Source organism: Galleria mellonella, unplaced genomic scaffold, assembly GCF_026898425.1.
Source record: "Galleria mellonella isolate WM207_F2 unplaced genomic scaffold, CSIRO_AGI_GalMel_v1 utg8921, whole genome shotgun sequence".
In the NCBI taxonomy this organism is placed as follows: domain Eukaryota; kingdom Metazoa; phylum Arthropoda; class Insecta; order Lepidoptera; family Pyralidae; genus Galleria; species Galleria mellonella.
In genome coordinates this window covers 125,274-269,452 of record NW_026442170.1, presented here as the reverse complement: position 1 = coordinate 269,452, position 144,179 = coordinate 125,274, and the positions used below count along the sequence as shown (strand labels likewise).

Genomic DNA, 144,179 nt, shown 5'->3' with positions numbered 1-144,179 from the left:
TTTATTATACATCTCACACATACATTTCAGATAATAAGGGGCAGTCAGAACATCTGATTACATTATGTAGATGGAGCTAAATTAGAAATGTACATAGAAATTTAATATAATCAAATTGTAACTTAATTAAGATCGTTTCAATTTAGCAAATTTTTTTTTTCTAGTATAGTAATTTAATTAGGGGCTTGGGGAATTCAATTTAAAGGTTTTTTATGTAGCCATGTAAATCATTTTTCATAGTTAACATATAATATGAGTAAGTCCAAGTCAATTGCGTGGCCCTCTTAAGGGCCCATCTGTTACTATGCTAACAATCAAATTTAATCAGACACGGTTACAGATACAGAGAGCCCCTCATCAAACAATATATTAACACGAGGCAGCCAAGTATCTTCCTAATATTCAACCTAACCCTCCTCCCACCTCATCATCTTCTATGATACCCACCGTAACTCAATTCGGTATGCCTTTTATACTAGACTTATGGAGTCTTTGGCTTGATTCTCAGTAGAGCAATCTTAGTAAAGCAACTTTTGTAAATTGAATCGGTTTTCTTTGTTCTGGGCCGTCCCTGAATGTCTTGTTCATAACGAGCTTGATGGTGCAGCCGATTAACACAGTACCTCAGCCTTTTGTCTTGTATTTATGAATATGTGTTTGTATTGCTCTGACTGTTTTCTATATACGAATATGTATTTACTAAGCAAAAAAATATTGTTAATTACGTTCACTAGTTGTTTAGGTACAAACCTGCTTAGTTTGGGATAATAGGATGGAGTTGTGTGATATATCCAAGCTTCATTTATTATTTCTCAAAACACAGGGTATAGAAGCTGAGGACTCAGTATTATGTTTGTGGGGGCTTACATTTCGCAGCAGCACGCCGCGACCACAGGCACCGCGCCCAACACAAGAGTGAACGAACTTTAAATCGCCTACGTGTAACTCCGTCTGTAATTCATTCAACGCGACATCGATACATAACCATTCATTCTGTACATACCACGTCCTATATACCGTAGCGACGGCGCTCTAAAATTAGATGTAGTATTCAAAGAATTAGTAGTCAGAAATAGGTCTTCATCATAAAATTTAAAATAAAACTCCTAACATCCGAGTCTAGGTGCTGCTAGGCGGTGGCCGTATAAACAGCAGATTCGCTCGACTCAATTGATTAATGGGGGCGTGCGGCCACTAATGAAGTATGAGCGGCATGTATCTAACGTGTGGAACGACAAGAAATCGGCAGTGACATACACAAAATTAAAGGACTAATTGGTATTATCATTAGAGACTACATTATAGAGTAATTAAAGATTGTGTGCCGCAAAAAAAAATCCGAATTCAATTGTGGCAAATGGGACCAATCTGTAAGTATATCCTTTCAGATAAACAAAGTATTTTCCAAATGGGTTTAGAACTGACAGAGTTATGATATAAGAACCTAATTGAAAACCTCCTTTTTTGAAGCCAATTGTAAAGTTATATACTTGAGACTTCTGTTCTCTGTTTATTGAAGCAGCTATATTTGGATGGCTGCGCTTCGAGTTAAAGTGTGAGATATGGCGTGACAATGAAATTATAAAGGTACGAAGAGCATAACACCACCATATAATAGGATTTTTTTCTTTTTAATTTTATATTCTTTATTTTTATATAAATATTGTGTGTAGTTTCGTTATTATAATTCTTAATATTTTTTAACCTGTATGGGTGTAGTCGAATATTTCAGTAGAATAAAGTTTCTTTCTTTCTTCATATCACAAATGACAACAATTAATTGCAATGTCCATAGTCTTATATATGTATATAGGCGATGGGTTCCGTTTTCCAGCAGGTGGGCCATCTGATTGTTTACCATTATCAGTTACATATAAAAAAATATCTTAGGTTTAAAAAATCTTACCACAGGGTTTAGAAGCATGATTTTTTAGAGTTCCTTATATAATGTAGGTTAAAGTGAAATAAAAGAATTTCTCTAAATTTCCATGACAAAGAGGAGGTAGGAAATTATGGTTTTCCACTACAATTAGGCCAGTTTGAATTACTCCTTCTAGTACAATTTATACTTTACCCAGGATTAGACCAATTTTTTTTTTTATAGTTGAAGTCGCTGATTTTTGCAAAACTAAATCATTATTTATTTAAACTTTAACACACAGTGTGAATATATAAGCATTTAGCGGACTTCATACCGAATTGTGTTCTCTACTAGTCAACCATTAGGCAGAGACCAGTAGGTGGTACTTTCAAAAATTAAGAGAACAAATTAATAAGTGGCATTATAAACATATTATTATACTATATTATATTAGTGGATTTCACCTTCTCGCCTTATGTCGGCTCCAATATATACCCCGCCCTGCAACCCACAGCAAAAAAGGTACATATGTCCCTATCAATAATTTTTTATGTTCTTCCTCTTCCACCTTGCTCTGTCCTTTGTGGAGTATTTACTGAATTTGTGAATGGTTGTGTGTTTCATCCTCATCTATCATCACTCACTGGTGTCCCGCCAGTGTATACCGGTAGCCCAGACGGAGTTACCATTCCATTATCACCCATTGAAAAAATTTTATATGTTAGTAGTCTGTTAAGTGGTTGAAGCTTAGACTAATATAAACATACACAAAATACGTTATATAAATACAGACTTATAAATACATAAAATATTATTATATCAAATTATTAACTACATTAGAAAGTAAAGAGAACGATCTCAAACTCTTTATCTTTATTTTTACCAGAGGGAGACTTTGTACAAAGAGACTTTGTCGATTGCTTGGGTACCTCTGTCCAATTCGTGTTTCAACCGTGAAGTAGTTGTGTTTGCATGGCTGTGTTTCGGTTTGAAGGGTGGGATATGGCGTGAATTTACTGGGTACAGAGGAATAACATCTGAGTCCTCAGGAATGTTAACGCATGGGGGATATCATGGGCGAAACAGTATACTCTGTTATGTCCATGGTACTGCTCATATCTATAGGCGACGGTTACCACTCTCATCAGGTGGGCCGTCAGCTAGTTTGCCATTCTAAGTTGTATAAAAATAAATGTTGATGCAATAATTAAATATATTATTGTATTGTACGTAACACGACTTTAATCTGCGTAAGTTTTTTACTTCTGTGACATTTCAACATTTTATAACAGTACGACGAGACATAAATATAAAATATTTATAAATATGGTAGTCTAAATATAGACTAGATATGACTAGGTATTCACCAGCCGCAGACGTAGAATTATGGTATAAGCTGTAATTATTTCATAGATTCAAAAATAAAGTCAACAAGTAGTAATTGCTTCGGAACAAGTAGATCTTTGCTTAACAAAATAAAACGGCGCAGCTATAATCGTCATAAAATTAATAAAGGAGCAATTCGAAAGAAATCCTAACTATTATTACAAAAATACTATCAAAATTAGCGAAATAACTGCGTAACGTAGTTAAAAAAAAACTAAAGATGAACCGGACACCTCCCTTTTAGAACTCGCTTAAAAAAATATCACTTTTAACAATAAGAACCTACATGATTTAACTAGAATGCTTTGTCCATATAACGAATTAAAAAAAAATGCACATGATCATCGTGAATGTCACACATTTGTCGCCAGATGCCGTTGTGGTGAACGTGACACTCGACATGCCCCGCCGAGCACATTACAAGCCAACGTGGCAGGCGGCGAACCCATCACCCATCGTCTCATAAATTTAGTTCGTTATCCATGATATCTACCACCAGAGAGGGGGAAATTTAAATTCACACAAAGATTTTGGTTAAGCGTGAATAGTGCATAGCAATATCTATGTATTGTAGTTACAATATCTATACGTATATTGACCCAATAACAGATATATTAGGTACCGGTTATCAAATATATAATATCGGAAACAAAGTACCGCTATTAATGAATATAGATATCCGACTGGTACAGGCGATATCGCAATGGATGGTCATCAATGTCCAGAAGAACTCAATATAGAGATATCGATATTAATAATCTTCTAGTTTTGGTGTCAGTAAGACTCAGAGCTCACGACCTTTGTGATCTATAAGACGAAGAAGTGCCTATAAAGTTTTAGTTGTGCATACAAAGCATATAATTCTAACGCCTACAGACGGAGGAACCCGTTTAAATCTTTTATTTCCATATAAAGAGTAATACTTGAATAAACTTTATCAAGGCCATTAAAAGACTGAAGATAACTGTATATAACTATAGTTATTACAAACAGGTTATACACAATATTAGCTTTAACATTGTAAAATTTTTATGCCCAATATTAAACCGAAAACTAAAAAAAAAAAACTACAATTCCCACATTACATAATATTATAAAATAAAGTAATTACACCAAGTACCTAGATATGGAACAAAAAAAACGAACGCGCCACGTGCTGTCGAGTAAAACGTCAAATGAAAACAAAGCCAGTCAATGACAATAAAAACGTTTTACAAGAATACCATGAAAAAAGTCGACCGCGCCTGCCTAAAGGAGGCAACAGTGCAAAAAACGAGCGAATAGCGTCGCGACGAGTAGAAGGGGTCAATTATATTCGAGCATCAGGCTAGCTGTGGCGAGTGGCCAGTGTTGCCAACTTACACTATTCGGCAGCCACGTGGTAATCTTTCAACGCGTTCAATCGCAATTATTATCGTTCAGCGTCTAACTCCAAATCCAATGCACAATAGAGATCAATTGAAAAAAGTTGAAATATTACGATTTCATAAAAAATATAACCAAAACTTGCACTTTTAAGCCCTTTTCGATTATTATTATGAACTTAGAATGGTAAAGAAACCGACAGTCCACCTAATTCAAAATGGTTGCCGTCGCCTATAAATCATAAATAGCACCAGGATACCCCACAAATAGTAAATATAAAGAGTAAATTAGAGCAGTTAAAAATAATATCAATGTTTTGTAACTAAATAGTTTCGCTTTTTTTCTACCTACTAATATTATTCGATAAGTATACAAAATAAATTAAATACTAATATACAAAATTACTTGTATTAAATTAAAATCACTATTATAACAGATTACATTTAGTCTTATTTAAAAAAAAAGTGAACAAATGTAGCCCTTATTTAAAATTCGGATTGGACCTCAAACGTGACAGCGAGCTGGCAACACAGCAAGTGGCGAGAGACACACGGTTATGTAAGTGGTTCAAGGTGGGTCGTTGGCCAGACGTGAGCCAGACGGGCAAAAAAGTGAAACTTGCCGTTTTTTCGCAACACAGCCTCGAGTGTCGATAGTGAATGAAGCAACCGATGCGGCCGGCGTTGGCGCACCGGGCCGATCGGTTCGCCATACATCTACTCTGTGGTTCGCACTGAGCTTATTATACAGGGTGAAATCAAAATCATAAAGGAGTGTTCTACCAATGAATCAGAACATTTTTCCTTAAGAAACATGGGTCGAAAAATGAGGAAAAAGCTCCCGTACTCGCATGTCGCGTCTAACTACCATATCAGTATAGAATGATCAAAATTTATCCATTCCGTTTTTACTACGAAGCAAAATTTTAAATCTAAACCAATGTTATTAAAAAGTGAGATTATTTTTGTGTGTAATGGATAAACTGAAAAACTATTCGACCGCTTTTAAAAATTCATTCACCTATAGAAACCTACATTATCGAAGAGTCCCATGGACTGTATTCTATTAAAACAAAAAAGAAGTTAAGAAACTTTATTTTTGTGGTATTTTGTGATTTACCTTTACCACGATCTAGCATTAGGTATTTTGCAAAATTCAAACTTCATCGTTGTCTTTTTATTAGCAAATTGTGTAAGACAATACATTTCCTTGGCCGACCGCACCATATCAAATCTAAGGCCGACATTATACGCGTGAAATTATGCCTAAGCCTTACGCAATCCGTCTGTCTGTCCCTTCACTACTACGAGAATTAAGCTACGCTTTCTTAAAAATTCTTTTGGCATTTTGCAACTCAAATAACATTTTATTGGTTAAAATACAGTGCAATTTTGAAAATGTATTTAATATTATAAAATAGCGTATAAAATTGTCCGTACAGGGTCGTCACCCAAGAACCTTTCGTCCCCATCGGTTGTCGGTGCTTAGAGGACCGTCCCTTATGGCCGTATATAAGGAATACCTATGTTCAACAATGGAGAGATAATAGCTGAAATGATGCTTATTATAAAACTAGACTACTACTATACTAGTTTTTACCCACTATTTAATGCGAATGATCGGGTTAAAATATAGCCTTTATCCTTGTTTAAAATAATACGTATATACCAAATTTAATGAAAATCGGTTGAGTCATCAAGGCGCCGAGAGGCAACTACCAAACATACTTTATGTTGGGGGGAAAGGGATTGTTAGTAATGGAGACTAAAAATCCCATTGCTAGCAATACGCCTTGTCAGGTCGACCTCCTCGTGGTTCCCCCTGGAAACTATCATGGTTAATTCCTGATGAATTCGTCATGATGGGCTAACTGACCTGTTTTCATTCTCACCCTCGAAGCACCAGTGAAGGGTGATCCGCCAGCGTATCCCATTAGCGCAGGCGGGGTTACCATTCCATTTTCATCCACGAAAAAAAAACATACGTTACTTTTAACCTGTTTTATTTTTAAATTACTAAATTTGCTAAATAGACACGCACAGTATGTTTTCGAATTATGCTAAGTATAAAGTCAGAGATTAAAGGTATTTTCCGTACTTACGGAGGGAGAGTTATCTGTACGTGAAAACATGGAAAGCTATTAAACTTGACGTAATATTTTTAACCATTTTTAAAATTATTCCTAATTCTACTGCTTTTTATGTACACCTGTATATAATGCGATATCTTGGATAACTCCTTATGGACTCCAGCGATACAAATTCGCTTAGTGCGGGATCCAATGTACTCATGTTGTATATTTCTTATGTTTAATAAATAAATAAATAAATTTTGGATCCATTACCAGAGTCAACCATGTCGCAATCGACAGGGTGAACTCTAGTATAGCTCTTGTACTAATTTTACGTACTAATTGTAAGTTTAAAGTCTGGTTTTTTGTAAAATTTAATTCCTTATTAATATAAACAGGGAAATAGGTTTGTTTATCACCATTTGGCGCCTTAACAATTCAATTATCGTGAAATGATATAAATGCATATAAAATTTCAATGAAGAACCTAGAGCACTCCTTTATTTCCAAGAAAACATAACTCCCAATTTGAAAAATGGATCTGATAAGGTGCGTATAAGGTACTAATAACGTTTATCAATTGTTAAAAATTTTAAACGAAGCTAATTTATCGCGTTTCCTACATCGATTGAATAAATATGCATTTTATCTTATTATGTGATAATGAAAAAATATACAAAATTAGCTATTAGAAAAATCTAGATAAACTTGTTTCGGATTTACATTCAACGTGAATGCATAATGATACAAAATTTTGCAAATCATTAAACACTTAGAAACAAGAACTTTATCTACTAAGTCCAGAAAGATACCACTAATTCTGATTTATTTATGTTAACTATAATAATTGGAATTGGTGTCAAGCTGATTCACCTTATAGAAGACAGGAAACCATAATCTATAGAAGTATATAGCACTATGAACATTTACCAGAAGGATACTTAGTACAAAAACCCACTTCTTGGATACCTTTATTTCTGATTCCAAACACGAGTGCTTACATGACTATGTTTTAGTTTGAAAGGTGGGATATGGCAATGAAATCATAGGACACAGAAGTACAACACTATATCCTTCATGAATGCCAACGCGTTGTTTCATAGACACCACAGAGTACACTGTCATATACATGGCGTGCTCCATGTACATACGGCGACCCCTGTAACCGCTTATTTTACATGGTAAATTTCACACAAAAAAAAATAACAAGGCCCTTCAAGCATCTCAAGACTCAACAGTTAATAGATTATTAAATGAAACTCGTTGAAATCTTTTATTTCAATGTGTAATTCAATGGGAAAACTCCGTAGCCGAGGGGCACTACCCCGACCTTTAGACTCCGATGGTCGTTGGTTCGTATCTGGCCAACATTAAAAATATTCATTCATTAAAAATATCGGTAACAAATCATACTAATCCCGAGTGACAGCGGTGCGCGCCTCCTGCCACATTGTATTATAAATTTTGCCGTTTGCGAAAAGTGGCCTTTAGTTTAATGAATTATGATGGAATAATCACCCCGACTGAGCTATCGGTATACTCAAGCAGGACACCGGTGAGAGATAGGTGATGATAAAAACGAGGTTAGTTGGCACAACGTGGCGAATGCATTGAGAACTATCCACGGTGGTTTTCAGGGAGGACGGCGTAGATGTTGATCGGATATACCCTATATTGCAAGAAATGCGTCCGCCAGTCCCTATCCTCTTAGAGAAAAGTGGACATGACCATTATAACGTTCATCACAACGGTAACAGTTCACAAATGCCTGCGTACCGCCTGGAAACCATCGTGATTAATTCTTATTGAATTCATCACGATAGGCTAATTGACAAGCTTTCATCCTAACCTATCATCTGTCACTGGTGACCAGCCAGCCTATACCGATATCTCAAGGAGAGTTACTATTCTATTATCATAAAACAAAACCCTCACTACCCCATCAAAATAAAAACTATGTCGATAAAGTCACTGGCATTCCCTTATTAATTATAGTACCTACAAAATTGTATATTACAATACAGAGATATTATGGACTGAAATAAATGGCGGAAGAAAGACTTTCATGATAATATTAAAAAGGTATTCATACATATAATTTAAGAAAAAAAAAATTAGATTGGCAATAATATAACTGCATATTACAAACAAAATTTTCTACTGTACTCTCCAAAAATATCGTCGAAAAGACTATTTTTGTGATTTTTTTTAAATATTTTTAATCAAATAGAAGTTTCTACATATATGAAGGAGGATTCAAGATTCGAGTTAGAAAGCAAGAGGAAGGGATAGAGGCCATTGGTATTGGACTTGTTTCCTTAGATAAAAATGAAATAGTAACCACGCTGCTATCGGTAGGTATACACTGGCGTGGCACAGTGAAGAATATTAGGTAAGAATGTAGGCAAGTCAATTGATTCAACAATAATTAAGCACGGTGGATTCCAGTGAGAACCGCGTAGAGATCAACTTGATAAGGTTTGGAATCGGGCTTTCAACCCCATTACTTACAATCCGTTTCTCTCTAAGCACTCTGTTCTCTCTGTTTACTCCTCGGGGTCTTGGCGTGAAGGTAGATAAATAGATTTTTAATACTTTCGACATAAAATTTGAAGTCAGTTCTACTACCTCTAATTAAGGTCCAAAATTGACACGCAGGTACGTGCAGAAGCGGTATCTAATTAGACCTATGAGTTGGCCATATTTTATCATTGAGACTGATCATGTCACAGTCATCAAATCATTGGTAATCGATACTACTTTCATACAATTGAGACTAATTTATTGACCACAAATTTATTTAATTCTATCACGCTATTTTTAAATGGATGTTAGTGGCACATAGTAAACCAGTAAAGGATGATAGATGAGAATGAAGTCAGGCCAGTTGGCCTATTGTGGTGAATTCATCAAGAATTAGTCACTAGAGTTTCCAGGAAAGGACAGCGTACAGGTCGACCTGAGTGTATATATTGCTAGAAATGTGGCCTCTAATCCGCATTACTAAACCCCTTCCCCATCAAATCGTTTAGGCTATATGTTGCGCCAACGTGTTACATACATACTTATATAACCTTCGAAAACCATTAACCTTCTATTTATTGGCGGTCGGATAAAAATAGATACAAGGATAATTCTAAAACTAAAAAGTATGAAGTGTACAAATAGGATCATTTTCAAATTTTGTTCGACAAAAGAGTAAGCCACTACAACTTTTTAATTTTTTTTTAAATATTTAAAATAGAATGGTCTCCTCAACTATGCTATTGGTTCACTCTGGAACACACTAATACTAGTACTACTCGTGTGAGAGTGTCGCCCTCTAGTGTAAAGAAAGTTCTAGATCAGTTTCGATATACATCGAAACCTTCGACACACCATATCAAGCAAGTTTGACGCGCACTCCGAAATACCAAGAAATCCATTTAAATTGCGACAAAATTAATATGAGACCATTACAGGAATAAATCCTATCGGTGGCCAAAGTCATCATTAAAATGTGTAAGAAATGGTATATCACGTAACGTACACACAAACAAAAAGATTTTGCTCTACAACATAAATAGCGACTTGTATTCTGACGTAATTAATAGAGGCCAACACGGATCACGGGAACAATCCTTAATGATTGCAAAAGTAATATCAAAACCCGAGAAAACTGGCGACGATATCGTGAAACATATACGAAAAAAAAACCTATTTGAAATTTCAAAAAAAGGAATGCAAAAAGATTACCAGAGGGAGACTTTGTACAAGTCGTTTGCTTGAGTACCACTGTCGCATTCGTGTTTCAACCGTAAAGCAGTTGTGTTTGCATGGCTGTTTCAGTTTGAAGAGTGGGATATGGCGTGAATTTACAGGGTACAGAGGAATAACACCGGAGTCCTCAGGAATGGCAACGCATGGGGGTTATCATGGGCGAAACAGTATACTCTGTTATGTCTTTGGTACTCCTCATGTTTATAGGCGACGGTTGCCACTTTTCTTTAAGGGGGCCGTTAGCTTGTTTGGCATTCTAAGTTGTATAAAAAAATGTAATTGTTACCACGGAGTGCCAGTATTAGTTCAGTCAACATTATTAAACCATCACTTAGATAAGATATATAGCATTCTAGGTTTCGAGCTAATGTCCTACTGACTGTATATAATCATATTTATAGAATTTAACTCGTCACCAGCTTTTCGGAGACAGACTCGGCTCGTTTGTTTTGAGTGGGCGTGATCAGTATTGACATTATGACTAGTACTATTATAACAACCCATTAACACTTCGGTTTTATAACACGACCATGATAACGTCTGTGCCACTGTTATATGCTGACGGGGTACCAGTGATGGATGGGATGCGGGGATGACGATGATGGTATATGAAACTGCAATCATACTTATGGGCCACATAGAAACAGCACCATAACATTACAGAAGACATAATACCCATATTGCCCCTAATGCATTGTCAACCGCGACGACTATGATGTTAGGGGGGAAAAGTATTGTTATAATTTGGGGTAAGTCATTGTATTGTGGGGTAAGCCGACCTCAACGCGGTTCCCCCCGAAAACTATCGTGATAAATTGTAGTGGAATTCGTCACGATGGGCTAACTGACCTGCTTTCATTGTCACCTATCATCCCTCATTGGTGCCCCGCCAACGTATACCGATGGCGCAGGCGGGGTTATCATTCCATTATCACCCATTAAAAAAAGACTATGATGTTATCCTCCTTTGTTCTCTGTACTCTGTAATTGCACAGCTGCTGTCTAGAAGACAAGAAGTTCTTAGTGATGGAGTCTAACAGCTGCATTGCTAGCAATACACCCGATCAGATTGAACTCCACGCGGCTCCTCCTGGAAACCATCGTAGTTAATTTTTGTGGAATAGATCACGATGGGCCAACTGATTTACTTTCATCTTCACTCATCACCTCTCATTGGTGCCTCGCCAGCGTATATCGTTAGCGCATGCGGGGTTACCACCCCATTTTCACATTGGAGGACAGGGATTGTTAGTAAAGAGATGAGACTCATTACTAGCAATATAACCTAACAGGTCGACCTCCACGAGATTTCACCTGAAAACCATTTTGGTTAATTTTTGATGAATTCATCATGATGGGCTAACTAAGCTGCTTACATCTTCACTCATCAACTCTCACTAGTGCCTCGCTGGCGTAAACAATTAGCACATGCGGGAATACTACCCCATTTTCATCCAAAACCAGTTCCATTGCAGGGAAAAAGGGATTATTAATAATGAGGTCTAGTAGCCCCATTGCTAGCAATATACCTCCAGGTGATCACCCTTGAAAATCATTGTGGTTAATTCCTAGTGAATTCTCACAATAGGCAAACTGATGTCACTTCATCCTCACCTACCATTATTCACTGATAAGCAAATAATGCGGAATAGCAGTGAATATGAATAGTGCAGGCTTACATTTTCATGTTCAGCCCATTGAAAACACAGCTGCTATGCAGGAGAATCACAAGTGGTACAGAGGAACCCGAGCAGATGACTTTTTATACAACCTCCATCTTTTTTTCTATAATACAGGGACAAATAACAATACAGTTCACCTGACAGTCAGTAAATGTCCACTGCCAGTCATGAGCACCTACAACACGCGACGAATTTCTTTGCTGCTGAACATTTCAAAAGGAATATGTTCTTTTCTTGAAGGTTATATTGAATAGATTGAGTTATATCATCAAGGTAATCATGACCATCAGCATTGAGGATATTGATTCAAAGATAATATATTGATATACTTTACTGATACCTAACAACAAATACCTGTAGACAGCACATCCATCAAACTTAAATTAATATACAAAATTAATAAGTAATTCTGGGACAGACCATGGTAATACTACTGAAAATTGTATAAATTCATAATATTATTGAATTTTTTTGATGTCATATATTTATCAAAGGGCCAAACCCCTCATGTGAAAGGAGGGGTCTCATGATAAATATTTATTTGTATTTGTGTACGATATCTTATCGAGCTATATATAGCTTGTTATTTTTAGAACTGGCGATGCTAAAGTTGAATTTGGACATGAAAATGGGGCTTTAAAATATTTTATACATTCTACAAGTCGGGCAATGCTTGATTGTAATCTGGGAATCCCAAGATTAGAACCCACTCAAATCATACATTAGGTTTTAATATGAGTAGGGCAATGTAGGGATGCTAAATGGTATGATTACCACAACAGCTACAGTTGACAAAAAACTCCAACTACCTCATATTAGTATTAGAATAAGAAAGAATATTTATTTTATTATTTTTTATTTACTTAATTGAAAAATGACTATTACTTGTTTCATGTTTCAGAGAGCATACAAAGCTATCATCTGGTAAGCCACATCAAAGGCATTTAAGGGCCTAGAAACTCTTGACATGAGAAGGCACCACCATCATACCGCAGCAGTAATAAGAAGTGGGCTGTCTGTCTAATACATTGTTAAAAATATATTCCTATTGAACCTACAAAATAACCACTTTGTGATGAATAAATTATAATATTCATTAATGAATCCACATTTTTATTACATACTGCAATTAAAAGAATTAAAACATAAATAATTTATTAATTTCATTGCACTAATGTGGCTAAATTTCCAAGATATTAGTAGGGGTTTCCTTTTTAGTTCACAATATATGCTTATTTTCTAAGCTTTAAAGCCACAGCTATATGAAACAAATATTAAAGCATTTCTCCATCTGTGTATTCACACAATTCAGTTATAATCTCCTTTCACAATTATAATATTACTTGTGATTAGGGTGTCTCTGGCCCAATGAATTAAGATATAAAACATGTAGTCTATTTTTGTACTAAATTTCATTCACAATCATTCAGCTGCTTAAATGTAGTCGAGTCACAATCATCCAAACATTATCACAAACCTTAATATTGCTGATACTAGCTTTTCTTGTCTTATGACATTATTATCATCATAAAAGTCATCAACTGTTCACCGCTGAATGTAAGAGGGGCTTTGCTAATTGTTACCACACTTGATAGAAGAATTAGCAACAATCTTATGACATATATAAATTAATGTAAAAAAAACCTGGTAACTATATGCAATATATTCAATACATATCTGTTACACCAGATTGATTGGTTGCTATGCAATGCTTATAAACCTTTCTTGCTGACAATGCTTACCTTAGATACAGTATTGAGTAACATTAACTAACACATTTTAACTTACATATCTAGGAGCTAAGTAAGAACAAGGACAAATTCATGGTTAAATTAATATTACCACTTGTAACAGTTGCTTAATGCAACTTAGTAACATATGTTCACCTCAAGGAGATGAAACACATATGCTAGCATCCCCTCATTGAGCTCAAGTTTTAGAATGCAGAAGCAAAGTTTAGTGAACAAAGAACTCAGCCCTCTTGGTTACTATCATGTTAACTCTACTTTTTTGCTTTTGGTTCTTGATTACATGGAGCATGCAAACACTTTAATCAAAATAAAAATGCAATATAAAATATTGCTTGATGTACAAACAGGAACTTGTCTTCACAGCAGCAAATTTAATAAACATATAATAAATTAATATTCACTTACCCATTAAGCAGATCATACCATATTAAGATCCTGTAAGAATGAAAACCAGAGCCACATTACACATGATGTTCTATTCTGCTATGTAAGTTTCCCTGTTGTCTAATCCTTCATTACACACACTCTGAAGAAGTAGTAAGCACTATTAACATATTCAAGCACATTTTTCATTAGGTTGTAGCAGTCACATTGACAGTTCCTTTGTTACCAGATTCCTTTGTCCATGAGACACAATATGCACTTATCCACTGCATAGCAACACCAGACATAACAAAAATGCACTTTACTGACACTTCTGGAACTCACAGATCACAGACACTCACGAAACAAAGAAGCACTAAAGAACGAAGGTTAAAATCGACGTTCGCGAAACAATGCGGGTTACGGCCGGAGTTGGACTAAAATCCGACACCAAGTAGAGTTAGAGACAGGTCAGTGGGAGAGGTAGACGCGCGAGACCCGGGTGGAGCGGCCACTGACCTGCCATGGTGTCGCGCCGCTCAGCTGACGCTGTTGCGCGGTAGACAAAGGGCGCGAGGGTGGCAGGCGCGAGGGCGCGTTGCTGCGATGCGCGCGCGAGCGTGCCGTCGTGCCGCCGTGCTCGTGGAGCGAGAGCTGCGAGCGCGCCAGCCGCCCCGGCCGCCCCGGCCGCCCCGGCCGCCGCCGACGGCCCACCCGACGACGAGAGGTCGCAGACAAAAAAATCGATAGGTCGTCAACCTCCGGCAGCGGTCGGCCGGAGCCGGTCCCGGGCGGGACGTCGCGCCGCCGCTCGCTCTCTGAGGGACCGTCCCGCACGAGGAACCCTCCGAGGCCTCACAGCCGAAGAAATATCAGAACCGACTTCGCCATTTTGAAACAGGAACAATGAGATATTTACTTTTGACCGCTAGAATGGCCGAGAACGTTATTCGCGACCATAAACGACCCCCCCTAGGGGTTCAGGAGACTCCTGACGTTCCACCGCATTGAATAAATACGTACTCTGACTAGAAATCCCCTCGTCACCGCTGCCGATATCCGACATCTCAATCCACACCGAATTCTACAGGCGATCCGCCGATCCTTTTTTGAGACTCTCGACAACTCAAATTGTCTATGATTTTAAAGCCATCAAACGTAGGTTTTTTATATTGCCAACATACAACAAAATTAAAAAAAAAAACTTTAAAATACGTATGTTATGACTTCAACGAAGATATTATTTAAAGAAAATGTTGTGAAAAATACGTTTATTAAATAAAAATTATTCTAAAAGAATGCAAAAGTACATGCATCTCAATTTTATTATATTGCACAACAATTTTATATATATACATTACACTCAAAAAATTTTCTGACATTAAAAATAACCCATTTTACCTTTGTCTATAGTCATCTGAAATTGACATTCTTTGTCAGCAATGGCATTAGCTAGACTGATTTATTTTACGCGTTCAAAGATACGGAACTTCAAAATTGTCACTAGTGTTTACCATAGATAATAAATTCCACTTTAATATAGGAACCTATAGAATGGTAAAGATAGATAAGTACCTAATTACAAAATAAAGTACCTAATCATGTTATTAATTAAATGAATGATTTGTTGATTGTACTAATTTATAAATTAGAAACTAAAACAATTATTTTGTCGTATATGCAAATAAACCTCAATCTAATTAGTATAACATTTACATATCTACCAATATATAATTGTATGTCATTACATATATATTGTGAAAAAGTACTATTCCAGTAAATGTCATAAAAACACCTAGCTACTCTATAATTTCTAATTCTGTAAACCACTCTTATTCTCTGCAATCGCAAACATTGCGCAAAATTGCACAACCGTTTACAATATTGAAAAGTAAGATCTCTTACGTTACCCTAGTTCTTCAATTGCTCAACAGAGGCAGCACCAACGAAATGTAAAATATGTATTGAACTTTCTATTGAATAGCTTATAAAAGTTTAAAATAGTACCTACGATTATAATAGATATAACAGAACGAAACATCCTTATAAACAAAACACAAAAGTGTGAGCAAGAACGAAAATAATTTTCTTTCTCTACGTCCGCTGTTATTATTAGATGATTCAACTTACTCGTATTTGCAAAAGTAACTGTTCAAATTAAATACCTAACTATTATAATAAAAAAAATATATAGTATTAATTAAGATTGTGTTCTACTAAAAAACCGACTATAATTTTAACAAAACCAGTTATTTTTATTTAAAAACTAAACTACGAAAGCGATTTTGATAAAAATTCTATGAGACCAATCCGTAAAATGTTCTTTTATGTTAAGTTTATGAAGGTGATTAAGTTATGAAGTAATAAAAATATATATACCACCGAACTAAGAACCTCCTTTTTTAAATTGGTTGAAAATATTTTTTAACTAAATATAGTAAAATGGTATGGTAACCCCGCCTGCGCTATCGGGATACGCTGGCGGAGCACCAGTGAAGGGTGATAGATGAGAATGAAAATAGGCCAGTTAGCACATCATGATGAATTCATCAGGAATTAACCATGATAGTTTCCAGGGGGAACCGCGAGTAGGTCGACCTGGTTGGGTATATTATTGCTAGCAATGGGATTTTGGAGTCTCCATTACTGACAATCCCTTTCCCCCGCAGTTACCATATCGAAGAATTATTTTACATGGTTTGTTTAAAAATACCGAATAATCGTGCTTAAATTCTATGTATATTTTAAACATACAAACATAAGTATGTTAATAAACTTTTAAAAAGATTAAATATACATATAAAAATTCGCACACAAACACTTATAAAAACAAATATGAATTGAATAAAAAGTTCGTAAAATTACAATAACTTCTTAAAATGAGGGCCTCATTCAGCTTTGCCGTCCCGGACCTCTGACTGGCTTATTCTGCCATTGAATACACATAAAATATGATCTAAAAATAACTGATACTTTTTTTAAAGCAAAAACTGTAATAACTCATTTTATAACCCTGGCATTAAGGCAATCACTTTAAACATTTGGCACATTTTCTGCATCCGTGAGATTAATACAGTAGGAAACTATGACTACCTTGACCCCTTTTAAATTTGATAAATATTTTAATTTATAATAAATAAGAATTTTTTTTTATTACAACACAGGGGCAAACGCATGCTCGTTTGCCCCCTGCAACACTAACGGCATTGCAGGTGTGCTGCCGGCCTTTTAAAAAGGAATATGCTCTTTTCTTGAAGGTAATGTTGTCGTATCGGTTCGAAAATACTGCTGGTGGAAGTTGATTTCAAGAGTGGTTGTGCGTGGAAAAAAGTACCTTGAAAAACGTACGGTGGAGGACCGCTACTCGTCCAGATGGTTAGGATGAAATTTTAGTTTATGGCGGGTTGTACGATGATGAAAATCAAAATTATATATAATATTACATATATAAATGTCATAGATTGTAAGAAACATGTAAAACTATGTATAATATTAATTTTAAAAGAAAATTTACGTAAAATAAGTCGTTAACTGTCCACGTAACATAGCCCTTCTCCGTATACTGCTTTAAGAAACGGTCCCGAGCCACATGCATCTACTGTCTCCCTGCAATGCATTTAAGGTCATCACTCCATATAAGTCGTTTTACATTACCTTTATCCATACAGAGCAACTACTCAAGAACTCTTCCTCCTATCCATTGTCAGTTCTTCGAACTACGTGACCAGCCCATTGCAACTCCATTTTATTTATTCTATGGAGTATGCCAGTTATTTTGGTTCTTCTAAGGATATCTTCATTTCGGATTCTATCTCGCAAAGAAACTTTGAACACAACCCTTTTTATAGTACGCTGAGCCACTTGAAACTTCTGTATCTAAGACCATATTTCGGTTTCGTAATTCATCACCGGCAACACCCATAGATCAAAGACTGAAATTAAATAAAATGAAAGGAGACGAAATGAAACGATTTGATAAGAAATTAAATAAAACGAAATGAAATTATATGAAATGATATTAATTTAAATATTTATTTATCTGCATTAAACAGGCATTTAACAGATGTGGTTTTACGTGTATGTGGTCTATAATACAAAGCCCTTTCGGAAACCAGTTTGTTCGGGTGGGTGGAAGTTTGCACTTGAGACAATTGGTTAAGACTCTAGAAAATAGTACGTAGACGCGGTTCCTATATAGTTCTTCAATAGGGTATTGTCACCCTTCTTGAAGAATAGGACTCCCGCACTTCTGCTCCATGCCTCGGGTATAACACCATTATTAATGATGAAGTTAAATAGTCTCTGAAAGACTACAAGTACCATTTTTTCACCAGCTCATAGAAGTTCTGCTGTAATTCCGTCCTCCTCCGTTGCCTTGCCGTTTTTGAGTTCTTTGAAAACTACTTCAATCTCCTGCAAACTTATGTCCGGATTATCATCGATATAGTGTCGGGGGACTTTAGCTCTTTAGTCGTTATTCACATACTAATGTAACAATGACGTTGTGCACAGCTGTCCATACAACTTCTCAATTTCACTCAAAATCTCAGATGTGTTGGAAATTATATCACCTGTGTCATCTTCAACGTTGTCAGTTGACTTCGCCCACAGCTGAACTCTGGCCATCACTTGAGCCTTGATTCCGCTCTATTGCCTGCTCAATGTATAGTATTGAAGTGGCGTATATCACGTCGTGTACATTTGGAGTTTTACGTATTAAGCTGTCTATATACTGATGTAGACGTTGAAGACTGGGACCACAATTCACGCCTTTTCCTTTTATATGGAGTACGGTCGTTATACGAAGTTGCAAAATTTAGCTCCCACTGCTAGAACAGTTTCTACTAGGTTATCGTTAATATAGTCCGCTATTTCACACTTCACCAGGCACTGAATGCGATTTAATAAAGATGAAAGTTCTCGGGGTTTTGGATAACGATGGCACGATGAAATTTTTTAACCTTTTGAGGTTTAATGTATTTCTTACCATCCGGTGATCAATTGCGGTTTCTAACCTATATCCCTGAAACAGCTATTACATTGTTTATATTTTTGATCTCGAGAGGACCGCGGGACTATCCTTAATCTATGATCTTGAATATTATTTCCGACTATATGCTACTTTTATATATTGTTTCTTTGCGTGGCAGAATTCGAACAGAGGATATCTGTGAAAGAACCAAAGTGACCGTGACATAGCCAAAGGATAAGCAAGCTGAAGTGGCAGTGGGCTGGTCACATAATTCGAAAAACTTACGACCGATGGGAAAAGCTTCTTACGAGTGGCGACCCTGTACGGGTAAAGTATACGCAGTATAGGACAACCCCTACTAGATGCAGTGACAACCTAAAATGCATTACATGAGTCAGCAGATGCAGTTGACTCAGAACCGATCCTTATGGGGAGCTAATGGATGATTAATAATGATGATGATATATCGTGAATAAGGAAATAAATGTTCTTTTTGTTCGTTTGCTCAATGACGTCATTCTATTGATATTTCATAAGGCGTACGGTGATAACATTTCTACTGTGATAGTCATGTTGTCTCTTTCTTACACTTCATCAATAACAGCGTACCTAATTTTTGTTCTTAGTTAAGCAAATAAAGTTATGATTCATTCATTAACTCTCAGACATCTATGTTTTTAATGTCTGTGGCTTTTGGTAGGTAGTGTAGCGTTGAAGCAGAAAAGAACTAGCTACTATTCTTAATCTATGTAACTGACTATCATTACACCAGACATTTGTTACAGTAGTTGGGCAAATTAAGAAAAAAGTATACTCACTATTCTGTAAAATGAGGTTTTATTTTTTATCTTCGTTTATTTTTCAATCTTGACTTTAAAAGGAAATATTGTTATCATCGAAAAACATTCAAAGAAACTTAAAAATCTGATTATTTTCTTTGTAATATAGAAACACAGTGGATTTTATGGAAGAATTGATTCCTTTATATGTCTGGATTTAAAAGCAAATATTAAAGGTACATACATTGATAGTTTGGATAATTATAACAAATCACAGAAAATATTGGTAGTTTCAAGGGTTTACATAAAATAATGATTTTTATTTCCGTTTTGAGACTATTTTTTTTATACAGCAAACAAGTATACGGCCTGTCTGATGGTAAACTTAGTCGTAGCCTATGGACGTCTGTAACACCAGGCCAGTCACGCACATGTTGCTGACCCTTAATACGAATACCCTTTTTGAAGAATCCCATGTTGTAGTCTCTAGGGAACGCCTCACCAGGGAGATCATTTCACAACCTGAGTGTTCGCGGGAGGAAACTCCTCTGAAACCTCACTGTCCATTCACTGTACAACCATTCTGGTTCTGTGATGAATGATGAAGAAGATTTACTGTTTGATAGTTATTTACCGCCTCTAGGTATTAATATGACGGAGAGAAATAAAACACACCTGGATCGGATTACTTCTATTTTAGACTAAAACAGTTACCCGATAAATATAATTATTATAAAAAACTAGATATACCCGCATACATCACAGAAGGATGGATTCTCTACGGTACGATGGTGAAAGGTAGCTGTAGGCATCATATAAGAACTTCAGTTGTTCAAAACACAATCCGCTATACAGGCGGTATAAGATTTTTTATACCACTAAGGTGGCAAACAAGCATACAGCCCACCTGATGGTAAGTGGTTAAGTGGCCTATGAACACCTGCAATACCAGAGGTATTACGCGTGCGTTGCCGACCCTGAAGAAACCTCTTTACCCCCCTTTTGAAGAACCCCATGCTGTAGTCTCTTGGGAAAACCTCGGCAGGGAGTTCATTCTACAATCCGAGCGTTCGTGGGAGGAAACATCTCTGAAACCGCGCAGTACGCGACCATTGAGGCTGTAGGACATGAGGATGAACTGCCTGTCGATGGCGAGCCGTACGATGGTAGAAAGATTCAAAGAGAAGCAAAGTCTCGCCTTAAATTATGGAGCTCGATACCGCCTGTTAACCTAGGATCGTTCACAATTCTTATAGTATGCTTCTGGATCATATCAAGAGGACTAAGTTGGTACCCAGGACCTCTCGCCCACAAATAAGAACTATAGGGGGGAAAGGGTTTGCTAATAATGGAGACTGAGAATCCCATTGCTAGCAATATACCTAACCAGGTCGAAACCTCGAAAGGGTCGAAGCTCCCTGGAAACTATCATGGTTAATTCCTGATGAATTCATCATGATGGGCTAACTGGCCTGTTTTCATTCCCATCTATCACCCTTCACCGGTGCTCCGCCAGCGTATCCCGTTAGCGCAGGCGGAGTTACCATACCATTTTTACCCATAAAAAAATGAGAACTATACTCCATATGGGGTCGAAGTTATGACATATAATAGCAGTCTCTGTCCTGGGGTGAAGTACTGTTTCACTTTATTTACCACTCCCAAGCTTGACCTTGTTCCCCAGATGACCTTGGAATTTAATCGTACTGGAAATGTCCACATCAATAATCTCGAATGTTTTTGGCGGTGGTAACGGACATGTTCTGAAATGTTGGAGCCACAGCAAATGGCGGAGAATACGCAAGCTAAGGTACAAGCTTGCATATTCACTGCAAATTGCGTACTAAATTTAGTCCACCCTAGTCAGAGACTTTGGGCAAGAGTACTCTATATTCTGTTTCGGTTAGAAGAGTGGGATATGGTAGTGAATTTACAGAGTACACGGGCATAACACCTTAGTTCTTAGGAATGGAAACGCATGAGAGGTATCATGGGTGAAACAGTATACTCTATTATGTTACTTTTTTTTTACAACACAGGGGGCAAACGAGCATGCGGCTCACCTGATGGTAAGTGACTACCGCCGCCCATGATCACCCACAACACCAGCGGCATTGCAGGTGTGCTGCCCGCCTTTTAAAAAGGAATATGCTCTTTTCTTGAAGGTTATATTGTCGTATCGGTTCGGAAATACTGTTGCTGGCAGTTGATTCCAAAGAGTGGTTGTGCGTGGGAGAAAGTGTCTTGAAAAACGCACGGTGGAGGACCGCCACTCGTCCAGATAGTTAGAATGAAATTTTAGTTTATGGCGGGTTGTACGATGTCGACTCTCTTATGTCTATGGTACCGTCCATGACAATAGGCGACGGTTACCACTTTCCATCAGGTGGGCCGTCAGCTTGTTTACCACTCTAAGTTGCATAAAAAAACGTGAAAATCTATATTTGAATATCGGGAGCTATTGTACTCTATGTGAGCACCCTGCCGTCCAGTAAGATGCTGCGACAGGGAAGGCAGATCTTCAACGCCAATCAATGCCAATACCTTGTTTCTTCTGTAAGTATATGTACTATAAGTTATATTAACTCAATGTAGTAATTATAAGTGCTACACCTTACACAAGTTTAAATAAATAAAATAAAAAAATGTAGTGTGAAAAGGACAGCATCACCGTAGTAGAGTATAATTTTGCACAAAAACATACAGTAACAACAATAAGTTAATAACAATATTAGCAAAGGCGAACTTATCTCTAAAAGAGATTTCTTCCAGCATTTATTAGCGTCCTTTTATATATAAAACTAGACTAGAGGACCCGGTAAAGTTCGTCTCACTTGCAGTACAACGTCATTTATTAAAAGTAAGCCGAGGTAGCGATGCTCATACAAAATAACCAACTTTAAATTTTCTATTTTTCAGTTGAACTTTAGGGTTTTTTCGACTTTTTCTCTTTGAAACCATCCTCGTATCATCATCATCACAGCCATTATCCGTCCGCTATTGAACATAGGCCTCCCTCATAAACTGCCATAAAGGACGGTCTGAGTCACCTGCATACACTGACTCCCTGCTATGTATTTGAGATAGTCAAATTCAAATTCAAATTCAAAAATCATTTATTCATGTAGGACATTTTAGCCGCTTATGAACGTCAAATTTTTACATTATAATCAAGTCTACATTATAGTTATAATACAAGTTTACATTATAATAAAGTCACTACATATAGTGGGGTGACGTCTTACACTGCGTTTGCCTGTATGAGGTCGCCACTCAAGAACCTTTCTTTCCCATCAGTTCTTCATTCTTCGAGCTAAGTGACCAGCCCATACCCACTTTAGCTTGCTTATCTTTCTAGCTATATCGGTCACTGTGGTTCTTTTGCGGATATCCTCGTTTCGAATTCTGTCACGTAGATACTCCAAACATATTTGTCTCCATAGTTCGCCGAGTAATTTAAAGATTTTTTCATACCACAAATCGTGTAGACCTTGTTTCGGTTTCGTAGTGGAAACACGTATTAGCTAAAGACCTTCGTCTTCAAACTTTGAGGCATTCTGGATGTGAAGATACGGTGTAGTCTCCAGAATGCTGGCCAGCCTAGTTGGATTTGTCAGTTAACCTCTTGTTCAAAGTTTTTTTTTAATGGATGATAATGGAATGGTAACTCCGCCTGTGCTAACAGTATACGCGGGGGGAGAAGGGATTGTTAATAATGGAGATTATTAGCCCCATTGCTAGCAATACACTCTGCTAGGTTGACCTCCTCGCGATTCCCCCTGAAAACCATCGTGTTTTATTCCAAGTAAATTCTACACGATGGAAAAGGCAGGTCAGTTAGACCTGCCTTTTCATTTTCGCCTATAATCCCTTACTGGTGCTTTACCAGCGTATACCGTTAGCGCAGGCGAATATGCTATGCGACATATGATAATGAAAGGGCAGGTCAGATAACCCATCGTGATGAATACACGGTGGTGACAGCTTTCATTTTTTTTAACGTCTGGAAAATGCTTTATGCAGACCGTTGACTATACACCTTGAATGGGAGGTGAATTGGTACTGTAGGTGAGATTCCCCGACTTATATAATTTCAGGCGGGGGTGTACCCACCAAAAACCAGACGATATACCCTCGAGACCGCAAAACCATATGTGGGAGACATGGGTTCGCTTTCGCACTCACCACATTGAATTCAACTTTTGTTTCCAGAGGGACCACAGGAAGGTCGCCTTGAATGGGATATGGTAGTCCGCATAGCACTAACTTCGAACAAGAGGAAGAAGTGATTAATTCTGCCTCTCGTTCGAAGTTGGACTTACGTAATCAGACAAGTTGTCCCAGGTATATATAATCGTCGACAACTTAGAGCGTGGTGTTCTCAAACATGACCAGTATAAGGTGTGAGATGGACGTTAGTTATGATTTTAGTCTTGTCCATAGCTCAGCTTTAAGACCTACCTGTTGAGAAACACCGTTGAGGTCCATTGGTGCATAGTATTCAGATCCTCCGAGGGATCCCGCCATAATTACTATATCATCGGCAAACGAAGGCGAGTGATGTATTCGCCATTGATGTTTATCCTCGTTCCAAATCCTAGTATTATAACTAATAAAATGAAAAAAAAAATATATATATAATTTTTAATCGGACAAGCTGTTTATGAATTAAAGCGAGACTAATAAACAAGCATTGATATTTATATATTTGTTTAAGAAGATTACTATACTGCCTTACTATAGTAAAGATTGAAAAGGATACAAAATTTTGAGCCTTTTTTGTCGAAGGGGAAATGCTCATGCAGAAAAAAATCCGCATCTCATCCCAATCTGCCGACCTGTAGTGCCAAATGCGACGTCTACCCGTAGAACGAGGTGGAGTCGGACTTAAGAGGCACTTCGCTCCGCACCAAACAGTGATCCCCCGGGGGCTTCGACGGAGATCACATAGTTGTCTGGGTGGGTGGTCAGCAGAAGGTCCAGCAGTGAAGGTGAATGGTCCAACACATCAGGGATTCGCGCAGGCGAGGAAACAAGCTGTCAGACCATAAGCTCATGAACAGATCTTCCCGCATAGTCGGTTGTACGCGAACCAAGCCATTCGGCATGGTGGGCATTAAAGTCGCCAACAATCACGACTTCAGCGGAAGGAATCTGCTCAAGCAGGGAATCTGTAGCCATTTGGACGTGCTCAATTAGTTGGTCGGTTTCAGTGTTACCGCTGTGGGATTATAGGCACGCAAGATGCGGGGATGGTCATTGCAATCTACGCGCAGCCATAGAATGGACAGGTCCGTACCTTCAAGAGCCTAAGGCGTCGACAGCAGATATCCTCTCTGACATACGCACATACACCGGCAAAAACAAACAATGTTCAAGCTTATACCCCGGGTAGGTCAGGTATGATGTTTCGTTAGGAGGGGATATCTGTGTCTCCGTGAGGAAGAGCAATGCCGGCCGCGCCGTTTCTAGGTGGTGGTGGACAGCGTTCAGGTTTGAATGAATTCCCCTAATATTACAGAGGCTCACATTGAGCAAAGGGGGATGCTAGAAGTCTTGCTCTGTTTGCCCTTGGTCCCATAGAAGGGAATAGAATCAGGGCATCCTGCTAATGATTTACCTCCTGGGGTATATTTTTTTTTTAAATTCCACTTTTTGAAAGATGGGGGGACGGAGTTGGGGGAAAGCATAAGGAAGGGGAGCAGCTACCCTCAGACCATACGGAATGTGGTCGCACTGCTAGCGTCGGTATTCTGTGAGGGTGTGGTACTTCCCCGGTTGTGAAAGATGCGCCCCGGCAGCGTCGGCTCTACCACCTACATTGCATCTTGCTGTCACACTCACACTTGCAGGCAAATGTAAATTAACTCTTGCTTTCTAGATATTATTACGTTATAATACGTTCTTTTTATTTAGAATCCTTAGGATCGTAACATGTATTAGATGTTTTGCCTTGTCTGATTTTGGTAAGTCCCTTGTACCTGAACGATTTTCCGTCTAATATTTCGTTTATTATTGGATAATACCATAGGATACCATACCACACATGTATTTTGTATAATGTAGATAAGAATGACATGGATGCCATTTAAATATTACTATTTTATATTAATATTTTTGTTTGTCTATTTATTTGCTCATTACATTGCACCTTCAATTATATTTTGTTATTCCTGCCTACGGTCAACTGGTAGATAAAACCGTATGGTGTTAAGTCCATTTATATATAGAGATTTAAAATTGATTTTGGCATTGTATTATATATGATAATGGTTTTTCTTATGACCACTATGATTTCAGTTACACAATTAATATGTAAAATTAAATATAATCTTAATCTATAATAGTTAATTATTAGTATTAAATATTGTAAATAACTTGAAGTGTACAAAAATAATTAGTCTGTGGTGCGTTCGAGTTTAAAACTGTAAACTGCAGGTAATAAATAAATAAATTTACACTATCTAGGTGTATTACAGTTTAATTAATAAATAAATTACTAGTGGTTGTAATTTTTTTTATTTCAGTAGTTTTTTTTATGCAACTTAGAATGGCAAACAATCTGACAACCCACCTCATGGAAAGTGGTAACCGTCGCCTATAGACATGAGCAGTACCATGGACATAACAGAGTATACTGTTTCGCCCATGATACCCCCCCATGCGTTGCCATTCCTGAGGACTCGGGTGTTATTTCTCTGTTCTATAAATTCACTGCCATATCCCACCCTTCAAACCGAAACACAGTCATGCAAACACAACTGCTTCACGGTAGAAACACGAATGTGTGTTGCGATTCATTAAGGACTCGTAGAGGCTTACCTTACATTTTACATACCATACCTACCATATTGGCTCTGCAACTTCAATAGCTTCGTTTCAGCGATATGGAGTCAGCGTAGCAAATGTTATCTCTTTATTTTTAGTTAATATTATTAATGATCATTATCGTCATATCAGCCTTTAACTGTCCACTGTTGGACATAAGCCTCCCTAGGGAGGTTTTTTTGGCAAACAAGCTGACGGCCCACCTGATGGAAAGTGGTAACCGTCGCCTATAGACATGAGCTGTACCATGGACATAACAGAGTATACTGTTTCGCCCATGATACCCCCCATGCGTTGCCATTTCTGAGGACTCAGGTGTTACTCCTCTGTACTCTGTAAATTCACGCCATATCCCACCCTTCAAACCGAAACACAGTCATGCAAACAACTGCTTAACGGTTGAAACACGAATGGGACAGAGATAGCCAAGCAATCGACTTTTGTACAGTCTGCCAATAGTTGCCACGCTTAGGCTTTAGTGATGTTTTAAGAGGGACGCTGTTGTCCATCCCTCGTCCTCCCTTAGTCGCCTCTTACGACACGCACAGGAAAGGAAGGGGCGGCCTATTCTATATAGCGGGAGCACATGGCGAGTTAGTTATATTAGTGATACTGCCCGGACATGAGCAGCGCGCATGCAACTGCCTGCCTTATGAGTTTGAGCTGCTTGTAACAGTGGGTGGTACGTAATAAAACAACACTATTTAATATTACAAATGACTATAATTTTGTCACAATTTTTCCATACAGTGTTAATAACTTTTTACCTTACCGCTATTTATAATACATTACTTAACCATTATTAATGTTGTATTTCATTTAAAATTTTCCTGTTTAATATCTAATTACATTCCACGGAGTCACTTTCAGATGAGACATTAAAATTTAAATAAACCAAGGGCCGTACAAAGTTTAGAAACGAATTCGACAACGACCTCAAACACTTCATTTATGTTACACTAAAATGTAATTCGATTAGATCTTATTATACTAAAAATATTTTTTGCTTAGTCCACTACGAGAATATCGTTAAAACTGTACAAACATTATTAACTTTAAAGTTACCGCTAGCGTAAATATTAAACGGACACACGAACCGAACCGAACCGAACCGAACTGAACTGAACCGAACCGAACCGATCTCGGCCTCGGCCTCGCTCGGAGAACACGCGACAGCGCTCAACAGTGACAATAGTGTATAATCATTCATTAATTAATTAATAATAGATTAAGGTAAGTATAATATAATAAATTGTACTTTGTAACGCGCCACGCGGACGCGCGCCGCCGGGGCGCTGACGCTAGCTAGCATTACACGCAACTACGCTGTCACTTTACACACTTTGTACAAAACTGCTCCACATAACGGTAAAACTCTAAACTGGCGGTAGATATTATTAAAAGACGTATTGAATATGTGACGGATGTGTTGTGAATAATTTTACATTGATAAAAATAAACTTACGGAAAGGATAGAATTACATTGCAATTCTAAAATAAAAACCTAATGGAGACAATACTGGTGAAGTGTAACAGTTTTGTATAAAGTGAGTTTTATTATAAGTTTCGCGTATCTACCATGGAGAAATCGAAGACATTACCATACTTTTATGAGAGCGAAATCTATCAGTGAAACGTAACATTATCAGTAAAGTAACATGGGTCGAAAGAGGTCTAAAACATTTCACTCTCCCATACGAATTTGACAGACAGAGAGGTGTGGTAGATATCTATAAAGTGTGCTCTACCAGACATTGATGGCGAGATAAAGGTCATTACACATTTCGATAGGTTCCTTCAGTTTAATATATTCTGGATAACCGATATGGGTATTGGGCCAATATACAGATACTGTAACTACAATATATATATATATATATATATATATATATATATATATATATATATATATATATATATATATATATATATATATATATATATATATATATATATATATATATATATATATATAGTTTTAGTCATACTTGGACCCATATTTCTTTAAGGAACTTTCACTGACAGAAATACTTTATTAAAAGTGATGCTAATATTTCCGATGCCACCCTGTATAGCCCAACTAATACAAGGCCGACGGCCCGGCCGCCGCGTCGTCCGCTTCGAAATAAGCACCGTAATGAAATGCGAGTCGTTTGAGTACTGCGGCCACGGGTCGCCTTGGCTGTGCGTGTACTTTATTTATTTATATGGAGACAATATCATTATTTAGTTTGCTTTAGAGATGATAAACATCAAAATGTACAATATTCCCTTATTTATTATATTATCCGCTAGCTTAGTGTAATTAAGGTTTAAGCCTACACCCACGTCAGTACTGATCAGACAGCCAAGGCCGGAAACAACTATTAACGGCATACATAACAAGCAAGTACAAATATATCATAATAATAATAATAATTAAGTATCAATAAAATTGAGCTAACTTCTCCGTCACCTGTCAGTCGCCGTTACACAATCTTACAAAAGGTTCGACACACGCTTGCATCTATAAATTGTAATCAAATTGCAAACATATGCAATCCCCCAGTTAAGGCCGTGCACGCGGACATGTTTGCCGATACGCAACGTCAACACATAGTGATACAGTCAGGCGGTCAATATCGATATCGGCGCAAACTGTAGCCGCGTGTACACGCCTTAACACGATCCGCTGAGCGAAAGTGCTGCCGCCAACAAATCACTCGAATTATATGTTTAAAAATTATATGATAATCTAAATTTGAAATACGTAGGAGTCGATCCACTTTCAACGGCACGTGTTACTCAGTTCACTGAGCAATGTGACGTGTTCGAATCACGCTTGGAATATAATTAAATAATAACACGAGATCTAAATCTGCAAGAGTGTTTATTGATAGATTAACAAAATTGAACACTGAAATATCTCATTTGAAATCTTTAAAAATGTCATCCAAAGTGTTCAATAATGCTTAAATGTCATTTAACAATAGTTTATAATCAATCAGACAGTTAAAAAGTAGGCGGCAGCACTGGTCGCTAGTGGCGAACCCTAAATCACTAAAGGATAAAACAAAACACGCTGATAATATAACCAGAGAGGCGTATATATGTCGAGTAGACGGCGCATTCGCATACGGTATCACGTAAATTTAATCCGAATAGAGAGGCGAGAACTCGTAAATGTTCATGACATCTTTATTATTGCTTTCAATCGAGACTAATCGTAACGTTATTGCTTTGAGCTCCTGCATATGTATGTTTTGGCACGACAATACTGCTATATAAACGATAACCGAGGTGCAGCAGACGGAGCGGGTGTTGGGGAGGAGGGGAGTAGGTGTATGAGGGGGAGGCGGGGGAGGGGGGGGGGGGGGCAAGCGACACTAATTCACAACCAAGCGTCGCGCACGCGCGCGAGTTACATACGAACCTAGTGACTACAACGTCCGCACAAGTTGGCGCACTGATCGACACGTGAATCCGTTGTAAGCAGCGGCAAACTTGTGCGGAGGTTCAGCTGTTGAGACATCAGTGCGGGCCCGTGAGTCGTGCAACTATAATTTTAGTTGATCATTATGGATTTTTACACTTGTCATGAGAATGCGTTGATTTAAATAATGTGCATTTTTATAGTAGGATGTAATGTAGCCCCATAAACAAAATACATAATTATTTCTGGGATATAGCTTTCTTATGGTGTATGTAACAACACCAGACCCCAGCAAATATAGGGACTGCATAATACAAGATGAAATAATGGCTCTCACCAAATGTTTTTTAAAACTACGTTTTGAGGAATTTGTCAGCTATAGGAATTACAACCATATCTCAGTAGCATTAGAGTTCTTTTTCTAATAGTGTTATCACAAATATGAATGTACTTGTTTAACGGGATAGTTTACGTTAGCGGATGTATATGTACGCGTCACTGATGTCGGCGAAAAATGTTTAAATACTATTTATAAATTGCAAATCAATACGAGATGTAACAACACTAGGAAATCCGAATTGACACGTAGTAAATCTATTTTGTTGATAGCTCATATGTTACTAAATAAATTTATAATGTCACTTTCCAATTTACATTAACTCCCTTCAATTGTACTACACGAGAACTAGAGCAACGAAATGACAAATGTAGAAAAACAAATCGCATAACAATTGTACTAAGATATAATGTTACAGAGAGGATTTATATAATTTCATCATGTATTGCCACGAGTGTGAATGAATTATACAAAAATATACATACTATACAAATAGTTGAGCGACTCAATGCATGCACCGGTCGACCTAGCAGAGGGCGGTGCGACTGCGACGCGGGCCGCGGCAGCGACCGCGGGCTGCTTACACACAGAGGACACTAACACTAACTCGTTGATAGAGACTTACACTAACAGCTAAGATTTAGTCCAGCGCGACCCATCTACTTATCATTATGCACCTGATAGGAAAGTCGAAAGTCACTCGAGTTTGCCGAACGGTTCAGTACTAACGACGTCATTATACACGACCTAGTAAAATATAACAATAATAATAATAATAAAGACAGAACACTACTCTTCCGACATTGCACTCGGTTGCAGCAAGGAATCCGCCATTGCACGCAAACAGAGGACGCATGCAACGACACACAGCTACGCAAGAATTAAATATACTCATATACAAAAGACGCGACCGTCGAAGTCAATTTGTGCTCGAGCCACTAGCGCTACACTTGTGTGAGGATGCAGTCTTATGTTTATACATTAATAGAGGGGAAAACAGTTCACAAATAATACGCAAAACGATCGTAATAAGAGATTCCCTAGAATACACAGCAATACAAAACATTCAGACAGCGACTGGCCGAAATATTCTCAAAGTCACAGAAGAAAATAAAAAAAAACTATTATGTGAGAGAAAGCTCCATCTATTGCTCGCCCGTGGAACAGAAACACACTTGACTTCTGTCAAATCGTTTACTATAAAAAATATATCTTTACATTATCATACCACATAGTGTCCGCTAGCTGTATAAATTCCAAGTGTGCTTTGTTCTACAGGTGAAAACTAAGTGTGGAAAACAAATAAGCAGAGAAGGAAACAAGATATTTTGTTCACTTTATCCTAAAAATTCATACTCGTTGTGTTGAAATCAGACATTCGACGGTCGTCATGCAGAATGTACGTGTAAAACAGTATATCTGATAATGTAATTAGATTACGGGCGCGACGAGAGGCGGCGCTCGGCGCGAGTCGCGTGTACGGGCAAACGCAATGTGCAAACAGCTCTAGTACTCTGTCCTAGCGATTGCAACATATATATATGAAAAAGGATAATAAAAAAAATCAATATGTGTATGAAAAGGCCGTCTAGCCATGTTGCCGGCAACAATAATTATCACACGGAGGTAACTGACGAGAGGTTCGGCAATCACGACATTTATTAGTTTTGAATGTGTGGTGGGAAGGTATTATCAGTAATGGACATACTAACTAGTAACCTGTCAAGTCGACCTCCACGCGGTCCCCCTAGATATCATCGCGATAAATTTTTCTTAAATCCCCCATGACGGGCACATTGATGTGGCTTCGCGTTCATAATGAACCTCCACCAGTGCCCTACCATTGTATACTATTATTAGCATGGGTAGGGACACCATTAAATTACTATCGATTAAAAGTAGTACTAGAGCGTTTGCACTCCGCGTGTACGTATTGGCCGGCCGCGGCCGCCGCCCGCGCGCCCCCTAGCACCGGACTCCATTACGGCGGCGTGTGTAGGCCTTTACTTCGATCAGCGTTCACGATTTCCAGCTAACACTCGATGCTGGCAATGCTCATCTATCTAGAACAGTCATATCTAGCTGTATCAATGGTTACGCCAGTCTCGCATAAGATATAATAAAATAAAAACTTACATAAATTTTTAATCCCTCTATCCCCTTTTATTTTGGGGATACCGTAAGGGATGGTTTAAGGAACAAAGCACTGAACAGTGCAGGACTAGGGTAACTCGAATAAAGAAATTTCATTTCATTTAAAATCTTCAAAATATATTGCCGCGATGTATAATATAAATAATTGTATACTGAAATTCATTTATTTATTAATTTACAAGAAACATGATCCATTTGTACACAGTAAGCCAGTGTATTGGGCAAGCCCTTTAGACAAGTGACAAGCGAATTTGTCGATGGAAACGACATCGCTAGCGAGTCCTTGAGACAGAATAAGTTAGCAACGCCGGACGACTCATTCCAACGCACGGACTGGCTAACGATGTCGATTCCATCGACGAATTCGCTTGCCACTTGTCTAGAGGGCCTGGTTTGACTCTTAACCGCTTGATGTTTCTTCCCACACTTTAACTTTGTATGTGTTCGTAAATAAAAAATATAGCTAGAATATAACTGTTGGAAAGAGACGAATATATTACATCAATTGAGACTACAGCGCTTGGAGAATCATTTAGATCGCATTGTATCGCGCGGCCTCCACTCGTTTAGTTACTTTAAATAAAACTTCATTATTTGTATAACTTATACATATTGGTGTTTTATATTGATAACTAGTTGATGACTGCGACGTCGCCCGCCATTTTTTAATTCACGATGACGTCACACTTCGTGATCATCCTCACGTTTTAAATTTAAATAATTTTTTATTGATTTTTATTTTTTATATTAGGATACCAACTAAAAAGTCCATATTTAAGATTTTGTTAACAGCTTAAATGCTAAAACAATTATAGAAAATATGACGCTGTTATTAAAAATGCAATGTTACTTGAATAGTGGTATCACTGTCTCTTTTAGATAGATATGTCCCATTGTAACTATATTCATGAATTACAAAACTAGGGCATATACAGTACAAGCCTCGTGAAAGGATTCCAAAATCTTTCATTAGTGTTAAAAACACGTATATAACAGCCCTGGAGTCACAAAGTATCATACTAAACAATGGACGATGTCACAGGCAACGACTAGTTTTAAAATATAGTAAATATTCTTGTAATAGTCTGCTTGGAAACTTATACTTACAACATTTAAGTACATACAACGATTAAGCACAAGTATTCGAGTGTTCAGATAGTGTGTATCACAGACAAAAGGAAAACTAATGTTAAAAAGTTGAACAGTAGGCGTGGCACGCGGCAAACAACTTGAACATAATCATAGACAAAGTCTATATCAGTCTTGCGCAGTCTTTGCACAGTACAGTAACAAAATCCGATGAGCGTTATTACATTATTTGAAAATTAGACTCTATTGCACTTGATTTAGGGACTAAAATTGCCAAGCAATGTCCATACAATCGTGGGATCTATTAAAACACATGTATGCCCGCCCTCATGTCTAGTACAGCGCAAGTGATGTTCAAGTCACTCCCCGGCAGCGACACCACTGACTAGGTGCGACACGCGCGCAATTTGATTACATTGTGGTACACAATATACGAATACATACACGATTGTGTTTTGTACAAAAGCAAAAATATAGAAATAAGTGTATTTAAATAAAAAAATAATAATAATATCAAAAAAGCGTAATAAAGCACTCATTATATACACACGCAAGTGTCATTGTAACTAGTGTCGAGGTGTGTCGCGCGACTCGCCACCCGTTACTAGCAACACTGAGAAGTTTACAACCAAATTGAGATAACACTGGAAACACCAACTCGAATTTAAGGTAGGGGCCCAGTTACTGTACAGTAATGAAAAAGTATCAAGAAAGTATCAGAATTATGAGAAAAATAGAATATAATTAAATTACTAAGTCGTTTATTACCATATGCTGTATACAGGGCCGTAGCTAGACCCAAGTTTAAGGTAGGGCCAAAGAACTTTTCGGTAGGGTAGAAGCTATAATTAAGTGACTTAAAAAAGCGAATCTGTCTAATTTACTTGATATCTTTCATTTTAGTGTAGGGCAATGGGCCTTTTAAGATAGGACACTGCCCCCCCCCCCCCCGCCCCTAGCTACGGCCATGACTGTATAACAAAGAAAGTAATAGTAAAACTCAATAATGACAAAATACAGGTAAGAGCGACTTGTAGAGATTGGAAACAATGGTGGGTGGTTACCTTTTGTTTAGCATCTACCCCAATAGAAGTAGTCAAGAGTTGCTTATAGAAAAAGATGGTTAAATGGGTTCATTATATTCTATCTCACTTAAACATAGCAATAAAACAAACCTGACGAGTATCAAAATAAAATTCAGTGAATACAACTACGTTGGTGTTGAGTGAAATCTCCATATGATTTTAAACTTCTTGACTTTAGCACTTCCAGTGTTATTAAACAAACACAGTTGATTGCCAAATTAAATACTAACTTAGGTAACTAAATATAAACTGTACGATCCTCTTATAAAAACGTTACGTTCATCATCGTAAGTTACACTACACACATTTGTCTGTACTTAGTCCACATTTTGTAGCGTTGATATACCGTTTAAAGTATAATACATTATCGAATTAAGTATACAGGTAAAAATAAAATAACTGCTGGTTTGAGTTTATACAGCGCTCACTGCATTAAACTTATTCATATTTATTTTACATATTTGCTAATAGATGTCACTGTTGGACTACATGAATAATAACATACTAGAAATGTTATAAGTAGGGATTCCCAAAGAGGGTTGACCTCAAGCAGGCGGCCGGTCGTAAAACTAAGCCAAATTTTTTTGATAAAAAACATTACGCCGACCTCTTATAATAATTGGGATAAGGGTAGGAAGAAGTTATTTATATTTGCTCTACAAATCGCAAAGCCGGCTCCACATGGAGTATTGCTGTCACTAATAGACCTTGGAATCGAACTTAGGAGTGACATAGAGATGGTAACGTTGATATAAGCTGACGGTACACGCTGGTGTCGCGGGCGGCGAAGTGCGCGACCACTATTTAATTATAAAAGTACAACCAACGGTCTCTGATAGCTAACTACGTGTACTGCGATATATAGTAATAAGTCAACTGCGATCGAAAAAGCTACAGTAACGACGTACCGCCATAACGTAGCATCAGCTGATAAAACAAACTAGAGTCAGCAAAATAGATATTAAAAAAAATAAATTTAACATCAGAAATTTCAGTTGTCTTGCAAACCGTACTCTTCACACAGTAGACCTGTCGAGGTAAACATCCTTGCTATTCATGTTTAGAGCGCACAGTATATGCGTTTCGTTAGCTGCCCGAGAGCGTTCAGTTACTCCGTGCGAATATGTCCCCTGCCCACATAGATCCCATGATGCAGATCCGTTGGGAAAATTCATATTTTTAATTCTTGCATTGAGAAATTACGATTCTCTTAAGACAGTTCGTTTCTTTAAGAGAGTGTAGTTGCTCTAGCAGATTGTGGCTTATGTATTCTTGTCTGTAGTTTTGTTTAATTTTATACAATTATTCTATTTATAATGTGTAATACAAAAAAAAATCAAATTTCCATTTAACAAGAGCTATTGTTATTTTTATTTATGGTGCAATAAAGAGTTAAATAAATAAATAAATATTGTCGAGTTTTTCTTGTTCATTATTCTCGACTGAAAAAACTTTCCGAATTACGCAGTACAATAAAAATATATATAGTCTAATTCGGATATCTCTACTCTCTTCACCAACGTACTATGTAATCATAAAAAATACTATTCCTTTTGAGGATCTGGATTAGGGGACCCAAGTGGACATTAGCCAACAATGTCAGTACAGTAACACTAAACACAACTGCGCGAGGCTAGCGCACGCGGCGCACACAAAATATATAATAATAAATATAAAATAATATATCTTAAGCAATCTTAAATACCCTGTTGATATCATTTTTAGAAATTAAAATTTCTTCATTTAAAATGTCAAAAAAAAAAAAAAGAAAAATAAATAAGTAATAATATAATGCGACGATGCACACATAATTGCCGCGTCACACGGACTAAGAAGGTTCGAGAACAATAATATAAACACTTTCAAAACGTTGGTACTCTGTTGCACACACACACACACACGCACGCGCACGCACGCACACGCACGCACACGCACGCGCACGCGCACTGTGCAATGTAAGTGAGAGTATTTGTGCGCGATATAAGCATAGAAATCATTAATTATCACACGAATATTAAAAGTCTAACGTAGAACAACACACAGACACTCCCATTTACACGTGGACGACGTCTGCGCTGCCACGCGCGCCGTATCGCGTAACTAGGCTTCGATTCGTATTCGAGATTCCTGATTGCCGAAGCAGTTACGCGAATACCATTAGCCACATCAGTTTCAACGAGTCCATCGTCACCTGTACACGATTACATTTATTGATTGAGATTTAATAAATAAATAATAAAACCGTGGCATGGACTCGTTACGCCGTGTGACGTCACGCCGTAACGCGCGCACGTCGTAATATGTTCATGTGTGCACCGCACCAGCGAGCGTGCCGTGACGTCACGCGACGTGGCGTGACGTCACGCGACGCCGCGCCGCTGAGCACGAGCGACCGATCGACGAGAGCGACCCTCCGCGGCGACATTCCATCTACTATATAAATTCTTTCGAGTAAACCTATCATTAACGTATATGTCTTTATTACGTATGTTATTTCGTTTTAGCCTAGACTTAAGATTTGTTTTCATTGTTTGTGCAAAGGAAACATTTCACTAATTTAAGATTTTTTTTTGTACAAGATTCTTTATAGAGCGTCCCGGAGCGATGCTGCTTCGGAGACAATAGTCCTCGGTGCACACCGACCAAATACTACAATCGAGGACCTCTACATGTGGACTGTACACGAGCCGACCTCTAAATACCATCAAAAGTGGAAATAAAACTTTAACAACATACAAAAAGACTTAAGAGATAAGATTGCGTGGAGCGCGGCGGTACGCACACGCACGCACACGCACACGCACACGCACGCGTCCGCGGACAACGAAACAACGAACCCATGAGCACCCTATATAAATATTATGCATTAACTTACAACGTAAAGTAAACAGTCACTCGGTACAACAAATTGCCACAAAGCTAAATAATAACTACGATTTCAGTTCACCGAATTGCTCAACCACCACTTAAGTAATATCCACTGATAATGTATCCGTATTGATATTTTAGTTATTATTTAGCGTCGAGTAAGTAGCCTTACAATAAAATGGCGCGTGTATAATAAAATATAGGTTATAATCTTATGTAAAATTATGCTATTCACTAGCGATCCGAAGCTATGTAACTGATCGGTAACATTTAGTCAAATGCAAAGGTGTCCCATGGCAATAGTTAGCGGCCATCGACCTCCGGCGGCGCGGAGCTAGTATTACCCGCCACTCAGTCCCGTACTCACATATACAGACACGAAGGTCAATGACCGCTATGACAAAATGGCCGCCTCGGTGCGACTGTAAAAATATAGTTATCGTGTATAAAAAATGCTAAAATTCAATTATAAATAGTGCCACCGTTCCATGTGACGTGTAAGTAAGTAAAACCTAAACAAAGTATACAACACATATCTCATAGGCCGTTCTTGTGACTTAGATAAAATTATGTACCATTCGGGCGATTTGCGTGGGAGCCAGAGCTGGCGAGTGGGCGCGAGCCGTTAATTTTTATCAATTTGACTAGCCGACACGAATTAGTAAGTGACTAGAACGCGAAACACTCCACTGGCAAGATTTCGAACGACGACTGCGACGCGATCCCTCGAGCCGGATCGCGCGCCTATTCCGAACACAGCATTTTCGTATGGCAACAAAAATGGCCATTCACTATAAATATTAGACGACACCGAAGATCACAGACATTCCGAATAAATTAAGCGCGGCCCGCCGCGCGGCCCGCAGCCCACCAAATGCGCCCGCGCACTAAAACTAAACAAGATCACTCGCAACTACGCCGGCTCGCCCGCCGCTCGGCCGAGCCGCTGGCCGCCAGCTACTGGCCGCCAGCTGCTGGCGCAGCCGCCGCAGCGCGCGGGCCGGCCTCACACGTCGCGGACCGACCGCGAGACTACCTGCGGTGCACCTAGCGATTAGTCAAACAAACGTGTGATGGACCGAAACGGAATACGTACAATATTTACAAATAAACCCTACAAATTAAGCTCCTCAGTTGAAAAAGATTAAATTACATCACTAACGATCGCTCTACACCAGTCGCAGTGACCCGTCCGCCGCTCGAGTGGGCAGTTCAGTCCAATTGGCTACTTACACTAGGAGCCGCGAGGTGGCGTGGCGGTGGTGGGGGAGCCACTAACAGAAGCCGCCGAAGCCGACGGAGGGCACGGAGGGCACGGCGGGGACGGGCGCCTCGCCGTTCTTGTGCAGGTCGATGAGCGGCGGCGCCGACAGGTAGTGCGGCTGCAACACGACACGCACCAACTATATACACTGCCACGGTAACGTATGATTGAAAGCTGGCAAGTAAAAGGCGAAAGAAAAATATCGTATAGCATTTCAGTCGAAAAAAGAGAATATGGATGATGGATTTCGTTGGGGCAAGTCGTACTGCAGTCTCGAAAGTACTGTTCATATTAGTCAGCAATGTTACCATCACTTCAAGCGATAGACGACGATGACAATTTAACAGAGTCGTCATTATCTAGACAGTCGGAGCCGCGAGGGGCGGCACGTCTTAGTGCTTAGTTGGTGTAAAGCGCAAAATATGACAGGTGCAGTATAGAGAGTGGAGAGTGGAGAGTGGCGGGCAGCGTGCAGCGTGCAGTACCTGCTGGTGGTGCGCGGGCGGCGGCGCGCCGTAGCCGTTGTAGTAGCCGTTGTAGGGCGCGTAGGAGGCGGGCACGCCGGCCGGGTAGCCGTACTGCCACTCGGACAGGTAGCCGGGCGTGGGCCGCATCACGGCCGTGCCCCAGCCGCCGCCGTAGCCCACGAACGGCGCGCCGTACCTGCACGACACACGCTCACATTCGGGACTGGCACAAGACTATCCAATAAACTGTGTATGCTAACTTTAATAATCCTGTTCCAGAGACTAAATTACGAATGCGTTTAAATGGCAACTGCAAAAAGGAAACGGCTATATAAGAAGTAGTTATTAAAGTGTGTGTCGGGTGTCGGGTGTCGGGTGTCGGGTGTCGGGTGTCGGGTGCGGAGTGTACGAGGATGGCGTATGATGGTGGCGGTGGTGTCGCACCCGTTGTTGCCGTAGGCGGCGCCGCCGTAGGCGCCGTAGGGCGCGTAGAGCGCGGGCGCGTAGTCGGGCAGCGCGGGCGCGGGCGCGGCCGCCAGCTCGGCCGGCGCCGCGCCGCCGCCGCCGCCGCCGCCGCCGCCGCCCGGGCCCTCCGCGATGGACGGGATCTGGTCCACCAGCGACTCCAGCCCCGACAGCGACTTGGACGCCACGTCCTGCGACTTGGGCTTCGCGGCGCCGGCGAACTCGGCTGGCGATGCAGGCGCGTGGTGCTCGGCCGGCCGGAACGCGGGCGCCGGCAGCGGCGAGAACGGGCCCTCGCCGCCGCCCGCCGCGCCGCCGCCGCCGCCGCCGCCGCCGGGGGGCGTCGACCTGCCGCCACGCCACATCGTTACACTCAGCCCTATGCTTCACATTACAATATAATCTAGGACAGTTTCTCCATACAAATACTTCGTAAAAGACGAGTAACTTTTTTTATACATGTGTGGCAGACGAGCTGACCGCCCACTTGACGAAAAGTGGTAACCGTCGCCTATAGTCATAAACAGTACCATGGACATAACAGAGTATTCTGTTTCGCCCATGAAACTCTCCATGCGTTGTCATTCCTGAGGAGTAAGGTATAATGCCTCTGTACCCTGTCATTATTAGTACATTACTGCAGCGGCCAGCAACTGAGGCATTGTTGGACGACCGTGCAAATGTGGACTGAGACGCAGCCGAGGCACACATACCGTGAATCCATCTGTACCTGGTTGTGGCCAAGGCTTGTTTAGTACTTTTCTCAAACAATGCGCGGAAATCAAAAACACAATTTTACTTTTTAATATCGAATAACGAACAATAATAATTTTCCACGCGTCATATTGTTCCTTTGGTTTTTTTTTTTTTTCAATAAACAACTTTCTATTTGCAAGCCAGTTCGAAATTTAAATAGTTACTTCCTTGGTAGCCATGTTTCGAAATAAAAGGTCATTCCATTTTTAAATTACAGAACAGATATGAATATACATAGTAATTTATCTGGCCAGTACGGCAATTTTGATTTATCTCGTAGAAGCTTGTCAAAATAATGCTCACATTTCCAAGCATGTTTGAGAAAAAAATGTAAATCAAGAAATAACAATGTAATAAATAAATATTGTATAATTAAAAAATATAAAACATTCTAAAAAATCCCACAGATGTACAGGTATAATTTGCATATACAGATGGTTGAAAAAATAATAGGAATGCAACTGACCTGTTGAAATTGCTAGGATACATGGAGGGATGCTGATGTAGCTGGTCTAACCGTGGACTCTCCGCCACACCGTTACCTGGAACATATTACAATCATTGTTATGCAAATTGTAATGAAATATTTTATTAAACTAGGTGTTAATCTTGCAAAAGTCTTATAGTACTAGGCTCCCAGTAGCGATCTAATAAATTGCTTGAAGATGGTTCGTTTAGAGGTGGAACACGTCTTGCAAAACGCGCGTGAACAAAATGGTAGTCGGACGATTTGACGGCTAATATGGAAGATTGTGGTACTTCTGGTAGTAACAGTGGTGGTCAATCCTCGAGTGTTGGCAGTCACACACACATACTAACGGTAGCGGAAATAAACAAAATAATTACAATCCAATAACCAGTATTATGAAATGTTTAAAAAATTGTTTAAAAAGCTATTTAAATTATTTAAATATTGTATTTTATTAAGATAATGTATGTACGAGGGTCATTTGAAAAGTTCCTAGCCTAACATGGTTACAGTCATTGGTTTTTTTTAGAACTACCCTCATTTTGTAGTTACATTTTTTAGCAACAAGTATGCACAGTTTAGTTTATTCACAGTAACTCATTGTTCGTTTACACGTGATACCGTAAGTCAAGTCGGAGCTATTTTTGAAAATGGATAAAATTGAACATCGTGCAGTGATAAAATATCTGAATTTGAAAGGTTTAACTCCAAAAGCTATACATGAAGACATGTCTGCTACTTTGGGTGAGTCCGCTCCTTCATATCCGACTGTTAAAAGTGTTATGAGCTCGGAGGAGAGTATGTTGAAAAATAAGAATAAACTCAAAATCGTGTGGTTTCATTATGTATGTTAGGCTAAGAACTTTTCAAATGACCCTCGTACATGTTATAATTTGATTATTGACAATTAACGTTTTATTCTACATTAAATCAACTGCTTAAAAAAAATTATATAGAATTTATTTAAAAATATATATTGGTGTGCCTTTATCATTAATACGATTGAAAATGTCCTTTAATATGAATAAATAAATAAGTTCATATTATAGGTATTCTACTGGCCAATGGCAAAGACAGTGCATGGGGGAAGCCTATATCCAGTAGGGGGCAGTTTACCCTGGTCCTGTTGGTAGTGGTAGTGTTCGGGCTTGTCCTGGTCGGGCGAGTGGTGCGGCATCGCGTGGTGGTACATGCGGCCGCCGTCGGCCGCGTCGTAGCCGGCGGCGGCGCCCAGCCGTCCCTCGCCGTCGTACAGCGAGCCGCCGAACGAGCCCGTCCCCGGCGGCGCCACGCCCCCCGCAGGGGACATCTCGCTTACGCCCGGATTTGTCTGGCAAAACCATTTTTAAATTATAGTATATCGTATATTTCATTTTGCAAGCTTTAAATAAATAAATAAAATAATAATAATGCGATAAAATTAGTTTCTTATATTTATTTATAATAGTTAATATATTAAAATAAGTAATTCTGAGACACGTTTTCTCCCATGATCGCTCAGGTTATGGAATGAGCTCCCTGTTGAGGTTTTAAGAGACTACAACATAAGATTCTTCAAAGGGGGGTTAAAAGGTTTCTTTAGGGTCGACACTGCGTGCATTCTAGTATTGCAACCGCTCACAATCAGATGGGCTGTAAGCTTGTCTGCCATCTTAGTGGTATAAAAAAATTAAAACTATTTTTTACAAATCTATATTGGTTTCTACCGGCGACATCGTCCGCGTTAACGTGATATATTAATTTGATCGCGATCATCAGTCAATATACAAATACAAATAATATTTAGGATTAAAAGGGAACATAGGCTATTTTCTGTTCTGTTTAATCTATATCTTACATTACATCACGTGGTCGCGATCTTATTTATAGTACTCTATCTGTCCAATGGCTATGCATATTAGTGGCGGTGTTGTTTGCACCTTGTTGTAGTCGGAGAGCGAGGAGTTGCTGTTGCTGCCGGGGTGCATGTCGGTGCTGCCCATGGGGCTGGCGTCGGGGTCCCGCGGCGGCTCGAAGTCCAGCGCCGCCATGCCGGGCGACACGGGGCCCGGCGACGAGATGGCCGCGCCGATCTCGCTCGACAGCTCCGCGCCGAACGCGCCGCCGCCGCCGCCGCCGCCGCCACCCGCGCCGCCGCCCTGCACGGGAAGGGAATATTAGCAATGCGGACTGCCGGTTCCATTATTAGTAATGTTCTTCGCAGTCCTCTTTAAAAACCATCGTACTAAATTTCAGATGAATTTATCATGATGTTATGGATTGCTAGTAATGTGGTCTAACTGACCCATTGCTAGCAATATACCCAATCAAGTCGATTTCACGCGGTTCTCCCTGAAAACCATAGTGATTAATTCTCGTGGAATTAGTCATAATGGGCTAAACGATCTGCTTTCATTTTCACCTATCATCCCTCACTGGTACTCCAGCATATACCGTTAGTGCAGGCGGGGTTACCATTCCATTAAAACACATTAAAAAAAAAGACCCGTCTTTTCACTCACACCTATTATCCCTCACATCCTGACAGGGTATACTTTTACCGCAGGCGGTGTAAACATTCCATTATCATTTATTAAAAAAAACACACACACACACTCCAAGCACACACGCTGGCATGCTTCACGCCTAGCTACCGTGTATATATGACCTTATTTATTTTCCGTATCTATAACGCAATATGTGTAACAAAGTTAACTGAAACATCTCTACCACTAGAAATATAAGTCCCAAAATGTACATAGCGTCATATAACATATTAAAATAAAATGAAATTAGTTTATTTGCATTAAACAGTTTAAAATTATCACAAAAGCCACGTGATAGTATTTTGGCACCTGTTTAATTGCCTTAAGCGATGTAGGCATGCAAATATTTACATTTTATAAAAAAAAAAAAAAACAAGCGGAAAAACAAAACATAATAGAGTATACTGTTTCGCCCATGATACCCCCCATGCGTTGCCATTCCTGAGGACTCAGAAACCCAGTAAATTCACGCCATTATAATGTATACATTATATATATGTATGTATATATTATCATGTATACATACATCTTCTATTTAGAAATAGAAAAAGAAAAGTGCAAGTGCTTTGATAGTCGCCGTAGTAGTTTGAGTGACAGTCAACTGTCATTCAAAATATATATATTCTTGTTTTTTACATAATTATCTAGATTCATAGCTACACAGGTGGCAACAGCATACATTTCTGTTTGGAAAACAGTACAGTATTTCCCTGTGCTTTAACTTATTTCGTTTTCACATGAAAAGATTCCAGCTCTAGTACCTGTTGCATTTTGGAGCCATCAAAATTCAAAAAAATTCAAAATTCAAAAATCATTTATTCATGTAGGACATTTTAGCCGCTTATGAACGTCAAATTTTTACATTATAATTTTATATTTACCCTACCGTCCAGTTCGGTATATAGATCCAATTGAGAAGAACTGGCAAGAAACTCAATTGAATTACTTTTTTTTTTAAAGCCAGTTTATTTACAATGTATATTTATATAGGTGTCTATGTCTAACATTAAATGAAAATTCAGTGCATGAACAACTATTGCCATGCACACTCGTCATTCAAGTAATCGTTTAGTGAGTAATAGGCTTTGCTCAGTAAATATGATTTAACAGATGTTTTGAATTTATTTAAGGGTAATTCCAACATATCCTTTGGTATCTTATTGTAAATTTTTATACCCCATAAAAGACCTATTAACTTTTTCTAAACTTTTTGTCTTTAAATCTAGTATTAATATTATGAATATTGCTTTTTGAAAAGATTTTTATGAACATATAGGATATTTGAATATATAAATTGAGTACCTGAATTGCCATTTTGGAGCCATCATACAGTATACCAATATAATATATTCTTAATATCTGTCATCCTTCTTTAGACTAATCTAGCAGTATCAGTATCAGTGTACTGTCCAACTTTACGCACGGCAAAAGCTGCTGAACTTAGTTTCGCTGCAAGGCTTTGAATTTGTGCACCCCATTGTGTTTTATTATCTAGTGTGATTCCTAGAAAGACAGTAGATTCTAAATCATCCGTATACCAATATAGGTCATCCTTCTTTAGAGATGGCGGGCCATGTTTCCACTCTTCTCTTCTCTTCAGTTCTTCTTGAAGATGTATTTTGGTGTTATTTTGTCACACCTCATGTCCATATATATGTCCAAGTCTTTATCGACCTCCATTTTTATGTAATTTATAAGTGGTATAATAGTATCTGTTCCATGATTCTGTGTACTGCAGTTATTATGAGTAACATTTGTAGTAAGCTTAGGGCTTGAATACGTTCTTTATTCTTGAAGCATATAGTAGTCAGCAAATAGGATATTTTTTTTTTTAACCCACAACACCTACGGCATTGCAGGTGTGCTGCCGGCCTTTTAAAAAGGAATATGCTCTTTTCTTGAAGGTTATGTTGTCGTATCGGTTCGGAAATACTGCTGCTGGAAGTTGATTCCAAAGAGTGGTATATTTTCTTCAACAGTCTAGTAAATCATTAATACAAAGCAAGAACAGTAGTGGTCCTAAAATGCTTCCTTGTGGTACTCAGTTTTTATTACTTTTTAGTTTAGACCGTACTGTCACTTTTTGATTGTCAATTTTCTTTACTAATTCAACACATTGTTTTCTATTGTACAAATAACTTCTGAACCATTCGAGAGCTATTCCTCTAATATCTATATTGTCCAGTTTTTTAGATAATTGATTTATTAAATCAAAAGCTTTGGACATATCACGAAATATGCTAACTATGGCTATTTAGTATAAATTTATATGTATCTCTCAGCTTAATACATAAGCTTACTATTAGTAGTAATGAGTGAGTGAGCGAGTGAGTGAGTGAGTGAGGGAGGGGCGGTGGCTACCTGTGCGGCGAAGTGATGCGTGTCGGTGTAGGTGGGCGTGCGCGAGGCGGGCGCTGGCGACGAGTGCTGGCTGTACGGCGTGTGCGCCGGCGACGGCGTGTAGCTGTGCAGGCCGCCGCCGCCGCCGCCGCCGCCGCCGCCCGCCGGCGACGCCGCCGGGAACGGCGTCGTGCCGCCGCCGCCCGGCGCCGGCGACCGCGAGTACGGCCGCGCTTGCGCCTGTCACCAAGCATTCGTATGACATTACTACACAGACCACTCGTATTGTGTTCAATTAAGTAATTAAAATTAGAATAAAATTAAAAGATTAATGAAATCATAGAAATTTATTCATTTACTAAGTTTATTACCAAAGAAATTTATTTAGTTATTTTTTTATGTATGTAACATGAAGTTTTGTATTATGAAAGTATAAAATGGAAATAAAAGTATCATAAATAAATAACAGATTACCATTTTTAATATCGTGAAGACGTTTAATTTCGATTAATCACAAATAATAATTTTTAAATTCATCGATAATAACAATATCCGCACGTCATCTGTACAATCAATATTAAATAGTACGTACTGATTCTCTACCATGGTTGATAAACAAATACCGAGGTAGTAACAATAATTCGTCACAATGTCGAAAATGTAGCGGCAGGAAACAAATGAAAATAGTAAAAGCAGGCGTGTTAAATGTTGTGGTACCTGCGGCGCGGGCGAGCGCGAGTAGGGGTGCGGCAGCGGGTGGTGCGCGTGCGGCGACTGCGAGAAGCGCGCCTGCGCGGCCGGGCTGGCCTGCTGGTAGGCCGCCGGGCTGTGCGAGTACAGCGGGCTGCGGGCCGCCGCCGGCCCCGCGCCCGGCCCCGGCCCCTGCCCCGGCCCCGGCCCCGGCCCCGGCCCCGGCCCCGCGCCCGCGCCGCGCCCCGCCGGCGACCCGTAGCCGGCGCGCGGCGGCGACGGCGCCGAGAACGCCGCCGGGCTCGACGGGTACTGCGCCACCATTCAATTAAATTATTTCAAATTTGTTGCGATTATTATTTTAGAGGTATTGCATTGCATGTTAATAAAGAAATTATATAACTAAAAATTCATCTAATAAAATAACGGATGTCTGATGATTCCAAGTAAAAATTTTCAAAATGTAGTATATCAAAGAAAATAGAGTAAAATTCCTATATTTATATAAATAATTTCATTAATAAGAAATTAATATTAGGTCCTTACATATGAAATTAGCGTTTTATAGCACTGGCCACTTCGATCTGAAATATCTCCTTTTTGGTTAAGAATTCCAAATTCAAATTTATAAATTCATTTAGATTTGAGTTTTGAACAGTCATTCATTTGTTTTTCGTCATAAATTTTTTCCTTGGCGTTGCTTATTACCGCACAGTGAAAAACATGAAGTACCGGTATATTTACGAGTACGAGTTCTACCGTGGCACCAGTGCTGCAGAAACAGCTCGAAGGATTAATGAAGTGTACGGCGTTGGTGTCGCAAAAGAAACCACGGTATATTTTTTGTTTCAACGTTTTCGTTCTGAAAAATTCGACCTTCAGAACCAACCCCATGAACGGCCGGTAACCAAAGTGGAAAATGAACTATTAAATGCCATTGTGGAAGCAGATCCATCACAAAGCTCTTCAAAGATAGCTCTAGGCTTCGGGGTAAGTGATAAAACTGTATTAATCCACTTGAAGCAAATCGGGAAAGCAAAAAAACTTGAACGATGGGTACCTCATGAATTGAGTGAATCGAAATTGCAAACGCGCGTCGACTGCTGTGTTACTTTGCTCAACCGACACAATAATGAAGGAATTTTAAATCGAATCATTACTTGTGATGAAAAGTGGATACTGTACGATAACCGGAAGCGCTCGTCGCAATGGTCGAGCCCTGGAGATCCAACCAAATCCTGCCCTAAACGAAAATTGACTCAAAAAAGTTATTTGTGAGTGTTTGGTGGACTAGCGCCGGTATCGTTCACTACAGCTTTCTAAAATTTGGCCAAACGATTACGGCAGATATCTATAGTCAGCAACTGCAAACCATGAAGGAAGAATTAGCTTCTGAACAACTAAGATTGGTCAATCGCTCTAGGCCACTGGTGCTTTACGACAACGCAAGACCACACACTGCACAACAAACAACCACTAAGTTAGATAAGCTACAATTGGAATGTCTGCAACATCCACCATCCCCGGACCATTTTTCCGGAATTTGGACAACTTCTTACAAGGAAAAAAATTTAACTCCGATGTAGCAGTCCAAATCGCCTTCAAAGAGTTTATTCTCACCCTCATTTTTTTACTAAAGTGCATACTTTGATTAATTAAAAATATTATGCAAAAAAAAAAAATCACTTCATATTTCTCATATACAAAAAGCACAAATTTCATATGTAAGGAGCTAATATATATTAATTAATAAAAAATGTTAAGTAACAGTTTAGCAACTATCTGAGACGTCTTGTTTTAGATAAGAACAGATGTTGTGTGTGGTGTGTGTGTAGGTACGCACCTGTGGCTGCGGCGTGCCGGCGGGGCGCGCGGGCCCCGGCGAGTAGCCCTGCGGCCGCGGCGACGCGTACACGGCGCGCGGCGACGCCGCGTAGCCCGCGCCCGGCCCCGGGCCCGGCCCTGGCCCCGGCCCCGGCCCCGCGCCCGGCCCCGGCGACCCGTAGCCGCGGCCCAGCAGCGCGCCCGACACGTCCAGCGGCGACTCCATGCCGGCTCCTGCGGACCACGCCCGTGTATTTATACGCTACAGATTATTATCGGCAATATACCTCTAATTATCTTATACTACCTCCGATTAAAATAATATCATTATAAAGTAAAAATGAAATAAATTACTGCAAGCCTGATCTTGACATGATTGTTTATTGACTTAAAATGTCATTGTAAAAAAAAGTCTGGCCGAGGAGTCCTATTGATAAATTCAGAGGGTCAAAAATAAAATCTATTTAGACAAATTATTTTAAGACTATGCAACAAATTAAAATATATTTTTTGACATCCTAGCTAAAAACTAAACCAAATTATGAAAATGCAAACATATATGCTTTCGATGCAACCCTGTATTTAATTATTACATTTATACCTAGCTTTTGGAACACTTGGCTATCGACACTTGCGCTGGAAATATGTACGGCGTTCATGGGTAAAGTGTCTATATAAGTATACAAAAGAAATTACACAAATGCCGTACAGTAATAAATGACCTATGTTGCTTCAACAATTATCGGCGAATTAATAATTTGCACTGACTTCCGGCACCACCACTTTAGTACGGCACTGGGTTTTTCGACATTTATTTTTAATCATCTATAAACTATAAGAAAGCCGTACATTAATAATTAGTCGTAATTCCTCACTCGTACCTGGGACATTCCATTTATTCCCGTACTCACCTGTACCGCTCAGAAATGACGGCATAGTGCTCAGAGATATTTTCTGATATAGTAACAGCCTTCTAAGAGTTATTCACATTGGTTTATTTCACAGATAATTTTTTTCCATGGGCTACAAGCCCATGGAAAAAAATTATAGTCTAATATTAAAACTAGTATCAGCTAACGCTGTGCATAGTGGGGGGAAAGGGATTGTTAGTCTAACTGACCCATTGCCAGCAATACACCCTATCAGGTCGACCTAAACCCAGGCCCGTTAGTTCTAGCGGAATTCGTCACGATGGGATAACTGACCTGCTTCATCCCCATCTACCGCCAATATATACCGATAGAGCAGACGGGGTTACCATTATCACCCATAGAAAAACAAAACACTGTGCGTAGCAATAAACGGTGTAAAAATTTAAATCGATTATTTAGTTAGTTACTTCTAATGAATGTAATGTAAATTGCATTACTGTAGCTGTACCTAAATAAATAAATAAATATATAGTAATTGTATTATTATTGCAACGTTGATGTTTAATTTTGTGTGTTAAGAAGTTATATGTGTGGACTGACCGACAGCGGCGCCGGGCGGCTGGTAGTAGGAGCCGGCGTCGGCGGCGAGCGGCTGCTGGTGCGGCGGCTGGTGCTGCTGGTGCGGCGGCTGGTGCTGGTGCTGGTGCTGGTACAGCAGCGAGCCCTGGCCCAGCGGCGACGGCAGCTGGCTCTGGAACTCGCCGTGGCCCAGGTACGGCGCCTCGTGCGGCAGCGGCTGCAGCGACGGCAGCTGCGGCTGCAGCATCGCGTTCGCCTGTCGCGCACATCACACGTCCAATTGTAAATTTATTATATAGAATGGCAGGGAAGATTACTGTTAAATGTTATGTTTTTAATATTCATAGGTAGGGGGAAAGGGACTGTTAGTAATGGAGACTGAGAATCCCATTGCTAGCAATATACCCAACCAGGTCGACCTCCTCGCGGTTCCCCCTGAAAACTATCATGGTTAATTCCTGATGAATTCATCATGATGGGCTAACTGGCCTGTTTTCATTCTCATCTATCACCCTTCACTGGTGCTCCGCCAGCGTATCCCGTTAGCGCAGGCGGGGTTACCATTTTCACTCATCAAAAAAAAAAAAATATTCATAGGCAACAATTATAGCTTTCCGTCAGTTTGTTAAATTCAAACATATATATTTTAAAATTATATATTTTTTTCTCTTCTACTGGAAAACTACACGAATACCAGGAATTCATCTTTACGTTCTACAGATCCGTCAAAGTGGGTCGCAACATGGTGTCTAATGCAAACTGCTGAGGAATGAAATGCTCTTCCTGTTACTGTGTTTCCAAAGAAATACCACCAGGTTCTCCACCGTGTATTTTTCAAGGCACTTTCTTCCACACACAACCACTCTTTGAAATCAACTTCTTGCAGTAGTATTTCCGAACCGATACATCATAACCTTCAAGAAAAGAGCATATTCCTTTTTAAAAGGCCGGCAGCACACAATGTCTCTGGTGGGGGTGATCATGAGCGGCGGTAGGCACTCACCATCAGGTTAGCCGCATGCTCGTTTGCCCCGTCGTTAAATAAAACTTTGGATTTTTGTCAATGGCGAATAAATATTATCTGGGTAAGCGCTCTGTCTTAGATCTTATCATGGCTTACCATCAAGTGAGGTAAGATCAAACACAGATCGTTTTATAATAAAATATATATATCTAATCACTAATGTATCTATCTGAGTCACCTGTTGCTGCTGTTGCTGTTGCTGCTGCTGTTGCAACAGGAATTGCTGCTCCTCGGGCCTGATCTTCTTGGGTCGACCGCGCTTCTTTTTGGGCGGCTGGTCCCCGTTGGGATCGAGGACTGGCGGCGGCCGCGGCTGTCTCGGGGCCCGGGGCACCGGTGGGGCTGTCTCTCCGTTCTCCAGCTTCACCTTCTTAGGTCTACCTCGTTTCTTTTTGAGTGGAACCTCTGTGCCGTCTTCTAGAATGATCGTGTCGCCCGGCTCCGGTTCCATTGTCAGTCTGGAACGTTCTCGGGTTAGCACACGGGCAAGGGAATGCAAATATAATTTTAATGGATTTAAAATAAATTAGGGTGGGACCTAAAATTAATTTACAATAATCAGATAGACTATGTCTTATCTGAAGTAGGAGTCAAAAGTCTACGGTAGCAGGATACATGCAAGTTATGAATATAGATAAACAGATAAATGTAGAGGCCAGAGGCACTCGGCTGATCCTGCTTACTCCACGAGGGACATAGCGTGATTATGAAATACGTTATTAACGCATGTGTGTAAGGTCAGAGCTATTCGAGACTTAGTTCTAATTGCCTTCCCTGTAAAAGAGCTGGCCTGAAGACATTGGGTGTTTTTTTTACAATTATAAATTTAAATTAGAAAAGCTCCGGAGATCCTCATTTTCGTCATAGGGCACGATAAAAATGTCCCTGGGGCACACTGAGTAGGGTAACGCTAGAATACCATAGATATAACATAGAATAACTATCGCTATCTAGTTCCAAACAAAGCCGAGTAAATCAGTACCTAGATAATATGCCCAGCAGTATTTTTTATTATAATTTCAGGTCATCTGATCCGTCATCATCCATCACCAGACCATCAGACCATCTGGTCAGAGGTCATCTTTTGTGTCATATTCCATTTGATGGATGACGAAAGTACAAAGAAAAGTACGCCGTGGGGGTAACCCAAGGTGATGAAATGAATAACACGAAGAAATTTATAAACATGCCGGGTAAAATCAAAGTGATTAGCATCCTTTTAATGCAGTATTTTTCCAAAATACCGAGTGTTCTTGTGATAAAGGATAATATTGGAATGTTAACCCTGCCTGCTGGCAACAAACACACTGACAAGGCACCAGTGTGGGATGATTGGGAAGAATTATTCAGTCAATAAAATATTCCTTTAAAAGAATGGTGATCATGTCGATTTCATGGTGTGTAAATAATTAAATGAAAATACTACTCATGCGCTGCTATAACTTAGCCAGAGCTTAGTCGACTGAAGGTTTAAAGATCCATTCCGGAGGCTTGGGGCAATTTAAAGCCAAGTGCCCACATTTTAGAACAGTTAAGACTGGCTGGGCTGACTACAGCCACACATTTCAATATTTAAGTGCGGAATCTTCTATAAACATCTAGACTTACTTCCTGTACTGATCACACTCACACAAAATCACAATACTAGGTGCTGAAATGGCTAAACTAAATATGTAACATCAACCTCTTGTGGCGAGCGCAGGCGAGGGACATCTGTTCGTGCAATCAATTTAATCAGCGTGTCCTTTGGACAGTGTTTAGAGTACAAGAGTCGTGTGAGGACTGGGCGGACTGGGCGGACGGTCCCGCGCCGGCGCGGCCGCGGCGGCAGCGGGCGCGGTCACCTGGGCGCGCGGTACCTGCGTATCTCCATCTCCTCCTGCGGGCGGCGGCTCGTGTTGTCGGGGAACACGAGCTCGGCCTCGTCCACGTGCGCCACGAGCCCGTTCAGGTAGTCGCGGAACTTCTTCAGCGCCGCGTAGAAGGGCACCTTGTCGGCCGCGCGCGGCAGCTGTGCGCACCGCGCCGACGACGACGGCATCACCCACATGTACTGCGGACACGACGCCACGCGCGCCCTCATACACTACCCGCGGTACAACTCTACTTACACTCTAACTAAGGGTATGACCGTGATTGATGCACCATTTTATTATAAAGTAAACTACAGTAGTCACTGGTACCCATCCTACCAGTATCTATTAGTCCAGCGTGATCAATAGCGCAAGGGGACTGCCATTCTATTTTTAAGTGGCTACCAAAAGATGTTTTCAATTTTTCTGATATTTTTTGTAACTATATTTTTTATTTTATACAATTTTCACAATTCTTTTTATAAAACGCATTTTATTTAACGATTGAAGCTACCATTTATGTTTGTGGAGCAAAAAACTGTTTGCAGTGAAGTTAAAATCTATAAAACACGCCATTCCATGTTCTAATTTCAAATATTTAAATGTGTAGGGTATGTACAAACTTCTTGTAAGTAAAATCATACTTATGAGTCATCTTGTTTACAATTGAAGTAGTTTCGTTTTTCACAAAAATGTACAGAATGTAACAGAAATTTTAACATCTTAGGAAGGGAACTGATCACGTTCACTAAAAAAACTTAAGTAGATGAAATTATAAAAAAAAAAATGTAGTCTCTCCTAAACACGGTGCATTCAGCTGTTGAATTTTGGATTTACAAAATATGTCCTAATATGTTCCATTGCATGGATGGATTCTTAGTTTCCAATCAACATTAAAAAGAAACAGGTTTTCAATTTGGTTGCATTATTTTAAAAAAGTTTATTACCTCATAACTCCGTCAGCTGTAAACCAATTTGGATAATTCCTTTTTATCTGAATGGATATACTTACAAATTTGTCTCATACATTTTTTTTTCAAAATCGGTTCAGCAGTTTAGTTTTTAAATTTAAATTACTGGCTTTGCCACAATTGAAGTAGGTTTTTTTGTGGAACACAATTTAACATGAGCAGCTAACGACTTCGATTTCCTCGTGTACTAGGGGGTAGGTTGTTATCAATGAAAAGTATACTAACAGTGTTGGTGCCGGCGATGGTGTCCGGCTGCTTGCCGAAGCAGAAGTCCTTCTTGCCGGAGAACACCTCGTAGATGAGCTTCCCGTTGAACACGGCCACCTTGGGCCGGAACGTCTGCAGCTTCTCGAGCAGGATCGCGGAGCCCTCCTTGATCTCGCGCCGCGTCAGGTCCGCCGAGCCCTTGGTCGCGCGCGGCACCATGTTCGTGAACCCGATGCCGAAGTTCAATAACTGAATAACAACAATGAGAATATTTTATATGCAAGTAAAACAAATTAAGCAGTAGCGTCCCTCTCGAAACATCTTGAAAGCCTAACTCTAGTTGCCAATCCGCCTGCCAAGTGTGGCAATTACTGGCAAAACCCCTAAAGGGGAGGCTTATGTTATGTTATGTTATAAAACATTATTTAACTAGCCATTCATGCAGTTTTCTTTAAAATATCACTCCAGAGAGGGTTTTTAACACTTTGCTGACCGGGAATTCCGTCACAGTTTACTCTCTGTTTAACGTAACGGTTGACCGGTAGAGAATGCTATCAGGCATTAAGTCTGTCCTGTTGACATATTTTAATGTATGCAAAAGTATAAATAAATAAAATGGTTGAAATCTTTGGAATTAAACTAAAATTATGATAAAAACCTAAATACAAAGAAAAGTAATTTTTTGGTCATGAACGCTTTGTAATCCAAATGGTCTTGCCCGCCGTGGTAGGAGGAGGTACCTATACGCTAGTGCAATGACGAGTTCACTCGTCACCGATCAGCAAACTGTTAAATTATATGGAAAATTATACTAACATTCTGACTGCCATATTATATGGAAATTTTTGTGTCTACTTCAAAATTATTATGGGCAATTTTATTGTATTTGGGAATCTGCTGTGTAATGAATTTATTGTAGTTCTTTGTTTTATTTGAAATTATTCTAGCACTTCTTTAAGGAAAATGCATAATTCTTTTATATACTTACAAGCTTAAGCTTAGAAGATTATTTTTTTGTAAATAATGGACGACAGGATTTCAAGAAATCAGCATCAAATATAGAACGTAAGCATTTCTTTTGTGTCATGAACACTGGATATCTGTAGTTTCCATACTACATAGTAATTAAGCGGTACTATATGACTGATGCAACATGTGCATGGTAAGCAAGTCAGTCGATGGAGGATATTTCATCATGTTTTAATAATAGACTTAATACACCTTACTACGTGTTTTAATAGAATTTAATGATAATGTAAATAAATTGATGGCCAAACTGAGCCGACTGTAAAACAGACTGCTGATGTCTAAATGTAATGTAAATTGGACTCTCTTTTCCGCGCTTAGCCTCTCATTTGGGTCGTTGTGCTTAGAGTCGTGACTAGTACAGCCAGCCCAGCTCCGCCCAGAAGCACAGAAGTTTCCTGGGATCTTCACAGGCCTCACGGAGCGACCTCACCGTTCCGAGAATTTCTAAACATTGAGGGGCCACAGCTTCATATTCCAGGATTACGTGATTAGCCGTTTCTTCGGCGTCAAAACAGCCTCGACATAGAGGCCTGTCTGTGGCTCCTATTGTGTATAAATGTTAGTTCAATGGGCAATGGTCCGTTATTGTCCCTATCATTGTTTTAAGTTTTTTTTCTATCTACATAGTACTAATGTAATGATGTCTAATAATCGTACATTTATACGATTAATCGAAATAAAATTATTTAATTAATTAAAAAATCGATTAACCGATTTAATGTTCCGGTTTGTTACTAATTGCAATTAGAGTGTTTCTGTGATAATTGTCACTATATGTCTATTAGATGCTATATAAGAAAAAAAATATTTGGGCTAATCGATGTTCAACTATAATTTTTAGAATCTTTGTCTATATGTTTGTTTTAGTATCATGCTATAACATTAAATTATTTTTTCTATTTGTAATATCAACATGTATGTACTTAGTCGCAGGTAAAATTTTGTAGTAGTATGTAGTATGGAAGACTTATTATGCTGCCTTCGCTGTACATAGATGCTTGTGACGTAGCTTACATGGATAACGAAACAATATAAGGTACCTTGTAATCTTCGTCGGCGCTCATCTGTTCCCTGGTGAGGCCGGACAGGTACAGGCACTTCCAGAAGTGGTTCCCGGGGCCGGCGTAGTGGTGCCCCTTGTACGCGGCGAACAGGCCCGGGTTGATGCCGATCTGAAGATACAAACACATCATAAGTGCATATAGACGAAATTAAATGTTACAGTGGGCCTATAACTTGTTTATAATATTATTTTACATATTATTGTGTATCATTTATTAACTGTCCACTGCTGAACATAACTTCTCCCATAAGGTTTGGGGGATTTTGTCAAGATTTTGAGTAAGAGGGGTTTTGTCAGTAGTTGCTACACTTGTGGGACGCTGCTGGCTATCCCTCTACCACAAGCTCCCTTAGTCGTCTCTTACGACACCCACGGAAAAGGAAAGGATGACCTATTCTATGCCGGGATTTACACGGCTGGCATATTATTATTATTATTATTTTATCATAATTAATAAATATGTAAAAAAGTATCTTCAAAGTCAGCAATGCGCATGTGATATTCCTGGTGTAGCAGGCTGCAGTAATCGTTTATCCCCCAACGACGGACTATATGTTTGTTCTTGCTTACCACAAAGGTATAAAAATATCAAAACAGAGATTTGTTAGAAAAAACACAATGCAAATTTATTTCATATCAATTGTTTCATTTTCAGAATTCTCATATTGTCGATTAGGTATTGCAAACATGATTTATAATTTTGGACCCCAAATCTTTTAGAAAAAAAAGAGTTTTAGCTTAGCAATGCGTCTAGACATTCCAAATGTACTTATATATAGATTCGCGGATTACAGTTCGCGACCGGGAACGGTCACTTTCGTTTTAATCTCTATGACGAACTAGGTCACTCTTTTGGTTCGCAGCTCGAGAGCCGGAAACAGGCCGCTCACTACCGATCGGTACTGGCTGCGCTCTCTTGCTGTTTATTTCATTTATTGTGTAGAATAACGTTTCCAATGAACGATCAATGACAAAATAATACATCATTTATAAGTTTAACTACTGTTCTACTGTCATACAAGTCGCAAATCCGGCCCTTCATGGAATACTGGTTATGAGAATTAGTGGCGATCCCGAGCTCACAGCCGGTATCGAGCCCTTAAGTTCTATCGCTTGTATAGCGGATTGTGTTCCGAGGAATTGTTCGAAATAATGTCTACAGATACTTTCTATCATCGCTCCTCTTGCTATCAATAGGGAATTCATTCTTACTCGCTAGTTCCTAAATGACGTACAAGGCGGTTTCAAAGAAGTCTTTCCCCGTGAATGCTCATGCTGTGAAATGTTTCCCTAGAGATCACAGTATAGGGTTCTTCAAAAAGAGTGTATTAAGCCTTTTTTTAGGATCGGCAACGCGCACATGACGCCCCTAATGTTGCTACTTACAGTGAGCGTTTATCAGCAGACAAGCTGTATGCCTGCTTGCCACCTTCGTGATATAAAAAAAATTAAGAAACTGGTCAACAAATCAACAATAGAAGCCTATAGCAAAGCCTATAGAAACATGACAGTTTTCTTATACAATATAAAAATACTAAAAATTTATGGAACGGACTAACTTCTTCGTGGTCAGAATGTGTTCCGATTGGGATTTATATGAACTAGTTCATTTGAATAGTGCCTGAGAAATATTTTTCGTCCCTGACGAGGATTGACGTGACTCGGAGACGGAACTATATGTAACAGTATTTTATACCGCACATTATTGTGATTTCAATATGTATTCCTATCTTTTTAAATGATTTGAATGACAAAATGAGAAGGTTCAGAGGAAGACTTTGTACAAAAGTCGATTGCTTGGGTACCTCTGTCCCATTTGTGTTTCAACCGTGAAGCAGTTGTGTTTGCATGGCTGTGTTTCGGTTTGAAGGGTGGGATGTGGATTTACAGGGTACAGAGGAATAACATCTGAGTCCTCAGGAATGGCAACGCATGAGGGGTATCATGGGCGAAACAGTATACTCTGTTATGTCCATGCTACTGCTCATGTTTATAGGCGACGGTTACCACTTTCCATCAGATGGACCGTCAGCTTGTTTGCCATTCTAAGTTGTATAAAAAAAAAGGTTCTCAATTTGTCTGTATTTTTGTGGCAATATCACATAGTGACATTGTCAATTCCAAACCAATTCTCACAACACTTTTTGCTATCGACAGAATGTTAGTTGCTCATAAAAAAAACTGCAACGAAGTAAATCATTTGAATATAAACACGCGATTCCGTGTTCTAAATTGAAATATTTTCTATCTAATGCGTCTACGAACATCTCATTTTGTCATAGATATGTTTAGTCACGAAATAAGCTTTTTGCGGTGTAAAATGTAAACATATAGATATACTGTGTGTAAAGGTTGTGAAGTAAGCTTTATGTTTTTGATAGAATGATATATATCCTTAAAAGTATTTGCACGTAATGGTACGGGAGAGAGCTGCGAGCGCGCGTAAGCCGTGCGCCCCGGCTGCCTGTCCGTACGCTGGAAGACGTTAAGCTGCTTATCTCGGCTATAATTGTCATTTCATTAGGTTAAAGTAACAACTTAAGGGCGCATTGATATGTGACACGCTCACTGTGTACGGATCGTGATGCATATATGTACATATAATACAATCCTATTAATATAAATACAAAATTCGTAGTTATCGACATAATAACGCAGCGCTATCTGGTATTGTATCAGCCGTTACCACTGACGAACATAGGCCTCCCCCATGAGGAGGGGGGGGGGGTTTGCCAGTAGTTGCCACGCTTAACAGGCGAGTTGGCAACCACAGTTTGGCTTTTGGTAATGTTTTAAGAGACACGCTGCAGCCTATTTCTCCACCATAAACTCCCTTAGTCGCCTCTTACGACAACCACGGAAAAGGAAGGGGTGATCTATTCTATACCGGGACCTACCTAATGTAATGAGTCTACAAAATCTCATCAGTCATGGGTATGGTTCGCTGCTTTGAAGTCGCTATAGTTTTTGCAGAGCAAAATGTAAGACATTTTGCTCTGCAAAACAAACCAAACGAAACAAAATTTTTGTGCTAAAATTATATAATACATACCGTTTAAAAACATTAAAAATGTTAAAATATCGTTTATTTGAACCTTTATGGTAGGATTTATAGCGGTAAAAAATGTTAAATTCCATTTACTGTGCAGATTTTGGTATGAACAAAAACACGAAATCGAGATATGAGACCGAAAATTTGGAATTCTATTTCATGGTAGACCCCCAGATTTCCAATTACGAATGAACCGATTTTTTTGTTTATAAATAAACACGTAACATATTTCTTTGAGGGGAACAGTAAAGAGTTTTCATTCATTCATTCACGTATAATTTCAAGCTAGAGAGTTTTTTGTCATTCGAAGTTTCTGTTTCCATTGGTTCCGACCGTCCGGAGCTGGGGCAGACAAATCGATACCGCCGCTTCTACGATGGCTTAAGTTACGTTACGTAGTAGTTGACATTGACGCATAACATACCTACTGTGGCATTATCATTTTTTATACAATTTGGGATTGCTCAGAAAGGCGATAGAGCTGACGACCCATCATTTCTTTTTATACAACTTAGAATGGCAAACTGAACCTGATGGAAAGCGGTCCCCGTCGCCCATAGACATGAATAGTACCATGGATATAACAGAGTATACTGTTTCGCTCATGATTCACGCAAGCGCTGATTTCTGAGGACTAAGAATGGAAAGTAGTAACTATCGTTTATTGACATATAGACATGGAAATCATATAATGACATTGATTGGCCCTCTTATGCGTTGCTATTTATGAAAACTATGGTGTAATGGTTCCATATTCTATAATGTTACTGCCATATCCACCCTAACATAAACGCCAAGCAAGTAGTGCTTGGCGGCAGTAACGCGAGTGGCACTGTGGCACTTTAGCACACAACTTTTGTAGTCAGGTTAATTTCTGCTCTGGTTTACTTCGCCACGTTGGTATGCTATCAACAGCCTCGTATTATGGAGATTTATGCATACGATTGTCTCACTCGGTTGTTATCGGGAATTTGTTAATGAGACGCGCGGTAATTCGTTAAGTTCCCATTTTTAGAGATAATCTTGAATGCACAGCAGCAAAGTGGTATACCTTGCTAATAGATTACAACATTTTGTGCCATATTGCTACCAGCTTCGATCTGCGCAATCTTATACGGCTCTGTGCAGAGTTGCGAACGTGTCGTCTTGCATAATAGTAGGTAAAAATTTCCACCATCGTCGTGTTATGTACCATTCGAGCTCGAATCACGAACAAAGACAATATCCATTAATCACTCGCTTTTTACCCAATTTCAGAATAGAGGAAATTCTTAATTATTTTTTTTTGTATGTGACGCGATATCTTCGACAGTTGCCAGCATTTTTTTGTATATTTTTTGCCTAACTACCAAAAAAGGTGGGTAAAGATTTTCGGGAGTGTTTTATTAAATTAAGAGTAGATATTTTAACGGCATTTTCTTGATACTTGACTAAAATTTTGAATATTTTTCTGCAAATTGGTATATCAAACAAGCTGACGGCCCACCTGATGGAAAATGGTAACTGTTGGTTAAAGACGTGATTAATACCATCGTATAGTATATTGTGATGGGGGGAAAGGGATTGTTAGTAATGGGGTCTAATAGCCCCATTACTAGCAACATACTCTCTCAGGTTGACCACCACGCGGTTCCCCCTGGAAACCATCATGTTTAATTCTTGTCGAAATCATCATGGTCAATCCATTTTCATCCAATAAAAAAAAGTATATTGTGATACTTCCATGGTTGCCATTCCAGACGATATGGAGCTGTACCCTGAATTTCACTGTTATGTGTCCCTTACCAAACTAATACATAGCTATGCAAATACAGCTGTTTAACGGCAGAACCACAAGTGATACAAAAGTATCTGGTCAAGCAAACGACCAGTGTCCTGATAAAACAAGTTTCGTATATTGTTCTTGGGCTATTTCTTAAACTATACCTTTATGGTTATATACTCTAGCTCTTGTTCTATGTTCTTTTGGCCTAAACACAACGAGACAGTAAAAATTTTCGCCATTTTGAGCCGCGAACAAAGAGAATATCCATAAATCATTGGATTTTTGGCTTTTTACCTTTCCTGCGATGCTCATGAATATAAAAATAACGGGTCATTTGGGCAACTACAATACATAGTGTACATTAATCATAATTGATGACGAGCCATTATGTTTTTCGTTAAACTGTTAGTCACGTTTCAGGGTGTCCAGATGACGTTTCAGCACGTCAAGTATGCGATCTTTCGTGGACACAACAATTTTGTTTATAATTTTTATACAATTTTGAACGGCTGACGGTTCGCCTGATGAACAGCGGTATGCTTCGCCTACAGACATGAACAGCAAGCATGACTTCCATTCTTTCTTCATGACCATCATATCACATCAGTCGTTAACCGTCCACTGCTGAAGATAAGCCTTCCCCAGAAAGGGAGTTTTGCCAGTAGTTGTCATGTTTGACGGGTTGGCTACCGCAGTTAGACTTTTAGTGATATTTTAAGAGGGACGCTGCTGTCCATCCCTTCACCATAAGGTCCCTTAATTGCTTCTTACGACTCCCGTGGGAAAGGAAAGGGTAGCCTGTTTTATGCCACGACATACACGGCGATTTCTTCATGATAGTATTCTTAAAATTGCTTTTAATTGATAATTATAATGAATATGGGCATTTCAAGTATTAAGTTCACTAAAACGGCAACGTTTTGGCAGTTGACGAAATGTCCCTGCCTACCCCATTTGGAATTATAGAGGTCAGTCGTGAACATGTGAATACTATTTTCGTATATTTTTCGTTATATTAAGTAGGTGAAAAAAGAAAGCCATTAAAGTACAAAAGATATCAGTTAACGGTTGAACTAATTTGCATCGGACATTTAAAGACATGCCAGAGATAAGCCTCTTAATTAACCACACGCGAAAAACGAGTAAATTTTTGCTCCACAAACAAGAGGCGGCTTTAATCAAAACAAAATTACTACGGGACCAATACGGGAGCGAACACCATCGATAACAGAACATCGGCAACATCAGTTCGGAATTAACAAAGACATTGCGCAATATACACAGAAACCAGAGGGAGACTTTGTACAAAAGTCGTTTGCTTGGGCACCTATTCCATTAGCGTCTCTATAGGGTACAGAAGAATAACACCTGAGTTCTTAGGAATGGCAACGCATGGGGGGTATCATGGGCGAAACAGTATACTCTGTTATGTCCATGGTACTGCTCATGTCTATAGGCGACGGTTACCACTTTCCATCAGATGGGCCGTCAGCTTGTTTGCCATTCTAAGTTATATAAAAAAACATGTACATTGCACTTTACATAATTAAAATTGTGTTCCACAAAAGAAACCGATATCAATTGTGGAAAATCCAGTTATTGCGATTTATAAACTAAACTATTGGAACGATTTAATTAACATTTCTAAGGGAACTATTTGTAAATATATCTTTTTAGATTAAAAAATAATCCAAATCGGTTTACAACCCACGGAGTTATGATTAACATACATAAAAAGAAATATAATTGAATTGAGAACCTTCTGCTTTTTGAAGTCGGTTGAAAAGATCAAATGAATATACCATAGACACATTAGATTGCAAACATTTGAATTTAGAATTCGGAATCGTGTGTTTTACTTAATTACCTAGCAATTATTAAGTTGCTTTCCAACGGTCGTCGGTTCGATTCCTGTACAATACAAACATTTGTAGTCATGAGTATATTTATTAATAGTTACAAAAAAGATAATTTAAGTATTTTTATTAGTTGTGTATGTAATAAGTTTTTTTTTTCGGAATAGATGGCGACACCAACTAGACGACTTTAATTATTAATTTGCTTCGCAACAAGCATGATTCAGACCCACAAAGATTAATGGCAACTTCAACGGACAAAAAATTAATATGGGATCAACAAGGGAGTATATTAAAAAATACTTTCCAAAACTGTTCAGAACTCACAAAATAAAAAAAGACGTATGAATTGAGAACTACATTTGAGAACATTTTGAAATCACTTAAAACACCCGGAATAGATTTTAAACAATAGACAGACAAGTCCATACTTGACAGTGGGGTCACAGCAAATAGAAGTGGCGGAAATCATTCGTGTCTATTATTATAATTTTTCCTTATGTTAAACCGCTAAAATAATTTTATAAATATTTTATATTATTAATAAATAATATATATAAAAATCCCGTGTCACGATGTTTGTTCACGCTAATCTTCAAAATAGCTCAATCAATTTTAATAGTGTTATAAATGTGTATGTTTGCTTCAATTTGAGAAATAGAATAGGTTTTATTTCGATAAGACAGAGCAAAATAATGTAAAATAACATTTGTCAGGCCAACCTCCATGTGGTTCCTCACAGAAACCATCGTGATTAATTCCTAGTGCACTTTCTACGATGAACCAAATGATCTGACTTCACTCTCACCTATCATCTCTCACTGGTGCCCCGCCAGCGTATACTGATCGCGCAGGCGGGGTTACCACTGTTTTAGCATCCATTAAAAGAAAAAATACACGGTAGAATATCCACGCACGCGTATAAATAAGTTTGTGAACTCCTACGTGAATCGTATCGTTACATACGGAATTGCTTTTCCCATATTTCCTTCATTCTATAACCTCGAATGCTTCAAACGTAGAGTAAAAAAACACATAGTAAGGCAGTATAGTGCGACCAACCATTGAAAACTTCTCTTTTCGGTTGATCGCATTCATGGGCCATATTGTCACTGACTACTCAGGACCGTGTGGTCACATGCCGTGCTATTGTAAAACAAATCAACTAAGGAATGAGTGAGTGGCGATCATACTCACAATGATGATGTCCAGGTTCTCGGTGAGGTGGTCGGGCAGGGTCCGCCGTGAGACCTCCTCCTCGCTCATGCCGTTGAATCGGTCGTGCTTCTTTCGCTCCTTCACCGGCCGCGCCACCAGCGCCCCCTCCATCCCTGGCTCCGCTTTTATCTCCATGCTGCAACCAATACACACTGTGTTCATAATGTATACATATTCATATTATGCTAGTAATATAAAATATATTAAGATATTTGGATATTCAGATGTTAAATGTTACTTAATCACACTTTAATGACTGAACGGATCTGTGGATCATAATCATCACCGTCATCGTCATATCAGCCGTTTACTGTCCACTGCTGACCATAGGTCTCCCCCATAAAGGAAGGTTTACCAGTTATTGCCATGCTTGGCAGGCGGGTTGGATGAAGAATTGTTGCTTTACTGACAGTCGGACCTATCTCATGTTTGATTAAAGCGTTTGATTTTTATATTCATTTCGGTTCAAAGAATTGGGATATGGCAGTAAAGTTACATTCACGGAGGTATAAAGACATAACATCTTAATTGGAAATGACACCACGCGAGGCGTACCATGTGTTACCAATCATTAGAACTAAGTCGTTATACCTTCGTACCCAGTAATTTCACTGGCTTATCTCACAGACTGCATATTGAAAGTACGGGAAAGACACTCCGAATAACAACAAAATAATTAATAACGATGTAAAATGGAAAGTGATATCTAGTCGCGAAACAATCCGTGTATAATTGTGAACGGAACGGGCTGGAGTCTGCGGCTCGAGTTGCGATGGTCACGGTCACATCTCCAGCCGCAGACGGACAGTGGCTGACGGCGTCACGTAATCGTTCACGGTAATTTACGTTCGACACGAAAACTGCATCTAATCTTTTATATCTAAACTTAGTAGACGTAATTTTGTTACGAATCGGAGACAAAATTCAGACATTTGAACTTGCTCTTATACTTCTACCGCCAAGCTTGATTGCTGTCTGTGTTCTGGGCACGGGAAGAATTGTGAAAGTACTGGACACGATAAGTTAATCTCTGAGTGATGATGGAATAAAAATGTAATGCTTTATCGCTCCTTTTCTCTTCAGGAGGTAAAGACACCAGTACAAAAAAGGAAAATATCAAAAAATACTAAACCAGCTATCTAGCAAAGTAAGATTCTCCTATAAAAAGAAACCCGTACCCAATATTAAACAGTTGGTATAATAGTGATTTAAGATGTTCATGTTACAAAAGGTTTAGCGATGCTCAAGTGATGAATGTGGTGGTAGTGATTATGGACTGACAAACCCATATGCTCCTCATTTTTGCTGTAAATTGTTCATTGCTGAACATAGACTTCCCCTATACAATAATGTCATAAAGAACATTTCTGAGCAGATGCATATGACATCAACAGACTCCCCGTAACATTTTTAAGGCTGTCGCTATATTAAATAGGAAATCGACCCTTATTGCGTATAAAAAAACAAAGCTCCTTACTGGATAGGCAGAAAAACCAAACGCTAAAGCTTGAATGAGTCTTCTAACTTTTATAAAATTATTGAAAAAAAAAGCAAGACTCGACTTAATTGAAGTCTAAAGTTTCTTGTCATTTTTTATCCGTCAACCTCAATAAAGAGAAGTTTGTTATGGGTTCGATTAAATTAATTTAGACAGTGACATTAAGGGTAGCGTATTAATTACATTGGCAATTATTTAAATGCGGATTACTAAGTCCCAATCGTGTTTCTGGCGCTGAGCAGCTGTACTTGCATTGTTTAAAAGGTGGAATATGTCAGAAAAATTACAGGGTTCGGAGGCATAACATCTTACTTCTCAGGAGTGGTAGTGGTAGTGATATTTTATGATAGTTTATGATGTCAAGTAACGATAGCCACGTTTCATCAGTTGGGCCTTCAGCTAATTTGCCATTCCATGTTAAATATGTATAATTAATACATATGTATAGTTTTGTAAATAAGAATTTTACCTTATAATGTCTACTACGTATATAGATATTTATAAACTTTCCTGGAAATATATGGTATATTTCCAGGGAAGTTTAAAAGTTTTTAAAGTAAGTTTAGTGTATAACGTCTGAGTCATTAAATCAATGTAGCAGTTCTAAACAAATTGCGAATATTGTGGAGAGAGAATTATATAATTATTTTAAAGCTATAAATAGGAACTTAGTACTACTTTTAATCGCACATTATCCAAAAAAATCTAATAAAATTGTGAAAGTGATTCTATCCGTCTGCACTGTTACACGCTCAATTTACTATCAATCAAAGCAATGACTGGAAAATTGACAGGAAAACCTAATGTCTAATGGGACCATTATATAGGGTATACCGTAGAGGACGTAGCAACTTGAAGCCTAGTATTTGAGAAATCTGAACAATTTTCCCCAAGGAACATGCCACTCAGTTTCATGAATATATTCAATATACATGTGAACATTTTTTTTATTTATTTTAAAAGAGCATCACTCCGAGTTTTTTGACAGTACTTTTCAGCTGACAGTGTATGCTGAACTAAACGATACGGTATAAAAATAACGTGCGTAAGTGGCAATTAAAAGATTATGATTTCTGGATTATTCCGATCAATCTTTCAATACGGACCATAAAGATTTCCAGTTTCTGGAGTGTGCCTAAATCTTCATAAAAAAATACAAATTCTTGGAAACTTTTTCCGTTTCAACGATTCTACCTTGATCTGATTATTTCGCTGGGATTTTTGGCTAGCGATAGCTCGGCCATCGGTTCCGGTACCGAAATATACTCGACGTAAACAGTGCGCGTTGCGCGCACGCACGACGCATCGCCGTCTTATCAGCGTGACGACCGGCAAGCACCCACCACATTGATCTAATGTTCCCGTGACTTCACTTTCGGACAACAGCCATAACTCTTCTCTTAGGAAACTTCTAACAACTCTCGGACAGGAACCTTAACTCTTCTTTATTTTACCTCCTGTCCAAGTGTTTTTCCATTTCTCCGATTCTGAAGCATTTATGAGGGAGATAACAAGACATATGCAGGCTGTCAAGGTGACCAAGAAAACTTGTCGTCATCCGCGTCGGTCTGTTTCTCCGCTTACATCTTCTAAATCACGCAACGGTTTTTGATACGACTCTCACTGTCATTTAGATATTTCTTTACACAGCACCTGTGTGAAGACGGGGAAAGTCGCTGGTTACATATACAAAGACATTTAGCTATTTGCGCCCATGGATACATCTGCGTGACTGCGCCTTATAGATTGACCGGGATAATAAGTAACTGTCTTTCTACATGCTATCTATATACACGCCAAATTGCATGACCCTTGGTAAAACCATTAATATTTTGGCGCCTTAACAAAAATTAAGTTTCATATATAGATGTGAAACTATATAGTATGCATAATAACTAAAACCAGTTCGTTGGTGCACATTTATGGAGAATAGTATTATACAGCCATTGTTAACATATACATATACGCTGTTAGGATCACCCTAACACAATTCCATCTTCAACCAATAAAAAATAAGCATCATTTGAAAATGGATGGATCAATTTGACAATTTTTTTTTATATTCGTAATAATCCAGTTAGGTTTACAAGAAAAAATAGTTGTAAATACAACCTCTATGGGGTTGGCTAGCTAGTTTAAAAGACTAGCAAGGACATATATTAGCTTATAAGGTAAAAATTAATAAGGGTTTATACTGTCCTCCAATGTACAGTTGACTGGAATGGATAAATCACACACACTCAGGTTTATTTAAAGATGTGTCAGTGATTCTTCCGCGGATATTCTCGTGTCGGATTCTATTACGCAGCAAGTGAACATACTGGAACTGATAATATTACCAACGGAAAATTTTAGATTGGGTACTACTGTCTCATTTTTGTAATGGTGCTACAAAGAAATTATTCTTGTTTATTGATTTATGAGTTTGAAGATTAAATTTTAAGTTGTTAAGCAGCTGGGCTGGCATCGTTGTTTTTTGGCATAAAGGAATAGCATATGGCAGTAAAATTAAAGGGTACTGAGGTATTTCATTCCTAAGCAACGCAGTCGCTTTCATCAAGGCGTTATATTGATTGCCATTCCAAAAAAAGATATAGCAATGAGTTTATTGAGGCATAACACAAAATATTAGGAATGGTAATACATGTGGGTTACTAGAAATGTAACAGTTCATTCTGTGACATCAATGGTTCATGTGTTAAGGTGACGGTTACCACTTTCTATCACAAGGAATGTGAGAAAGACTCTGTTTTCCGCGCTTAGCTTCTCATTTGGGCCGTTGTGGGTTCTATCACAAGGAGCTTCATTAGTTGACAATCTTGTTCGTATAAAAATACATAATCTCAGCAATGTAGCCATGTTTTAGGTATCTGCATTCGTAACCAGAGAAACTACCATTTAAAGTTAAAAATAGACGCGATATTTACTTATGTACGATGTTAATATGCTAATTAATTGCGAGACTGGCAGTTTTACAAAATGCGAAGCCCATTCCGATGTCAGTCATCGTGCGAAACATACAATAGTGTTTATACATATGTTAGTATTCAAGTTTTACTAATATAATACAATTGCAACTAGACGACGGAGATATTAAGAAAAATTTACGCGAGAGCTCCTAAGGGAGACTTTGTACAAAAGTCGATTGCTTGGGCACCTTTGTCCCATTCGTGTTTCAACCGTGAAGCAGTTGTGTTTGCATGGCTGTGTTTCGGTTTGAAGGGTGGGATATGGCGTGAATTTACAGGGTACAGAGGAATAACACCTGAGTCCTCAGGAATGGCAACGCATAGGGGGTATCACGGGCGAAACAGTATACTCTGTTATGTCCATGGTACTGCTCATGTCTATAGGCGACGGTTACCACTTTCCATCAGGTGGGCCGTCAGCTTGTTTGCTATTCTAAGTTGTATAAAATAATAATAATAATGAGCAATGGTAAAGCCAAAGTATTTTCCGAATCTTTGTCTGTATATATGTTTATTCCAGCATTACGTAAAAACTATTGCACTAAAAATAATGTGGTTTTTACAGTTGTATTCGTAAAGGTCTAACTTAAAATTTGGCGTATTTCTTATTTTGATACACCAATTAGAAGTAGTATTTTCTATTTATTTCCAAAATCCACGCATACGACGTAGTCGGTAAAAAGCTTGCTTGCAGTATTTGTAAGAATATATATATAATTTACTGCAAACAACGAATAATACAGAGGCTAAAAAAACATTAATTTAGAGATGTTTTGAAAACATTTTTTTAAGGAATCACATAAATAACCACACTGCGTTAGGTTGACTGGAAGAAATCTCTTTTAGAGATAAGATCGCCTTTGCTAACATTGTTATTAACTTGTTGTTACTGTATGTTTTAGTGCAATAAAGAATATATATATATATAATGAATCAATTAAGATAAAACTTGCCAAAGTAGTTCCGAACCCATACAAAGAGAGCATGGACTTTTTACGAGTATATAGCATTCTCACAAATTAAATAACGCTTTCAGAAATGTAAGGTGAAAAGGTGACAAGTATTCACTTGTGAAAAAATTTGTTTTACATACCATCACCCCATGGTATTGAGTAACGCATCTTTGATCTTAAGGTCATGGTGAAATATGTTCCTATATTATCATACAATCACGGGCCCCTGAGGTTGGCCCGATTATGTTTAGTCATTGCGTCGTCAAATCAAATTTTCCACTGTCTACCCCAATTACATTCGTATGCAGTAATTCTTAGTGGGGGGAAAAGAAATTGTTAGTAATGGGGATTAATGGTCCCCATGTTAGCAAGCACTGTCAGGTCGACCTCCACACTGTTTCCCCTGGAAACCATTGTGATTAATACTTGTTACATTCGTCACGATGGGGTAACTGACTTGCATTCATGCTCATCTATCATCTCTCATTGGTGCCCTGCTAGTGTATAACAATAGCACCGGCAGAGTTGCCATTCTATTTCCATCTATTAAAAAATAAGACACTTTTAAAACCATCGATTAAAAAAAAACATACAAATTGGAATTAAATACTTTTGCTCCAACTTTTACGTCTACTATCAAACGACTAGTTTGCAAGCGTTTCGATTTGAAGCATTGAGCAGTTTATGATAGATAATTGATAATTGTGTGCCACAGAAAAAAAAAAACGAATATAATTGTGACAAAACCAGTTACTTTGATTTAAAATCTAAATTACTGAACCGATTTTGATACAATTTCTATGGGACCAATCTTTAAGTATATCTTTTCACATAAAAAAAGAATTTTCCAAATCGATTTACAACTGACGAAGTTACGGGGCAACAAATAACAGAAAAAAGCACTAAATTGAGAACTACTTTTTGAAATAGGTTAAAAATACTTTTTCTCCGGCCCATTGAAGCGATGATTGGAAGCAAAATCATCTTTACTATTATTCTATCGATCAATATACCAGGATCATATAAGAGTAGGAGTCATTCGTTGTACAGATACTAGAAAGTCAGGAAATATTAGCCGACGGTGGAAGAAAAGTTACGTAACCGTTTATCGTGGTGCGGCCACGTCATGCCTAGTATTAACGTCACGCTGTAAGGCGTAACGCACACTACCTACTGAATATCTAATAGTACTTACTCCACCTGCAAACATGAGGGACAGGGGGAAAGGGATTGTTAGTAACTGCCTCTTGCTTTTTTAATGGATGACAACGAAATGGTAATCCCGCCTGCGCTAACGGTATACGCTGGCGGAGCACCAGTGAGGGGTGATAGGTGAGGATGAAAAGATAGGTCAGTTAGCTCATCGTAATAAATACTCCAGGAATTCAACACGATGGTTTCCATGGGGGCCCACGTGGCGGTCGACACGATATACTGCTAGCAATGAGACTGGTAGTCCACATAATCCCTTCCCATTGCCTTCTTGTTAGCTATATACCCCTATCAGGTAGACCTCCACGCGGTTCCCCCTGGAAACTATCGTGGTTAATGATGAATTCGTCACCATGGACTATCTGACCTACTTCATTGCGGGGTCACACACACAACATTTTCTTTCACAGCTGCATTTTTATATGGATAGTTGTGCGTTGTAGGACGCAGTCCTGTATTATATCGTTAACTAATATCCGCGACTTCGTCTGCCTAAAACTATGTTTTATATCTCCTACTTGAGAAATTACCGATTTTCATACAAACTTTCATCTTCTATGTCACTCCTTTCAAGTTTTATTTTTGAGACAAAAAGTAGTTTTTGTACAATTTTGAAGAATTTTGGTAAAAAATCGGATCTTGAGAGTATTCTCTTTAGCAATATTCATCAAATTTGGTGCAGTGGTCCCTAAAGCAATAACTCTGTCTGTTTTTTACGCATAATTAAACAGTTACTACAATATTAGTATGGCAGTATGGATGAAGGATAAGAATGAATATGAGTCCTCAGGAATGGCAACGCATGGGGGGTATCATGGGCGAAACAGTATACTCTGTAGTGTCCATGGTACTACCCATGTCTATAAGCGACGGTTACCACTTTCTATCAGGTGGACCATCAGCTTGTTTGCCATTCTAAGTCGTATAAAAAAAATCTATTGTATAATATATTCAATGTGATTTTAATTTAATACCAATTCGAATGCGTCAAGGGTCTCGAAGGTGTCCTACGTTTGCGCAGGTCATTACAAGTATACGAAGACAGGACAAACATTTGATGAGGCTAAATCTCTAATAGCTACTTCATGGCTACCCAATGGCTCCGAAGCATTGTCAACTGTTGCCGTTATAATGCCGTAACCTTCAAGAAAAAAGCATATTCCTTTTTAACACAGCACACCTGCAATGCCGTTGGTGTTATGGGTGATCATGAGCGGCGGTAGTCACTTACCATCAGGTGAGCCGCATGATCGTTTTCTCCCTGTGTAGTAAAAAAATGAAGGTAACGCTTGACAAGTCTATACTCTGCCGAGCGTAATAAAATCTAAGGTGGGGGATTTTGGTCAGCGCCAAAAGGTCCGCCATTTGCGTAGACCACTGAGGGCATACAAACGTCCTGGCTGTGTATCTACTAATAATGGTTCGAGGAACAAGGAAGTGTAGGGTTCCGCGGGCGCTGGGCCGCGTGGAGCGCGTCTCGCTCGTTGGAAGTGGGTCGTGGGTGTGCGCGCGGATCGCTAATTCGGGCGGGGTCACCGTCCGCGCCGCACTAATTGTGTCACAGTACACGGTGCGGGGACGCCATGCCAGCGAGCAGGGGACACGCCGAGCGATAGGTAAATACACCTCTGTCACTACCTTATCGCACTTCCCGCTTTTAATTATTTACCGTCCTCCTTCCTCATCCCTGAATCCCGAGGTAACGTCATAGATGGATATCGAGACTACATATAAAGTACCTACTTAGTGTATTAATTTATGGCAAAAGAAAGATTTCAACAAACTCATTTTGCTCCAACAAGTACGACTATATTGCTCCGCAAAAAACTACTTTAATCGAGACGCACATATCGATAAACGGCGACATATTTCGTAGATACCTTCACATTGTAAATATTTAAATTTAGAACGTGTAATTGAATGTTTACATAATAGGTAGCTTCACAAAAAGCAATTTTTTGCTCCGCAAATAAAAACCGCATCATTAATCGTCGAATTCTTCTTTTGGAAGTTGCTTTAAAAAGTTTAGGATTGACAAGAATTTTTAGTTTACTTTTAATTGTATATTAACAATAAATATTTTATTGTACATTATCAACAATTCTTTCAAGCATAAAAATCAGAATAATGAAAAGCTGCAAATATTTGAATGGACAAACACACCACTGTGTTGAACGTAACGCTCGATAAGGTATTGTTAGTAATGGAGATCTAGTAGCCTCTTTGCTAGCAATATATATACCCTAGCAGGTCGACCTCAAGAAACCATCGTGGTTAATTATTGTGGAATTCGTCACGACGGGCCAACTGGCCTTTTCATCTTCATCTATCATCACTCACTGGTGTCCCGCCAGCATATACATATAGCGCAAGTGAATTTTTCCCCATTCCATTATCATCCATTAAAAAATTCACAGATGTAACAATCGACATGCTCATATTTCGTCGACCATATTTCAGATCCAACGTGGGAGGGTGCGAGCGCACCGTCATTGCTCTGATTCGAACTCACGATTTTTGTTATCTATAAATCGGGATAGTACTATTAGACCAGGATAAATACATTTAACTATATTAATAACTAGTTGTTTCCCGTGGCTTTGTCTGCTTAAATCAGTATATAAAATATTATATCTGTTAAGTATATACTACGTACAGTGCGGTTTCAAAGGAATTATCTCCCGCGAATGCTCAGGCTGTGGAATGAGCTTCCTGTGTGGAATGAGGTTCTTCAAAAAGGGTATATTAAAATTTCTTCACAGTCGGCAACGCGCACGTGACACCCCTGGTGTTGCAGGCGTCCATAGGCTACAGTGACCGTTTACCATCAGACGACCTGTATACATGTTTGACACCTTTGTGGTATAAAAAAAATATATATGCAAATTTCAATTAATTCCGTTGCAGCCGTTTAAAAGCGACTCAGTAACGAACATACAAACATCTTTACAGACTCACATTTATAAATATTAGTAGGATAATTATAGTCAAAAACGACTGAGGAAGTTGCGCTTCTGTTAATGTAAAACGCGTTGCTATCAATTAATTAAGTGCTGATAACTACAAGGCTGTACAAATAATGTACATGCAGATAGTCTCTAAACCATTTCCTTGTAAAGTACGGTTGCCACGCACCATGACAATGAGGAAATATCCCGATTGCATTGTCGTATACAATTATGATAACCTAATTAATACGGGAATATCGAATATTGTGATATTTTTAAGCAATTTCCAAATAGAATTTTACAGTTTTTCGGTAATGTTTGTGGCTATATATGTAGTGATATATGCGCTAGTTGAGTGATCCGACCTGGCTTTGCATGAGTAGATACAATTTTCACCACGCCACCCCTTCCTTTCCTGTGGGTGTCGTAAGAGGCAACTAAGGGAACTTAATAGTCGAGGGATGGGCAGCAGCGTCCCTCTTCAAACATCACCAAAGTCTAACTATGGTTGTCAACCCGCTTGCCTAGCGTGATGGCAAAACCCTCCATTATGGGGGAGGTTTACGTTCAGCAATGAACAGTTTATGGCTGATATATAAGGATGATACTCGTAATAATTATTTTTAAAAATTAACAGAAAATACAGATATTGGCTCTCTTTGGTATTAAAGGCTTAAATTTAATTTTACGACGAAGCTGCCGTTTTTGTGGTGTACTGCTTTGCGGAACAAAAAACGACTCGATAAAAAGAAAATACATTTATACACACATGATCCACATAATTTCAAATACATTCAATCTAATGTATCTACGGGTATCAATCGCTGATAGTTACAGATTACCCTTGTCTTACCCTATCCTGTACTCTCACTATCCTATACGCCGTCCATCTTGTAGTGTCTCATCTATTCTTCTACTTATTAGTAGGTTATTCTTATAATAAATACGAAAATTTGCAATGACGGATAGATGGATAATTGTTACTCTTTCACAGGAAAACTACTAAAAGGATTTGAATGAAAACGGAGCTGGCGGGACACAGGTTTCTTCTTCTCATTTAAGAGTTTTCTTTTGTCGGGCTAACTAATTCATACATTCTCTTCCACCCAGTTCTATTCCAGACTATATCTTTGACCTTCCTATATGACATGACACTTAATATTTCCTTTATATGTCCCATGTAGTTATTCCTCTTCTCCTTCCTCTTTTGCCCCCATTTTTCCTTCTAGTATACTCTTTAATAAATCCCGTCCCAGCATTTTACCTCTTCTATTCTTTATTTTTATTACAGCTAGTTACTTGTAATTTTTTTGATATTTTATTGCAATATTTTAAAATAAATGGCACCTCAATCCCATTATATATTTATCTATGACTGTCAAATTCTATCTAAAATAGTATAGTCATTTATCTATCAGACCCGCGATTAAATCACATTAGTTAAAATGTCTAATTATATCTGAGAAAATTAGTTTAGACAAATGGACAACATACGGATTTCTTATTGTGTTGAAGTACCTACAGAACTCCGTAGAGGTCTAAGTAGGTGTAAAAACACAATCTTGGAACATATGAAAACAAGGAAAACCGATATGAGATGGTGAGATTATGATAAACTACGATAAGACAGTGGTAACATGATAGGCGCCGTATACAACTGAGAAATAATAAGACGGACAACTATTGTAACAGATAAGACTTTATCCGCGACTTGGTCCAACTGTCCCACTGACTAGCAATATACCCTGTCAGGTCGACCTCTACGCAGTTCCCCCTGGAAACCATTGTGGTTAATTCTTATTGAATTCATCAGAATGGACTAACTAACCTGCTATCATTCTCACCTATCATCACTCACTGGTGCCCAACTAGTGTATACCGATAGCGCAGGCGATTAAGCTAAGATTACTTGGTACAAAAGTCGTTTACAACAAGTACCCAATACTTCAGGGCTCACTCGTGTTTCTGCTGACAAGCATCTGTCCTTGCACTGCTGTGCTATTGTTTAAAGAGAATGATTACGACAGAGAAATTACGGGGTTACTGCCTCGCCGTGACGGGACACGACGGTCATTATCACTAATCAACCATCAAGTTGTTTGATATTACATCATTTAACATATATAAAACTATTGTTTGTGTATGTCTCGATATAAATAGCACCTTAATCATCCGAAATGACAACGTATTCTGTAACGTACCACGCGCGTCAAATTCCCTATGTGCAGTTTATGGAACTGTTCATGTCTATAGACGATGGGCACCACTTTCCATCAGGTGGGTTCTCAAGGTGTCATTCCAAATAACATAAAAAGCGGAAATCAATCTTTATAAAATTAGGAAGCAACCAAGAAGGGAGTAAACTTTTTCGATTAAAAAAAATTACACAGAAAAAAATCTGATTAAAAATGAAGTGAAGGTTATATTATGTATATAGATTTAAGATAAAATAACATTTATTGCATTTTTTCTACTAAATAGATATGTTAGATTTATTATTATTATTATAATGTTGCAATTCGTAATTTCTTATTTAAGCCATAATTTTGGTTAAAGACTGTATCGCAAAATAAAGTTTATTCTTGGAGATTTTTTTTTTATTTCTTAAAAAACGGTGTTAAAAACATCGTTTTTTTTCTTGTAATATACACATATACCAGATTATAAATCTGTAATTATTTCACATTTTTTTTTTACTTAGATTTTTGATAAGTATGCTACACATCATAAAAATAAATAAGAGACAGGATTAAAATGTTCAAATGAAGCCCTTCATATGACGTCTCACTTGGACTAGTAGAATCATTTTATAAATTTGGAGTTACAAATCTAATACAAATATAATTCTTTTTTTTTTTTTTACAAAATTCCTTAAATACTAATAACAATTAAAAGTAATCTCCCAACGCACCACACCGAGGCAGCGTACCCAAGATACTGGCAGCATTACCTCTTTGGATTGCCAAACTTATCTTTTGGGCAAAGTAGCTACCAGCTCTTGGGTCACCAGTAACCTCGATGAGGCGCGCTGCGATCGTCCGATAAAAATTCTTTGCATCTGAGCCCCACGGGCCCATCGTCTCTACAGCAAATGGCAGAAAACAATAAGACCCCTCCAGATGTGAGTATTTACGCCTCTTTATTGCTTCCGCTGTCACCGCCGCAGCACCCGAACAAGAGGACGATTTAGATAAATGGCTTGGAGCTAACGTGTCTACACATGTCGCATCCCACACCAAGCATTTCCCCATTTTCCAAGGAACCAAAGTTACGCCATCAGGTCGTTTCCCATCCTCACGGAAAATGCCATTTGGTTCCAAAATCGCTGGTATTTGTGTCATCGCAAGTGCCCTATGAATAATGTTATTGATCATGGCATGGCGAGATATTCGACCTGCACTTCTCACACAGGACAGACCATGGTATCCCAGCTCTTCAACTGAGGCTCCACAGCTACAACGATGGGGCTGAACTATTTTTACACCCAACCGCAAACCTATTAATAATGTAAAGGAGCAATCGTCGAGAAGCGTTCCAGTATTAGTTGACGGGAATGCCTGCAACCAATATCCCGATTCCCTTTCAGCTACTGCTTGAAGACGGGCACGAGTTTCAGCGGATTCACAATGGGTTACAAGGTTCTGCTGTGTTTTAATACAGAGTGGTTCATCCCACTGCCTTTGTGAGTGACATATATTAGGCATATCAGATGAAGGACATTGCAACTGCCAAGCATTCACAGCCTCGCCCACTCCCCAAATCTCTACGGAACCCGAACTAGGGTTAATGATTTTTCCGCAAAGAGGGTTTGAAGCATGGACTGACGCCAAAAATGCCGGAAGAGCAACAGATGAAACTTTTCTTACGCCTAATCCTCCATGACGCACTGGTAATGTGGCTTGATTCCAAGCATCATCAACCAACTGACAATTTAGAATTTTGATTAGAGTTTCCTTTAATATCATATCTAGTTTCATCAATTGTTCTGGAAACTTCCAAAGCATTGAACTTCTCATTGCATATGTAAATTTAGGTACAAATAGACACCACCTCATCACAAATAATGCCATGTGTGTATTTATATGAAACAAACGTTCAGAAGACCGGTGAAACTTTTCAATTTGCTCATCCACGTATGCTGGAATAAATTCGTTCATGAGAGGAACACCTAATAAATTAAAGGACTCGATGGCTACTATTTTAATTCCAGGAGCCAGAGAATCAAATCTAGCAATAATATCATGTTTGTCTGCCTCTGACATCGAACCTTTAATATAAAGTTCACATTTGTCAAAATTCAGTTGCAAACCTATTCCAGCTAGATCATTTATCAAAATTTCCAAATCCGATAAAACGACTGATGCGTTTCTCCCTAGCGAGCCATCATCCAAATACCAAATATTTAGAGGTGAAAGAAGTTTCTCGATTATAGAATTTATACCCAAACTAAAAATAACAGGACCCATTGGATCGCCCTGTTGACATCCTACAGAAGACTTTATGGGATGATTGTTATATACTAATATTGATGGCGAGCCATAACATTGTTTTAGAAACGGTAATACCTCTGGAACAATCCTTTCAACTTCCGCTAAAAAGGAACGTCTATCAATGGAATTAAAGGCATTCTTTACGTCTACCTTTAAAAATACCTCCCCATTGCCAGAATTAATGAAAGTTCTCGCTGCATGAACAGCTGCTTCACAACCTCCCTTAGTCCCGAAACCCAGCTGTTTAGGCTGGAATTGCTCCGTAAGCTTGGGTTTAATATTTTTGCAACATATTTTCGACACTAAGCGTCTCAAAGTTGTACCCACAGCTATAGGTCTAATGTCATCATTATTTTTCATTAAGGCGCACAAATTAGCACCATAAAATACTTCTTTTATGTCCTCCAAAATACCTCCTGATAACATGTGGTTAACCAGAGACACAAGGCTCTCCAACAAAGCTCTTCCAGAATCACCAGTCGTACTAGATATCAAATCTTTCAAATGTTGTGGAGATAACCCATCCAATCCACTTGCAGACCCATTACGAAAGCTCATAATAGCAACTTCAACATCTCTCGCAAGAATTTGTAGCCCAGGGTTTAATTCCTGGGATGGATTTGTTAGTTGTTCCTGAACAGATGCAGTTGGATGCTTGGTTATTAAGGCTTGCAATGTTTCATCATTAAACGGAGCAATGGTCTCATTGGAAAAAATCAGCTGCGCACCGCCTCTTACGTCACCGTCATTTATCTTGGTCTCAATACTCTTAATAATATCAAATTTTGGCCTAGTCCTTCTAATACTTTGATTGTATAGATTATATTGGTTTGAAGCAAAAACAATCTCATCAGAACAATTGTTTTTAATTTTCTGTGTAAGCGATATATCACTTTCCTTTTTGTTGTTTACATTGAGAACTTTGTAACTAAAAGTTAAAAGTTGTATCCAACTTAACATATCATTGTTAGAAACCACTTTATCAATGCATTTCCTCAATACTGTAGCCACCGATATCCTGGCCCCCCGTGGAATCCTTTTTATTACTGGAACGTTATTTTTGTTCTGACTCAAAATTTCCCATAGGGGTATGTTATAGTCTGAGTGATCGGAATTTACAGAAATTTCTGATGGATTTATATTGCCATCTACTAAAGGTGAAGATTGAGGTTTATGCACCTTTCCAATATGTATATTTAAACCCCTCTGTCCTCTAAAAAAACGTGGGTGTGCACAACTTGTGCATCGCTCATAACCATCAAATGACATTGTCCCCGCTGCGACATTATGGGAATCCGATACCTGACCTGAAGGGGTCGGCAGTGACATTGAAACCATTAGTCAAATAATGTCATTAAAAAAAAATAACAAATAAATTAATAAACAATTAATTAGACAAATCATAAAATATACAAACATTTCACTTATTCTATTTATAATAATGTCAACCTAATAATTCATACTCACATCTACATATACATATCGCTAGACAGTACAAATACATAAACAATATTCCATTAAAATCCAATTACATTAATAATTCATTATAAATTATTTATATCAGACAACAGCTATTACTATTATTATTAAACAATAAGGCAAAAAAAAAAGAGAAAAAAAAAACATATACAAAAAGTGAACTGTATTGGTAATCGAACTCGAGCCGCCGTCGTCATCGCCGTATTTTCAAATATGCTACATAAGTTACACCGTTAAGGAACTACCATTATGTGTGAATTCAGCTATAAGTATTATCATTCGTAATAGATCCGTTAACGATTTTAAATTACTGTTGGATGACGTGCACTTTTAATTTTCCGAATACCCACACCACAATAATTATAAAAACATATTGCAATAGTAACGTATAAAGTCAAATTAGTTTCATATATATACTTATATACACTTATATATACACTTACTAGTTATTGCACTTTTACTTTATATATTATAATTATCACTTCACTTCTGTGCTGAAGTTATTATCTGTATGTCTATGCCATCTCGCTACATGTATTTAACAAGTAAATTATAACACAACTTGCTTTTTCTTTCTCGAGTTTAATTTTTCACTCATTATATTATGTATATTATTAATACTGTTTAAGTGTCGATATATTTTTTCTTCTTACCACTTAACTGTCCGTAATAAATATTTCGTCAAGTATTTAAATATTTTGGATAAATAGTATTTCTTAACGAGATAACATACATATATACACTTATTCTTTAGTTTATAATCAAAATAATACTTGAAACAGGCGTATTTCATTATTCAATTCATTATTTAATATTACGCTGTACAAAGATGTGTTTACTCGGCAGTGATGCCAACTCAATCATTCATTCATTTTTATCATTCATCAGAATCATTTTTAAATTTTGACTATCCCAATATACTATAATTTGAATATACCACAGGGGTCAAACGAGCACGCAGCTACTACCGCCGCCCATAATCATCCGCAACATCATAAGCATTGCAGGTGTGATGCAGGCCTTTTTAAAGGATTATGCTCTTTCCTTGAAGGTTATGATGTTTTTGTAATTATTTCCTTTGCAATATGTAAAACTATTTTAAATTTAAAATCGATAGCATTAGTAGTTATTGAGATGTATGCTATGACAGATGGACGGATAAAGTCCGTAAGGGTTCCTATTTACGTTATGGGACGGAACTCTAACGGGAAGAAGCTCCAAAAGTTCTAGACCGGATTTTGATGGGGGGAAAGGGATTGTTAGTAGTGGAGTTTGACAGTCCTATTGCTAGCAATATGCCCTATTAGGTCGCGACCTCCACGTGGTGCCCCCTGGAAACCATTGTGAACAATTCTTGTTGAATTCGTCACGATGGGCTAACTGACCTGCTTCATCCTCACCTATCATCTCTCAGTGGTACCCCGCCAGCGTATACCGATAGCGCAGATGGGGTTACCATTCCATTACCACCCATTAAAAAAAAATTATAATTAATTTTGTAATCGATAGATACCCTGGTATTAATCCCGTACTCACTTTGTAACGCTTCAAGTGGATGATTTTACGGAGTAAATTCTCAAATTATTAAGAAATCATTACCACGACATAGTGACGCAACGTACTGCTATTTACTTTATAAACAGTATATTAATTAAGAGTCACGCGATTATTGTGGGCACTCTGCACGTAACAGCTTGTGTTGACGGCTTGACGATAATAAAAGCTATGTACTTGCATACAACCTGACCGCATACGACCTTAAATGTAATATGCATAGTATATATATACTTTACTGTACACACACAAACACATATATATACATACATTGATGTGGCTTATTTTATGCCGGGACCACACACACACACACACACACACACACTTAACATTAAGTAAGTTGTAATTAAACAAAACAACTCACCCGTTCTCGTCTTTGATCTTCTTCTTGCGGCCTCTCTTTTTGGGCTGATTGAGCATCATCTGTTGCGGGTGCATCATGTGCGGATGCTGCTCGTGGTGCTGCATGTGCGGCGGCATGCCGTGGTGCGGCGGCTGGCCCAGCATCGCGCACATCGCCTCCTCCTCCACGAACGAGTACGGGTCCTCGCACTCCCTCTTGATGCCGTTGTACATGTCGTCGTCCCTCTTTCCTGGCGGCCCGTACTGGTGTTGGTGGTGTGGGTGCTGGTGGTGCTGGTGCTGGTGGTGCTGGCTCATGTCATATGGCGCGTCCGGCTCACGCTTGAACGCGTACGGGTCGTTGTACTTCGGAAAGAAGTGCTGGTACTGCGGTTCCGGTTGGGGCTGGGGCGGTGCGGGCGGTTCGAAGTGGCGGTATGGCTCTGGCTCGTGGTCCGGGTAGTGGCGCAGCAGGGGCTCGTAGGGGGGGTCCGGGGGCGGGGAGGGTTCGGGCGGCGGCGCGGGCGACGCCTCCGTACTGGAGGGCTTGCGGCGCGCCGCCTCGCCGCTGTTGCTCGTCTCATAACCGTCGTCCTGACTCTCCGTCGGCTTCGGCTTGTCTTCGCCCTCCTCCCTGGAACACACACGAGCGACACATTACTAACAGTGTAACTTATTTACTTGTTGTATAAACAGGCGTTATAAAGGGAAAGTAACAGATGGGGTAGAACAGTAATGGGGTCGAACAACTCAACTACTCATCTATCAGGTTGACCTCCATGCGTTCACTCATGGAAAAACAAACAATTAATTCCTGGTGAATTCGAACGACGGGTCAACTGGCCTGACTTCATCCTCGCCTAACACCATCCACTCGGTATCCCTCAAGTCGTACAATAACGTATGCGGAGTTACAATCCCATTGTCAACCTATTATAAAACCATTAACGTCTCTACTGGTCATGAATCTCTCCTCGGTCCTAGAGGATCTTAATATCAGATAACTATTATTACGTTGGCCAGGCATCAATTTGGTACTTTGTTCACTTAGCTGTATTTTACGACATCGTGAGAATGAAAGAGACAATTCTACATTCTTCCTATCTTTTTAAATCCATCGAGAGATAATCCTCGACGTACATTTTTTTTTAATTGATGATAATGGAATGGTTATCCCACCTACGCTAACGGTATACACTGGCGGGGTGATAGGTGAGGTTGAAAAGGTAGGTCAGTTAGCCCATCTTGATGAATACATTAGGAATTCAGCACGATAGTTTCCTGGGGGGACCACGTGGAGCATATTACTAGCAATGGGACTGATAGTTCGCATCAGTAACAATCCCTTCCCCCCCTCCTCAGCGTACATTTTAGTCCGCCCATTGTGTGAGTGGAAATTTTATTTGCAGACAATGTTTCACACTTGCTATAAAAATGAAAATAATTGAAGTATCAATAATATGACGTCACCATATTACATGAGACGAAAAATAAAGCAAATAAATTTGGACAGTTTAACATTGGTGACGTGAAAGTTGCTTTCAAAATCGTTATCAAAGACCTCATTCAGAACTGTCAATGCAGACACATGGACACTGCTTTAATTGATTTTGATTGACTGCAATCAAAGTAGGCGACTGCCCCTGCATTCGATTGTATTTTTAAGCCACTTTTCTAAGAGAAGGAAATTCTCAATTAATCTATTTTTTTTTTAAGTTATATTTCGCGAATTTCATTGACAATTTTAATTATAATTTTTAATCTCACGTTGATCGTTATTCTTTGACACCTTTGTTAATTTCAATACAAGCAAGATTGATCGAGTGGATTCTATTGAAAATCCTCAAATCATAAATTGGATTTAAGGTTACCTATTAGTAATTCTCATAAAATAAAAGGAAAGGGAAGACCGAAAAATAACTACATGGGACAAATAAAGGAAAAACTAGGTGTCATGTCGTATAGGTTGGTCGAAGATATGGCCTGGGACAGAGCTGGCTGGAATAAAATGCATTAATTAGTTGGTCCGACAAGCAGAAACGTTTAAATAAGAAGAAAGTAATTCTTACTAACACTAGTTAGTAACAATAAGATTTTCTAAACTTAAACGTTCTCGAAATAATATAGATTAGGTAAACTAAATACCTATATTTTCGATATGAAAACAGTTTCGTGTTTAAAATTCTTATTAGTTGCTGTTTATGTTTACCATGTTATGTTTTGTAGTTGTTACAAACTGTTTTGGAAATATTATTTTCTGCTCACACCTGATTGGAGTTTTAGAATTATTATTTTTACGAATCATACGAAATTCATAGGCCTTTTTACGAATATATACACTGAACTATAAGGGAATTTACATTGCAAAATATAATAAAAATATATAATTATAAATAAATTAATGGTTTAATAGGAATTGAATAAATGTGAGGCGATACCATCTAAAGATGGGACGACCACCTTATAAAAGGAGATCCACAGAAGCAAAACGTTATACACTACAGTATATGCTTTTTAGCGATATGTAAAATAGATATAGGAGTAATAGGCAAGGTAAATAAATAGTTTCAAGTTAATTTAGGAATTTAGTTCAAAGTATAGTAAGGTCAATATGAATAAATAAAGTAAAAGCCATTAATAATAAAAATTAAAACAATAGACACATATGAGGGTACCGTGTGCATCAGAGTGTATTCATGTCTGTACTTATACCGTTGCCTGCGATCACCAATTTTCATTAAATTATCTACCTAATAGAAAGTAGTGTCTGTTGCCTTATCGCTTTATTCGCCATCCCATATTGTGTAAAAAAAAAAATGGCTAAAATGGATAGATCTTGTTTGTATTTCAAGTGTAACTAAATATTTTGGTTTGTATTCGGAGATCATGCAATGTCGATTTCACTGTTTGATACATACCATCACGCTATAACGCAACTCAGGTGAGTCCCCACGAGCGCGCAGACTAATAAAGCTATCTACCAACACCACGATTTGGTACGCAATCAATTGAGATGTAATCACAATAAATATCGTCGCGGACAGACAAGTAAATAATCGTGGCAAGTACCTTTAAATTATGCATGTTAAGTCCTAAGCATTTCATTTTTATGGGATATTAATGGTAATCCCGCCTGCGCTACCGGTATACGCTGGCGGATGCGGATGAAAAAGCAGGTGCGCTAGTCCATAGTGACGAATTCAACTATTTTATTTTATTTATTTATAAAAGACACACCAACAATATGCTCACAATAATTAAGCAGACAATATACAATGTTATTAGTAAGTAAAAGAGAAAAACTACTATTAAAAAATGCTTAAATCTAAGTTTGAACAAAAAAAATCTTATTCCTCACTATCAAGCTTAAGGCCATATGAACACATCAATTAAAGGTGTATACAGCTCTCAACTAAAATTAATCACGATGGTTTCCAGGGGGAACTGCGTGGAGATCAACCTCATAGGGTATATTGCTAGCAATGGGGCATATTATTGGGTATAATCTGGCAACAGATCTTTATGGGCCACTGTATGAATCTCTTTACACTATGCTAACATTACAAACTACCTGGTATATATTTTTATGAAGAACTAGTTTTATCCTGCTGCAATGCCAGCGTTAATTAGTATTATAAAATATCCCATGTGCTAAGTCAAGATACACCTTACGCGTGTACCATATATTATTCAAATCCGTTCACACATTTAATAGTGTTTGAGTAACAAATGTACAAACAGCTTTACAAAATTTCACATTTATAATATTAGTAGGTTGGGGGGAAAATTTGTTAGTAATAGGATCTAACAGCCCCATTGCTAGCAATATACCTTATCAGGTCGACCTTCACGCCCCCCACCCCACCCTGAAAACCATCGCGCTGAATCCCAGGTGTATTCATCACGATGTACTAACTAATCTATCTTTTCATTCTCACCTATCATCTGTCACTGGTACCCCCGCCAATATATACCGTTAGCGCGGGCGAGATAGCCATTTCATTAGAAATCAATAAAAAAATTGTAGTCTGTATTTGTAAAGATGTTTATATGTTTGTTATTCAAACACGCTTAAACAATTGAGCGGATTTGAATAAAATTTAAAACACAGGTTTCAGAAAATCATCGTTACTAGCAATTTAATTCTTCCTATGATAGCACTAAGGAAAATACAAAACTAACAAGTCTAAAAAAATGTTCAAATGTTAATTAGTTAAGTGGAAAAAAATAGATCGGTTGTATCGGTACGGGTCGTGAGTGAAGCCGTGACTCGCGTCGTCTTTAGACAGCCTTATTCAATTATCACAGTTATAAAACTATATTTACAATACATACAAGTAATATAAACACGAAATGTTTACAATTGTAAATATTGATAATCAAATCCATTCAAAACAGCTGATCGCCACGATATATCTGTTACTCGTATTAACATCCATATTATGCCACATGTAATAAACATAGCTAGGGTTGCCACCTGCCCACCAACTTATAATAACATCGTATTTATTAGAATCACTTTCTTGAGATAATTTACATATCACTAGCGACTGAGATATATTTCTCTCTCTTTCTCTCTTCGTCTACTTATATTATATTTAATATTGCTTATATTATAGTAGTGGAAGTGAATATCTAAATGTTTGGATGTTTGACCTAAATCCCTCTTAATGGGCCGGATAGATATCACTGAAATCGGGATGAAATGAATACATTCTGTGTTGAAATATGATACTTTTTATACTAAAACACGTGGGCAAAGTCACATAATACTAATCACATAATATAGTTTATAATAAATACTGGTAACATTTTGTATAATTTGGTAAAGCCTATAATATATAACGATTCTGTCCTGTATTTTCTTATTCCACCGAAAAAAAATTAAGTAGTACTTAATAAAATGGTTTAAAAGCTTAGTATTTAAATAGGTATTACAATTGTAAAACGATGAGACTATATAATAAATAAAATAAACTGTAACGTAATATTTTTTCGGCGGCCATTTTCCGAGCCTTATTACACAATATTTATTTTGTTAACACATAAATAACTGTTTATTCAAACAATGTAAATGACTACTATTTTTTTTTTTTACAAAAATAAATAAACATAATTTCTATTTCAATTACAAATCAAAATATCCATCGCAACTATAATATTTATTTCGGTTTGTTGCGCGCGCCAGCCCTGCGCATTCGACTACTTCCATTCATAAATGCTAAGTTGAATTATTGCCGACTATTCCATTTATATTTGTATCGACAAGTAAACAGCGTAGTAACAATTGTGGCGGCCGCGCTGTAATTGTCTTGCCGTTTCACCACGTACTCACTCGATTACACTGAGTTATGACCACGGCTTCACCTGTTACTGGTGATGACTATGATGAGTAAAGTATCGACGGCTGGATGAAACAAAAGATTTTTCAATTACACAATAATTATTAGAATAATTTATGATTTTGTTTTACGGTTCTGTAATAATGAGGTGACACTATTGTACTGTTGTATAAGTATCAAGGGTTTAATATCTAAGTGAATTAAAAAGTTTCGTATTTTTAAAAAGGAACAAGCATACGGCCCATCTGATGGTAAGCGGTTACCGTAGCCTATGAACGCCTGCAATACCAATTGCATTACGCGCGCGTTGTCGACCTTGAAGGAACCTCTTTATCGTTTTTTTTAAGAACTCCATGCTGTAGTTTTTTAGAAAACCCTCAACAGGGAGCTCATTCTATAATCTGAGCGTTCGTGGAGGAAACATCTTTGAAACCGCACTATACGCAAAAATTTTTTTTTGATGGGTGAAAATGGTATGGTAACTCCGCCTGCGCTAACGGGATATGCTGGCGAAGCACCAGTGAAGGGTAATAGATGAGAATGAAAACAGGCCAGTTAGCCCATCATGATAAATTCATCAGGAATTAACCACGATAGTTTTCAGGGAGAACCGCGAGGAGCTCGACCTGGTTGGGTATATTGCTAGCAATGGGATTTTCAGTCTCCATTACTAACAATCCCTTTCCCCCCTATACGCCAGGATCAGAGGAAGCTAGTCCATTTTTTTTATTCCATTTTCATCACTAAAAAAGCCACATGTCTGAACATTCAAGTCAATCTCTGCAGGAATAATAATACAATAAATAGTAGCTAATATCACTGATTCACATCCTCTCACTTCTAATCTGCATTATATCCGGAATATACGCTTGTTTCTCCAATAACATGCTTCATAATTTAAACCGTTGATGCGTAGAAACGAATGTATGCAACAAATTGCCACTTTTATAAAACGGTTTACCACCCTCTTGTAACAAGTGGATTATGTTTCGGAAAACAAAACAGTGACTTCAAATGTGAACATACACACACACACTTATGAACAGCGTAATGTTTCATAGACACATTCTGTAACGGATTTTGTGCTGCAGAACTCTTCAATATGATGCCTACAGCCACCTTTCACCATCGTACCGCTCACCATCAACAGGGAATCCATCCTCACACCTTAGAATGGTTACACATAGTGAGGTTTCAAAGGAGTTTCCTTCCTAGGGAGTAATCCCTAATGGTTGGGAAGGGATTATTAGTCATTATTACTATTTCTTATTCAGTATACTTCCTCATTGGGAGGTTAGTCCTAATTGTCAACAATATACCTTATTAGGTCGGCCTCTGTGCATTCCCTTGGAAACCATCGTGGTAAATTCCTAGCGAATTTGCCACAATGGATCAAATGATCTGATTCATCCACCTCTTTCAACTGTCACTGGTACCGCACCAGCGCACATCGATAACGCAGTTTACCGTGCCGTTTTCATACCATGAAAAAAATACACAAAACAAGAGATACTAATAATTGTGCAAAAGTATTAAAAAAAGTAATTACGCTAAGATACCTTGAACTTCAGTTTCAGCTGTGGAATGATAATGCGACGAATGTTGACCTTAGTCAGCAGAATAAGGAATATCTGTTTAGTGTCGCCCTCACTATCATTAATGGAAAAGATTGGGCTATGTTGTTACATTTTACAGCTCTCTTAAACTTAGGGTTGCCAAATGTCAATTCAAAAATTTTGTACAAGGGGTAAAAAATACACATCTTTAATAAGCTTATAATCTGAATATTCGAGGTTGACACGGTATATATAGAAAAGATTAGACTATAGTAAAATTTCTGAATATTTTCTCTAAATTCTCCACAAAATATTACCGAGATCCCCTTCAAACACGGACAAATTCTGGAAGACCCTGAGGAATGAAAGTAAGAAACAGGAACGGTGTCAACCCTAGGTAAGCCGAACCTTTCGCAGGCTAGACTGTTTTACAAGTGTTATCTAACAACAACAGACGGCCGTAATGTCCTCTCGCAGTACAGAGCAGACACAGTGAAGTCGTTTGAGGTCAAAGAAAATAAGCCAACGTGTAATTACAGCGAAATTAGTACCAGCAATATGAGGTTACTACTTAGTTTCAACGAGAACATTAATTTAGTAAAACGGTATCTGCGTAGATGCGTACTGAAAATCAGCGCTGAACGTAGAGTCGAACAAAAACCAAGTTTGTACCTAGATCTAGAAATCACTGTGCTGAATTCCAGATGTGTTCATTACGATGAGGTAACTGCTCTACCTTTTCATACTCACATATCATCCCTCACTGGTACCCCGCTAGCATTTATCATTAAAAAAAACCTGATCCTGACTTTAAGCTGACCCAGGCAATGAGGCAATGAGTCGAAGCATAATCTCAGCCTACTCACTTTTGCTTTAAAGAGATTTAGACGAATATTCTCAGTAAATTAACTGTTTCATATTCATCAAACACTATATAACTGTACTTCTCCGGTTTAGAATTTAAATGGCAATAAACAACATTTAGGTATAATTTTTATATCACGATAACCTGTAAAAACTAAGCCTCTTATTCCTCGTTTCCATTTGAATTATAAAAAAAATACATTTATGCACTTTTCAGTGTATGTTTATGTTACACGAGGAACATATCCAGTTCAAGGTTCAAGTTTTGAAGATATCAGGAGTAGTAATTTGTGATAGTACGCTTTTATATGTATCCTATATATTAGCATAGGAGATAAAGTATGGGAGATAATAACACTTCAACGACACTTGTATACAAAGTTACTCACGACGAGTTTAGTTGTCGTTCAAATCATAAAAATAAAAATTATGCTCATGGTCGTAATCCTTAATGAATTAGAGTCATTTATGCGACTCTGCACACATTTCGCCGAGCACATTGAATTCAACGTGGGCGAACTTGTGACCGTCTCTTGGATTAATTTGGTTTGTTAACAATGTTTTCTATTGTCGGAATGTTAGTCGAGAATTAAAATTTACATACTTGACATCAGTCAGATTCGAACTCAAGATTTATTAGGTTTATAAGCAAGCATAACATGAGACAACGACGTTCGCATATCGAAAATAAAATATATAAAACGTTCAATTACTGCTTGGAAAATTATAAAGCCGTTAATTTGCGAAAATCGTCATCCATCACTGCAACGAATACAAAGACGGGCGTCTGTAATTTTATTACTGTAATTGTAGCACGTCGGGACGATCTCGCCACTCGCCAGCACTTTTGTGCAGCCGTGCAATTGTTGTTTTTCACAAAACCCATACAAAAAGACGTCGCGTACATCGCCTAGATTGTTACCTTTTAGCTTTCAGCGTTGCCTCTTAGAAATTCACGAAGACACCATTAACATTCGACAATAATTCCATGTGGTGCGAATCGAATACAACGTGAATAAAAATACTAAACGGTCGTCGTTCGTCTTCTATAACAAAAATCAAAAGGTTCAATAGAATACGCTTAGATATAGATTCAAGACCGCCTGCCTAGATGCTCTACGAGTCGAGACGATGGAAACAGTTAAATTGAATTAAGTAGCCCAGATAAGTCTCAACTTTAACATTACAGATAAAGCGATGATGAGAGATGATTTTTAATGTCATTATATTATTTTTATACATAATATATTATATACATAAGAGATATTTCACCATTAAAATACGATATACATATTATACAGATAGACACGCAAAACGGCGAGTATTAATTGGCAGGCGTAAGTTGACTGACGGTTGCTTTTAAAAGCCCGCCTTGTGGCTTAGTATCTTTAGTACCTTTTATTCGCACATAAATTCGGGTACAAAGCGATTTCAGGAGCATTTCTTCTCTGTAATCGCTCAGATTATGAAATGAGGTTTACAGCATCTTCAAAAACGTTAAGTTTTATTAGGGTCAGCATGTGACATATCAGGTGAAACGAATGACTAATTATCTTTAAAAGAAAAGCTTTAGAGACTCTACAAACTATTATTTTAATAAAGTTTATTTTACTTTGTCTTCGCTTTATATATAACTTAGAATAGCAAGCAAGCTGACGGCCCACCTGATGGAAAGTGATAACTGTCAGTTATTTTTTGTTATTCGTTTGTCTATTAACGGTTACAACTTACGAAACACCCGAGCTCCTCCAGGCAGACAGTATAAGTCATTTCGCGCAATCTTCATTAGTCACACTGTCCGGAATTTCATGAAGTCGAGTTGTACGAGAGAATCTTATAGTAATCATGTACGTCGGTGTGCGTGCATTTGGACTTCTTGGAGTACTCGTTCGTGACTTTTACTGCGGCCGGCCGGCCTTGACGGCGGGTACCAATTAAGTGAGTGTGTTCACATGGACGCGCGACACGGTGCATGCGTGCACGACTGCTATTACTTCTTGCTAGGCCGATGTGCACGTAGTGCCACTCAAAGAAACTTGATAGCGAATGAAGCAATTAAATGACGAATCACAATACATAAATGAATTCTGTGAAAATGTCGAAAATACGAGAACGCAATGGCAAAATCTGCGTGGTGACTTTAACGCAGTCCATTTAAGTATAAATTTGGAATTAGATCATTCTCATGTCCTCAGTCATTATCATTATGTCATCGTCTATTCATATATCAAATATAAGGTACCGTCCATTTTTAACTTAATGCCAATCCGATTGCATCAAAGATACACCGTTATATTTACGTCTAAAATTGTAAAGCTGGGTGTACAGTTCTCCAACCAAAGTTAACCTACTGCTACTCCAATACAACTTTCAGAGAGATTATATTATATTGAATTCATGAACGTGAGATACGGTACTTGAGGACAGTTCCTTTAAAGCCTTTTGTCCGTCAAAGCAAACCACTTTAAATCGTATGACGGGTCTATAAAGTCTTCAGTAAAGATATTGGGAAATGTTATCCTTCACAGACAAAAATTCACCTGCTCGGTTGTCAGGTGTCAGCTAAGATTTCATGTGGATAACAGTTTTTATATTACCGTTCACAGCTCTGATAGCTGTACTCCAATTTAATGTGCAGTTGTATCGCTGCTGCACGCGACATCTCTTCAGAGTGGTGAAAGATTTAAAGCCAATTTTAATGCCACAAAAAAGTTGAAGCCCTCTTTTTACAGAAGCAATTATGAGTGTTATTGAAGACTGAATTGGATTAATAACGTACGAACAAGTGCGAAGTCTGCTTCTACTCGTAACATTAATGAATTTATAAATGCGAAAATGATTTTGCACGGTTGAACTACTTTTCTCCATATCCTTAGCATCGACAGCTGACAAGTTCTTTAAAATACATATTATTCGTCCATTACAAGTCCTTGAGTATAGGATATTGAGGATAACAATGACATTAGCCCTCTTTATTTGTAGAGTGGCACCACACAGATCGAATATCCAATATCAGTTCATATTTTTTGATAATGAAAATATAGAAAAAATCGCCGTGTGTGCTCCGACATAGAACGGGCCATCCCTTCCTTTCCCTTGGGTGTCGTAAGGGGCAACTAAGAGAGGGCGAGGGATGGGCAGCAAAGTCCCTCTTAAAACATCTTTAAAAGCCTAACTGCAGTTGCCAACTCGCATGCCAAACGTGGCAATTACTGGTAAAACTCTCCTTATAGAGAAGGCTTACGTCCAACAGTGGATAGTTAACGGCTGAAACAATAAAATAGAAAACATACAAGATCTAGTTTAGACACCTTCATAGTTCTATGTCGAAGCATAATAATACGTGGTATCATGCCATTTATGCGGAGGCAGTCGTCGGTAACAACTAGTTCAGAATAAATTTCCTAAATAATAAAACTAGGTGGAAAAAACCTCTCCGCGAGTTAGAACGTCGCGTAAAAGCACTAAACGGATTATGATTGTGTTTTTATTACCACACTTAGTGTTTCCGCCAACATCTGCGGTATATCATTATGTCGTAAGGGACCGAGCAGGTGAGGGATAAGGTATACATTTGCGACTAGGTACACCTTGAGTTTTATTTACCCGGGACATATCTGTACACGAAAGTTCGTGTGTACATATAAACAGAAGAAAGTAGACAATGACAGCTAATATCAATTGTCATTCTCTCATAAAACAGTTACTCTAATTTAAGAGGTAGGGTCTCCATTTTAGAAAATTATTTGATAAATGAAATATTAAAATGTGCCTCTACAACTCATTCAATAATGGATTTTATAGAAATACACTAAAATGCCATCTATATTTTTTTGTATGCAACTTATAATAGCAAATAAATTTACGGCCCACCTGATGGAAAGTTGTAATCGTCGCCTAAAGACATGAACAGTAACCATGGACATAACAGAGTATACTATATCGCCTATGATACACTTCATGCATTGCTATTCCTGAGGCTATTCTATTGCTATTCCTCCTATTCATATATAGAATAAATTGTCAGGGTATAGAGGTAAAACACCTATACCCTGAAAATTCATACTTCAAAATGGTGGTTGGTTTTAAAAGACACGGTGTATAACAAAAAGTAACACGATTAATTTCAGATAAACCGCCGATGCAACTGTACTAGATCGCCATCAGCGCGAGATGCCTACTCATCTTGGCTGGATTACGCGAAATATATACGATACGATATCGTGACGTGACGTGCTATGGTAAAATATAAAACTGTGCACTTTATATGTATATTACGTTTATGCAGTCAATACAACTGCGTATAAAAAAGAAGAAAAATATAAAATCACCATTCCTTTTGATTTCCAAGATGTTGAAAGAGGCTAAGAGAACAAAGCACAAAACATACCAGTGTAAGGAAAAGTCAAGACCCCATATAAAACCAGCCAGACCGTGATACTGTAGGCACAAGTCTTTCCCCACAAGAGGAGGGTGTGAGGAGAGACTTGTGCCCAGCAGTGGGATATTAGTTGTTATAGTTATTCCACTAGGTACATGATTTCTAGGTATTGTGACAATGTAGGCAGGTACTTTGTACGTAAGTGATTTTCAGTCCTATATACATAAACATAGTGAACATAATCGTTTAGCTGGCAATAACGTTTTGAACTCCATACCTAAGGCAGTAAGAATTGAAAGTGACTGGCTGCGTTGGGTTTGTTTGAGTCAGAAATGAACGGGGAAAGGTCACCTGTCAGGTTTTCTAAGCGATTTCTGAATTTTAATTCGCCGAACAAGATGGATCGTGCAAGTTAACTTTAGTGTTTATTTCTACCGATTGAACACTGTCTCTACCTAAGCCAGGCCAAATTTGCGTTGAAAGTTCATACACAGAAAAGGCTTGTAGTGCATTAACATTAACCATAGCATAACTATTAACGAATTAAACATGAATTGTATATAATCCTGGCTAATATAAATGTGCGTCTTTGTTCGATGATTACTATTTAATTCCCTAGCAATTCAATAAATTCAAATTTTTTAAATATTTGGGATGAAGAAGGACATAGGATACGTAAAGAAGTCGCGCGCAACCTGTACAGTTAAATAAACCAGCAACAGCTTCAATCAAACAATCTATTAAAGAATATTTATTTATTTAATCTTTATGACCAATAAAAAGTCCGTTTAATGCTATTGGCATTCTCCACCATAATGGACGTGACACGTCATTAAGACATCACCGCGCGTTTACGACTGCACGAGAGACGCCAAACCGTTCTGAATATATTAATTCCGCGCTACAATGCGCCGCAGTTGTGTTGACAGAGCCATTTACGCAGAGGTATTATTGGCATTATACAAAACCTTTACCAGCAACTTTATCCAGCGTTTAACAGAAGTCTTCGAGTGTATGCATTGCTAGTGCGTCACACATTATCTGCGTACTAGCGAAGTGCAAGTCCAACGACCCAGTTTTACAGATAAGAGAACAGCGTAGATATTGGCGCGATGATTAGCCGTAAGCAGGGTTGCCAGATAGTAGATCGGAGGACCAAGAGGGTCACAAACATAAAACCACTCAAAGTGCAAGTAGAGTTGCCGAAAACAAAACTAAATTAAACTCACGTTCCCGTCACAGCCACTCATGATTAAGGATCACGAATTGATCCCCAAACCGATCTAATTACATGTTATTACATTAAAATAAAAAAGGATCAGAACGATCGCGTTTATCGCAAAGCCTGATTAGCTGCAAGTATCATCACTATCTCACCTTCTCGCAACCACATTCTATTACGGGAATAAAGTTCATTTCGATATTGGCAGGTCGAGTAAGTACGATTAAAGTAAATTAAAAAGAAAAATTGTGCAAGTCATCCGTAATTAATTCCTTACCAAAAATAAAAAAAGGAACCATGTTACTACTCGGTCTATTTGTCTGTAACAGGGAAATACTTTTAAAGTTTTTTTTTTGTAACAGAGAAAAACTTCTAAAGTAATCTTTCTTTATTTTGTCAGCCGTCTTTTTAAGTTCTAGCTGGCAACCCTAGCTACAAGTTAAGTTTACGTCAGTTATCACTTGCTTACTGTGCAGTGTAACGACAAACAAAACAATCGGCATGATACTGTGTATGCGCGCAATTTGTTCTTTTGAAATAAACAGGTTTCTATAAAAATTGCACCATTTAAGGTTCATTAGTATCGTAAAAAAAAAGTCTTTAATTTTTTTTTGTATAAGCCATTAACTGTTCACTGCTGAACATAGCCTCCCCCATAAGAGGGATTTTGCCAATAGTTGCCACGCTTGGCAGGAAGGTTGGCAACTGCAGTTTAGCTTTAGGCGATATTTAAAGAGTGACGCTACTGCCTATGCCTCCACCATAAGCTCCCTTAGTCGCTTCTTACGACATGCACAGGAAAGGAAAGGGGTGGCGTATTCTATACCGAAACCTAGATGGCTCTATTATGATAAATTTAATACTCTATACTGTTTTTATTTTTAATTAATATTGTAGATATAAACCTTCAATGAAAAATATCCAAATAATAGTGAAATCCTTATTAAAATCTGCGCATTTTAGAAACAGAGAAACAAATAGAAGCGACCAGTGACTTTGTTTTATACTATTTAAAAACTTTTATTTCATCGTTTCTTTAGAAAGTATGGGCTAATTGTGAACCCTTTGAAAGCTGCTTAAAAATAATAGCTTGTAAAATAAATACGTGCTTTTAGTAAATATCATTAAATACATAACACGTCATGAGATATATGACAATACATGAAGAGTACAAGGAAACTGTGTAAAGACACATTTCCAGAATTTGAATGGGTGACCCGTCATGGGCTCCGCATGCCGTGATTTAATGACTCAATCGACTTTCACCTCAAATTCACCACTCGGCGGCGTATATGAAACGCTTTTCGCCAATATAATTGTTGGAACTAGGACTGATTTATTTTTAACCGACCTGAAAAAAGAAGAGGAATCTCAATCAAACTGCCTTGCTTGAACTCTACAGTAGACCTGATATTGCAGAATTTGTAGTATAGTTAAAATTGCAGTTAAGATCGTAGTTTGTAATGACATACTATAAAAAAAATACGACTGTCATAATTTTTTTATATAAAATGAGGACATCCGTTGACCCATCAAAATGACCGATATAACCCAAAAATCTGCTAGATATGATAGTAACGGGCCGGGCATGAAGCTTGAATAATCGCCTATCAATGCTATAGAAAGTCCTAAAGTGCAACACAATGGGTTACTCGGCCCATTCTTTTCATGTAAAACCTGTAAAATTTATATTCGAAAAATCCCATAAATTTTTTAATGAAATATTTTAAAGTTGTTACTATGGTATCGTTTATTTTATTCACATCGTGAAGATCTGTATAATTTGCTGCTCCCGAGGGAAGTTCCCATTCCAAGCGAAATTTCGAAAGACTCCAAGTTGATTGATAACTAACTGAGTACACACATATTATTTGCTAATTAAAGTAGACGTTTCGACAGAAATATGGTGTTATCATGTTTCCTAAGTGTTTTAGTGTTTCCTTTTTTAGTGTGAAATTACATTGGGTAACGCAAAGTGGTATAGAATCCAACTCCAAGTCCAAGCTATGATATCCAAGAGCGTACAGAGAGCAAGCTCAACACAATACGCTTTTTTAACAGTTTGAAATATTATTTCATACTAAAAGGCTAAAAGCGCGCAACAAACAGGATTTAGGTTTTTTTTTTTTTTAAACAAACTGGCATTAACACCATTATACAAAGTAGTTCAAACAGCGGGTTCATACTTGTCGGCAAGACAAAGATCTCCACAAAAAAAGAATTACATAGAAATAACACGCTAGTACGTTTTTAGCTTGAGCACTGACAGAAAAACTTACACTCTGTGTGTAGGTCATCTGTGGCACACAGCCGCGCCGAGTTCGCAGTCCACGCAAACCCAGTGGGCGGACACTACTCTGGCGTCATCTCGAAACCCGTTAACTGCATTTGAGACATGCGCAAAACCCCGCGGCCACAGACCATAGATTTGAATAGAAGTTGCAAGTGCATGTGGTTTGCAAGTCAATTGGTTTTCGACTATATTTCAATTTAGAATTTCCACAAAAACAAAAAATACCTTATATATGGTGGTATTTTGCAAATCTTTTGTGTTAAACGGAGAGTACTAATTTAGTTTTTTTTTAATGGTTTTGTAATATTGCAGTAAGTAATAGAATATTTATCTAGAATTCTTTTTATTCTTTATCGTCCCATTCAAAAGATTATAGTCAAATACTTAGCACACACAATTTTTTTTATTAGGTACACACGACAGGATGAAATCGACAAAATTAAAAATACAAATAATAAAAAAAAAAAAACAATAGTATGAGGTAGATTGAGACCCAGACAGGTGTGCACACAGCATGGTGAAAGCAGTTGACAAACTGCGTTAAATTATTAATTATATAGAAAAAGGATGTCACACAAGCAAATTAAAATAACAAAACTATAGACATATTAAAGAGACTAGACGGTTGTTTACAAAACATTTTGGAAGGTGTTCAGACACGAGTCGAAGATATTAATTTGAGGACATTTAGCGGATATTTCATTACAAGTACGACACGTACGGGTGAGCGGGTTATAATACCACGTATAATTCTTATAACCGCAAAGTGCAAACGTTTTAGAATTACAACAAATAGAGCACATGTCAAAACGATGTGTTGCAGGCAACTTTTGGATGGAGAGGAGTAGTTAGTAAAGTCGTTTAGTAGTGGCACGCTATTCCGTGTAAATTGAGGTATATGCGTCATCTATTGCCGCCAATGTCTGGCCCGCGGCTGCGTGTAGACGATATTTTAAAAGAAAACAGTATTCGATGCAAAATAGTCCTTACTAATATTATAAATGTGAAAGTTAATTTGTCACTTTTGGTATTTTAATGACTTAAACACCTAATTGTCATGAAACATGTGTTTCATACACATACACTACCTCTGTCCCATTCGTGTTTTAACCGTGAAGCAGTTGTGTTTGCATGGTTGTGTTTCAGTTTGACGGATGGGATATAGCGTGAATTTACAGGGTATAGAGGAATAACACCTGAGTCCTCAGGAATGGCAACGCATGAGGCGAAACAGTATACTCTGTTATGTCCATGGTACTGCTCATGTCTCTAGGCGACGGTTACCGCTTTCCATCAGGTGGGCCGTCAGCTTGTTAGCCATTCTTAGTTGTATAAAAAAAAAACACATATCCCCTTATTCACAAAAACGTCACATAAACCTATTTTAGTTATTAAAATGTTTTGTTTCTCCTTTGGCACTAAATTCTTAGTTTGAAAGAAAGAGACAAACGACTTCATAGCTAAAATAGGTTTGTAGGAGTTTTGACGTTTTTATGAATATATATTTGGGATGTAGAAGGACATGGCGACTTTTTATCGCGCTCAATCAACACATCCCAGTCACGCAAAGTCGCGGATAATTACTAGTATATTATGACTATTGTACGCTGACATATTCATTTGCCGCCAAACGAAACGGAATGCTCGCCGTCACACGCGACCGTTCTAGGAAAGTTTTTGCTGTCGCGTGGTTTATGAAAAATTAGTCAAGATAGTACCGCAGCACCCGCGATCGCTACACCTATAAATAGCGTTCAATTTAATTGTATTATTGCAAAAAAAAATATCAAAAATGACGTGTAATAAGTGGCTTGTATGGACCTATGCAAATAAATGTATTTTCATTTGATTATCATGGTATTCCATAATCTAGCAGCATGAACTATAGCGTTGAGACAAGTGAGGAGGGATTTTGAGAATAAGAGACTTTGTTGAATGATAGTATACACCATGGGGAACTAAAGAAGTCAAAATGCTAAGGAAGATAGGACGGTAAAGAAGGGTTGTACAAAGAATATGACAGTATATGAAAATTCTCACTTCCTCTTCTGGTATTAATGCCGTTAGAACATACTTTTTTAACGTCTGCATAGTACTTACGTCGTATTATCGCCTCAGTACAATCCGTAATCTGAGCAGGCTCCAAAATAGTCACGTGGCGAGTACTTACATACATCGTGTGTTTTATGTAATTTTTAATTATTACCTATTAATTTTTTTTTTTTACAACACTGGGGGCAAACGAGCATGCGGCTCACCTGATGGTAAGTGACTACCGCCGCCCATGGTCACCCACAACACCTACGACATTGCAGGTGTGCTGCCGGCCTTTTAAAAAGGAATATGCTCTTTTCTTGAAGGTTATGTTGTCGTATCGGTTCGGAAATACTGCTGCTGGAAGTTGATTCCAAAAAGTGGTAGTGCGTGGGAGAAAGTGCCTTGAAAAACGCACGGTGGAGGACCGCCACTCGTCCAGATGGTTGGGATGAAATTTAAGTTTATGGCGGGTTGTACGATGGTGAAAATCTGCAGCAGGTACCAATCCGAACAATTCTTCAGTTACAACTAGTGGTCGCCTAGTGGTCGAAATTCGACCATAAATAATTCAAATTATAATTTTGAACATTATTAAGGTTCTATTGTCAAAGACTATACAATACATATATAATGTGTTTGACATTAAATAAGACTATAGACAAATAATATCAAAGACAAACAATATTAATCTATTCACAATTTGACAACAGACTTTAACAATATATAAAAGAGTATATATGCGTGTGTGTGTCAAATACATGGTAGTGTGTGTAATTATTTTTATTGATTTAATGTATTTTTACGCATAATTTAGATAAAATATATTAGCATTCTGAACTCCTTCTCTATATAAACTATAAGTGTACGAAATTTCATACTCCTCCGTCCGTGCAATTTTCGTAAAAAAAGGGGTACAAGGTTTTCGCTTCACGTATTAATATATAGATATGAGCTAAATAAAACCGTTTAATTACGTGTCATATAATATTACGTAATTAGTAACATAAGAACAGTAATTAGATTATTCTAACTGTAGAGAAATTTACCATTATAAATAATTATATGGATAATAATATAGAAATTATAATACATCTTATAAAATAATAATTACGTAAAGAAGGTCATAACCTGACACCCTGCTCTCTGCCTACCCAGTAATGCAGCTATATCGCGCGAAGGTGAATATACGTTACTTAATTAATATGATTTTGTTTAGTTCCGCTACCATTAGTATGCTTACCAAATGTTGGCGGTCTCGCGCATACTAATGGTAGCGGAATTAAACTAAATAATAGTAATCAAGTACCTAATCTGTAAATATGCATTACCGCCAAGTATCACCTATTGAATACAATAAAAAAAAAACATACAATGCGAGTACTTTAAGCAGAGAAGGGAGACTTTGTACAAGAGTCGTTTTTCTCTATACCCATTATGCCACTAAGCAGTTGCGATTGTTTTGAAAAGTTGATGGAATATGGCAGCGAAATACAAGGTTCGGAGACAACATCTTAGTTCTCAGGAATGACAACGCATGAAGTATTCACGGCATGACAGGGTATCCTGTAATGGTCATAGTGCTACTTCTAGTCTATAGGCGACGGCTACCAATTTCCATCAAGCTGGCTATAATGAGGCAGCTGTACAAACTGCGCTGTCAAACGATCGATTTAGTAAAAGGTACAAAACCCTTTAACCCTGAATTTTGAACCTACACAAGCTACTACTAATTAGACAGCTTGATACAGTATGTTAGTATGAGAGACTAAACATTTTTTTTGTAGCATTTTCACATGTTTGCGTTAATTTATTAAGGCATACCAACAGCACATGTATAATACAAAATATATATTATATATATACTAAATTAGACCTGATAGAAGTGCCTATAAAAGCCAAGCACAATATTCAGAATTTAACTGACGTACTTTAATTATTAACATTAAACAAGACAAAAGCAAACATCCAATAGATGTGCATTACATAAAAAAAAAAATTGATTCAACAAAGAAAAGCAAAATCTAGCAAGAATAAGCAGTATTTCGTCTCTCTTGCCAAATCACACTTTTTATATATAAAAAAAAAATCTGTTTCACTAGTAGATGAAGAAGATTCAAATAATTTCGATATCACCATGTAATACTTGATTAGTTAACATACATTTTCCAATTACAATTTTGTCCAATATTTAGAAATGTTTACAAACAAAATGTTAAACGTAGAACCGTCAATTTCGTTGTCGAGCAAAAACCCGTGGTGCTTTCCGAAGCATGCACATAATTTATCGAACGCTACGCCTATACGTACCGACAGCGGGTACGTATGTATGTAGGTATGTATGGAGCGGTGCTGTCGGGCCGGCTGGGCTGGGGCGGGGGCGGGCCGGCCGTAAGCAAGCAACGCACAAACTAGTCTTGGGGCGAGTTCACAACCACGCTATGCCCGCACTGCGCACTCGTCTCTAGCCAGTAACGGTTAACGACTTCAATTTTACAACGTACATAGGATCATATTTAGAATTAAACATCAAATTACACAATCAAGGTTTAGTACGGAGTTTGTATGGATCCTCGATATCTATTAACAAATAAAGAAACAAACTCACTTTCACATTTACAATATTAGTAAGGATTTACATAATTTAGTGACTTCGAAAAAATACAATCAAATTGAGAACTTTCTTCTTTTTGAAGTAGGTTGAAAATGGTAGTTACAGTTAACAATCTTTCCAGTACGTACACGCAATATGAAAGCGCCCTTAGAGCTGCCATCTTGCAATGCCTTCGGATACGGTGTAGAAACAAGGATGCTCAGAGACGAGCGAAGAAATTATTATTATAATAATTAGGTAGAGTTACTCGGATACAGTTAAATTATAACCGCAACTTCATCCATGTGACCGAGAAAAAAGTAGCCTACGTCACTCTTAATCCTATATAATACTTGTATACCAAATTTCATAGAAATTGGTTTAGCCATTAAAGCTCCAAGCCAAAGGGTAAAACAAACACACTTTCACATCTATAATATTGGTAAGGATTAGGCATTGTTAATATAGATATCGATATAACATATAGACATCTGGTCTATATATCAGCGGGAAAAAATTATAAGCCTTTTAGAAAGAAAAAAATTTTCACCAGAGGGAGACTTTGTATAAGTCGATTGCTTGGGTACCTCTGTCCCATTTGTGTTTCAACCGTGAAGCAGTTGTGTTTGCATGGCTGTGTTTCGGTTTGAAGGGTGGGATATGGCGTGAATTTACTGGGTACAGAGGAATAACACCTGAGTCCTCAGGAATGGCAACGCATGGGGGGTATCGTGGGCGAAACAGTATACTCTTGTTATGTGCATGGTACTGCTCATGTCTATAAGCGACGGTTACCACTTTCCATCAGGTGGGCCGTCAGCTTGTTTGCCATTCTAAGTTGTATAAAAAAAAAAAGGTCGGGCATCTATTTTTGAATATGTTAAAAGTCTGTCATACAATATTATTTTTTTGGTTTAAAACTTTAAACATGTTCGTTATTGGACCAGTGATAGATATTGTAACTGAAATATGTATATATTGCTATATATTATTCACCCCTAGTAAGAATATCCATTGATAGGTAAACTGTATTGCAGCTCTTAAGAACACTCATACTTAGTTCTTTAGCTCGCCAATGTATAGCAACTTCAAAATTATCTGTCAACATTTAACAACAATTGATTTATTTGAATTGTTGAATGCCAAGAGTGGCAACTAGTGGCAAAACCTTATGAATGAGGCTATGTTCAACAGTGGACAGTTAATGGCTTATACAACATATACTTTATTGTTTAAGACGCTATATGGAAACAAACGCTGAGTTTCACATCTATACATGTAGTAAAACTGTATGACCGAACTGAGGTTGAATGTCTGTACATAGAAAAAAAAAAGACAAAAAATCGAGACAAGGGGATGTCAGATATGAAATAGAACACTTTCAGATTTTTTAAAATTTTTTGTTTCCCTTTGTTTCTACGGGCTGATCTCTGATACTGTTGGACCGATTTAAATGAAATTTTGCATGGTATCTTACATTCGCCGGTCAACATTTTGGATACTTTTCATCAAGGAAAATTTAAAAATTCTCGTGAGATAGTTAAAAAACTATAGTAACTTATACAACTTAGTACGCAACCTACTTAAGTAGTCATTTTGACCTAAGTCAAACAGTGAAAACGACACGTCATTTGTTAATTTTGGTCCAGTATTCCCAGACATAATAAATAGGTACGTACATACATCCATATGGAGGAGGATTATGTCCAGCAGTGGGCAGATAATGGCTGAAACGATCACGATGATGATACATCGATAGATACTAAACAAGAATACCAAAAACCACGCGCAAAGTCGCGGACATCAGCTAGTTTATAATATCAGTAGGAATATAAATTTTATTGCTATATTTTAGTTTGGTATCGGAGCATTTTTTTATAACCATTAAAAACATAGTGAAAAATATTTCTGAAAATTGACAGATAATTCCGATGTTGCCACCCATCGGCAAATTTCTGTATAAACGCTCTCAAATGAATGTTTTATATTTGAAGCATGAATTTTATTTTATATACTATCATTGCTATCATTTTTAGGTGGATCGGAAGTTTTCAATTGACTCCCGAGGGTTTTTTTTTTCAAATTCGACAATATTTCCACTTATGCACGTTATATGTACGATATCTTCATCACTTCCTAACAAATTTTGATGATTTTTTTTCAGATAAAAAAAAGATTCATCAAATCGGTTGTAGAATTTTTTTAGATACACTTAACGTAGTATATACCTATATGAATACATAACCGTACGACACGGCTACAACAATAGTTACAATTGTTTTATCAAGTGCGAATTTACCGCCCGACTGGGTGTCGAGCTGTGCGCTGCTGTCACGGCTGTGATGACATCTAGCGGTTACGAGTAGTATGCGCGTCTAATGACCTAATGACGTACCTACTGGGGGGAAAGGGATTGTTAGTAATGTAGACTGAGAATCCCATTGCTAGCAATATACCCAACCAGGTCGACCTCGTCGCGATTCCCACTGGAAACTATTACGGTTAATTCCTGATGAATTCATCATGATGGGCTAACTGGCCTAATTTCATTCTCATTTATCACCCTTCACTGGTGCTCCGCCAGCGTATCCCGTTAGCGCAGGCGGGGTTACCATACCATTTTCACCCATCAAAAAAAATGACGTACCTACTTCTTTTAACGCTCCTTGGGATAAAATCTAATATATATAAATTTCGCGTCACGGTATTTGTGGTCGAACTCCTCTGAAACGTCTTAATCGATTTATATGTATATTTTTTTATACAGCTTAGAATGGCAATTAGGCTGACGGCCCACCTGATGGAAAGTGGTAACCGTCGCTTATAGACATAACAGAGTATACTGTTTCGCCCATAACACCCCCCATGCGTTGCCATTCCTGAGGACTCAGGTGTTATTCTTCTGTACCCTGTAAATCCACATCCCACTCTTCAAACCAAAACACAGCCATGCAAACACAACTAGAGCAATCATACAGATAAAGACAGGCAAAAATTTAAAAAAATAGTTTATATTAAAACCCCTCATATCAAACACTATATATATATAATTTAAATTTTATTATATGAGGAAGATAAAAAAAAATTATTGTATTCGTATTGGAATACGGGATTGGAACTCGCAGCATCTACGCTTAACTTTCCTATAATTCTATAACAATTTACAACTAATAATAAACATCGAAAGGTAACATTTTTTAATTTAATTTTGAGAGAGAGGGGGGGGGGGGGGGGAGAAATTGGTAATAATGCGGGCTGCCGGCAATCATCAGTGGAACAGTATACTTTATCTTAAGTTTATTAGCATTCGTCAAGGTTCCAGCTCGGTACTGCGATACCGGCGGCGCGTGCTCGCCTCGCTAGCTCCATACACACGTATGCAAATGGCGCGCCTATCTATACTGGCTCGGTTCGTAATTCCTGTTTTTTTTTTTCGATCACAATACATTTCGATACTCAAAATGCAATAATTAACATAAGAATAGTGGGTATTATTGTCGATGACGAAAGTCTTAGATATAAGAAAAACAAGTTCTACACTGGTGCGAGAAAGAGATGCGCGAACATGCGCTAGGTGACAGAAGCGATTCGAATTTAGACCGTTTTGTTGGCATTATATATATATATATATAAAACTAGCTATCACCAGCGATTTCGTCCGCGTTACCAAGATAACATTTAGCCTCCTCCACCTCATAAAATACACGTATAACAGTTTTAATAGTGTTTGATTAAGCTGTTAAAGCACTAAAAGTTAAGAAACAAATAAACAAACTCGCATGCATATTTATAATAATAATAAGGAAATAAGGATTATATATGCGTAAGGATTATATATGACACAAAGCATGGAGTAGATAGATTGATAGATAATTTATTTGCATCACTTACAAGCACACAATTAACAACATACATTGATAGACATATACAGTAGAAAGAGACATAAGAATAACAAAAAAAAAAAAGTAAAATACATAAAAGAAGTAACATCTTTTTCCTTTCATACGTGTGCCATAGTAACGCAAAACTGTCAGTTTATTGTTTTGCTCTGAAAAGAGCAAAACACTGATATTCTGAGTACACTTTATTATTAAAACATTTAATTTTATTTATCACTGATTATATTTTGTGACTTTATTAGCGTGAGGGATGATAAAAAACTAAAAAGTATTCATTGTGTCACATCTAGACACGGTTCAACTATGTACGGATTTAATTCAAATCCAATGAGATCTTTAAACATGATTTCAAAAAAATATTGAGGTGTGGAAAGCCTATGTCTAACAATGAATAGATACCTACAGGCAGTAATGATAATTATGAAATGATAAATGACAAACATCCATCTTCAAAAACTATTACATTTTTAATATTAGAAGGACGACCTCTGACTTTTTTATTAGGTATTCATCATCATCATCATTTCAGCCATTAACCGTCCACTACTGGACATGGGCCCCCCATAGACTGCCATAAGGAACGGTCCTGAGTCACCTGCATCCACTGACTCCCTTCAATGCATTTGAGGTCGTCGTTATTAGGTATTAGACGCATTTACTTTGTTTTAGATGGACAAAAATGTTTGTTCTTTTTTTATAACTCAGAGGACAAACGAGCATGCGGCTCATCTGATGGTAAGTGACTACCGTCGCCCATGAGCACCCGTAATACCAGAGGTAGTTGTTGATATTTGAATACAGGTTCCTTCCATTACATACACTACAGAAGGTAGATAGGTATAGTACGAGTGAAGACGCAGTACATAACTAGTTCCATGAATACTATTTACTCGTTATATCTACTGTAGCCAGCGAGTTGTGACTGTTCACACAAAGTGCAATACTATGTACAATAAAAACAGTTCAACACAGACGTGAATTCAAATAGATGTCGCGTCTGTACTTTACATGACAAATTTTTAACAATAAGTAAGCTCAAAAGACTACTCAGACTCTAACTTAATTTACTTTCTTTCTTTGGCCTCAACTGTTCCCGTTAGACAGAGGCGGTTTTTATCATTCAGTGCCATTTGTTTCGTTAGAATACATCTTTATTGGTCCAGCCGAGCATCCTTATATTCTTCTGGAAATCTAATATCAAAGAAGACTGTGGACTGCACTGTCTTCTCTTTTATAGTTATGTATAAAAACACATACTTATTTACTACATTTATGTAAAAAAAAAAAACAAGATTGAAAAGAACTACAGATTTCTTGAAAGGTGAGTTTCAAAAGGTGCGGAAGTAGGTTTGCAACTTCACGTTAGGGGTCACGTCACATCACGTGAAGCGGACAACGAAAAGTGTGTGACATTCTGAAATTCTTTCATAGTATTCGAGTTGCCCTACATATCGCGCGCTTTAAATCATAGGGGCGTACAATGTAAAACCTTTCAGGAGGAAAAAAAAGTTAATAACATTCTTTTACAAAAGGTATATTTAAAATAAATTGGTGTGTAGTTATTAAAATACTATCTTTATTATAGGCATAATTTTTAGTTGAGTAAATATATTAGAAATATGGATGTATATTTTAGAATATTGAATTGAAAAAAAAAAAAAAAAAAAAAACTAAAAAAATATGTTTAAATTGATTTTTACACATACAGTGAACGCTCTATATAAGCAACTTCTCTATAAGCAACGTTCTTTATATTTTATTTATTCTACTCAGCTTAGTTAATAAAAGAAATAAGTAAAAATATTTTCCAGACGGTAAGTATTTTTATACTTTTTTTGTCCCCTATAAGCAACTTTTCCCAATAAGATTTTTTTTATTGAAAGTAGTTCAAATGAGTTGCTCATATAAAGCGTTCACTGTACATCCACATGGTTTTAAAATATATGGTGTACGCAATTTTTAAATAGATACATATAAGACACATGCGTCATCTATAAACATCCACGTCTGTGGTGTACAGTCTCCTTCAAATGTCGACCCCGTCTAGGACGATCCATTGTACTTACACAGGCCGAGTTGTAAACGTAAGTAAATGTTAAATGGCGTGAAGTTCATACATGTAATGTCAATGGGAACTTCAATTGTAATGCCATAACAACGTTTCACTAGTGGGCATAGATCTCCCCACATCACTGAAGGATATTAGCCCATGTTTAATATTGTCAATGCCAATTTTTTATTTATACCTTATTTTGTATAAATAAAAGAATATTCGTCTATTCATACAAACTATTATTTAGTTTGCACACGAATGTACATTTTGGGTGTGGGTATAGCAATATATATTTCAGTTACAATATATATATACTGGTCCAATAACGATTATGTTAAAAATCTGTTATCCAAAAAATAATATTGGATAAGAGACGTAACATATTCGAAACATATCTGACCGATATCGAAATGAGTGATGAATTTTTTCCCACCATCAATGTTCAGAGGAACTCAGTATATGGATATAGAATCGGTATCCATTATACCAATGCCTAGTACATTCAGCGACTGTAATTCGAATGAAGCCTGACCAAATAGAATGTGAATTCCCATGAAATTAACACATTTCCTTAACTCAATAAGTAGATTTTGCTACGAAAAAAATATACTTATTTTATTATGGAACCCACACGGTTTACTACGACGTCTATAGATTGCAAAAATATTAAAAAAAAAAAAGTTAAATATGTTTCAAGTATCGTGTAACATAAACACAATATAATACAATCGAATTGAGAATCCCCTGTGCAGTCGCTTACAAATTACTTCGTGCACGAACGAGAGCTACGTAGCGTTCTGTCGCTGCCTACCTCGATCACAAGAGGCGTGAGTGTAGGCTGAACAGTAGGTAGTTCGTTTCCACAGCGTGGCGAGTGGTTCGGACGGCACTCATCCATTATACTCGTGGGGCAAGCATTACGCCGTAAGCGTTACATTACATCTACGTATACATTAGCCGATCTCGCCGGGGCCCAGTAAAAAGGCGACGAGGGATTAAAACCTACGGACCAACATCGTTTATCCGAAATTCTCGCTATCTCGACGCCGGCTTGCCTAAAAACTCTCCTATCATGCTACAGCTACAGCCGAGCAAAATCGATGTTGCTACGTGCCTTATATATACACGTATACATATACACGTGTACATAGACACAGCTGTAGTTAGACTAGTTAGGCCGCGTCTCCAAAGCGAGCGAAAGCTGTAATTAGTATGGCCGCTCATCGGAATTAAAGCAGTTTTAGGTACATTTAAAATCATCCCTTTTTGGTTTCATCTATTCACCCTATCTAGATGCACGTACTTGGTTTTAGAGGTTTTATATAAAATTATTAAGTCTTTTTTTCGGTTGATTAATTGTCGCTATGATAAAACGAAAAATTTATTTAATGCTTAACTTTAAAATAAAGTTTAAAGACTACAGAAAATAATAATTATATAATAAAACAAAAAAAAAAAAAAACACTAAAGCGGCTCAATTGTATAGGTACTCGTCCCATGTGGAGTGGTTGACTATGGTTTACAGTGCCAATTTTTGGCTTTACCAGTAGTCGCGACTCTTGGCAGGTGGATTGGCAACCACGGTTAGACTTTGGTGATGTTTTAAGAGGGACGCTGTTGCCCATCCCTCAACCACACGGGACCACTCGGGACCACACGACAATTTTATATTATATAAAATATTTTTTTTGCTTTTTATTATTATACTCGTAATTAGTATCGAACTTAGAATAAATGACCCACATTTCAATAAACAAGACTTATTAAAAATAGTCTGAGATTATACAAAAATAGAAACCTATCAGTAGAGCGCGAGATAACGGGTTCGAAAAAAAACAGAAGTCTATAAAAAAATATACGTTCAGTAAATACACACTCAGATAAATAAAAGTACACAAAATTCGACATGTTATTGTAAACGGCTGTAACGTACGCACATACAGGTAACTCTTATGGTTTGACAGAGATGTCAGACGTCAAGGCTAGGGTTGCCACACATCCGTGCTCCGGCAGGTACGTCCTAATTGCCCAAGGACGACACCAAAAGTAATTAGTTTCAATTAACTTTCGTTGCGATGACGAAAAAGCTTACACTGTAATTACACAGTCGATTTCACAAGTTTACTGTGGCTAAGGACACTGGCATAGCATTTTTTATTATATGACAAATTACTAGATCCGACTTTTATTGTCGCAAAGGTGATAAACAAGCACACTAGGGTTGTCACGCGATTAACTTCCCAAACTATTAAAAGACCTCTAGTTTGTCGTCTTTATGCTTGGGATTTCGTTATAAATAAGTCATAACTTTGTTTGTTCGGAACAAATTCACACAGTTGTTTCACAAATAACTAAAGATTGTGTTCCACAAAAAAAAAATACACTTTAATTGTGGCAAAACTAGTTATTTTGATTTAAAAAGTAAACTATAGGCCAATTTGTAAGTAGGTATTTCCTTTTAGATAAAAAAATTATTTCCCAAATTGGTTTACAACGGACGGAGTTATGAGGTAACAAACAAAAAATACTACCGATTTGAGAACCTTCTTTTTTGAAGTCGGTTCAGAAATCGATTGCAACATTGACAAAATTTGTATGGGTGTAAAAGTTTTGGTATATAAAATGTGTGATGTAAATTCTCGGGTGTAAAAGGTTTTGTGATTTAAAAGAATGATAAAAATTTGGTTCAAATTAATATAGATATCGCGTAATATAAATACAAAAAATGAATAAAAGATACAACCGAAATGAGTACAACCACCTTTTTGAAGTCGATTGGAAATAGTAAAAGGAAATAATAAAATATCAGCAGCTGCGGCCACGGATTGTGTGATAGTGATTGATTGTGTGCCCCCTGTCCCAATTCGTTCAGTAGCCACAACTAGGGACGTGTGACATACAGACAGGCATCGTAACAACAATAGGATTCGACGGAACAATAAAAAAAAAACAACAACACTTTTAACAAGTACCTACTTGGAAGAGAGCGAGATAATGCATTAATCTATTAGATGATGGAAATTCATCGTCGATCATTTTACGGCCGAGAAATCCCATTATCTCATACACATTGGGTGTAAAACGACCAGTGTTTACAAACAAACCAAGCGTTATATAATAGCATTATCAATTAGTAAAGTAAACACATATAATCCGGCAATTAATATGTTATAAAACGACTCGTTAATCAAAAATACCATGTACAAGAGAGGATAAACTCAACATAAAAGACCTATATTCTCCGTGTACCACTACTCGTATGCCAGTGGCGCCATCTAATGTCAATATTCTTTTTTCGTCCTCCTCCGTCCTATACACTACTTGTCATCCCCGGAACGATATAAAGCGACAGAGAAACAGAGCAGAATACACCAATAGGAACTAAATAGAACTATAGTAAGCGTGGTAAACTACGTATAGTCACAAACACCGTTACGTATAGAAATTTGAGAGGGAGGCACGTGTGCATTTCTGATTAATAGAAATAGGTTCACATTACTTCAACCTAAGTGAAAACTGACAATAACTAATTATTTATTATTAATTGACAGCAAATCCCCTCTCGCACAATATTCTCCCGCAATTACCATCTGTAATAAGTGCTTTCTTGACAATTTCCTTAAAAATTTTAGGAATATCTCAATTTGTTTTTTACTTTTTTGTATGTTACACGATATCTTCAACAGTGAATTTACAGGGTACGGAGGAATAACACCTTAGTCCTCAGGAATGGCAACGCAAGGACGTATCATGGGCGAAACAGTATACTCTGTTATGTCCACGGTACTGCTCGTGTTTATAGGCGACGGTTACCACTTTACATCAGGTGGGTTATCAGCTTATATGCCATTCTAAGTTACATAAAAAAAATTTGAACCGATTAATTTTTAATGGGTAAAGTTTCCACATGCTTTTCGTTTCTTTCGGTATGAATCCAATAGAAACATGTAAATATTGTCGCTTTTTAGGAATAAAATTTTAATTTAGTTAGTTTTTTCTTTTAGTATTTTTGTCAAAATAAGTCTTTATATACTTCTTCGTTTTTTTATGCAACTTAGTAACTATCGCTTTCAGATATGAGCAGTACCATGGGCATAACAGAGTGTACTGATTCGCCCATGATACCCCCCATGCGTTACCATTCCTAAGGACTCAGAGGTTATTCCTCTGTAGTCTGTAAATTCACTGTCATATCCTACCCTTCAAACCGAAACACAACCATGCAAAAACAATTGCTTCATGGTAGAAACACGAATGGGACAGACGTGCCCAAGCAAACGACGTTTATACAAAGTCTCCCTTTGGTCTACTACTTCCCGTCTAGGAAAACTGTATATTTTAATATGCAAATGTAAAAACATCAGGAATTTCAACAATATTATGTACTAATTTCATTATACATTTAAAGGTCACGGGTCAATGGCTAATGAAGTCTGGTTTTAAACTACGCTTCTCAATATATCTAGGCATTATAATTGCTATACCAATTGTGATCTTATTTCAACGCAATATAGATCACTTTTGTAATCATTGTTTGGACTGATATGGTGTCAGTACTTATAAATACTGGCGATATTTTGTATAGATTCCCATATGTGACATCGAAGATATACTTTAGGGCATTTGGATAGTTCCTTGGAAACGAATACCTACGGATCCGTGTGAACAAAGTCAATGAAAACAAATAGTGTAAAAATAAACCAGAACCTTGGTGGTACAGCAGTTTAATAATACCCCGCCTCACCTTCCAATGGTCGCGGGTGCAAACTCCGCACAATACAATTTTTGTAACTATTGAGTAATATCTGAGTGTTTTTCTCTGTATTATATTCTTTATATATACATATACGAGGTTTGTCCGGAAAGTACGTATAAAAGTTTTTTAAAAATTTTATTTTACAATTATTCAGGTAAATCAATTTTATCCCCTTCAAAGTACTCCCCCTGTGACATAATGCACTTGTGCCAACGCCGTTTCCACTGTGAGAAGGCTCCTTGAAAGTCCTCTGGTTGTAGGTTTCTCAGCTGCCCCGTCGTAGCTTTTTTTATCTCATTTATGTCCCCCAAATGCCGCCCCCGAAGTACCAATTTGGTTTTTGGGAACAAGAAGAAGTCACACGGGGCCAAATCCGGCGAATAAGGGGGGTGTTCGGTCACCGTAATGGAATTTTTACTCAAAAACTCACGGACAACAAGAGAGGTGTGGGCAGGGGCATTGTCGTGGTGAAGAATCCAACGCCCCTCTCGCGCCAATTCTGGACGAACTCGTGCCACACGAGCTTTGAGGCGTCTGAGCACATCGACGTAGAATTTTCCATCAACTGTCTGGCCTGGAGGGACGAATTCGTCGGAATGTGAAGTGGAAGGACGTCCTGAACGTGGGTCATCTTGAACGCTTTCTCGGCCCTCTCTGAATCTTTTTAGCCACTTGTGGACGGTTGGTTCCTTCACAGCATCATCCCCATAAACTGTTCTGAGATCGGCAAAAATTTCACGGCCATTCTTGCCGAGTTTCGAGAGAAACTTGATTACGACGCGCTGCTCTTCAACGGAAGCGGGCTCCATGCCGACGGGGTTTCGTTAAGAGGTAACTTCACAGATGGCGTGACAAGCCAGTTCGCACCGCACGGCGGTCAGACCAGAACTGAAGCATTGTTAGGGACATAAGGAAGGGGTCCTGCGCTTACCTGGCCTCCCCACTCCTCTTTCTCGCATTCCAGAACACTTTTATACGAACTTTCCGGACAGACCTCGTATACTAGACGACCCAGCAAATATTGTTTTGTCATGTTAATAATAACTTATTCTCAGATCTACCGGGTATACGTATAAAATTTCATCAAAATCGGTAAAGCCGTTTCGGTGAAGTATGGCCACTAACACTATATATATATATATATATATATATATATAATATAATTTTCTCTGTATTAATACACGGGCCTATTCAATCAATTATATAAAAACATAATTAGTATTGTTTATACAAATCTCTCGTGGAAAATATATCTAAATGACAGTGAAATACGAGGTCTGTCCGGAAAGTTCGTATAAAAGTGTTCTGGAATGCGAGAAAGAGGAGTGGGGAGGCCAGGTAAGCGCAGGACCCCTTCCTTATGTCCCTAACAATGCTTCAGTTCTGGTCTGACCGCCATGCGGTGCGAACTGGCTTGTCACGCCATCTGTGAAGTTACCTCTTAACGAAACCCCGTCGGCATGGAGCCCGCTTCCGTTGAAGAGCAGCGCGTCGTAATCAAGTTTCTCTCGAAACTCGGCAAGAATGGCCGTGAAATTTTTGCCGATCTCAGAACAGTTTATGGGGATGATGCTGTGAAGGAACCAACCGTCCACAAGTGGCTAAAAAGATTCAGAGAGGGCCGAGAAAGCGTTCAAGATGACCCACGTTCAGGACGTCCTTCCACTTCACATTCCGACGAAAACGTGGAAAGAATTCGAACTTGTGTTAATGGGGACCGTCGTTTAACGGTCAGACAGGTGGCTGAAGAGCTTAATTTGGGCAAAACCGTGGTCCACGAAATTCTAAGAAACGAACTTCAAATGAAAAAAATTTGCGCCAAGATCGTTCCGTGAGTTTTTGAGTAAAAATTCCATTACGGTGACCGAACACCCCCCCTATTCGCCGGATTTGGCCCCGTGTGACTTCTTCTTGTTCCCAAAAACCAAATTGGTACTTCGGGGGCGGCATTTGGGGGACATAAATGAGATAAAAAAAGCTACGACGGGGCAGCTGAGAAACCTACAACCAGAGGACTTTCAAGGAGCCTTCTCACAGTGGAAACGGCGTTGGCACAAGTGCATTATGTCACAGGGGGAGTACTTTGAAGGGGATAAAATTGATTTACCTGAATAATTGTAAAATAAAATTTTTAAAAAACTTTTATACGTACTTTCCGGACAAACCTCGTATGTATTAAAATCCGTTGACTGATTGTGCAGTAAGCGAACAAACAGACACGCGCACAGCGACTTTGTTGTAATATTTTAACATGTATGTATAAAAAAAAATTGATACATTTCCATACAACATATTCTAAAAATAGCTCTCAATTATCTAGTATTCTTTGTGTGCATATACATTAATACTTCGCTAATAACCTGGTTTTGGTCGTTACAGATTTCGCAATGTTTTGCGAAGAAAAATCTTAAATAAATTATCTATTGACTAAACACTTTCAAAAACGGATTTTTGGAATTAGGTACTTTGTTCTTGGACCTTAAGAAACTAATTAGGATTCAGTTACGGTTAACAAAGAATTAGGAGATTAGAATCCAGGATTAGGATTCTTAATAGTAGCTAAGTTTGAGCGTCGCAACCTAGTGGTGCATTACTCCGACTTACAGATCTCAAAGGTTGTTAGTTCGAAACTGGCTAATGCCGAAACCATAGTATGTCATCTTTCCGACTATATCTCCAATAATAATAAACACTGTTAACAAAGTAAATAAATTAGAGTGACTACGGTAGGCTCGCTGCCTGCCGGGTGTTGGTTGTTGGATTCTAATACAACCGACGAGTCTAACTGACACATTATCAGCAATACACCCTATCAGGTCAACCTCCACGCGGTTCCCCCTGAAAACCATCATGGTTCAATCTAGCGGAATTCGTCACGATGGGCTAACTTACCTACTTTCATCGTCACCTATCATCCCTCACTGGTGCCCCGCCAGCGTATACCGATAGCGCAGACTGGTTTACCATTCCATTATGACCCATTAAAAAAAATACGACCGACGAAATGTGAACAGGTCTATTATTATCAGGAATTGCTTCACCAACAGTGGTAGTAATCGACAATTGTCTCTGCTTACCCCATTAGGGATTACAGTCATGTGCATATTTATTTTAACTAAGAAGTTCACAAATTTAGAAGGAAGGCCAGAGCACAGTAATGGTGTAATAATGTGTTGCGGTAACATACTTAGTAACCAACTCATACCTGTGCAATACTGTACAATTTTAAACATTTACTTAGTTAACATGCGTTATATGCGGACACACAAGCTGCCTAGCAACTGTGATGCTATCACGTTAATACTCTCCTGTGTTTGCATGGCTGTGTTTCGGTTTGAAGGCTGGGATATGGCGTGAATTTACAGAGGAATAACACCTGAGTCCTCAGGAATGTCAATGCATGGGGGGTATCATGGGCGTAACAGTATACTCTGTTATGTTCATGGTACTGCTCATGTCTATAGGCGACGGTTACCACTTTCCACCAGGTGGGCCGTCAGCTTGTTAGCGATTCTAAATTGTATAAAAAAAAATTATGCGGTGGCCACTCCCAGTAGTGGGACGTTATTTTTATACATCTTGGTTATGGCAAGAGCTGACAGCTCCATTCTCTATAGAGGAGGAAGGAATTGTCAGTAATGGGGTTTAATTATTAAGTCCCATTGCTAACAATATAGCCTATCTGGTCTACTTCCACGTAGTTCCCCTGGGAACCATCCTGCTTAATTCTTGTCGAATTCATCGTAATAGGCCAACTGTCCTGCATTGATTCTCACCTATCACTCCTTACTAGTACCCTGCCAGCGTATACCGACAGCGCAAGTGGGTTACTATTACATTTTCACCCATTAAAAAAACCATCTTCTGTAAATGAATAGGACATTGCAAAGTATAATGTGACAGACATGGTACTCATGTATTACTATACCTTGTTACACACTCTTCAAAACAAAACGGCAATAGCAATACGAATGGGACAGAAATACCCATTGAAATGACTTCTAGGTTGTCCTGATGACAATAACTTATTATAAATAACATATTATAAATAATCCTGGTCATGCCACACAATGCCCTCAAGTTCTGAATTACTATCAATTTATAGTGTGATATAAATTATAGAAAAAAAAAACAAATAGAAAAATCTGTACTGTAATAATGAATAAATGATAACACTTTCCAACAATTTATTCTAATGTAATGAAATTTAGAGATGTAAGATCTCAAGCCTCAGAATTGGCGACACATGAAAAGTAACATGGGTGTCTCAGTGTATACTGTGTGCTCCCGTTACAGAATGGGCCACCAAAGAAACTAATTGGGCGACTAAAGAAACTAATCGAGGGATGGGCAGCAGCATCTCTTTTAAAACATCATCCAAAACCTAACTGCAATTGCCAACCTGTCTATCAAGAGCCTTAAGAGAGAGGCCTATGTTCAACAGTGGACAGTTGACAGCTATTATTATGATGATGATGATGATGATGATGATGCCATAACAATATTGAATAATTGTGGGTGACAAAGAAAACCAAGAATGAGAATTAAAAATATATGTAAGTATATTAATAAAGGAAGCTTAGAAAACTAGGGCTGTGAAGGGAAGCCAAAGGGAACAATAGAAAGTGGTGACAATTTTGAATATGGTAGATAATAATATAAAAAAATATAAACAACATATGTATGTGACCTGTACTAAATACTTATAAATATACTACATTCGGTGTGTGATACCCGCATAGATTAGGTCACCCCTTCTATTCCTGTGAGTGTAGTCTAGAGACAACTAAGGGAGAGTGAGGGATGGGCAGCAATGTGCCTCTTAAAACATCTCCAAAGCCTAACTGCGGTTGCCAATCCATCTGCCAACAGTGGATGACCTCCAAGGGGGATGGTTATATTCATCAGTGGATAGGTGAAGGCTGATATGACGATAATAATGATATTGGACTCAAAATCAAAAATGTTGCCTTTTCTAAATTAGTGCCTAGTTTGATACTCCGTGAAGTCAATTTGGAATAATCAATCAATATGTAATTTGGTATCCAAGAACATTATACTTTCCATTCATGCATATGATTGTAAAAGTAATTAATTCTATAAGTACCAACATTATAAATGTGAAAGAAGTTTAGATGTATGCTACACAATGTCACTTGGACAAATTAACTTATTTGAGTGCTATTTGATATGTACACCACAGATGCACCATACTGTAGACAAGCAAAAAGTAATTTATCCTAATAAATGGAGGATATTGTTAATTTTATATTTTTATTTCTCCATATTTAGTACTTCGTACATCATAATACAAATAATAATAGGATATACAAAATAATAACTATATTAAGTATTTATAAAGATCACCCGGACCCAGATTTTAATAAGTATTTTCATTAGAGTGGCAATTCACACCATCTCCCATTATGATAGTTACAAATTCAATCTCTGAACAATAGATACATATGTATTCATGTTAAAAAATGTAGTTAATATTTTTCTTCATCTCATATGGTATGCGTGTATAAAATGTCATAGTGATTGGGTTAAGACATTAAGACACTGTAAGGTAAACAAACAAACAAACTCACTTTCACATTTATAATATTATTTATATTATATATAGGCAATATTGTCTCCACACATAGTCATGGAATATAAAACAAATGTTAGAAAGATATTTATAAAGTAGTAAATAAATAAATTAATAAGGGTATATTTAAAAAGTATTTTATGTCCCGCAGTATACATTTTACTTAGTTTGAAATTAGATGTCACCATGTGACATGGTAAGATATGTTATTCCTTATAGATACATATACATCACACCTGTCTTGTATTGGAGTGAATAGAAATAATGGAAAGATAAAAATACTTAAAAGTTATTTGTAGAAGAGACTAAGTATATTTATTTTAGAAGAGTATAGGATTTCTATAGAGCAACAATTACAAAGTTCATGTGGATATTTAGATGTTAGGAAGTTATTACTGTTTGGATATGTGTGGACAGAACAGCAAGTGTTACTGTTATCAGCCATGTTCAATATTAGATGCAGGTGTTTTTTTTTTGTTACAATATCTGTGATTAGTTTCATGCTAGGTATGAGCATAATTTATATATTACTATACATAAGTAGGCATATTATATGCACCAAAGTTACAAAATAAGCTGTGATACATAAAACTGCTAGTTTTCCTGTACACTTCAAATTATTATTGGCTCAGTAAGTACCATCTTGCTGACAGAGATACAGTACATGATACCTACTTACATTATTATTAATTATTGCGACTATTTGTAATCTTTCCCCACTTTGTTTATTTAATAACCAATCTTGGTTTATATTTTTATCAAAATTAGCAATTTAAAAACAAAAACAAACAAAAATACATTAATCAATAAAGATAAAAAAAGTGTATTCATTAATTTTTCTTTTTAATTTATTTAATATATCAATATTTTTAGATTGAACTTCCCAAAAAATTTGTCACTTCAATTGTGACATTTTGTCATCAACATGGGATCAACCAGAGGGAATAACCATATCAATATTAACACCATAGAGAAATACAGGCAAACTGAAAATCTCATATTTAGTAATAAAAAGATATATCATTTGTACTAAATGTCGAACACAATAATAACATAACAAAAAAATAAACGAGGATTTGCTATAACATGATAAGATCTGATTAAATGTACATAAATAAAAATATACGGAATATAAAGGTATTGAGTTCAAAGAAAACCTGGTTCATAAAGGTAGATGTTAGCACTCTCACTTCGAACCTGTACTGAGCAGGTTCAAATCATTTGTATCTAGTAGTAACTTAAGAGTTAATGTATTGAAAATTTAAAATCTGCATCTCAGTATAATACAAGACTTGAAATAATCTTGCTGATATTATAAATATTAGAATATGTACAGATGATTCAATATTTGTTATTCATGTTTAAATCAATGAATATATTTGAATGAAATTTCATATAAATAATATACCACAAATTGTAGACTGCCTTAGATTGCTTTGTATATATAATAAATACAACTAGCAGCAAACAAGTAAACATTAGTTAAAGGACAGAATAATGAGTGCTCCAGTGTCACAAAGAAAGCCTTTGTAGGCTGGCATTTGTCTGAGTGTATATAGACATAAACATGACAATACTTGTTTTTGCATACTCTTAAGACAATAACATGCAAAAACTATATCCCATCAGTGTAATAAGATGAATAAACAATTTTTATCAAAGTGGGTATTATATAAAAACAATAGTTTGATGGGTACTAGCATACTGTCTCATATTTTCAAAAAAAGAAACAAGTGTTATTGAAGTGATCTTAGAAAGTATTTTAGCAGAAATAGTGTTAAATGTAATTGTTTTCAATAGTGGCACACAACCTTGCTTGTTTCACAAGCAACCAACAAGGATAAACTGTGATAATGTCTATACTGTGTGACAGTGACTTCACCTGATCATGAGGCCGGCTGTTACATGGAGCACTTGCACAACTCACTGACACTCCACAATCACATTTAACACTAGGCAAGACTGTTCAATGGGCCATCAACCCAAACTGACTGCAATGACTGACTGACATCACAAAACTCACTGCACAGCGACTGCCCTGGCCAGTGGCCACTCTCAGGTCTCAGCACTGTCACTATATTGATCTCACTACACTCTGTACAATAACCACTACTCTTGGAATGCTGCTTTTCACGGTTTTATCACATTGGCTATGTTTAAATAACAGTTGCAATAGAAAATCACAACCTAACCTCAAAGTAGTTACACATAAAAATTGAAATTGACAATCACAGATGTTTTGAGATGTATTATTTACAACATGACATCACTCCCGCGGCCGTTCGACGCGAAATTTCACAAAGAACCGTGTGGCTGGCCATGGCAGACTGGCAGTATGGATTTGTGGGCAAAATGCTTTGTTTGACTAGCTAGGTACTTGCAGCCTTCACTGCACATAGCTATAGCTATGTGGGCGCGTATGTTATGTATGTATAGTGCAAGGCGTATATGCACCTAGCCATAATTCACTCGGGCGTTTCGTGAGCGCCACGACGAGCCGATCCGCTCGAGGACGGATAGCGCGCCTCTCGCACCGCCCCCGAGACAAAGGGCAGCGCGACAGGTTTCGTGCGCCCCGCAAAAACTGTAAACACGATTCTGATTTACGATCCCGGCGGTCCGAGTCATTCATACACGGGTGGCACCGGGGCCAGTGCGAGGCGGAGGCGGTCACGCTCGGCCGCCGCGCTGCAAGATCGCTATCGGCGGACAGCGGCAGCACCCTGCCCGCGCTGCCGCGACGCGCGACGTCGCCGTGTCCTCGCTCGCTTCGCCTCGCGGACGATGCGACCGTTTCGAAATGGCGCAACGCGACGGAGGCCGTGACGCTGCACGAGCGAGAGAATGTCCGCTCCGAGCGAGAACCGAACGCGGACGGGACGTTTCGCAACCTCGGATGGGCTCACAGAGACCGAAATAATCCACGACGTAAGTCCGCGGGCGGAACGGCCGCCGCGGGCAGCGGGTACAGAACTGCAGACGAGACTCGATACTCACGGCCTGGCCGCACGTAGCGGGTCAGCAGCGCCGGCGTCCATGGCGCGCCCAGGCCCTGGCCGCGGCCGGGCTCCGGGCCGTCGGCCGAGCGACGCAACACTCTCTCCGATCTCACTCAAAACGCGACGAGAAACACCGTCGCACCATCTCGACGACACTGCACATTGACCGCGACGCTTTTATACGCGTATAAACACTTCGCGAACGGTGTTTTGTTACATCGGTTGACTTTTCTTTGAAAAATCAATATACATTTTCCCCGAGTTTAGAGATACGGACGAGTCGATGTCCAGCGCAGGTTAGGTGCGTGAAGTTTGCAAGCTTTTTTAGCGCACCGGTGTTACCAACATTTTTTTGCCCATTTTTTGTTTTGGGTGTTGTGATTTTTTTTTAGTGATTTGTGATGCACTTCGTACTAGTCTGTGCTTCGTTGGGTCTTCCATAATACTCCAACGTGGCTTGCTCAGTGGCGCCAACCTTTGAGTTTAACAATATGCGATTTTATGTTTCATTTACGATAATTCTATATTTATGGCTCTAACTTCAAATCTGTATACTGAATTATAATGTTATTTACCTGATTTTTATTAAAGTACTTAATTTATTTTTAAATGGTTGTTTTTTAAGAAATTGTAAATTCTCAAAAAGAAACAAACAGACAAATAAATGAACAATCGAAACTGGTAGCTCTTATAACATAAAATATTGCTCAAGGTTTACATGATTTAACTACCATATATTAAATTACCATTCAGTACAGTTGGAAATTCACACGGAAACATGAAACGCATTCGCGCCGACTAAGCTGCGGGGAACGGCTAACATGAAATAAAACAATAGATATTGGATATGTAATACAAATTTTACTATAAATATTATACGTGCCATCATATCATCTACATTTTTAATACTTTTTATATGAAATGAAATGTTTTAATACACATTACAATGTTCCTGGAACTTCAAAACGAATCTTCTCTTTGTTGTATTTGCGCTTCAGGGTTAAGTTGGAGGAGTTGAATCTCACTTTAAACATAAAAAGTGAAGAGATCACACCTCCACTTAATCTTTTACGCGGTATTCTTCTTGGAATGAAGTCGAATATTGTGATGAGTAAGCATGTGTGGGGCCGTGTGAAATGGCTTCACGCGTGAGCTGGAAAGATAGATCTGGCAGCGTTAGATATTAAACTGTCAAGATCCCCTGTCCAACTCAGACGTATAGCCAACTATGTAGTATTCTTCTGATGTGCTCTGCAAAAAAAAGTAGAAATAGTTAAAGAAACACAAAGATATGTGTGTTGGCGGCTCGCATAGTGTGACAATGAAGGCGCGCGCCGCATGTGGACGCGCGCCCGCTATCACAGCTCTAAAAGGTGCGGCTAACGTACTCGTGATAAGAGCAACGCTTTTCCCTGTCGCGTCAATGTTCCTACCTATTCTGTTACAATTATTACTCATAGTCTGATATTTAAGCGCGTTAGTGGCAATTATTTTTATGATTTACTCCAGCGAGCACATCACGTGGAAGCAGAGAGCACATGTGTTCAACCACCATATGTTATTACGTAATCACTATAACGCTTCGTTTTAGATGCGACACTAAATAAATTATTCAGCTATTGGATACAGAGACATGTACATCACTGGTGTACTATGTCGCTAGTGTTATCAATGTCCGTGCATACTAGCTACCTACTGAGGTTGCTGCCACGTCAACTATCTTTACGTTAAAAAATACAACAGAAACTTTGAAATACGCCTATAAAAACAATTAAATGGAACAATACACAAACCAGTACGTTACACACAGGATACGCTAATTACCCAGAGGAGGCAGCTCCTGTTCTCGGCAGGAAGCACTGAATCACGCGGAGCTCCACACCACTGTCAATTGTACACACAGCCCACACTTCGATAGAGAGCCGATCGATCGATGGGTTCATATTTATACTTTCGATCGTATCTCCAGATACGATATCAGGGAACTGACACGAGGTACAAATGTCCACCATGATAATGATAAGATTTGATATTACAGGAAATCGATTGGTGGCCGCGGGCCGTATCAGGCGCGCAAACACTCCACTCCACCAATCGGCAAGGTGTCGATGATAAGCCGCGGTGCGTTGGCGATATGGTGCGCTGATGTGGAGCACAGATCCGCGACACCGTCGGCGGCGCCGGCGTCCCGCGGCTCTCGCCCGCAGCCCGCGGCACGCCGGGACCCCGGCCCCGGCACATGCACTGCAGCCGTGCAGGCCCGCCGCCTTCGCGCCGCTATCTGCAAACTACGATACCACACGATGACATGCTGTTTGTTTACAGTGGAGATACACCTCTATTACCTACATTTTATCTGTTCGGTGACAGATAATTAATTAGTTCGCCTATTACAACCACGCATGTTACGTAATAAAAAAAAAAATTAAAAATCAATAACTTGAAAAACATTTCAAATATCTATATACTTTAATTATATAATGATTTCAGTACTCATTTAATGAATTAATTCTAAACACCTCACATTTAAATACAAGCATGAGAAATTTTAGACCGATTTGTTTATAATAAAATAATTATGAAGTGTATTTATATACAATATATTTTTTATGCGCAAAACTATAAACGCCTAAATATTACAACTGATGTACTTTTAGTGGAAGCCGTGATACGTGGAAGAATTTCGACATGATATACCTAGATAACGTGACAAAAGATTCGTATCAAACCGTGTCATTTGATAAGACACGAGGTGTGCGCTTTCTGGAACACTTATAGACAGGTGTAATACAATTCACGTAGATAATATGTAACTGAATTAAATAAATAACCAGGTAACATAGCGTTCTCATGAAAAAATAGAAAAATTGCGTTGCCACGCCCAGCAGCGCACGTACGTTTTGCTCCACAAAAACACCTACTTCATTTGCGGCAAAACTGCATAATCCACCAGTTTACCAGAATAGACTTAGTACAAAAGTCGTCTATTTGGGTACTTCTGTACCATTCGTGTTTCTACTGTGAAGAAGTTTGCATGGCTGTTTCGTTTGTAGGTTGGAATATAATAGGAGGTATAATTACACATTTACCTACACAGAGAGGTACCTATGTATAAGTAAATGAGACAAAATTGCTACTTGAAGCCAGACACAGGAACATCTGGCACAAACTGTCCATAATTAGTGACGTAGGCTTCATTTTGAGAACATTCTATTGTCAAACTTAAAGGAAATCATATGAGAAAAAAATATTTTTACTATTAAAAGGTACATTTTTATTTAAAAATCATGTAGAGTAGCTTATTTTCAGTGTTCGGCATCAAAATTGTTACCCAAAATAGATATTTTACCAGAGGGAGACTTTGTTCAAAAGTCGATTGCTTGGGTACCTCTGTCCCATTCGTGTTTCAACCGTGAAGCAGTTGTGTTTACATGGCTGTGTTTCGGTTTGAAGGGTGGGATATGGCGTGAATTTACAGGGTACAGAGGAATAACACCTGAGACCTCAGGAATGGCAACCCATGGGGGGTATCATGGGCGAAACAGTATACTCTGTTATGTCCATGGTACTGCTCATGTCTATAGGCGACGGTTACCACTTTTCATCAGGTGGGCCGTCAGCTTGTTTGCCATTTTAAGTTGTATAAAAAAAAATATATTGAAAAAATATTATAATGTGAAATCTCAAATATTTCAATATTTTAAATATAATGGTATTTGATATATTTGGCCACAGTATTCAATGTAGGTCTTCCCTGTTTGTGGCATCCTTCCACTTGGCCTTGTATTTCGTCATCCTATTATCTCGCCTGTCTTAATTATGTCCACAAATATTATAACATTTTCTCTCTTATTTTTCAACATCGACTATTTAAACTAACTCCTTCTTTCATTACTTGATACAGTTTTTGCCTTATTCTGTAAATTCACTTTCATTCTTTTTTTTATAATTTTCGGTTTTTCGTATAATTTTCGATCATTCGATCATTAAACAGCTTCACCGTAATTTCTTATTTATATCTCGAGTTAAAAGAAATCTGCATTCCATATTTGCTATTCTTACTGAAACAAACTCAAGGTATATATTTTTAATTAAATAGGTTATTAGGAGTAACAAGTTTTTCAGTTTTATAAATCCCATCAATAGACTTTACTAATCGATATTATAGTCTTTAATTTAGGATTGTAATATCGTTTCCATACGTATTAATCTCGTGGGACCTCGATGTTTGTTGGTTTCATACATACATTTCTGTAGAATCTAACATTACATGGAACGATTAATGACAATTATGTGAGTACAACGTATCACCTTATTTTATCAAACACATGCAGCATAATCAACATGAGTCAGGGCCGCTTGCTGCCTTCCACTGCCTGTTCACTCTCATAAAGAATATTTCACTATAGTCAATAATTGTATACATGTTTGGGATAAGGATATCATATGTAACCAGGACTTGATACTTTATATAGTCACATATAGCAAGTCCTTATATATCATTGAATTTTAGGGGTAGAAGTAAGAACATAGAAGAAACAGAAAATATTGTCTAGTACAGTCCGTGGAATTTTTAATATTTTCAATTGGATGAAAATATCTTCGGTCATAATGGCATTAATGACTTGATAAGGCTTCTAGTAGATATAAAGTATCTTTAAGGTAAGATTCCAAAATTTTTAATTTCAATTAAGGTTTTCATTGTAAAAATAACATTTTCGAAAATGCTCTAATGTTATTTCCCATTGCGTTATCTTCAAAACTTCAAATCATAGAGAACAACTTGAAAAAAGTTACGGTGAGAATAAGAATTGACAAAATGTAGTTTCATTTCCATAGAGAGTATTAATTAACTTAAAACTAAACTTTTTCTTAAAAAAAAAAACAAACAAAAAGTGTTAAACTATTCACTTTCACCTGTCTCCTGTTTGCATAGAAAATTCCTTTCTTACATTTTCGTACACAAATTCCTTCAGGTTTTTTACTAGTTTTACTAAGAAACAAATTCCTGAAAATAATATTGTCAATTTTTTTCACCTGACATAGGTATTGGCAGTATTACAAAATAATATCATCACGAACATTAGTTCGCCAAACAAGTAGATATATTTGAATTCATTAGATACACCTACATACACATCTATCTATCATAGGAATCTATATAAATTGTTGCCCACATCCATGTATGTGACTATCGTTTGCGGAAATATTTTATTACTATGAAAAGCTCATTTATTACGAAGTGAAAGCTGTACCTTACCTCTGAAAAGTGGCGAAGAAGTTGGAGGCAATAAAGGGAGACTGGTGGCAGCGGCATCCCAGCCGGGGGCGCGGGCGGACCGGAGGGTGAGGGCACCGGCGGCTCGAGGCGGCGGCGACGCGGCGGGCGGCTCGGCCGGCCCAGTCGCTTCGCGGCCGTGAACTCAAACTTCGGAAACTTTTGCCGTATTGTGTTTACATTGAACTTTGTTATGTGGGTTAAAGTTAAGCCAGAGTTCAACAACGTATGTGGCATTTTACTCGATTGCAAAGTTGACTCTCAAGTTTGTATCGATTTTCATCTTACGTTTATCAGATGTTTCTAGGTCACCACACCATCGATCTCTAACTATAATTTGAAAAACACTTCACTTCTATGTCTTCTTCGTGTTAGAATTATGTAAGTGTGTACTTGTACATGTACTTGGTAGAAGCACTGAAAGACAATTTTAATTTTTATATAAAAGTTTGCTTCTATTGATTCGCTGTATCATATTTCGGAAGAGTACTGTGAAAGAAACAAAGACATGTTTCCACTCGTCTTTCTATGCTATTTCTGCGCTTTTTTTGGTGATCCTTTTGACTGTATCAGTCTGTTTTTTCTAGAGGTACCTATATATTTTTTATGAATTCTATTACGCTTCAAAAACCCAAACACAACCCTTTCATGAACTCGGCGAGTGGCTCGAAGTTTCTTTACGACAGTTACATGACAGTGAGTGTACATAGTAATATTTTATTTGGCGATATGTATAGGTTAAAGAAATTAGTTTTAAATACTGATGTACATAATTTTAAATTAAGATTTTGTTGTTCGTGGCAAATCAGTTAGGACGTTTATTTCTATGTGCAAAGATTTAGATAATAATCTTGGACAAACAACACGTTGCTCGTGAGTGTTGCTTTATCAATACAACTATACTATATTACTTAAAGCAATGGCACATTTTCAATGTGTCCACTACCTACATAAACCTGAACGTATTTTAATTTTATATATGATAATTAAAAATACAAGAATAAAATAAATATTTTTTTTATGGAATCAATCATGACAATTTCCAGAGGGAACCATGCGAAGGTCAACCTGATAGAGGAGGATGCTGTTAGACCCCATTACTAACAAACACTTTCCCCACAGATGTATGTACTGAAAATAATAGCAGAGTGATGGGATCTTACCAGAGGAAGACTTTGTAGTCAGTTGTACAAAAGTCGATTGCTTGGGTACCTTTGTTCCATTCGTGTTTCTACCGTGAAACAGTTGTGTTTGCATGGCTGTGTTACGGTTTGAAGGGTGGGATATGGCGTGAATTTACCAGGTATAGAGGAATAACACCTGAGTCTTCAGGAATGGCAATGACATGGGCGAAACAGTATACTCTGTTATGTCCATGGTACAGCTCATGTGTATAGGCGACGGTTACCACTTTCTATCAGGTGGGTCGTCAGCTTGTTTGCCATTCTAAGTTGAAAAAATCTAGAAATAGTTCTCTAACGGTTTCTTCGATTTTGATTACGCGTCATGTAGGTAGGTACAGTCAAAGTATTTGGCTTGAGGACAGCAACTACTATATCATCTATAACTCGTGGTGCAGCGTTAGGAAAAGGTATCTGAATAGCTACGTGATAAGTCCCTGCTGAGGTCTAAGCGAAGAAAAGGTTTTTCAAATTTATTATATTAAGCAATGTAAATAATTACTTTATCTTCAGATCCATATAATGGTAGAAATAATGTCACCAGATCATGAAGACATATATTTTTGGAAATTCTCATGGTAATCAGAGAAAACGAGTTTCGTGCTGCTATTCTAAAATCTGAAATCGGATTGTTTATTTTAATGCATTAATAATGTCTGAACCGTCTATTAAACTGTTTCTAAATTGTCAATTTCTTTAGTTTTGTTTTCTCCATCAATAGGAACGGTAAAGGACTGAGCCTATACAGCCGTTTACTTCAGTTAACGACTGATATTTTACACTTGTTTTTTAACTGGTATTCTAATTGTTTTCCTACATTTCGTAGTTTTGAATATGTAATTATAACGTTTGAAGAAATCTGATCTAAATCGTCAATTTGACAAATTTGTTTTTGGAACAAATTGATGATTTAGAACACAGTGTGTAAGTAGGTATAATAGAAAAAATACAATATTGTTTTTAGAAATCACATCTATCTGTTTATTATGAATAAATAGATAGATGTGATTTCTAATAAATAAATAGTACAAACATATCTAAATGTTTTTCAGCGAATTTCTTAATTTCCAGTTCCAAGAAATTTTATAATCAAATATATATAAACCCCACTTAAAATTTAGCTTGTCAATTGAATTATGATGTACGGCTTTATCTTTCAGTTTAAAATATATAATATTTATATTTACAAAAGACAATATTTAGAACTTGTCCGTATCAAAAATAAAATCAGCACATTATTCTATATTAAATCTTTTAATGTATTCAGTATGAATTATGTACAATAAAGATTTTACAATACAATACAATACAACATTCAATATAATTTTAAAATTCATTTGCAAGTAAGCTACATTGAGACACAGCTGAATTTATTCGTATGTTATATATCCGTATGATAACCGACTAAGATGATAATATCACCACTATTTCTCATTCGTAGGATATTGCAAAGGACAAGCAAGGGAACAAAGTACATTCTGCTAGTCAAAAAAAGTAAAAACTGTATCAAAATTTGTGCTGCGAATTGCATAGTAATTGTTGAGGTTTTATTTATATTACTTTTAAAAATAGAATTATTTATTTTCTTTTTCTGTCAGTTAATATTTTATTATTAGAGAACGTCACTTTTAAATATAATTATTATTGCACTAGAAAAAATATAAAATATCTTTATTCTGTATTTTCTATTTTATTGTTTTATACAACGAACTCTTCACAGTAATAGCAGCTCAGGATTCCCCTCTTGTAGAAAGAGATCTAGGTTCAGTTATGTAATATTAAGGGGGTGTCATACATGGATAGGTGATTATGTCTCTTGAGAGACTTGGCGTCAAGATAAACATACTAAAATAAATACCATATTTATTTATTTATTTATTACATATATATTATTTATATTATACACATTTATATTATATATTATTTGCTTCAAAATTAATAATACGTTTGTACTATGTTAGGTATTCATGGTGGTGGGACAGAAAAAAAAATATTTCGCTAATCTTATAACTTTGCGTCCACATAATATATCGTGTTATCATCGTTCCATGTGAAAAAATTATCGGGAACCAGCTTATTGATAACAGAAATGGTTTCAGGTGTGGTCACTATCAGCGATACGGCCGCGGTTAGATTGGAAAAATTAAAAACTGATGCAATAAATAGAATTGGCGGAGCCGCACCCTCAACATACTCGTAGCACCAATAAGTATGGATGCCAATAAAGTTGGACTCGTTCATTGAATCACAATATTATTTATATCAATCTACTTGTCGGGAATCACCTGTCACTACATTTACAGTATAAAGTAAACTTGTAAGTATGCGTAAGAAATAGCGAACAAATGCTATGCGACCAGGGACGCCGGCTTATGAAAAACCTCATGCTCGATTGATAACTTCATCATTATTTCAGTTGAAAGACGGACACTGATTACTGGACAAGCATTTGCGATCTAAACGACAGATAATGGGAGGGAAGAGATTGTTAGTAATGCGAACTATCAGTCCTTATTGCTAGCAATATGCCCCGCAGGTCGACTCCCACGCCCTCCTAGAAACTATCGTGCTGAATTCCTGGTGTATTTTTTTATGCAACTTAGAATGGCAAACAAGCTGTCAGCCCATCTGATGGAAAGTGGTAACCGTCGCCTATAGACATGAGCAGTACCATGAACGTTACAGAGTATAGGTACTCTTTCACCCGTGATATCTCCTATGCGTTGCCATTCCTGAGGACTCAAGTGTTATCCCTCTGTACCCTATAAATTCACTGCTATATTCATCACGATGGGCTAACTGACCTGCTCTTTCGTTTTCACTTATCGAAAAAATGAATAAAATCGCACCATAAAGGTTCCTTTGTACCTTTTTGGAAGAGAACCCTAAAAATTTGTGAGAATTGACAGCTTTTTGTTACTTAAATAATTGCTTGTTGGTTAATCCGTGACCACTATTGGGTGTTGTAATAATTATGTTTTAGTCGCAAGTTTCTTGGATTAAGTTATAAATGAAGCAAACACAATATTGTCATAAATGTTGTCTTTGCGATATTTTATTTTGGCGCCAATATCTGTCTTGACATCTACACTAAAAAAAAAAACAATAAAATTTTGTATGCGCATCATATTTTATGTAAAAAGTTAATATAAATGCTCTTCTTGCGATGGTTGATTGTAATGTTAGCAGTGTAATAGTAGGTGCCTTGCTCTATATCATTTTTAGACTTGTATTTGTCTAAGGCGCACGATAAAGAGATAAGTACTTAGCAGCAGGCGACATTTTATCGTGAGCTATCGCTAGCGCAAAAATCCAGTTCTAATTTCAGTAATATGAGCTATTGAATCATCGTATTTGTTGATATTTATGAGAAACACGTCACGCAATAACAGGTTATATAAAGGCAGGATAACAACTGTTTTTTAGAAATATTGAACATTTTTTTTATATGCAAATTAATGTAACAAACATGCTGACGGTCCACTTGATGGAAGAAAGTGGTAACCGTCACTTCATCATCATGGACATCACAGTATATACTCTGATACACTTAGATATTTAGCATTAGTACAAGTTTTATTTCTGTGGTTACATCTGCACGTGATTAAGGTTATATTTTTGTATAGTAGTGATTCTAAAGAACAGCAATAGTGAACAAATATCTCTGATTACCCTATTTTTCATTAACGATGAGTACATATCATACCATCCATATAGAATAGTTATATTTATTTATGAATACTAGTCATGTGTTTTTTCAAATAAAGATGGGTTAAATGGGATCATCCCACTAGTAGGTACAGTCCTTATCCCATGATAGGATAATTAATGGTGATTGGGTTCCACCATAGCTAATATTAGGGGAATCTGGTTGATTATTACAGCTTCAAGTTCATATTAATTTTTTTTTTCTATTGAAATGAGTTGTAAAGTATGTGAGGAAAATTAGTAACTTATTATTTAATTGATACCTATGTATTTTCTTGCTGCAATATAGTTACAAAGTTATAGGCATGTCTGTGCCCTTATCAGGGGTAGATAGAGTATTATACAGTATTTGTTATTATCAAAATTTTGTTTATACCACGATTATAATATATTTATAGACATATATATACACGATTATAGTAATATTTATAATACTGGTTACACGATTTTTGGGCCTGGCCTTTTTACATGTGAAATTTGGGTTTCTAAGAGAAACCAAATACAAATAAAGAAAAATAAAGTGTGTTCTGATCAAAGTTTGAATTGTCAAAAATAATAACTGGATTTTTATTTTTTCTTTCTAATTTTATATAAAATTAGAATTAGAAAAGTTTTGTTTGTTGATCACACACAACATTCATACTAATCGCTCAGAATTTATATATATATATAATAAATGATATATGTATACATGTCATAAGTATCTTGCATAAATAATTAGAAGTCAGCCCCATGACTTCTAAATATGTCAGTTATTCTAAGTAGATTTTTGAAAATTACCAAATTTCATTTAATAATAAAATTTACTTAATATAAGATTTTGTGCCACATAATGCCAACCCACCTGCCAAGCATGGTAACTACTGACAAAACCCCTCAAGAGGACGCTTATGTTCAGCAGTAAACAGTTAATGGCTGATATGATGATGATGATCTAGACGTAATATGATTTTATTCATAAATCATAAGTTTTTCGCTTTTCATTTCACTACCAGCCGCCTGTTCGACATCATCTCTCCTTGGGAAAGTTTTTGTTGGTGATATCCGCGACCTATGGTATAAAGAATGAGTTGAGAAAAAAGGAGGCTAATGTTGGGAGTGAATAAAGGAAGGTGGCAAAAAAGCAATGACAGATTTATGAAGAGGAAGGGAGGACATTGCAGTTGTTTAGTATATATTGATCAGAAACTGCAATGTTTCTGGAGGCCGGAATTGTATACCCTTGTGCCCTAATAATACATTTTTTATTTATTATCTATTAATTTTCCTCGTTAGTGTTGTTTATATCTTTTTAAAATGGTCCTACTAGATTCAAAAATTATTAATATAATTTTAGTATTCTATTTTTTAATGGACTCACTTTTAGAGGTCAAACAGAGAATAACATTTCATAATCGGTTACAATTTCTATTCAAGATACGTGAACACGTAACCACTTGTTAAACTTTTCAATGTTTTGAATATCTACAATTTAACAGAAGTAAGTTAACTTTATGAACATTGTGTTCATTAATCAAAAGTTTGGCGCAGCGTCTCTCCGCCCTCTTGTCTGCGTCGTCCACCCACCCTCCGTCCTTTCTTTTACGAGTATATGTGTTATAATAGATCGATATATATTTTAGGTCTTGCATAATACTCTTTCAATAATTGGCAACACTGAAACAAAAGGTCAATATTTGACAAATGGCTGAGCTATCTGTCACTTTCGTTCGGTGCAACAGAAGGGATAAACAAGCCATAACATAAATTATTTATTTACCTACTATAAAATACTATAAATAATGGATGTTATATGTAGATTATGTTGCTCTACAAAATTTGTAAATAATGATATTTTTGATGAAGAGAATGCATTATATTTAAAAATGTCGCTGTATTTGCCGATTAAGGTAGTGTTGACTTTGGTAATCAAGTCACATTTTGATATTATTATTTTAATCTTTGCCTAATAATTATAAAATATTTGCAATTTTTACAGGTGTTCAAAAATGATCGACTGCCTCAGAAGATTTGTGATAAGTGCAGTTGTAAAGTGAATGATATTTATCAATTCTGTAATGAAACTATTGAAGTTCAAAACAGGTAGGCATAGCATGCAACCCTTTAAATCTTTGAAATTTGAAATCTGATGTGGAAACTGTGAGAACCTGTGAAAGAAAGCCTAGGTTTATTAACTTCTATTTATGGAGTGAATGTATAAAAAAACAGAATAGGAGCATGTCACAATTCACTTGTGTTCTGTATTATAAAAGACATCAATTTCTAATAAGAAATCTTTTATATAGAAAGCAGCCTTGTAATATTAAAAATTTTAATTTATTCCAGATTAAGAAGTATGTTGCCACCCAACGTTGAAGTTGACAATTCATTAGACCTTACTTTAATAAAACACAACAGCAGCTCACCCCCACCTCCCACCTGCTGTGAACAGAGCACACAGACTGATGACAATGTTACACCCCCTCCGGTTAATAACACCACTACCACCACTACTAGTACAGACAATCTCATTAAGGTTAAAGAAGAGCCAAAACCTCCTACACCTCCACCAGTCAAAATAGAAGACTCATGTGTAGATTCTGACAATTATAATGATGCCTCCAACGATATGGCTGATGTACCATCTGATAATAGTGATGATATGTCATTAATAACTCTGAAGAGAAAGAAAAAGGGCAGAAATGTCGAAACTAATGGTCAGGTCACAGAGAAAAGAGGGAGGAAGAAGAAACCTAAACAGAAAGAGTGGGAGATGCTTATAAATGCTCTGCCTCAAAGCACGGCATTAACAATGGTGAACGAGGATAAAGAATCAATGAAGTTAAATGTAGTGAAGCAGGAGATTGAGGGGCGGGATATTGCAGTGTCACTGGAAGTAAAAAGAGAGCCGGATATGAATGTTTATAATTGTTGCATATGTTTCACACAGTGTTACAGTCGAATTGAAATGTTGCAGCACTACAGGTGTGTACAGACATATATAGATTCCAACATCTTGTTAGTGTTCATATTTGTCCAATTATATCTCCACGTCAGGGTCTTTACCATGTAGGCAAATTAAGGCCATGTAACTATACATAGTTACTGGAATACTGCAATTTTATTTGATCACATTAGTTGATAAGATTAACCTTTGTTGATGAGTTATTTTGAAAAAAAAAAATCAATCATTTACATATTACCACAGGGGCCAGGTAGGTCGGCATAGATTTTCATTTGTGTTCCTTCTCTTATACTGGTATATTGTGTTATCTTGCTTGAGATGCCTCTTACAATATCCAATAAGATAAATTACATCAATCCAATGATTAATGTAAGTTTATCTTAACTCAGAGAACAAATTACAATGTACCAAGTGTAGATCTGTTGTAATAATAATAATGAAAGGAAGAAGAAAGAAAGAAATAATACTTTCATCATTAGCATTGGTGCTAGTTTTTATATGATTTGAAATAGCAAACATGTCATCTCAATGATGACATAATCGTATGCTAAATTATGTCTGTAGTCCTATTCTATATGCTTAGCTTTCCAATGTAAACTTTATGTAAATGTGTTGAATGTTTGCAGGCAGCATGTGACAGAGACTGAGAACTGGGCGGAGGCGCCAGCCGCGCCGCCGCCGCCCGACCAGGAACCTCTGCGGTGCGTGCGCTGCAGGAAGGTAATCTCCGTTGTTGTATATCAATAATTCTGTATCAATATTTTTCTAAAATCACCCACTTGTAACTTTTTATGGAAAAAGCTATTAATAATAGCTTTTTCCATAGTGTAGGGTTGTAATACTTGATTTACAATAAAAAAATCATGATTAATTAAGTAGTGTTTATGTGTTATATGTGTATTGCTTATGTATAATTATTTCAGTATCTTGCTATAATTATGTCACATATTTTTCACCACATCTGCTTTGCACATAGGTTAGCTGGAAGAGTATGCCATATGGCATAAACTCATCCCTTGTACAAAGCTTTACTGTGCAATAAAGAATAAAATATAAATTAATTTGTGCTATTCCTCATTTGATATATAGTAACCCTGATTATATATTCACTGGTGATATAGTGGTTTCTGTCCAGCACTCTGTACTTGTCACTGTTTGATCGAGTAAAATAATATAAAATTTCATTTTCAAACTGACTTGAAACTAAAAATGTTTGTTACCTCATAACTTCTTAAATCTAAACCAATTTGGAAAATTCTTTTTTATCTAAAAGGATATATTTACAGATCTAAAATTTTATCAAAATCGGTCCTGTAATTAATTTGTAAATTAAAACAGCTGGTTTGTTGACAACTAAATTCGGTTTTTTTTTGTGGGGCACAATCTTTAATTATACAAGGATAATTTATATAAGTAGGTATATTTTTTTATTGATTCGTAAACTAAATTGATCTTTACCTGTAGAAGTAGTATTACCGCGTGCACACAGAAATTGATATTGAGGTTCTAGTTGTATTAATAATTTTAGTTTACATATAAATGGTCCGAGTGGTCCCGGCATAGAATACGCCACCCCTTCCTTTCCCGTGGATGTCGGAAGAGACGGTTAAGGGAGGGCGAGGATCGACATCAATGTCTCTCTTAAAACATCTCTAAAACGTAGTTGTGGTTGCCAATCCGCCTGCCAAGCATGCGACTACTGGCAAAACCCCCCAAGGGGAAGGCTTATGTCTAGCAGTGGATCATTAAGAGCTGATATGATGATGATGATAGAAATGATGAGGCTATCACCATCAAAACAGTAATTACTAATATAAACAACAACAAAATGTAGATGAATTAGTAATGAAGTGCGAGCAGTGTGTGAGAGAGTAGTGAGTGGCGTGAGTACAGGCGTGGTGGTGGTGGCGCAGGTGCTGGCGCGCGGCGAGTGGGCGGCGCACTGGCGGCGGCACTGGGAGCGCGACCGCCGCCCCTACCGCTGCGCGCTCTGCGAGAAGACCTTCCGCGACCCGCACCAGATCCTCAAGCACGGTCAGCTCGCAACCCTTCCTACCGTTCATTGTACGCTGCACACGAGTGCTTAGCACTGTCATCACATTCAGCGAAACTTGGCTCGTTATTTCGCGGATTAATTTACGAATGTTCATGTGTCGAATGTGCGCGTTAAACAAAAAAAACTATACATTGCGACGTACAGGTGCGAGCGTTCCATGTCCATTTGTTCACATAATAACCGACATTCTGTTGCGACTGAAGATTTGCTCAGTGTGGCGCTAGTCATATATTAAGTTTCTACCAAGATATAGACAATATCATATGTTTTTTTTATAACACGGGTCAAACAAGTATGTGGCTTACCTGATGGTAAGTAACTACCACCGCCCATGATCACCCACAACACCAGAGGTATTACAGGTGTGCTGGCGGCCTTTTATAAAGGAATTTGCCCTTTGAAGGTTATGATGTCGTCTCAGTTCGGAAATACCGCTGCTGGAAGTTAATTTCAAAGAGTTTGTTATTATTATTATCTTTATAATTCATTATGAGTGTTTGAAATAATATAACCAGTTTAATTTCATTATGAGACATAGGTATAATAATATTCGTAAGTAAAAATATACAAAAACTATTTTTGTATATTACAGGTCTCACACACAAGATGGGCGAAGACGGGTCAGACTCTGCACAGCCTCTCACGAAGCGATTTGTTTGTGATCTTTGCCCTGAAGGTTTTGTATATATGAGGTACAGTCCCAACTTGAGGTTTATTTTTCTTATTTCACGTTAAGTCTATTATGTGTGTGTTCTTTATGTATAATTTTATTTTATCTGCTATTTTATGAAGTACGTATGAGTTTAAGTAAAAAAGGGCTTAAAACAGAGCCTTGGGAAACACCAATTTTTTTCATAATTCCTTTTGATTCTAAATTATTAATTTTTCTGACAATAAGTTGTATTCTATTATATCATGAATACTGTTAGAATACAGTACTTATAACTACTAACAAATAAATAGTTGCTATAAGTAATTCTTAATAGATAAAGGTAATTGTCTGTTCCAATTGTGGAATCGTGCACATTATAGTAACGTAAACAGTAATAAGTTTTATATAGGCACATAATATTTATAGCTAAATTGAACTAATATCGTTATAAGGTAAAAGTGGGGAAAAATTTAAATTTTGCATAGTCGTTTTTTAATTCAAATGCCAAAGAATCAGATTCAGGAGGTTAAAATTATAAGTCAGATTTTGAGGATTTATTTAAAAACTGTGCAACGAATCAAAAAACGTCGAAAGGGGTACTTGGAGCCGAAGGGGTTCTGTCTAGTAGCATCTTAGATTGTGAATGTATATATGTGACTTTAGACGTGGGATCTTTTTTTTTTCTGAACGTGTTTGCTGTTGGCCGTGGGTGGTCTTTACAGCTTCATTGGACGCGAATGCTGGGGCGAGTGCAGATGGCACTCCAAGCCCGCGAGAGGGGAGCGACAGAGGACACTTATGTACTGCGATGTGAGCGCTTAAGGGCGCCAGAGTGGCTCGACCTCGGCTGAGGCCACCGCACTTCGACCCCCGTCAAGGGACGGCGAAGGGTCGGTACGTCTGGGTGGGTGAGAATGCGACGCGGTTGCTGTGCGCTCGAGCGCAAACCTGATCGCGCGCGGACCGTGTGTCGCGAGGGTTTTTCGCTCCCGCCGGCGGTGTGTGCGGTGTGTGGGTTTGTTAGTAGGGCCTACTGTCGAAGATTCCGCGGCGTAGTTGGATCATCGGGGCCAAGAGTGCGTGCCTCGGGCGACGACGTTTTGGAGCGACGTTCTCTATGGGGGGTTTGTATTTAACCGCTCTTGCTATGAGCGGATCCGGATGGGGACGTGGGAACGAGTGTCGTCGAATAGGAGCAGATCTGGATGGGAGGGGCTGGTTACTGCGCAGGTACCTGCTGGGCCACCGGCTGGCCGCGCACCCCGAGGCGGCCGGCCGCGCGCTGCTGCTGCGCTGCGCGGCGTGCGGCCGCCAGTTCGCGCACCTCAACTCGCTGCGCCGCCACCTGCGCGCGCACTCGGGCGAGCGCAACTTCCTCTGCAACGTCTGCGGCAAGGCGCTGTCCTCGCGCGAGCACCTCAAGTTCCACATCCGCATCCACACCGGCTACAAGCCCAACGTCTGCAAGTACGCTGTCCCACCGCACCGCACCACACACTGCCATTCACATCTACAGACAGTTACCGATTTATATTTTGACACCAGTAGGGGATAACAGGTGAAGGACGAAAACGCAAGTCAGTTATCCCAATGTGATAAATACACCTGGAATACAGCACGATTACCAGAGGGAGACTTTGTACAAAAGTCGTCTGCTTGAACACCTTTGTTACATTCGTATTTCTACCGTAAAGCAGTTGTGTTTACATGCAGTGAATTTACAAGGTACAGAGGAATAACATCTAAGTCCTCAGGAATGGCAACGCATTAGTGTTAGTATTGTACATGACCTTGTACACTGAGTAATTTTTTTCTTAATGGGTGATGATGGAATAGTAACCCCGCCTGTGCTATCGGTATCGGTACACTGGCGGAGCACCAGCGAAGGATGATAGGTGAGGATGAAAAAACAAGTCAGTTAGCCCATCGTGATGAATACACTTGGAATTCAGCATGATGGTTTCCAGGAGGGACCATGTAGAGATCGACCTGGTTGGATATATTGCTAGCAATGGAGCCCTTAGTCTCCATCATTAACAATCCTTCCCCCCCCCCCTTCACATTGAGTAGTATACACTGTGGTGCGCAGGACTTGCGGCAAGGGCTTCGTGAAGAAGTGCAACCTGACGCTGCACGAGCGCGTGCACTCGGGCGAGAAGCCGCACGTGTGCTCGCACTGCGGCAAGGCGTTCAGTCAGCGCTCCACGCTTGTCATACACGAACGGTCAGTCCAGTACTTTCAATATGTACGGTAATAAATAAATTAACTCATTACTGAATAGTGTTTCAAGTTTCACAGCTTGTCAAGTTATGCCAAGACATGCACCATAGCTTAGTATATGTTTTACTGGACTTGGTGTTATTTTACAAAAGTCCATAATATAATTAGAATTATTTTGTGTAATTTCGATACAATTGGATGTTTTTTTTTTTACTATCAACACTCGAGGATTGATCATCACTATTACAAGAAGCTGTACAAACTTCCGTATCAGTTATCAATCACCGACTGCCATTTTGTCCACGCACGTTTTACGATACGTGTTTCACCTTTAAACGAGACATCTTCAGCCAAGTTATCAAATCGCTGCTCAGAACCTAGTGAACCAACTGTGCCATTCTGAACAGTGATAACTGTTCAGAATGGCAATAGCAATGGCATGGTTTTTTTATGGATGATAATGGAATGGTAACCCCGCCTGAGCTATCGGTATACACTGGCAGGGCACCCGCGAGGGATGATAGGGGAGGATGAAGCAGGCCAGTTAGTCCACCGTGACGAATCTAACAATAAATCAGTTACGATGGTTTCCAGGGGGTACTACGAGGAGGTCGACCTGACAGGGTATATTGTTAATAATGGGGCTAATAATTCCCATTACTAACAATCCCTTTTCCCCCATAATGGCATGGTTAATTACCTCAGATAACTAGACATAGTAATACCAATATTAGTTATTACCAATTTACTATAACCGAGTGAAATGAAACATTGGCATCCATTATATACGGCAGGGGAATTACAAGACACGGAGGCATAACGCCATTACTGGATGGTCTCAGGAATGGCAACGCATAAGGAATACCAAGGGCATCACACTGTATTCTGTGATGCACATAGTTTTGATTATATATAAAAATTATAGTTACTGCTGTCCATCAGGCAGCCTGTCAGCTTGTTTGCCATTGGAATATTCTGCCAGTGGACATAACTTTTTTTAGAGAAATAGGGTCCAAAAATTGAAAACTAGAGCCTTCCATTGGAATCTGTTAGCTGGATATAATAGTGGTTGTAAAAAATATTTAATATCACTTTGTGGGACAATGTTTATGGAAAAAAAATAATCAGTTGTAAAACACACTTAAGGATGTTAATAATTTTTTCTCAAACATGCTTGAAAATGTGAGCATTATTTTGACAATCTTCTTCGAGATAAATCAAAATTGCCGTACTGGCCAAGATACATGCGGGCAGCGACCGGCAAAAGTTGTATGAAAATCCATATCTGTTGTGTTTTGCGGCCAGATAAATTACTATGTAAACTCATATCTGTCCTGTAATTTAAAAATGGAATGACCTTTTACTTCGAAACATGGCTATTTAACTAATACAAGATTTTATTTAAATTTCGAACTGGCTTGCAAATAGAAAGCTGTTTATTGAAAAAAAAAAAACAAGAGAACATTATGGCGCCTGAAAAATTATTATTGTTCGTTATTCGTCATTGAATTTAAAAAGTAAAATTGTGTTTTTGATTTCCGCGCATTGTTTGAGAAAAGTACTAAACAAGCCTTGGCGACAGCTAGGTATTGATGGACGAACGTACAAATGTGGGCCGAGGTGTAACCGAGGCACACATACGTGAGTCGTTAGTTGCTGGCCGCTGCAGTAATGTACTATTATTTCATTTTGTATATAATTGAAAAGGGCCTCGCTCTGTACTAAGACGTTTGCTAATTAGACTGCAGTCAGATATAGGGTGGTGCGGTGGTAGTTTCCAGCAGAGTTCATTGCTTGTGTACTGGTATACTAGCGGTGAGTGTCTGGACGGCAGGTACCACAGCGGGGCGCGGCCGTACGTGTGCGGGCTGTGCGGGCGCGGCTTCGTGGCCAAGGGGCTGCTGTCCATGCACCTCAAGACCACCTGCATCTAGCGTACACGCGCGCACGCATTCGCACGGTAACCGTACGCATTTTTAATTACTGAGTTTTTTTTAATGGGTAATAATGGAATGGTAACCCCACCCGCGCTATCGATATACACCGGCGGGGCACCAGTGAAGGATGATAGGTGAGGATGAAGCAGGTCAGTTAGCCCATTGTGACAAATTTAACAAGAATTGTTCACGATAGTTTCCAGGGGGAACCATGTGGAGGTCCACCTAATAGGGCATATCGCTAGCAATGAGGCTGTCAAACTCCATTATTAACAATCCCTTACCCCCTATTACAGACAGTTGCCCACGTGCATTTATATATAAAATATCCCATGTTAAAATATAACTTATCCAAGTACTAAATTTCACTCAAATTCGTTCAACCCCTTAAAAGTGGTTGTGTAACATACATTAATATGTTTACTAACATTAGTATTACTAGCCTAGTATTATTTCTCTCGGCTTTAAGTGGCGACCCCGGACAGGCAAACACAATGTAGGACGACCGTAGTAGTGTAGATGGAGTGACGATCTCAAATGCATTGCAAGGAGTCAGTGGATGTAGGTGGCTCAGAAATATTTTTTATGGCGGTCTATGGGGGAGGCCTATGTCCAGCAATATTAGCAATATTTGTATAATGTATTTTCTTGTAATTGACATAAGGTCCCCCAAGGGGGAGACCCTTGGGGGCTTTTGCCAGTAGTTGCCATGCTTGGCAGACGGATTGGCAACTACACTTAGGCTTTAAAGTTGTTTTAAGAGGGACGCTGCTGCCTATCCCTTGCCCTCCCTTAGTCGCCTCTTATGACACCCACGGGTAAGGAAGGGGTGGCCTACTCTATGCCAGGAGTACACGATCACATTAGTATATTTTTTATGACAATTTTTTTTATTGTCGTAATATCTCAGGTTTATTGCCAATAACAAATATAAAGTTTGTTTTCTGTTGCTAATAACAAATAAAGTGTAATTTCTATTTGTTGTTGGCAATAAGTGATTTTCTTTCTTTCTTATTGTTGTAAAAATCTTATTAAAATGATTTGCAGGTGGCGCAGCTGAAGCTCGCCGCGCCCTCAGACTGAACTAGTTACTAACGTGTAGGTATTACTTGAATGTCATCACAAACAGATGAATGTGATATGTAATTATAAACAATACGGAACCAGGGATTTTTATTGTATACAAAGTTGTGTTTACGCGGTTATTTATTGCGGTCAAGTTCCCCATTCCAGTGCTGCAGGCCGGTCTTATTATTTTTATTACTCGCAACTCGCCCATTGTTTATTAGAGAACATTTTTGCTAATATTGTGTTGTACGGTGCTGTATATTGATGCAAATCTTTCGGGCATTCGTTTTCTCAAAGTGACGTTGAAAAATTGACATGTAAATATGCCTTAATAATTATTGATTTGTTTTTCCGTAATAGTGACATCTGTATTATTTTAATGTAACTAAAAATAGCGCCATCTTTGGGAGAGGTCGTTAAACTATAATGTAATAATTGATCCAATAATGATTTTGAGGCGCAACTTGAATGTTATATACAGTGTTTGCTATATTGTTACCTTGCACAGTAAGTATACGTAGTGTCGACCAAAGAAATGTATACATTATAGTAAATAAACTGAATTGAATGAAAAACACAATAAATATACAAGGTAAGGTTATTAAAAATATAGGGTGTAACACTCAAATCTAGCGACAGTAATCGAGAAATGTTCCTGTAGACAATTACCAAAGGAATCCATCGATATATACGTTTTCGCTGCCGCATGCATGATAAATTCAAATTCAAAAATCATTTATTCATGTAGGACATTTTAGCCGCTTATGAACGTCAAATTTGTACATTATAATTTTATATTTACCTACCGTAGTTCGGTATATAGATCCAATTGAGAAGAACTGGCAAGAAACTCAATTGAATTACTTTTTTTTAAAGCCAGTTTATTTACAATGTATATTTATATAGGTGTCTATGTCTAACATTAAATGAAAATTCAGTGCATGAACAACTATTGCCATGCACACTCGTCATTCAAGTAATCGTTTAGTGAGTAATAGGCTTTGCTCAGTAAATATGATTTAACAGATGTTTTGAATTTATTTAAGGGTAATTCCAACATATCCTTTGGTATCTTATTGTAAATTTTCATACCTATTCCCATAAAAGACCTATTAACTTTTTCTAAACGATACTTGGGGACAGCAAGTTTGTCTTTAAATCTAGTATTAATATTATGAATATTGCTGTTTTTTGGAAATAAGTCAAGATTTTTATGAACATATAGAATATTTGAATATATAAATTGAGAAGCAACGGTGAGAATATTTGCCTCTTTGAATTTCTCTCTTAATGAGTCACGACTCTTCATACAGTAGATCGCTCGAACGGCACGTTTTTGTAATATGAATATATTCTTAATATCTGCCGCTTTTCCCCATAGTAATATTCCATAAGAGAGTAAACTATGAAAATAACTAAAATAGACTAATCTAGCAGTATCAGTATCAGTGTACTGTCTAACTTTACGCACGGCAAAAGCTGCTGAACTTAGTTTCGCTGCAAGGCTTTGAATTTGTGCACCCCATTGTGTTTTATTATCTAGTGTGATTCCTAGAAAGACAGTAGAGTCTATAAATTCGAGAGATTCGTCATTAATATTGCAATTAGTATTAAAACTTTTAGATAGAGAGAAATTAACACATTTTGTTTTTTTAGCGTTTAACATAAGATTGTTAGTTGTAAACCAGTGCAGGAGACGCCGCAAAGCACTATTTACATCGATATAGAACGAAACGGCAATGTTCGGTGTTTTGTTCTTTAAGCTAGTTATAAAAGGCTGTTAAACTATTTTGCACAAAGAAAAAAAAATATGGGATGGGAAATTATCAAGCCTTTTACTATTTAGGGTGGACTTATGCTTATTGTCTTTTGAGCCCAATTGTCTGTGTATAGACGCTGACGGTATTTGAGAGGGGGTGAGGTTAGATCGCAGAGGCCGGTAGGCAGTGTCCGTACTTTTTTTTTTGATGTGTGAAAATGGTATGGTAACCCCGCCTGCGCTAACGGGATACGCTGGCGGAGTACCAGTGAAGGGTGATAGATGAGAATGAAA

General features: G+C 37.9%; 2 protein-coding genes across 11 annotated transcripts; one reads left to right on the top strand and one right to left on the bottom strand.

Moving 5' to 3' along the window:
- Window positions 1-32,287: 32,287 nt before the first annotated feature.
- LOC113519458 (trithorax group protein osa-like) lies at window positions 32,288-123,277 on the bottom strand. 4 transcript variants are annotated; one of them, XM_052902284.1, is made up of 18 exons: window positions 122,906-123,277; window positions 121,080-122,332; window positions 81,519-82,130; window positions 64,031-64,187; window positions 56,138-56,269; window positions 54,087-54,317; window positions 52,897-53,090; window positions 51,216-51,495; window positions 50,035-50,269; window positions 48,582-48,796; window positions 46,766-47,050; window positions 46,070-46,288; window positions 43,103-43,321; window positions 42,300-42,513; window positions 41,181-41,256; window positions 39,938-40,306; window positions 39,512-39,689; window positions 32,288-39,144 (listed from the first exon to the last, which is right to left on the bottom strand). In XM_052902284.1, the coding sequence occupies exons 2-18, from the start codon at window positions 121,118-121,120 to the stop codon at window positions 39,037-39,039; spliced, it is 3,765 nt and encodes a 1,254-aa protein (XP_052758244.1). In that variant the 5' UTR covers window positions 121,121-122,332; window positions 122,906-123,277; the 3' UTR covers window positions 32,288-39,036. The 4 variants fall into 4 exon arrangements, with proteins under 4 accessions (XP_052758244.1, XP_052758245.1, XP_052758246.1 ...); XM_052902285.1 differs by having other exon boundaries at window positions 32,288-38,798; window positions 38,996-39,144; window positions 121,080-123,276; XM_052902286.1 differs by having other exon boundaries at window positions 119,965-123,277.
- A 2,234-nt stretch (window positions 123,278-125,511) lies between these two features.
- LOC113519461 (zinc finger protein 250-like) lies at window positions 125,512-142,887 on the top strand. 7 transcript variants are annotated; one of them, XM_052902277.1, is made up of 13 exons: window positions 126,502-126,585; window positions 126,667-126,740; window positions 129,640-129,857; window positions 132,871-133,137; window positions 133,227-133,330; window positions 133,574-134,212; window positions 134,819-134,912; window positions 136,106-136,226; window positions 136,841-136,940; window positions 138,131-138,367; window positions 138,990-139,124; window positions 140,956-141,081; window positions 142,106-142,885. In XM_052902277.1, the coding sequence occupies exons 4-12, from the start codon at window positions 133,030-133,032 to the stop codon at window positions 141,053-141,055; spliced, it is 1,638 nt and encodes a 545-aa protein (XP_052758237.1). In that variant the 5' UTR covers window positions 126,502-126,585; window positions 126,667-126,740; window positions 129,640-129,857; window positions 132,871-133,029; the 3' UTR covers window positions 141,056-141,081; window positions 142,106-142,885. The 7 variants fall into 7 exon arrangements, with proteins under 7 accessions (XP_052758236.1, XP_052758238.1, XP_052758240.1 ...); XM_052902276.1 differs by lacking the exons at window positions 126,502-126,585; window positions 126,667-126,740 and adding an exon at window positions 125,512-125,743; XM_052902278.1 differs by having other exon boundaries at window positions 126,491-126,740; window positions 140,956-141,087; window positions 142,106-142,887.
- The last annotated feature ends 1,292 nt before the right edge of the window (window positions 142,888-144,179 follow it).

Excerpts from the sequence above, each read along its gene's own strand:
- LOC113519461 (XM_052902278.1), top strand. The coding sequence starts at position 133,030 with ATGGATGTTATATGTAGATTATGTTGCTCTACAAAATTTGTAAATAAT. Across the intron at positions 133,138-133,226 it reads CGCTGTATTTGCCGATTAAG|GTGTTCAAAAATGATCGACT; the intron begins GTAGTGTTGACT and ends CAATTTTTACAG. Across the intron at positions 134,913-136,105 it reads GGTGCGTGCGCTGCAGGAAG|GTGCTGGCGCGCGGCGAGTG; the intron begins GTAATCTCCGTT and ends GTGGTGGCGCAG.
- LOC113519458 (XM_052902284.1), bottom strand. The coding sequence starts at position 121,120 with ATGGACGCCGGCGCTGCTGACCCGCTACGTGCGGCCAGGCC. Across the intron at positions 47,051-48,581 it reads CCGGCACGCCGCAGCCACAG|TACCCGTCGAGCCCGGCGGC; the intron begins GTGCGTACCTAC and ends ATGGTGGCGCAG. Across the intron at positions 46,289-46,765 it reads CGCGCTCGCCCGCGCCGCAG|GCGCAAGCGCGGCCGTACTC; the intron begins GTACCACAACAT and ends GCTTGGTGACAG.